Raw genomic sequence first — 121,896 nt, forward strand, 5'->3', positions numbered from 1 at the left:
TGATATATTTGGCCGAGATTACTGATAAACTTGGGGACGTTGTGAATGATTTTGTAATTTGGAAGAAATTCAGCAAATATATGCTGGTGAATTGGGCTTAAGTCTTTAAAGCCCGCTCCCACAATGCAGGTAACCTCACGATCAATGCTTCCTAGGATTCTTTCAGCCAGACTGTTGGAATATTTATCTTCCTAACAGCCCAGTGAATATGGTAAAATCTATTTCACCAGTGGGGGCATCTTTCTAGAACCACTGAATGGACCGGTGCAGCCACGGCTCGCTGCCCTCCACAGGGACCTTCTGTTTGTGCTGGGGTCTGTGGGAGACAGCAGCCTGGATGGGGCTTCTCCCCAGGAGGCACAGATTCATGCTTCTCAGGGCAGCAGCCTTACGGTCCAAGTGTGCTACAATATAAAAAAAATCGGGGCTTTTGCTGAAAGCCTTCCTTTGTCTGCTTGCTAGCCTAGTTTGCCATCCAAAAGATTCCACAGAGTTGATGTTTCCGTTCCTTTAATTCAGTGTTTGGGATGACACAGCCCCAGCCCAGCTGTCTCCCAAGTGAAGGGGTGTGTGTGTAAATGTTACCCAGTGTTTTCTCGGCCTCTTTTCTTTCTTTGGGTCGGAAGCAAGGCTGTCACGCTGTATGTTGTTATTTAAGGGGTATGCTGAGATGTTTCCTTTCTGCGATGGAAAAGATCTTTTCAAGGGAGTCTCTTTATTCCTCTGACATTTCCACTCTTGAAAAGCTGACCCAGTTCCCGCAGAATGACAAAAGAAGCACACAGAGAAAACAGATTCCCCTGGGGGACTGATAAACCCAGGTGAACTCTGGCCAACTGAGTTTCCCTTAGAGCACCAGGCAAACTGCCAGAAAGCTGAGGAAGAGTCGCATCTCAAAGATACGTGGACAAATTAGGATCTGTTCAGCTTTGAGCTGCCTTTCAGAATTTGTCTGTTTTTATAAGAGTCCACAAGAAAGTTCATTCAATCCCACACTTAGTCTGTGTGCAATGATGTCTGGACATCTGGTCTACCATTTGTCTTCCTTTGGTTCTAGAGGGTCCTACCTGGGGTCTAAGGATTCACCTTTAAGCCAGGGTTTCTGAGTCAACATGAATAAACCAAAGAAGTTTCCAAGACTCCAGAGACTTGAGTCAGCTCACATTCACTACAGGTATTGACCTCTCCAGAAACCAGCACTACTATTGGGTTGTAGAATCTGGGAAAAGGAAGAAGATAAATGGATATAGTACTAGGTCCTGTATACCTCACACAGCTTTAAACATTACAGTTGTTTGTCTAATCATTGCTCAGAAAATTCTGAGTAGAAGTTGACCCCTTTGTGTAACTTACTTGCAACTCTTCCCAGATCCTCTGTATTTACCAACATTTCAGCCTTTTTTTCCCCTGATAACTAGAGAGAGGCTCAAAGTTTAATTTCCCTCTACTCGGTTTCCTCTTATTAGGGTGAGTCTGAATTATAAAACCATGACTGCTTTTGTGACTGGCCTATAATTTGGCATTTTATGTACAAAGTAAAGAGGAATTCTTTAGGATACATGTTCTTTTCATCAGATTCTGTGAGCAAAGAACATCAATCGATGTATCCACTTGGCTTGTCTCATTCCATATGTTTTCTTAGATCATATTCCCTATCCTTTACATTTTCAACTGAATTTCATTGACTCCTTTCAACTATCTTTTTTCCATTTAGTCATTCAACCAACAATTTCTGTAAGTAATTGTAGGTATTGTCCCAGAGAATGGAACAAAGAGACTCCTTGCCCTCTAAGAGATGATGGTAGGTGGGAGAAATCAAAATAAGAGCATCACAGTATCATCAGTAACAGAACCAAGAATTGATGCTAGAAGAGAGACAGATACAGAGTGCCTTGGGAGCAGAAGAAATAAGAATCCCTTATTCTGCCAGGGAAGATTGCCAGTCAAGATTTCTGGGAGAGATAGCAATAACCTCAGATATGCAGATAACATTACCCTTATGGCAGAAAGGGAAGAGGAACTGAAGAGCCTCTTGATGAAAGTGAAAGAGGAGGGTGAAAAAGTTGGCTTAAAACTCAACATTCAGAAAATAAAAATCATTACATCTGGTCCCATCACTTCATGGCAAATAGATGGGGAAACAATGGAAACAATGACAGACTTTATTTTCTTGGGTTCCAAAACAACTGCAGATGGTAACTGCAGCCATGAAATTAAAAGACACTTGCTCCTTGGAAGAAAAGCTGTGACCAACCTAGACAGAATATTAAAAAACAAAGACATTACTTTGCCAACAAAGGTCCATCTAGTCAAAGCTATGGTTTTTCCAGTAGTCATGTATGGATGTAAGAGTTGGACTATAAAGAAAGCTGAGCACCGAAAAATTGATGCTTTTGTTTGAGAAGACTCCTGAGAGTCCCTTGGACTGCAAGGAGATCCAACAAGTCCATCCAAAGGAAATCAGTCCTGAATATTCTTTGGAAGGACTTACGTTGAAGCTGAAACTCCAATGCTTTGGCCACCTGATGAGAAGAACTGACTCCGTGGAAAAGACCCTGATGCTGGGCAAGATTGAAGGCAGGAGGAGAAGGGGATGACAGAGGATGAGATGGTTGGATGGCATCACAGACTTGATGGACATGAGTTTGAGCAAGCTCTGGGAGTAGGTGATAGACAGGAGGCCTGGCGTGCTGCAATCTATGGGGTTGCAAAGAATCAGACATGACTGAACAGCTGAACTGAACTGAACCAGGGAAAAACTGGAAATGTTTCACAAATGAGTTGTAGGTGATAACAGTACAGCAGTGAGCAAACAGTGGGTTAACTTGTCCTGTCTACTTATTAATAGTCCCTAGCTGAAGGTGAAAATGAAATCAGGATTTTCCTCTGTGTGAACTTAAATCAATTTTTGAAAACTTTACAGAATTAATGTTTAGCAAAAGGTAATAATGAGTCAGTGGCATTGAAACTATCAAATATTCTCAATGAGGGAATCTTGTCAATAATGATGGAAAACTGTTTCACACACACACACTTACATGTGCACAAGCATGAATTTAGTTACACATACAAGTAGCTCAGACAGTAAAGAATCTGCCCACAATGCAGGAGACCTGGGTTCGAGCACCGTGTTGGGAAGATGCCCTGGAGAAGGGAATGGCTACCTACTACAGTATTCCTGCCTGGAGAATTCTATGGAAAGACAACCCTGGTGGCCTTGGACTACAGACCATGGGGCCGCAAAGAGTTAGACACAATTGAGGGACCAATGCTTTCACTTTCACATATCCATTCTACCCTAGTGGCAGATTTGTGAGTGGGAGATGCAGGTGAGGTGTGATGGCTATATAGTCATGGCACCTCATCAAATCACTCCTGAGAAGGCCATAGACCCTCTGACCTGTCTGTGTGCACACCCCAGTCCCTTGTCCCAAGTGTTAGGAAGGGCCATCTTCATGGCCATGCCAGCTCCACAGGGACCAAAATCATCACACCACCTCTGTCTCTGTGCCAATGTATTTATCACTCAGTCAGTTTTCTGAGTGTCTAAGTGTGTTCAACCCTAAAGAAGAGAAAAAGTATTTGTTGTCACTGTTTAGTTGCAAGTGTCCCACTCTTTGCACCCCCGTGGACTGCAGCCAGCCAGGTTTCCCTGTCCTTCATTATCTCCCTGAGTTTATTCAAACTCTTGTCCATTGAGTCGGTGATGCCATCCAACCATCTCATCCTCTGTCACCCCCTTCTCCCCCTGCCCTCAATCTTTCCCAGCATCAGGGTCTTTTCCAATGAGCTGGCTCTTTGCATCAGGTGGCCAAAGTGTTGCAGCTTCAGCTTCAGCATCAGTCCTTTTAATGAGTATTCAGAGTTGACTTCCTTTAAAATTGACTGGTTTGATCTCCTTGCTGTCCAAAAATATATATTGTATTTAATGCCTTCTATGTGCTAAGATCGGGAGAAGGCAATGGCACCCCACTCCAGTACTGTTGCCCAGAAAATCCCATGGATGGAGCCTGGTGGGCTGCAGTCCATGGGGTCGCTAAGAGTCAGACACGACTGAGTGACTTCACTTTCATACATTGGAGAAGGAAATGGCAACCCACTCCAGTGTTCTTGCCTGGAGAATCCCATGGACAGAGAAGCCTGGTAGGCTGCAGTCCATGGGATTGCACAGAGTCGGACATGACTGAAGCGACTTGGCAGCAGCAGCATGTGCCAAGATCATGTTTCTACCTTCATGTATTGTCACCTCACTTAAACCTCATAATAATCCTGCGAGACAGACATTGCCATTTCTAAATTTCGTTCCAGTAAGCCAAGTCTCAGAGGAGTTAAAATGGCTGGCTAACATCACAGAGCTTTCAAGTGATCTTCCTTTGTCATAAAAGGTATATGGATCAGAAGCTAAACTATGTGTGTTGGAGTTCTTCTTACATCTGTGTCCTAGCTCTGAGACAGATATATAATACTGGATCATCTTGGAAAAATTTCTTCCTCTTCCTTAGCCTCAGTTTATCTGTAACAGAAAGATAATACTAATTGCAGAGGTTTATAAGGATTAAATGAGACAGTGTTTATAATGTGATTAACCCTTTGTCCGGTACACAGCAGGCACCTAATATATAACAGCTGTCCTAAAAATGGTTAAATTGGGAGTTCAGGTCTGTTTTCATTACATCCCTTCCATAGGAAACTTTGGTGAATTTCCTTTTTCCATTTTTTCCAGCTCCACCCTTAATGTCAAAGAGATGTCACCGGTTCAAGGCCAGAGCCTAATGGACCATGAACAAGCAGCTTTCAGGTATGAGCCACCAGCTGGGATGCTTGTTACTCATCGTCCAATCCTCTCTCTCCTTCTGCAGCTTAGTCCCTAGTGGCCCCTAAGGATAAAAAGAGCAGTTATTCTGGGGCACACATGGCATGTGAGGATGTTTTCTTTTTACTGAGTGGCACAGGCAGTAATCCAATTCCAAATAATACATAAAGCTAAATGATGGAGTTAGCCGAGTATACCTGAAAAGGCCAACATTCAGCTCATGATTATTAAATGCCTACCTAGGCTAGACGCTAGTCATACAAATAATTCACAGCCCTGTCTATCTACCACAGGCTCAGGGTCAAGCCAGGAAGACCAATGAGAGAACAAGGTCCATTTAGGGCAAAGGGCACTACCAGCCTTGCAGAGAGGGTTGCAAGCTAAGGCTGCAAGTGTCCCACCTCAGCATCCAGGTTGGCACATAGACAGCATGTGAGTGGTACGGATGGCACCTGCTCAAGCCTGTCATCCAAGCCATGCTGTGATTGAGCTCCATTCATATGAAAGGGTGAATATTTCCCCAAATTTCCTTGACCATTTGTCTTGATCTGTTCATACAATTTCTTCCCATGTAAGGACTTAAATTTTAAATACAAAATAAATGCTACTGGTCATTTCACACCAAGTTCCCAAATATGAACTCCTTAACTGGATTATGAGACTTTCTCTATTTTTTCTGGTGGAGGATCAAAGGTGAGAACCTGATAAAGAGGCACGAGGGGGAATCTGCCACAAGGCCAGAATCTGCTAACATTGCCAAAAACATGAATCCACTTCACCTGGCTTTGGGAGTAGCTGAAGGAAGAAGATGCATTCCAGGACAGAAAGGCACATCTGAGGTTTACAATGGGAGTTAGAAAAACTTGCATCAACATTATTTAGATTTCTTAAAATATCTCCTTATAAAGCTTTGGTCATATCTAAAGAAGTTTAGTTAAGTGTGTGAATGTGTGTGTTTTTCTTTTGAGAATTGTGAAATACCAAGATGCTTGATACAGAGAAGGCGATGGCAACCCACTCCAGTACTCTTACCTGAAAAATGCCATGGATGTACGAGCCTGGAAGGCTGCAGTCCATGGGGTCGCTGAAGGTCAGACACAACTGAGCGACTTCACTTTCACTTTTCACTTTCATGCATTGGAGAAGGAAATGGCAACCCACTCCAGTGTTCTTGCCTGGAGAATCGCAGGGACAGGGGAGCCTGGTGGGCTGCCGTCTATGGGGTCACACAGAGTCGGACACAACTGAAGTGACTGAGCGGCAGCATAGCAGCAGCAAGATGCTTGATAATAGAATGCATCAAGACCCTTGGGTAGTGGTACTTGGCTGCTATGTTTTAGACTTTGCAAATACAATGACTGTTTTGGAGATAGTTTCTTAGCACCTAGTTCTGTGCCTGGCTTTGTGCTGGATACTGCAGGGCTGTGGAAAATGAAACATGTCTTCTGGGCGGCTTCTGTTCAGAGGCTGACACAGAGATCTCACCTACAACTGAAAAAACTTTGAGCAGGTATATAAATCAAATGATGAAAAAGAATAACACTCCGAACCAGCATGGGGTAAATGCTGCATATAAATCTTTGCATTACTGCAAACCTCGAAGGTACTGCAACTACCCTCAGGTGCTTTGGAAGCATTCCAAAATGCATAGTTTAGTTAAATGCGCCTATCCAGATGTTGAGATAAAATTAAGATCTTTCTTGGACTCCATACTAGAGAACTTCATCACATCTCTACATGACTAAGTCACTTCCTAAAGTGTTTAGTGTGATGTGAAGTGCCTGGAGGAGAATTTCAGAGAAGCTGGAAATGGCTAAAAAGTTAGAAAAGAAGTATTATAAGAAAAAAAACCCACAAAACTAGATAAGACCATTCTACTTATAGAAGAGAGCTAAGTGAAAATAAAATCTCTTCCCAGGTGGAGTTAAACTAAAACCTCCACAAGCCCCTTAGAAGCCAGAGGAAAGTGGGTGAAGGAATAAGTAACTTAAAGTGAGCTAGTGGGAAGGGCCGAGCATGAATCCAATTTTGTGCTTAATCTCCTGGCAAATTGGAATGGATCCTCAAATCCGTAGTACTTTTCTCCAGAAATCTGGGGAATTTGATTAATATTTGCTACACTTTGCCACGGTACAATGCTAGCAGGCAGATAAGATATTGGGTATCTTATTGGGTTCAAGTTCTCTGGGATGCAAGTAACAAATCTGACTAACAAAAACTGAAAGGGACCTTACTTGAAGGGCTGGGGTAACTTACTGAATGCAAAAGAAAGCTGAAGTTAACAAACGATGTGAAACACTTTGGGGAAGGACAAAGCCCATAGCCTTCTCTCCCTTTGATATCAAGATGACTCAAGTCTTCTGTTGTAAGGCATGTCTCTCTGGCCCCAGGGAGAGAAAAGTCTGTTGGGTCTACCAGCAGTCCTGACTGATTGTGAGGCCAGGAGAAGGAACAGGGACAGAATATAGATATGGCACATGGGTGTCCACTCCTATATTTTAGGAGTAGTTGCCAGAGGAGAGGGGACCCCTGTAAGCCATTCCAAGAGAGGGCTACAGTTCCCCAAAAGGAGCTGTTTGTTACAACAGTGCACAGTGAGTTGTTTCTAAACTCCATGGGTTGAGGGTAGGGAGACAAGGAGAAAGAGAAAAGAAGGGTATTCATCAGAGGAAGAAGCATTTACATTTACTCTGACAGACAATATTGTGATGAAGAATGTTGTTAAATATGGAATGTATGCATACGTGCTTGCTAAGTCGCTTCAGTCATGTCCAACTCTTTGAGACTCCATGGATTGTAGCCCGCCAGGCTCCTCTGTCCATGGGATTCTCCAAGCAAGAATACTGGAATGGATTAACATTTCTTCCTGCAGGGAGTCTTCCCAACCCAGGGATCGAATCCATGGTTCTTTTTTTTTTTTTTTTTTTTTTAATTTATTTCTTTGACTGTGTTAGGTCTTAGTTGCAGCATGTGGGATCTACTTCCCTGACCAGGGATCGAACGCCTGGCCCCCTGCTTTGGGAGCATGGAGCCTTAGCCACTGGACCACCAGGGAAATCCCGAACCCGTGGTTCTTAAGTCTCCTGCATTGGAAGGCAGGTTCTTTATGACTAGCCTGGGAAGCCTTATGAAATGTCTCCTCGCTAAAAAAATGAACTGTAAAAATAGAAAAGGATCATGCTTGGAAATAGGATATATTCTCCTTTGCTAACAATGGCTAAGTTGTAATTCTGTTAAAAAGACAGGATGACCTCCTGAGGCTCCTCTCACTAAGATTTTGTGATTTTGTGGTAAAATGTTCCCCTACTGCAGATCAGCATTTATTAAAATTTGTCCATTAGATGTTAATCATTACATGTTCTATTAATTACAGAATTCCAATTTCATCAGGTTTGAGAACTACTAAAGTTCATGCTTGCTGCTGTTTTGTTATAGAATTTCTCCCAGTATTAACATATACCATGATTCTTTAAAAGGTGAATAATATAATAAATGTGTAGATAGGAAAGACCCCTAGTGGGGTTTGGGGAGTTGTTAGGCAGTCAATCCACCATACTGCTTTAAAACCCTAATCTAGTCTGGAGGTTATAGTTGTCTTTGCGAAGACTTGAGCATAGCTCACATGGGAAGGATGTAGGGAAATTTGAGATAGGTAGGTGAAGGGAGAAAGGACTGGAGGAAAAAACATTTCATGTGCTGGAGATAGCCTGTTGGAAGGTCCCAGTGCAGGATAGAACTTTATGCATTAAAGTTACTGAAAGAAGCCCAGTGTAGCCAGTGTATCAAGGGAGTAGACAGGGGTCAAAACGGACATTGGGAACAGATTAAGTAATTTGAATTGCTCCCTAAAATTAGTGGGAAACTGTTAGTGTATTCTAACCATAAGTGTGACCCAGGTCCTCAGAGTCTTATTCTATTGGTCTTTCCACTCTTTCTCATAGGTTTTGTAATCTTATGGTATCAATAATCTCATTGCTAGACTCTCTTCAGAGAAAGTGAGTTATTCTAAAATTTAGTTCAACCAACTATCTTAAAGAGCTGCATGCTGAGGGAAATCTAGGGACTGATTTCCACATCTGACAGTTTAACATCTCAGCTGTGATACTCAATGGTAAAAAGTTGAAAGCCTTTCCTCTAAAATTAGAAACAAGGAGTAAGATGTTAGCTGAGTGTTTGTCATAAATGGCTTTTATTATGTTGAGATATGTTCCCTCTTTACCAACTTTGATGAAAGTTTTTATAATCAACAGGTTGAATTTTGTCAAATGCTTTTTCTGTATCTATTGAGATAATAATGTGATTTTTATCCTTCCTTTTGTTAATGTGGTATATCACATTAATTGATTCATGAATATTGAACCATCCTTGCTTCCCTGGAATAAGTCCCACTTGGTCATGCTTTATGATCCTTTTTATATATTGTTGAATTCGGTTACAAATATTTTGTTGAGAATTTTTGCATCCATATTCATCAGATATATTGACCTGTAATTTTCTCTTTTTGTAGTTTCTTTTCCTGGTTTTTGAATCATGGTAATGTTAAAAATGTTACAAATATTAGAAAGCTAAAAAAATAAAACTATACTTCCTAAGCTCTTGCAACAAGATCTGGACACAATCTGTGTTCTGCCAAGTAGAGGCATCCACAACAGACTTGGCAGAAGAAATGAGCCATGAAAAGCAGTGCTGGCAGGGGGCTAGGGAAGGGCAGATGAAGGGCACTGGGCTTCTTAGCTCTTCTGGCAAGCACAACTGCAGAGACACTGGGTCCTTTTGTGGTTAAAGTTCCGGTCAGGGTTTGAGTTTCGCTGGATCATGGAAAAAGCAAGAAAGTTCCAGAAAAACATCTATTTCTGCTTTATTGACTATGCCAAAGCCTTTGACTGTGTGGATCACAATCAACTGTGGAAAATTCTGAAAGAGATGGGAATACCAGACCACCTGATCTGCCTCTTGAGAAACCTATATGCAGGTCAGGCAGCAACAGTTAGAACTGGACATGGAACAACAGACTGGTTCCAAATAGGAAAAGGAGTACGTCAAGGCTGTATATTGTCATCCTGCTTATTTAACTTATATGCAGAGTACATCATGAAAAACGCTGGGCTGGAAGAAACACAAGCTGGAATCAAGATTGCCGGGAGAAATATCAATAACCTCAGATATGCAGATGACACCACCCTTATGGCAGAAAGTGAAGAGGAACTAAAAATCCTCTTGATGAAAGTGAAAGAGGAGAGTGAAAAGTTGGCTTAAAGCTCAACATTCAGAAAACAAAGATCATGGCATCCGGTCCCATCACTTCATGGGAAATAGATGGGGAAACAGTGGAAACAGTGTCAGACTTTACTTTTTGGGCTCCAAAATCACTGCAGATGGCGACTGCAACCATGAAATTAAAAGATGCTTACTCCTTGGAAGGAAAGTTATGACCAACCTAGATAGCATATTGAAAAGCAGAGACATTACTTTGCCAGCAAAGGTCCGTCTAGTCAAGGCTATGGTTTTTCCAGTTGTCATGTATGGATGTGAGAGTTGGACTGTGAAGAAAGCTGAGTGCCAAAGAATTGATGCTTTTGAAGTGTGGTGTTGGAGAAGACTCCTGAGAGTCCCCTGGACTGCAAGGAGATCCAACCAGTCCATTCTGAAGGAGATCAGCCCTGGGTGTTCTTTGGAGGGAATGATGTTTGAAGCTGAAGCTCCAGTACTTTGGCCACCTTATGTGAAGAGCTGACTCATTGGAAAAGACTCTGATGCTGGGAGGGATTGGGGACAGGAGGAAAACGGGACGACAGAGGATGAGATGGCTGGATGGCATCACCGACTCGATGGACATGAGTTGGAGTGAACTCTGGGAGTTGGTGATGGACAGGGCGGCCTGGTATGCTTTGATTCTTGGGGTCGCAAAGAGTCGGACATGACAGAGCGACTGAACTGAACTGAACATCATAGGAACCTTGTGATGAGTAACAAAAGGAGGCAGCAGTGAGATTTCTACTAGAGCCATCTAGAGGAGTTTGGGTAGTTCTGGCTGCTCTAATTCCTGATGGTTCTATCCTAGCTTGTTTACTTGTCCCTTCTGAAGTTTCTGAAACTTCTAACTATCGTCTAAAAATTCTTTTCTTCTTAAGCTAGGTAGAGGATATCCTGTTTTTGCAATTAACTATTACAGGTCTCCTGTTCTATACCCTTATTGTTCACTATACTTTTCCTTCATAGTATATATCACAACTGCAACTAAATAATTGTTTAGTTTTAGTGCGTATCTGTCATCTCCACTGGATGACAAACTCCCTGAGGGCCAGAATTGGGTTGTGTTTTCAGCGCCTAACATCATACCTGGCACATAATAGGTACTCAGTAAGTATCGATGAACACATGGCACTTTGCCCCAGCTCTACCTCTTCTTAGTAATTTTACCTTGAGCAGCTCAGTTCTCCCACCTGAGCTTCAGGAGTCTGTGAAGATAGTGCTCTGATTCACTGGGATTCATTCAAATGGAAGAAGATATTTGGAAATACTTTATGAAGATTTCATTCAAATGTCAAAGGTTGTTAATCTGAGCTAACAAGAAACAAAGAGTAAAGAAGACAAACATAGTCTAATCATTTTTCTGAGCCCAACTATAATAGATCTTTTATTTTCTTAATACTGCAAGTCAATGCAAGCCCACATATATGGGACTACTGTTCAAATTCCAGAGTCATCCTAAGCACTCCCGGATGTCCAGAACTCGTAATACAAACATTAGAGAGTGATATTAATTTATAGCATGGACATGGCACTGCTCTTAATGACAACCCAAGGTCAAATACACATATACTGGAAGACAGAGAGATTCTTCTCTTGGAAGATTTCAAAAAGGGTTTGTGGACATAAATGTTTATACAAAACAGAATAAGGATTCAAAATATATAAGCAGAATTATATTACTACTTTGGAAGTTACAACTTTTCATAACTCAAATGATACCTTATCTTGAAGTAAGTGCAACAAAAACTCTCCCATTCCTTTGCCTGTTGTGTGCACCAAGTTGAATTATGTAGGGCAACATGCAAGTAGTTGTCAAGCCATGTTTCTGGGGGTTAGAGCTGGACTTACTGATTTTTCACTCATATTTTTTCCCACAAAAATAATTTCAGGCTCTGCTTTGACCCAAATCCCCTGTTGACCTGCTTTGAGGGCTAGGTGAGAGAACTGAGGACTGAGGATTCATGAAGGCAAAGCATCTCCGTTTATAAGAGGGAAAGAGAAAAAAGAGTAGCAAAGGAAAATTGAACAGGCTTTAAGGTAATTAGCAATTTTCAAATGCAGCAATGGGCAAAGGAAACAAAATGTAGAACATGTATTAAAAGTCAAGCGAATGGTTTAGAAAATACAGCTGTAGGATCACACAGATTTTGACCATCCAAACCAAATTCAATTATCATGTCTGTGCTGCTTTTCTATTTCCGCCACTGAAAGGCTATTATTAGGTGCTTTCTCTCTTTTCTACATCTCCAAGTATTGCCTTCGTAAAACATTCCAAAAAGTAAACATTAGCTTTAGGCCATTTGATTACTGGTTTCCCAGAACGCTATGTTCTGTCCTGTTTCTCTCCATATTCCTTTAATATTAAAAATAGGAAGTGACTGAAGGCAGTTGAATGGCTCTGCCTTAGAGGCTGTTCCCCTAGCCAGCCTCTCAAGCATTGTTGGGTCCTTACCCTCTAAAATCCATTTTGTCCTTATTACATAGACAGTCCTCTGCCAAGCAGAAAAAAAATAAAATAGAAACTGAACATTTCTTTCCTCTCTACCAATTACTATTTTTTCAAAGTGCCTTTTGCTTTGTTTAACAAGCCTCCTTAGCTGTGGTTCATTTTAAGTAAGGCTCATTTTCTTTTTCGTGCTGGATTAGCATCTGAATGGGGAGGAGAGCTGGCTCTGGCAGTGTCTTTGAACAGGTGATATAAACAGAGCCTGGGATAAGGAGAAAGCACGGACACGGCCCCCCGCGGGTGGCACCCAGGAAGTGATCTGGGCTGATAGAGGTGTTAGCTGTGTTTACCGCAGATGCACTCTTATTCACACACTACTTCCTTCCAGCTCTGAGCTGACCCAGGGGAAATGGTGTGTGACATGCCTTGTGTAGGAACCATTCCTGGGAGTCTCACAGGGCAGAGAAACAGCTAGGAAGACAGACTGTGTATTTCTTTGACGATGCAGATGGATATGAGATGAACATAGGAACCTGTGCTCCACATTGCAATTCTTCCTACACTCCTCTAAAGCAACACGGAGCAAAGTTTGTCCCAGTCAGTTTATTTTTCCTTGTCACACACCTCTAAAGCAAAATGCAAAAAAAAAAAACCCACAAAAAACGATCATGCAGTTAAGCCAAGGAAGAACTTAATCCTGAAACCAAAATCATTTCAACATAGATTTAAATAACATTTTAGGGGACTACTCTGGTGGCCCAGTGGCTAAGACTCTGAGTTCCCAATGTAGGGGCCCAGGTTCTATTCCTGGTCAGGGAACTAGATCCCATGTGTCCCAACTAAGAGTTCATATGCTACATGAACCAACCAAGATTGAAGATCCTGCATGCTGCAGCTAAGATCCGGCAGAGCCAAATACCTGCATTGGCAGGTGGGTTCTTTACCACTAGCACCACCTGGGAAGCCCAATAAATAAATTAAAAAAAATATTAAAAAAAAAATAACATTTCAGAAAACCTTAAATCATACATCACTTTGCATTCTTTTTGGGGCTTCAGTAACATTAAAAAATACATTTGTACACAGATTTAATTGTTGCCTTTTTCTTCCAAAATTTAACACTAGTTCACATTTTCATGAACTATGTATCAACATAACCCTTGAACTTATTTGTAATACTGATATAGAACACATTCTTTCATTTACTTAATCACTCGTCAAATATTTATGAGTGCTCCTAGATACTGGAGACCTATCTATAACCACAAAGGAGATTCTGAAAGATAACTCACGAGGGTTGCTTTTCAGTAGGTTCTAAAGCCAATCTCTTTATATTTTATTTTGCAAAGTCAGATTTCCACATCATTAAATGCAGACAGTTTTTTCCCTAAAGAAAAAGTAAGCATAGAATACAAAATCTCATCTCACTTGTCTGGGCCTTCACTTCTATGCAAAATGAAGTAGGGGTAAATTTAATATCTAAGCTCCCTCCCTTTTTTTCCCCTGGAATTGTATGGTCTGGGTTTAAGGATATAGCAGGAAGATAACATGCATAGTGTCATCAAACATCTTATAAATGCCCTTAGGAGTCATAATGCTTTTTCTAATTCATCAGCGACAATTAAGCAAGAACCTAGATTTTTATTTCTTAGAGCCCTGCTAAGTATTTAGTTTAAAATAGGCATCTTCGGAAATGGAGACCAGGAATTTAGGAACTAGAGACAGAGGGGCTGACATAAGGAATACAATTTACTTCTGTTTCTTTCACTATGATGAGGAAAGACCAAGAAAGACTTGAGAAGACTAGAATAATCCCACTACAGGATCCAAAGAGAAGAGTGAAACACATTTCCTCCTTAATAAGTGTGCTTTTATGTTCATTCCGGCCACCTATTAATCCAAATTTTAAAAAAATGTTCTTGACATTCCCGTCTGAGCCCACGGCTGTTCTGATATCCCACTGAGATCTATAAGTAATCAAGAAATCAATAATTCCAAATAGTGTTTATAGGACCACTTCCGTCCATAACCTGTAAGCTGTTCTTTGATGAAGACAGATGGATAGTCTGTAGGACCCTGTCTTTGAAAACTGTCTTTGAGAACTTTTGACAACCAGTGGGGATGCACGTCTGTCTCTATTTAATTGAGTTCATTATAGTTAATATTTTTGTGACTTTCAATCATTGCTCAAGTGTTACATGTTTTAATCAAAAGTGAAACACTTTATGGCACAAATACTGTTAAAAATCCCAAGTTTGACTATATTATTTTTGGAAAAAAATCTTCTGGAGCAAGATACTTTTTAAAAAAGTAGGGAGGGGCACAGTTCTTATGATTTTTGTTTGCTGAAATCGATGTAAATGGAATAATAAACAGGCCCAAGTTACCTTAAGAATGAAGCATTGCCCCTTGTTACTTTCACAGATCTCTTTCTTTAGTAAGCCATTTTCTGGTCTGGCTTAGAGGATTTTATTTTATTGGCTACTAGTTTAAAAGACATAGTAAATATAGTACATTTGACATTTTATTGACCAAAATTATGTAGTAAATGGCGCTTCTGAGTTTACTAGCAAAATGATAGTTGTTACTGACACGGATGATAGAGAACAGTAGGCCATAAGTCAAAAAGTCAGATGGAAACCAAAGTGGTCCTTGGGGGCAGGGAACATTAGAAAGTGTCACTCATCGAAGAGAAGAAAATCCTCTTTATTGTAGGACTTCAGGGTGTGATTCTGGGGGTATTTCTAATACTGGAATTAAGAAGCCCCTTTTGATGTGATTAGGAAGTGAAAATTTAGTCAGTGTACACTTGAAATGATAACCTATTTGAGACACTGGTGATAAGGAATTGCCATGGCAAACAGATCTGAGAGGCATGGCCCTAAACAGAATCTAGGAACGTAGAGTTGAGGGTGTAAGAAATTTTCAACTGCTTGTTTTCAGTGCAAAGATAAAGCTCGTTGGAATGCTGAAAGTACTGTGATGTGGGCCAAGTAGGTAATTGGATGCAGGTAATTCAGCAATTTACCACCATGCCATGGAAATGACCTGGAGATCTCTCAACTCCCTGTGTTCCATAAACCAGCCAGAGAATCTTCTTTTTTTTTTTACTTAAAATTTATTTATTTATATTTTTGGCTGTGCTGGGTCTTCGTGGCTGCGCTAGCTTTTCTCTAGCTGCAGAGATCAGGGGCTACTCTCTAGTTGCGATGCTCGGACTTCTCACTGTGGAGGCTTCTCTTAAGGAATCAGGCTCAATAGTTGTGGTACACAGGTTTAGTTGTTCTGCCACATGTGTATCCTCCCAGACCAAGGACCAAACCTCTGTCTCCTGCATTGGCAGGCAGATTCTTTACCACTGAGCCACCAGGGACAGCAACAGAATCTTAATTTGGCTTCTTGATAAAGAACGGGAATACATTGATTGAGCCAAGCAAATCAGTCATTCAATTTGGTGGTAAATTATGACTCGTTTTAAATTAGTAAATTGACATTCAGGTACAGATTCATGTCGTGCTGAATGCTGGAGGGACTTAGAGTCCTGATTCCCATCATGCAGTGAGGTCCAGCATAAACCAATGTTGATTCTAACAGAATTCCCATGTTACCACCAAAGTGTTGCAAGGCTCTGCGCGCATTTTCCAAGAAACATTAAATCATGTTAAATGGAAATTATGTTATATTTGTAATTCCCTGAAAATCATGATTTAGATAATAATAATACTAATACCTAATAGTTATTAAGTCAGTTATCACTCGTTATTGATTCATGTCATGGACTCATTTAAGATTTTTATGTATGTTATTTTTTTAAAATCCTCATCACATGCCTTATACCCATTTTACAGATAAGACAATGGAGGCACAGAGAGGTTTAATAAATTGCCCAGGATCACACAGCTAGCAAAAGGCACGGTCAAGATTTGAGCCTTGGCTCTTAAGATCTTCAGTCCATCCTCTTAATCACTAGACAAAAGCTCTTTATTAAATAAATATTTCATTGAGTAGCCTGTGCCATTCTCCAATCAAGCCAGAAAAAAGTTTTACTAAGTGAAGGAAGACTTCTCCATTTGCAGTAGCATTCCCTAGCATTTTGTCACCCTGTTTTGACTTTTGTATTCAGGAATATATCTTTTCTTCATGCCTCCAATGTGTCTGAGGTCACAGTTTTGATATGTGATACATTCTTTGCCAGATCAACCCCTTGACTTCCAACCGCAAGTTTACTATGAGTAATTAAATACCCTGCAATGCAAAGATTATGGTTGGGTCAGAGAAAGGCAGAAAAGGGCAGGACCCGGCTGCCATTCTTATTTGTTTTTCAGTGTGGATACACTGCCAGCCACTTTCAGCTTATATCATTTTTTTCCTTTGCCAATTATTGACCCTGGGAGTGTTAAACAAAAACTTCTCTCCCTTGCTATTCTTGAAGCAAACACACAGTTAAAACACAGGTGTGTTTGTCTCACTGGAGTCTTTGCCGTGAAAATTCTTTAAGATATCACCCAGGGAGAATAAGGTAACCTCACTATGTCACTGAACAAGAGAGATGGGGCACTCTAAAGAGACACACTGATCTCAGAGCGTGACCTTGACAATGCATTCTGCATGGCTTGCCAGGGGCACCTGCACAGCAGAGTGCATAAAACAGGTGCTCCAACCACAGGCATTGCCTAAGGGGGTAGACATATCCCGTGGAACGGACTGAGGTCATCAGGCCCAGCCAAGACAACAGAGAACCCAGTTTGATTCTATTAAGACCCTGATTCTGGGAAAGATTGAAGGCAGGAGGAGAAGGGGATGACAGAGGATGAGGTGGTTGGATGGCATCACCAATTCAATGGGCATGAGTTTGAGCAGACTCTGGGACATAGTGAAGGACAGGGAAGCCTGGAGTGCTGCAGTACATGGATTTGGTCACAAAAAGTTGGACACTGAGTGACTGAACAACAGTAACAAAAGTAACTCGAGGATTTAGGCAGTAGTCCTGGATATTCTTTGGAAGGAATGATGCTAAAGCTGAAACTCCAGTACTTTGGCCACCTCATGTGAAGAGTTGACTCATTGGAAGACTCTGATGCTGGGAGGGATTGGGGGCAGGAGGAGAAGGGGACGACAGAGGATGAGATGGCTGGATGGCATCACCGACTCAATGGATGTGAGTTTGAGTGAACTCCAGGAGTTGGTGATGGACAGGGAGGCCTGGCATGCTGCAATTCATGGGGTCACAAAGAGTCTGACACGACTGAATGACTGAACTGAACTGAACGAAACACCAGGTTGGTGAGACAGGAATAGTAGCAGGAGACCTTGTAGCCTGAAGGGGTTGTTCATCTTCCACAGTGAACTCTTCATTCAATCTCTTATTTATTCATAAAAACATGTTATTATTGAAGGCCAACTATGTTCCAAGTGCTGAAAAACACAGGAGCTGTCTCTTGCCCTCAGCAAAAGTGTAGCCTAGCTCAGGAACCTGGCTTGACCAGAAATCAACTTCCAAGCAGCAGGCCCACCAGAGAAGTGGGAAGAGAGTGACAGCAAAATGGACAAGGTGGACAGTGTGGGGTGGAAAGAGGGCAGAGGATGTCCAGCCTAGGACCTGTGTCTGTAGGAATGTCTGCAAAGACTAGAAGACCACTGGCAAGGCTCAGAGTCTGTGAGGTCAAAGACAGTTAGGTATAAAATAGCTAGTCTGCCACCTAACAGCAGAGGCTGGTCTTAGAATGTCAGGCTGTGTACTATCAGCCCAGACTCAGTTCCTGCTGTGGGGCAGTCAAGGCTCCATGGACCTTGAGCGCAGATTAAAGATGGACCCACACTTGCAAGTAAACTGCCTCCTACTGATCCAGGTAAAATCCACCTCAGAAGCAAGTAGAGGACTTTGCCTAACCCCGGGTCCTTTTTGCATCTGTGGTGCAGCTCTAAGGATGAGGCCAGGTGCCAGGTGTGGCTTGGAGATCTGCAGAAAGCATGTGGCAATGGCAGTGAATTCTAGGACTGACAATACATACTCAGGCAAATGGTATTAAACTGAGCACTTGAATCATCCAGATACAAGAGACGGTGCAGGAGGATCTTATATCCCATTATAGGTGCTTCTTGGATTTCCATCCTCACCTTAGCTGAACTGTATGGAAAACTACTTGATACCTGTGAGGTGAAGGTCAGCTAGGTAAAGAGCTCAGGTGCAAATAAGAATCTCAGCCCAGGTATTGAGCAAGGAGGCCAACATAGATGCACGAACCCCGGATTTGGGTTCTTATGTCAGAATTCTTTTCCCCCCAAGGTTTGTCAATTACTCCTTCTTCCTGGCTTTAGCCCCTGTGAAGTGACAATCAGTAGTTATCTCACGGCTGTTCGGGTTAGCTATCCATCTACCTAAGTTGGAATGTTGTGTGCATGCTCCTTGTTCTTCCTCGTAAAGTACAAACTCGCTGCCCTCTGTTGCAGGCTCTTTATTTCCTCCCATTGTGCTCATCAGAAATGCTTAGCTGCTTTCCTGCTCAGATGCTGAATTAATAAATTACAAATGCCTGTTATCAGAGATTTGGAGGTTTTGACAAGTGATTTAGTTGATCACAAATGCAAGGTTGTGTTAGGGAGAACCTTTGTTTTCGGCCTATAGAATGTAGATGAGCCTTGAATCTGAAAAATAAACAGGCAGGTTTGATGAACTGAAATTCATGGCAGGGCTTCTTAATATTTCCTGAGGTTCTAATCAAAGGAGCATCTTAACTGGCCCCAGAGGGAAATGGAAGATGAAAGGCACTGACATTGATGCCCACTGCACCTTGCCTCATCACAACTCTTTTTTTTTCTCCTTCCTTTTGCCTGTTTCTAAAAATATCTGGGCAGGTAAGAATTAGTGGTAGGATGTTATTTAGGCAAAAACAAAAAACCCACTGCATAAGGCACCATATCTTTAAATTTTTTAACATCTATGAAATTAAAATCAAGGAAATTGACATAGATAGGATGAAAGAAGACACAGCACCTCTAGCTTATGCCAACTAAAAATAAGAATTATTAATGAAGCTCGGCTTTCTTCTGCTGTGCACATTAATTATTTATGATAATAATACTCCGCACTGCCATATTAAAGAATTTTCTTCACCCAGCTTCCCAGAAAACTCTATCTTCTTGGGGTGAAAAAAAAAAACGGAACCTTAACATGTTAAGCCCACAAAAGAATACATTCCTCTCGGTGTATTTATTATACAGGAAGATGAATATAGTCTTGGGTTATTAAACTGGAATGAAAAACACATCTTATTAGAACTTACATGGTGATTTTTATTCTCACTAGTTTCATATAAACTTAATGATGCAGACTGCATTTTTATGCTCATCTATTTTAAAATGGTGCCTGGAGCAAAAAAATCTTCCATTAATGCCAGTTTGGTATTTCAAATACAATTTGATGTAATTTACTTCAAATATATGTGAACAGAAAAGGATAATGCCAAGTGCATTTTCTAGATTCAGATGTGGGTTAGCTTATGGCAATGATTTGTAACCCTAAGTTTTCTGTAAAAAAAAAAAAAAAAAAGAAGAGTATTTCTTTGGGTTATAAAATGCAAAAAAAGAAAGAAAAAGAATATATTTCTACTAGGGTTAGAGGAGGGGGAAGAAAAATGCTGGGTTTTATGATAAAAGACTGGCTTTAACTTATTCTAGTTTTCAATATTTATTAACTATAAACCAATTATAATGCATTTCCCTCTGGTGATAAGCTTAACCATCAAAACCCATTGTTTTCTTATATTCACACATTATAGCATTATATTCATGAGCATGTCGACATCAAATCACATAGTTTAGAGGGGTTTGGTATACTCTAAGCTTGGCAGATAGCTATTAAATGCTTAGATTTCCCAATATTTACATTTTTCTCTCAATTATTTCTCGAATTATATTTTTTACAAATGAAAAAAAGAAGTTTAATTATTATTGCCCTGACAGTTAATTCTAGAAATAAGTCAAGACTGATTTTCTTGTTGAATCTCAAGAGTGGAGTTTGCATCACCTTCTCCTTTTTCTCTTGTGATCCACTTCTGTTCTCTGCTGCTCTGTGTTGATGCTGGGTCAGCCTCCATGTGAGGGATGGCTGGTGTGTCTGTTGGAAATGCCAAGGCGTCTTCACACACTGTGGTTGTTTGGTGAGATGACAAGTGTGTGTGCTTAGTCTCTCAGTCATGTCCGACTCTGTGAGACCCCACCAGGCTCCTCTGCCCATGGGGATTCTCCAGGCAAGAATACTGGAGTGGGTTGCCATGCCGTCCTCCAGGGGATCTCCCGACCCAAGGATCGAACCCAGCTTTCCCACATTGCCGGCAGATTCTTTACCATCTGTGCCACCAGGGAAGCCCAGCAAGATGACAGAGCTTTTGCTAATTTAAAGGACTGACTCTTCTGTGGTGATACTTCAGAAACAGTGAATCTCGCTGCCCCATCTTTATTCTACTTCCTATTTGAAATTGGTCTTTAAAGGGCCAACCAGTCATTACTTGTGAGCCCTAAAATATCCTTTTTACTGAAACACGGTATGCTGAAAGGAGTGGGTCCTGGTATTAGAATCTCTTAATTTTCAGCCCAATGGCACATTCCTGTGACACAGAAATGGTCTCTTTAAACTTGGGCTGCATTTTCACTTTCCTATTGCTTGGGGCAGGGCTGGGGCACAGTGAGCAGGGCAGGGCAAGAGGCCTGAGTGGGCAGGAGACGTGGACAGCTGCCCTCACTCTTCCCTTCCTGATTTTTCCCCAGTGGCTGGGAACGCTCGGGGAAGAGAAAACATACCCTGTTTCTCGCCAGGGTGTTGAAGAAATGACAGGAGGAGAGGGACCTGCTAGGGGTGAAACAACTGGGAAATTCTGGTGGCTTCTCTCTCAGAACCTTTGAAACACTGCCCCTGCAGGGGAGGGCGTTTCTCAGCCCCGCCGCCTAGAGAATACAGTCCATCGCCATCAATGACGAGGCTTCCCAGGGGGCGGTAGTGGTAAAGAACCCACCTGCCAATGCAGGAGATGTAAAATATGCGGGTTCAATCCCTGGGTTGGTTCAAGCCCTGGAGGAGGGCATGGCAACCCACTCCAGTATTATTGCCTGGAGAATCCCATGGACAGCAGAGCCTGGCGGGCTCCAGTCCATGGGGTCGCAAAGAGTCGGATACAACTGAAGTGACTTAGCACTTGCACGTCAGTGACAAGGCTCTGAGGGCAGGGCTATATTTGAGCAAGAAACTGGGAGGGAGATAGATATCAATCAGAAAAGTGTCTGTCCCTGGCTTCACCATGCCTGGATTTAACCCAGTAAGTGGCCTGGAATCTCTAGCATCAGCTTGCCTATCCCCAGGCTAGAGTTGGGGCTGGGAGAGGAGAGCAGATGAGAAGTTCCAGTGGAGAAAAAGAAGGGAGACGTGTTGGCCTTTATGTTTCATCAGTGTGTCTGTCAGTAACCAGTAACTAGGCCTGTTTTGCTGCCACTAATAAAGGCAGTTCTTAAACAAGCCTCTATTTAGGAAGACCCACACATTTCCAGGAGTCCTGCTTGTGTGTCTATGCCAGAGCTCAGCCCCCACCCCCATCCCCAAATAACGCAATGGTCAGTGCTTTCTTAAAGTTCTGCAAGAACCTGAAAAGTTATTTAATGGCTTTTAAAGCTACATGGTTTTCGCCTTCAAACTATAAGCTAGAAGTGATCAGCAACGACGTATCTGTGTCCAAAATCAGGGTCCTAGTGTGAGCCCAGTAAGAACCAGTAAGAGGTAAAAATCCCAGTAAGAAACTGACCTAGAAAGATTCAGAGAGATGCAAGAGTGTTCCCATAGTCCTCTCCACCTTCCCTTCTCCTCATTAGCCAAAAGATGAGGACGCTGAGCCTCAAGAGGTCAAAGAAATGTCTTTAAAAATCTAAGAAACTTTTCATGTTGCAGCTTAGGACACACACAACAGAAACAAGTGAACCTTAACACTACTTACCCTTCCTATAGACAGGAATATGCTGGTATTTTCTATTTCATTCTATTCCAATTTGAAGAACTAAGATGAAGAACTGAATGACTGCTCATCCCACTTCTGGGTTATATGGTGATGGTGGTGGTTTAGTCCCTAAGTTGTGTCTGAGTCTTTGCGATTTCTCTGTCCATGGAATTCTCCAGGCAAGAACACTGAAGTGGGTTGCCATTTCCTTCTCCACGGAATCTTCCCAACGCAGGGATCAAACCCAATTTCCTGTATTTCAGACTGATTCTTTACCAGCTGAACCACCAGCGTAGTCCACTGGGTTATACACCCAGTGTATAACAGTGTTTGAAAACTGTGGGATCAAAAAGACCAGCCCCAAGCCCTGTAATGCTTTAGGATTTTCCAGAATCCGATTTCTATGTTCAATTTCCTTGTATTTGGGAAGGAAAGTGTCTATGACTGACTGTCAAAGATACCTCTGAGAGAGCAGATTGTCTTTCTTTCACTACGTTTTTACAGGGAAGGAAAAAGCTAACATTGAAAGAGATAGAAATAAAAAGCCAGCTCATCATTTTGGATGAGGGATGGTCAGGAATTGGGTTAGGAAAAATGCAAACACAAGACTAATAACTTGTCGGGAGACTAGAGCCTGAGGAGAAAGGCATCTAAAGGACCTTTTAGAACAGAAACGTTCAGTGTGTTTTACACTGTTTCCCTTATTCCAATGTAAATTTTTCCATGTTCTTGAATGGTAGTAAAGTCTGACACATTCAAATAGCCATATGCTGGGTGGAAAATAAAGGACCCCATGTGCTAAATGGAGCTCAGACTCTCCCACACCCACCCTCTGCTGACTCTAGGGTGTGGAAGCAGAAGCCTACTAAGGGGTCAACATCAAGTCCTTCCAGAAACTGACCAATTTAAGGAGTTAGTGGTGCTCAGGAAGGGCAGAACAGGAGAGTGACACCCCGACTATGATGTGTTCTTGGTAAGAAGGCTGATTTTCATAAAGAGAACTCTGGTACACATCTATTTAAACAAGGGTTTACTTGTTTTATCTCTTCTCTTGTGGTTACCACATATCATAAATCAAAAACTCTTGTCAAAATCCAGCTGAAGCATCTATTATTTCAACAGAGGCCTCTTTTTGTATCACGTAAGTTATTTTTTATTTCTTTTATTCATTGAGATTTAATTGACTATAACATTGTGTAGGTTTAAGGTGTACAATGTGGTGATTTGATACATGGATATATTGTGAACTGATTGCACAATAGGCTAATTAACCCATCCATCACCTCACATAGTTATCATTTTGTGTGTGTGTGGTGAGAATACTCAAGACCTCGTCTCTTAGCAAGATTTACATATACACTACAATATTGTTAATAATGTCACCATACTGTACGTGATATCTCCGTAACTTATCCATCATATAGCTGGAAGTTGGTAGCTTTTGACCACATTTACCCATTTCTCTCATTCTCCACCACCCACCTCCTACCCCTGGCAACCACCAATCTAGTCTCTGTTTCTCTGTTTCTATGAGTTCAGTTGTTTTAGATTTTACATATAAGTGAGATCATACAGTATTTGTTATTCTCTGTCTGACTTATTTCACTTCACATAATACACTCAAGTTTTACCCTTGCTATTGCAAATGGAAAGGTTTCCTTCTTTCATAATAGTTGGATAATACTTAATTGTGTATTATAATACTCCATTGTATACACATACAGATACATCACATTTTCTTTATGCATTTATTTGTCAGTGGACACTTAAGCTGTTTCCACGTCTTGGCTACTGTAAATAATGCTTCAGTGAACATGATGGTGCAGATATTGCTTCAAGATACTAATTTCATTTTCCTTCAGAAGTAAGATGGCTGGTAGTTTTGTTTTTCATTTTTTCAGGAATCTTCATACTGTTTTCCTTAGTGGCTGAATCAATTTACATTCTCACCAGCAGGGTGCAAGGGTGTCTTTTTCTCCACATCTTCTCCAGCACTTTTTATCATTTGTCTTCTTTATAATAGCCATTCTACAAGGAATGAGATTTTGATTTGCATTTCCCTGATGATTAGTGATACTGAGCAACTTTTTCATGTGCCTCTTGCCCATTTGGATGTCTTCTTTGAAAAAATATCTGTTCAGATCCTTTACCCATTTTTTAATTGGATTACTTGTTATTTAGCTATTGAATTATATGACATCCTTATTTTGAATATTAACCCCTTCTCAGATATAAGCTTTTTCTCCCACACCATAGGTTGACTTTTCATTTTGTTGATCATCTCTTTTGCTATCCAAAATCTTTTCACTTTGATGTAGTCCCACTTGCTTATTTTTCCTTTGTTGCCTTTGCTTTTTCAACAAATATGTACTGAGCTTGTCTTAGCTATTGGGCAGCAGAGATAAACAAGGTCTAGTTTCTACACTTAACGATGATTGTATTCAACAAAAATGATATGTTTAAATATCCAAACTACTAAAAAGTAATAATTGCCATAAACAATGCACTGTGAAGTTTCAAAAAGTAGGTCATTTCTCAACTTTGAGACTGGGAAAGAGTTCATTAGGGACTGGAGAGATTATGATTGGAAGGTATTTGATAGTCAAAGAGTGAGGTAAGAGAGCAAAGGAATTAGAGCAAAAACATGGAATTAGTGTGATGAGATGTAAAATTGCTTCTTCAACTTTGTGACCCCAATGCCTGGCAAACAATAGGCACTCAGTAAATTATTTTTTAATGAAATAATGAATACAAATTTGGAACCTGACCTGAGGGCGTAATTCATAGCATGCTTAGGTGCTCAGACTTTACCCTGTACATTTTTGGTACAGCAGCAGGATTAGAGTCATGCTTTAAGACGATGAATTACGCATCCTTGAGAAAGAAAGAGAGAGAATTAGGAAGTTGAAGGCTAGTGTAATAGTTTATTAGATTTTTAGCAAGACAATAACAACATAAGGGTAAAAATGGATTAAAAAATACATTTTGAAGATAGAATTATCAGACATTGTAAATATTTAGATGTGAACAGCAAGCAAAAGAAAGAAGTCTTGGACTTTGAGTTTAGGTGGCTGTTTATGAAGGGAAAGTCCATTGAAGAATTAACTTAATAAGTTTAGATATTATATATGGAATATGGTTGTGCATATACATAACAACACAAAATGGTGAAGTCCTACAGCACTGTGATTCTCTATATATTCCTCTTTCTGTATTAACTCTGATTAACTATCTGTGGAAAAAAAATCTTTGAACTGTTCTCCCAAGAGAAAGCGACAGGTTTATATTGATTTATCCAGTTCAGTTCAGTCGCTCAGTCGTGTCCGGCTCTTTGCAATCCCATGAATCACAGAACGCCAGGCCTCCCTGTCCATCATCAACTCCCAGAGTATACTCAAACTCATGTCCATTGAGTCGGTGATACCATCCAACCATCTCATCCTCTGTCATCCCCTTCTCCTCCTGCCTTCAATCTTGCCCAGCATCAGGGTCTTTTCAAATGAGTCAGTTCTTCGCATCGAGTGGCCAGAGTATTGGAGTTTCAGCTTCAACATCAGTCCTTCCAGTGAATATTCAGGACTGGTCTCCTTTAGGATGGACTAGTTGGATCTCCTTGCAGTCCAAGGGACTCTCAAGAGTCTTCTCCAACACCACAGTTCAAAAGCATCAATTCTTTGGCACTCAGCTTTCTTTATAGTCCGAATCTCACATCCATACATGACTATTGGAAAAACCATAGTTTGACTAGATGGACCTTTTCTGGCAAAGTAATGTCTCTCTTTTTAATATGCTGTCTAGGTTGGTCATAACTTTTCTTCCAAGGAGCAAGAGTCTTTTAATTTCATGGCTGCAGTCACCTTTTGCAGTGATTTTGGAGTCCCCCAAAATAAAGTCTTTCACTATTTCCATTGTTTCCCCATCTATTTGCCATGAAGTGATGGGATCAGATGTCATGATCTTAGTTTTATGAATGTTGAGCTTTAAGCCAACTTTTTCACTCTCCTCTTTCACTTTCATCAAGAGGCTCTTTAGTTCTTCTTTGCTTTCTGCCATAAGGGTGGTGTCATCTGCATATCTGAGGTTCTTGATATTTCTCCCAGCAATCTTGATTCTAGCTTGTTTTTCCAGTAATTCCTATATACTTATCATTAAAATAGCTAGAATTAAGGGTGTAGTCTGAGCCTATCAACAAGCAGAGTTAATTAGCCACATAGAGAAAGAATTCTAAACTCTTAACTTCTTGGTCCCCAAATAGACAAGCTATAGTCTAGTGTTGAGTTTTCAAAAACAAATGAAAGAAAAGTGAAAAAGTTACTGAAATTTACTGAGTCAAATCTAAGTTGTTAAGTAATTATTTCACTTAGTTTGATAGTGGTTTTTTTTTCCTGATGATTTGGCTGCCCTAATCGGATTTCTCATCAGAATTATCTGGAAAGATTTTTAGCACTACAGATTCCCTGGCACCACTCTTGGGAATTCCAATTCAGCGGGCACATGGTAGAGTCCAGGAATCTGATGTTGTTCAGTCACTCAGTTGTGTCTGACTCTTTGCAGCCCCATGAACTGCAGCATGCCAGGTTCCTTCACTATCTCCGGGAGTGTGCTCAAACTCATGTCCATTGAGTCAGTGATGCCATCCAACCATATCATCCTCTGTCGCCTTCTTCTCCTCCTACCCTCAATTTTTACCAGCATCATGGTCTTTTCTAGTGAGTCAGCTCTTTGCATCAGGTAGGCAAAGTATTGGGAGCTTCAGCTTCAGCATCAGTCCTTCCAATTAATATTCAGGGTTGATTTCTTTTAGGATTGACTGGTTTGATCTCCTTGATGTCCAAGGGGAATCTGATAGAAGAGACAATTTCTTTGACAGTCCTTCATTCAACAGAGTATAACATGAGTTAACTTTTCATAACTACTCAACTTTGCAGTAATTCTTTATCAAATATACTTTTATTTACTTTTTGTTGTATTCATGGTCTTAATATGCTCTGAATGGAATATAGAGTAAAATTTAATACTATAAGCAAACTTGTTTAGATAACTGAATTTTGAATGTGGTCACAGATAATGTTAATTACCCTGTGAGCCCACTGAAACTACTGAAAACTGAAATCAAGTTTTCATTTTTGCTTTTCCTAAGGACTTTCTCAGCCAGGACTTGCATAATTAGTTATTTTTGTTGTTGTTACAGTTGTTGTTCAGTTCAGTCGCTCAGTCGTGTCCAACTCTTTGCGACCCCATGAATCACAGCACTCCAGGCCTCCCTGTCCATCACCAACTCCCGGAGTTCACTCAGACTCATGTCCATCGAGTCAGTGATGCCATCCAGCCATCTCATCCTCTGTCGTCCCCTTCTCCTCCTGCCCCCAATCCCTCCCAGCATCAGAGTCTTTTCCAATGAGTCAACTCTTCACATGAGGTAGCCAAAGTTTTGGAGTTTCAGCTTTAGCATCATTCCTTCCAAAGAAATCTCAGGGCTGATCTTCAGAATGGACTGGTTGGATCTCCTTGCAGTCAAAGGGACCCTCAAGAGTCTTCTCCAACACCACAGTTCAAAAGCATCAATTCTTCAGCGCTCAGCTTTCGTCACAGTCCAACTCTCACATCCATACATGACCACTGGAAAAACCATAGCCTTGACTAGATGGACCTTTGTTGGCAAAATAATGTCTCTGCTTTTCAATAACAGTTGTTGTTATTCTGATTCAAATAACAAATTGTACATTTACTGCAGTTAAATTGTACTGTGTTGGATTTAACTCACAGTAAATGTAGAGTTAGTAAATTGTAGTGGCTTAGTTGATTCTCCCTACTATCCATTGAATTTGTGAGCTCACCAGGCTTTTCATCATCTGCAGACATGATAAGAATACCTTCTTGTCCTCATGCAAGTTTCAAATTTTAAAATTTAAAAATTTTAAATTTTTAAGTGGATGAGAACAGGGTGAAAACAGCCTCCAATGGGCATGTCTCTAGAAATCTTTATCTAAGGCTGTATAAAGAGACATAGAGGCAAGGGTGGGATGATTTGAGAGAATAGCATTGAAACATGTTTATTATCATATGTGAAACAGATTGCCAGTCCAGGTTTGATGCATGAGACAGGCTACTCAGGGCTGGTGCACTGGGATGATCCTGAGGGATGGGATGGGGAAGGAGGTGGGAGGGGGGTTCAGGATGGGGAACACATGTACACCCATGGCTGATTCATGTCAGTGTATGGCAAAAACCACTACAATATTGTGAAGTAATTAGCCTCCAATTAAAATAAATTAATTAATTTAAAAAATAAAATATACAGTAGCTTACAAACAAACAAAAAAAACCTTTAGCCAGCACTCTTTGAAATCTAACATTCTACTAGATAATCTACCTTCGATCTAGTAGATAACTCCCACTTGGAGAACTCTTGCTCCATCTTGCTAGTAATTATGTTCACAAATAATTGTCTTAATAATCAAGTGTAGAATCTGATTAAGATTTCAGTCAGAAAAAGCATGCTCTTTCCAGGGTTGGTGCTAACTGTTGTTAGTTCAACCATGTTTTCATAGATAGTCCATCCAGCTTTTAGAGAGTTGACTTGAGTAAAGATGCAGATTGTGGCCATACAACAGTGCTTCTCCTTTGCATGAAACTATCACACCTATCCAGAGATCAGACCCCAAACCTTGACCTGGGCAATGCTACCCTCCATCATTTGAACTGGAATTCATCCATAGAAACAAAAGACTCAAGGGACCTGTGTGTCTTGATCCACTACCAATCTCAGTCAATGAAAAGGTGCTTAGAAAGTATTCCAGGTTTATTCAAGTTTACCTCTCAATAGACTCTCATCTTTCCACCCATTTTTGCTGATTATTGCTAAACATTTATATCACACAAATACACAATATTTGTAAACTTTTCATTATCCTCAATAAAAACTCAATAATGTATGGCAGGAAATTAAGATATGCAGAAGCTATTGATTTGCTAATGACAGAAACAGATATTTTTTCAAGCCTGTGATTTAGACCAAACATTTGGATTGCTGGCCAGATTTGGCCCACAGTAATTTTTGTAAGTTTCATAAACTAAGAATAGCTTTCAGGTAGTTGTTATATGGAGCTTTCCAGGTGGTGCAGTGATAAAGAACCCTCCTGCCAATGCAGGAGACCCAAGAGACCCAGGTTCTATCCCTGGGTTGGGAAGATCCCCTAGAGTAGGAAATGGCAACCCTCTCCAGTATTCTTGCCTAGAAAATTCCATAGGCAGAGGAGCCTGGAGGGCTCTTGGAGGCAGAGGAGCCCATAGTCCATGGGGTCACAAAGAGTCAGACATGACTGAGTGATTAACACACACACAGTTGTTTTATTTGAAAACTATAATAATTCAGATAATCCTGGTTTTCATTTGATTTTTTTTCTTAGCCTACAAAGCCTAAGTAGTTATTATTTAGTTAATAATTCTGAGGGTTTCTTTCTTATACAATAATTCTGATTTTTTCCCCCTTAAACTGTGAAGTCTAAATATTTACTATTTGGCCTTTTGCAGAAAAAATTCCCTGTTCCTGATTCAGAATAGCCAAACTTATCATGAAACTATCACCAATTTACTGAAATGTAGTGATAATTTTTATTTTACCTTTAAAAAAAATTATTGAGTTAGCACTTCTCATCTCCTTGCCACTAAGCAATATGTTGAAAGCAACCCAATATATTCAGGGCTTGTTTAGGAGGTAGAAAAAGACTCGAAACCACAGGGCATCAGGAACCCAAGGTCTCTGCCTCCTGGTTCTGTGAACCCTCCTAGTGGGCATTCATTTGATGTGAATTAGTCAACACAGCAGAAGAGAGAGATTTCACCACAAAACAGCATCCTTTCTCCATGGTTACCAAGAGAAAGTCTCCAAAGGGGCTAATCAGCCATATTAAAATGAAGATGACACAAATCATTGATGTAAATAAGCAAAATGAAAGAAGCAGGAGTCCTTTTTTTTAAAAAAAAAAAAAAGCTTTCTCTTTCCCGATGATAATTCAAAGGACCCTCCCAAGCTTCTTAACCCTAAAAAGTGTAACCTGAGGAAAAACATGGAAGCTATAAAATAGGAGATTATATGAATAAAGATAACAGATGTACTCCTAACCTCACATTTCCTGCACGTTTGCTACCATTCAGTGATATTTGAAGCCCATGTTGCTGTCAGATCCTTAAGTAAAGGTTAAGGGTGAAAAACGCACATGTTACCTTCCACGATACTGTTGTGGAGTTAGTGTTAAGACTAGTTGCTGTCAGATTCACTGATTTGGGACTCATCTTCCGACAAAGTATATATGCTGATGAAAAGCTGCTTTCGTTGCAGAGAGACTGCTAATTGTTTGATTATACAGGTCTTCACATTAATGAAGCACTATTCCATGGGTTTGCGGCATGGCGTGCAACCAAATTACCACCCCAGCCCTCTCGCTGTGAAATCTGATTATTCATTAGCCAGTCAGTGAGTGGTACCAACATCTTTTCTTTTTTCAAACCATCAAATGAGAATGACTGCTGTTCACCACTGCCCCCTCCCCCCAACTTTAAGAATATGAGGATTTAAATTTGCTGCATACTGGGAAGGGGCGCTGCAGAGAGAGATGGGGTTTCCATAAAAGTTGGTTCCACACGTTTAATGCAGTGTATGTTATGACAAACAAGGAGCTATATGGATTGCCACTTGCTGCAAAAAATGGAGCCTTGTTCCCATCATCCGGCTTCACATACTCTCAATCCTGGGTGTCCTTGAAAGAAGGTTTCAACCATCCAAATGTGGTTGCTTGAGTGATCTGGAATTTTACCACCTCAGCACTGCCTGATGAAAATCACTATAATACAAGTGTTCAAAGTAAAAAAAGGGGAAGGGGAGGTCTTTTGTACATGTGTTCGTACGTGTGTGTGTTCTATGCGCGTGTGTGTTCTATATGTGTTTGTTTTTTTGTTTGCTCATTATAAGTACTTTTATCCCCATAAAGAAAAGCAGAATAGTCTAAAGAAGACATAATTACTAGATTAATTTATTAAAGAAAGTGAAAGTGTTAGTCACTCAGTTGTGTCCGTTTGTGACCCCATGGACTGTAGCCTGCCAGGCTCCTCTGTCCATAGGATTCTCCAGGCAAGAATACTGGAGTGGGTTGCCATTCCTCCTCCAGAGGCTCTTCACAAGCCAGGGATTGGACCCGCACCTCCTAGAAGAATCTCCTGCATTGGCAGGTGGTTTCTTTACCACTAGCGTCACTGCGGCTGCCGCTAAGTCTCCTCAGTCGTGTCCGACTCTGTGTGACCCCATACACGGCGCCACTAGCCTAATCTATTAACATCCTTTAGATTTTTCTATAAGTGAGCAAAATGCTTTCCTCATTTAACTGCCAACAAAACCAATTTTTTTTATTATGCCCTTTATGTCTAAAGCCAAGACTGATAGAAATTTAGTGTGACAGGTTTAAAGAATCTACCTCATATATTTCAGCGCCAATATCAAAAGTCAGAGGAAGCATTCAGCCATGATCACTCTATTTTTAACTGGAGCTGGATTGGGTTTCCAAACAAATGGTAGGAATCCCTTCCTCAGTACCAAGGAAAGATACTGACACTTTGGCAAATGGGATTATCTTTAATGAGATTACACTCAGAGTGATTAAGATGTGAATTGACACTCCCCATGAGAGGCGACGAGGTTGCTAAAGAAGCAGAAACAGAAGTGAGTGAAGTATAAGAGGAAGAGCTGTTCCCAAGAAAAAAAATACTCTTTTTTCAAAGACCCAAAAAGAACTAGGAACCAACCTTGTTTTCTAAACCTGCCCACAAGAAAAGCTTGTGATCATCAATAAGAGGGTCTCAGAAGTGAATGAAAACTGCCATAAAACCTATTCTAGACCATTTTAAAAATGTTATTTATTTGTTTATTTTTGGTTGTGCTGGGTCTGCGTTGCTGCGCTCAGGCTTTCTGTAGTTGTGGTGAGTGGGCTTCTCATTGCAATGACTTCTCTTGTTGTGGAGCACAGGCTCTAGGCATGAAGGCTTCAGTATTTGCTGCACACGGGCTCAGGAGCTGCAGCTTGTAGGCTTAGTTGCTCCATGACATGTGGGATCTTCCCAGACCAGGCATTGAACTGGTGTCGCCGGCATTGCTAGATGGATTCTTATCCACTGAACCACCAGGGTAGCCCTAGACCATTTTTTATAATAGAACATTTTGAGTCTTCTCTTCCAGGTTGGTGAAGCATCTCTCCCGTAACTTTTGGCCTTGTTATTCCTCCAGTGTGAACACCGCCCTGAAGAAATCGTCTCCAGGTGTTTCTCTAGATTGAACCAGGTTCTTTCATTGTTAAAGGAAATGCAGAGATGCTGAAGCCAGTGTGCCCATTAATAGATGAAGAAACTGAGCTTTGGGGGGCTCAGGGACGTGCCTGGGTCCCACAGTCCATTGGAGGCACTGGCAGCTATAGGATTAGAGCACAGGTGCTGGGTGAAAGGCTGGAGAGGTAGTACACAGAGCAGGGGCAAATAGTGAAAAGCGTGCCAACCCGCAAAAGACAAGACAGAGATGGGGAAAGAAGGGCACAGGGAATATCATCTGCTGCGAAGTTCTGTTAAAATAAAAACAAAGCAGTATGTCCATCATGTAGCTCCAGCAGCTGCTTTGAGGCCACGGTAGAATACTGTTTCTCTGTGTCACCTTGAACATTCCACCTTCATGGGAGTCCATAGATCAGTCCTATGAGAGAGAGACTCAATACCCCCACAGGCATGAGATGAACTGGAGTTGCAGGGAGGGGGGTGGGTTCCAAGAATTACTTTAGTTTCTATTCTTATCTTGCTATACTCCCTTTAGAAACTCTTTTATCTACAGGTATAATGAAGTGAAGTGAAGCGTTAGTTGCTCAGTCCTGTCTGACTCTGTGATCCCGAGGACTGTAGCTTATTAGGCTCCTCTGTCCATGGGATTTTCCAGACAATATTGGACTGGGTTTTTCTCGTTTGTTGGTTAATTGCTAAGTCCTGTCTGACTCCTTGAGACGCCATGGACTGTAGTGCACCAGGCTTCCCTGTCTATCACTAACTCCTGGAGCTTACTCAAACTCATGTTCATTGAGTTGGTTATGCCATCTAACCATCTCATTCTCTGCCACCCCTTCTCCCCTTGTCCTTGGTTTTTCTAAGCATCAGGGTCTTTTCCAATGAGTAGGCTCTTTGCATCATATGGCCCAAGTATTGGAGTGGAGTGGGTAGCCATTCCCTCCTCCAGGGGATCTTCACAACCCAGGGATTGAACCTGAGTCTCCTGCATTGCAGGCAGAATTTTTTTTTACCATCTGAGCCACCAGGGAAGCCCCCAAAGGTATAATATAGGTGAAATAATACTACCTGTCTCACTAGGGTGCTGTGAAGTGTCACTAACTAATGTTTATAAAGCACCAAGAGACTTTCTAATGAAAAATTCCACATACAATAATTACGAGTATTAGCATTATTATTAACTTGCAACATTCATTACCAGCTTCATTATCATTCAAGCTGTAGGTTTTTTGTTTCGTGTGTGTGTGTGTGTGTGCGTGCGCTAAGAAAGACACTCCTGACATTTCTTGTATCTGCTCTTTTCTTCTTCTACAATTGGTCCTCACAAGGATTTTTAGCACAACCAGTACATAAGTTAAGAAACCATACATTAAGACACTTGTTACAATTTCACGTGGGTTTTTTCCTAATTAAATTATTTCAAAGAAATCCTCAAATCAACTACATTATAGGTAAGCATAACATAGTGGTTTTAGAACTTTTTTTTTTGGATCACAATTCCCTCTGATTATCTAATAAAAGCTATGTTACACTGCTTCCTGGAAAATGTCATACATATATCTTGCAATCAATTTCAAGGTGTTTATGGACTTTTAAATGAAGGAACTGTTTCTTTATCACCTGCTACAGGCTAGACACTGCCCTAGGCACTTAGGAAGCATCAATGAATAAAATACACAAAGATTCCTATACTACTTGATCTTACATGGATGAGAGAAAACAGATAATAAAAATAAATGTAATCAATAATGAAAGTTTATTATGTTAGAAGGAGGTAGGTTTTATGCAATAAAGAAAAAATAGAGCAGGCTAAGAGGAACAGAGAGAACTTGGTAGGGATTCTCTTTACAGCTTGAAATAGAGTAGTCCAGATAGGTATCATTGAAAAAGTGAGTTTTGAACAAAGATTTGAAGGAAGTGAATGAAGTAGGCAAGTGTATGACTGCTGGAAAAATATTCTGTGAAGAGGAAAAAGCCCAGTTTGAAAGCTCTAAATCAGGTCAATGTGCTAGAGCAAGTAAGCAAGGGGAAGGACAGCAGGAAATGATGCCATTATTGCCATGATGGTTGTAACCAGGATGGTAGCAATAGGGACAAAGTGGTTGAGTGGTCAGACTCTGGTTAGATTTGAAGAGTCAACAGGATTTTCTCTTAGTTTGAAGGCAGAGCATGAGAGAAGGAGTGATGAACAGATCAAAGCTGATTCTGAAGATTTTGGTCTGAACAACTGGAAAATGGAGCAAGTTTGGGGGTAATCTTACTCAAGGATCACTGTACCACCTTTACCCTCTAACGTTAAGAACACTGCATCAAGAGCATTTCCTTTCTAAGAGAAGGAATTTCTCTCTCTTTCTCTTTTTTTGTTCTTAATTGACGTACAGTTGAGTTTTCCCAGGTGGTGCTATTGTTAAAGAACCCACTTGCCAGTGCAAGAGACGGAAGAGACATGGATCTCCCCTGGGTCAGGGAGATCCCCTGGAGGAAGGCATGGCAACCCACTCCAGTATTCTTGCCTGGAGAATCCCATGACAGAGGAGCCTGGTGGGCTACAATCCTTTGACACAACTGAAGTGACTTAGCACTCACACATGAAGTATAGTTGATTTATAATATTTTATTAGTTTCAGGCATACAACAGAGTGAGTCAATATTTTTATAGATTATACTCCATTTAAAGTTATTACAAAATAATGGTTCTGTTTCCCTGTGCGGTACAGTATATCATTGTCACTTATCTATTTTATACTTAGTGGTTTGTATCTTAATCACCTACCCCTATTTTCCCCTTCCCCCTTCCCTCTCTCCACTGGTAACCACTAGTTTATTTTCTATATGTGTAAGTCTGTTTCTGTTTGGTTATATACACTTGCTTAGTTTTTAGATTCCACATATAAGTATTAACAGAGTATTTGTCTTTCTCTGTCTTATTTCACTAAGCATAATACTACTAGGTCCATCCATGTTGCTGTAAATGACTAAATTTTATTCACTTTTATGGATGAATAGTATTCAATCATATATGTATGTACCACATCTTCTTTATCCATTCATTTCTTCAGTTCAGTTCAGTTGCTCAGTCATGTCTGACTCTTTTCGACCCCATGGACTGCAGCACGCCAGGCTTCCCTATCCATCACCAACTCCCAGAGCTTGCTCAAACTCATGTCCATCAAGTCAGTGATGCCATCCGACCATCTCATCCTCTGTCATCCCCTTCTCCTCCTGCCTTCGATCTTTCCCAGCATTAGGGTCTTTTCCAATGAGTCAGGTGGCCAAAGTATTGCAGCTTCAGCATCAGTCCTTCCAGAGAATATTCAGGACTGATTTCCTTTAGGATTGACTGGTTTGATCTCCTTGCAGTCCAAGGGACTCTCAAGAGTTTTCTCCAACACAACAGTTCAAAAGCATCAATTCATCATTTCATCTCTTGACGGACACTAAAATTGCTTCCATATCTTGGCTATTGTAAATAATGTTGCTATGGTCATTGGGTTCCATGTATCTTTCTGAATTAGTGTTTTTGTTTCCTTCAGAAATATATCCAGGAGTGAAATTTCTAGATTATATGGTAGTTCTATGTTTAGTTTTATGAGGAATCTCCATTCTGCTTTCCATAGTCTGTACCAACTTATACTCCCTAGCTGAGTAAGGAGCTAGGTAAGCTTGGGTAAGATTCTCATCCCATTAACAGATTCTGTTGCAACTTCCTGCTAAATCTGGAGAAGGCAATGGCACCCTACTCCAGTACTCTTGCCTGGAAAATCCCATGGATGGAGGAGCCTTGTAGGAGGACCCCATGCAGTCCATGGGGTCGCTAAGAGTCAGACACGACTGAAGCAACTTAGCAGCAGCAGCAGCCTGCTAAATCCCACCCACAGGACTCAAAATGTCCATTGAGTTTGAAATTGACACAAAAGATCAGGCTAAGGAGCTGAAATGTCAGACCATGAAAATATCAACTAGTATAATGGGATCATTGAAAAGTGAGAAAGCTGAGGTCAGGGAGATGAACTTACTTATGCTGAACTTGCTCAAACCACACGGTTAGATGAAAGCACAGCTGGATCCCATGTTCCCAGAGAGATCTCTTCCCACCGTAGATGTGGACTCAAGCCCTTCTTACTGACAATCCAAACTTTTCCCAGAGAGATCTCTTCCCACCATAGATGTGGACTCAAGCCCTTCTTACTGGCAATCCAAATTTTTCCCAGAGAGATCTCTTCCCACCATAGATGTGGACTCAAGCCCTTCTTACTGGCAATCCAAACTTGTGTGAACAGGCAGGCCACTTGGCTTTCTGATTAAGCCACACTGCTGGTAACAATTACTTCAAAGGTTTAGGCAGTGAGATGAATATCTGCTAAGGAAAAGTGCTTTCTCCTTTTAATATTTGTTGACTTGCTAGGAGCAAGGGGTTATAAACCTGGTTCTGCTGTTGGCTGGCTGGGAAATCCTAGAGAGCCCGGGTAATCCTAGAGAGACTTGGTGCTTCAAGTTCCTCTTATACAAAAGAAAAGCATTATAATCCACTCACTCAAAGGCAGGTTTGCAGGTTTAAGACTCCATGAGTCAACCAACAATCTCACTTTGAAAGAGTAATGTCTTTGCTTATTTGAAGACTTACAGCAATTGAGTGCTTTTCTTCTCTCCACAAAAATAACATAACATTAGGAATGCAGATCTGTACATTTTGATAATGGAATATGAAATAGATAATAATTTTAAAATGATGCTTGTGAAGAGTTCATAGTAATGCTGCTAATGTTTTTGTTATGGTGCTGACTGAAGAAATCAGAACGAGAGTCTGTTTATGACGTTATCCCACTTATAGGTGTTTTCTAACTTGCACAACAGCGAAACATTGCTTGCCTCTGACAGGTGGAAGCATGGTGGATCACTGGTTTTTCGTTTTCTTCTTTGAGAGTTTCTCTATTTTTCATGAAAAAATAAAGCACTTTATTTTCAAGCAAAATAAATAAGCTTTGTTTTTTAAAAAGATTTATGACCCTGGCATTTTGCAAGCACCTGAAAATTTATGCAGTTAGCAAACCTAGGCCACTAGACTCTGCCAAGAATATAAATGAGCCCTGATAGGATAGAATGTATCTCATGCTTCTTTCAAATTCCGGCAGCTACTTAACAAATATTTTTGCCCTTGACTCTGGTGCTAGAAAAATCTTATCTTAAGAATATGAGGTTAGAGCTAAGAAGTGGGATCTTTTGCAAGAGTCAAGAACCATGTGATTCTCAGAAACCAGTTTGAATCCCTACGTAGTATAAGACGCATGTTAGGCAATAAATAGAATCAGATTAATTGACTGACTTAAGGCCCAAAAGCGTCTGGCTTCAGCTTCCCCCTTATGCCATTTGTCAAGCCTGCCTCGGCTCTGGGCCCTTGTCCAGGCCAAGTGATACTTAACCAGTCTGTGGGCTCCTAATTGGGGATGTAAGCTTGAAAAACACAAATCAGAATACCTAGACAATAGACAGCAAATACATTTGTAGTTCATGAACCACCTACTACTACTTCCATTTCCCTAGCAAGTATTGCTGATGAATAAAGGTTTGCACCCTTTATTCTTGGAAACAAACTTAGAGACTTAGAAACAACACTAGCAGTCACTTGAGCTTCTCTGGTGGTTCAGACAGTAGAGGATCTGCCTGCAATGCAGGAGACCTGGGTTTGACCCCTGGGTGGGGAAGATCCTCTAGAAAAGGAAATGGCAACCCACTCCAGTATTCTTGCCTAGGAAATCCCATGGACAGAGGAGCCTGGCAGGCTGCAGTCCAGGGGGTTGCAAAGAGTTGGACTCGACTTAGTGACAGACTCACTTTCCAACCAATGGGAGCTGAAGTGTAAGAAGAATCCAAATCACCATCTCTTCTTGGGTAAGGTCTTAAGAAATAAATGAAGAGTATTGGATGGATGGATGTGAATCTTGTAGTAAAATGTTTTGACAGCTCTAACTTGTAGGCCTGAAAATCTTGACTGAGGATGGAGGGAGATCCATTTCAAGATGGCTTATTCACATACTTGCCAACTTAGTGCTGGTTGTTTGAAGATAGATCTGCTTACGCATCCTTGCAACATGGCTGTTGGCTTTCCCTGAGCCTGTGATCCAGATGAGAACAAGGCAGAAGCCATAATGATTTTTATGGCCTGGCCTCAGAAATTCCACCCTATCCTTTCCACAGTATCCTATTGGTTGTATGGGTCAAGCCTATTCCTGATGGGAGAGTATTACTCAGAAGTATGAGTACAGGATGTAGAGAACATTGGGTGCCATCTTGGAGCTACCATACATATGTGAAAAAGCCCATCCTTGCTCTCACAGAGCCTATAGTGTAGTTAAAGGGACTTCATATATGCCAAAAAAAAAAAAAAGTTAATTAAGTAGAGAACAAAAAACAAAAACTATAACAGGCTAATAGGACTCACCAAAATATATATTCTCTGCTTCTTGTTGGATGTACTACTACAATCCATTTCCTATCCTTCTTGGATTTTGGTATGACTATGTAACTAATCCTTAGCAATAAAATGTAAGAGGAGGTAGTATACGTCACCTCTAGGCTTAGGCAGTAAAGAGCAGCTTTGTTATCTCCATGCTTTTCTCCTTTATTTGGTGGAACTAGGACATAGAACAGGGCTTCTCACGTGGCACTAATGGTAAAGAATCTGCCTGCCATTGCAGGAAGCCTAAGAGATGTGGGTTCAGTCCCTGGGTCCAGAAGATCCCCTGGAGGAGGGCATGGTAACCCACTCCAGTATTCTTGCTTGGAAAATCCCATGGACAGAGGAGCCTGGAGGGTTACAGTCCATAGAGTTGCAAAGAACCGGACATGACTGAAAAGACTTGGCATGCAAGCATGCATAGGACATAGAACAGTGGCTTAAGATAGGAGTCCAGATTCATTCTTTTGTATGTGAATATCCAATTTTCCTAACACAATCCATTGAAGAAAGTATTCTTTCCCCATTGGATAGTCTCACCTCCCTTGTCAAATACTGACTGACCATATATGAGTGAGTTTATTTCTGGATTCTCAGTTCTGCTGCATTCGTCTATGTGTCTGTTTTTATGCAAATACAATACTGCTTTGATTATTATCAGTTTGAGTTTGGGAAGTGTGATTCTTCAACTGTGTTCTTTCTCAAGGTTTCTTTGGCTATACTGGGTCTTTTGTGACCTCTAAAACATACAAATTTCAGAATTGTTTTTCCTATTTCTGTAAAACTTTCTGTTAGAATTTTGATACATATTGCTTTGAATCTATAGATGGCTTCAGGTAGCATGAACACTTTAACTATAAAATTCTTCCAATTCATGAACATCGATATCTTTCCATTTATCTGCGTCTTCATCAGTTTCTTTAATCAATGTCTTATAGATAAATTATGCAGGCCTTTAATTTCCTTGGACAAATTTATTCCTGGTTATTTTATTCTTTATGCTATTGTGAATGAGACTGTTTTCTTTATTTCTCTTTTGGATAGCTCATTGTTAGGATATAGAAATACAACTCCATTTCTTTAGGGTCAGTTATTGGAACTATATTAGTTTCCTTTGGTAGTGTCATGTTTATCTGTCTCTCTTTTTAACATAAAATTCACAGTCACATGCTTGGGGTTATATACTAAATTGAATGCAATCTTAGAATCTTTCTTGACTGTAAAGTTTCCAAGGAAAGGCTTGTGCCCTTCTCTGTTCATCATCTATATTAGATCAAATGTCACCTTTCAGATGCCTTTATAGACTATTTGGTCTAAACGAGTGCTCTCCTCACTGCTACTAGTTACTTAAAAAAAATATTATTCTGTTGAATTTTCTTTATAACACTCCTTACTGGATGATTATTTATATTTGCTTATTTACTTGTTTATCATCTGCCTTTTCCCAATGGAGCAGCAGCTTCTTGAGATCAGGAGTCTTGTGTTTCTTGTCCCCAGTATCTCAAACAGTGTCTGGTTTGACACACAGCTGGTACTCAGCAAATGTTTATCAGGTAAATCAATGAATCTTCACATTTCCCACTATGTCTAATGACTGGTCTTTGAGGGATCAATAACTATTTACTAAATGAATGAAATGTCTAACTCCCACAATACATGTTGATATGGCTAAAGTACAGTTTTATTTGTAAAATTCTGATTGATAAAAATCTTTTTTTCAGGACAACATTGATATTACAAATCAAAATAACAAATAAGGAATGTTTCTTCCCTGTCAGGCAGCTGACTTAGCTTTCTAATTATGTTTTCTCCCTATTAACACTGGAAAAAGTCAGTGTTCTCTCAGCGCACATCATCTGGTTACATGATGGAGAAGAAGAGTGGAAACAGAGGGAATCGTCTCAGGTGCTGAGGGGATCTGGCTCATGCTTAATTAACAAAGCAGCCACTGAGATGCGCCTGGGTGGTTAGATAATATAAAGACTGGCATAGGATGAATCAAGAAAGAAGGAAGAGAGAGCTGGCCAGCAAAGCCAACTACCTAAATTTGAGTTCCATATGGAAGAATCATTAAGAAGGAGATGAGAATCTGAGAAACAAACAGCAATCCTTTTCCTGCACTAAAGAGGTGATGGAAATTTTGGCTTTTTTTCCTAGGCTATTTGGTAAAAATTATCAACGGCTGACATTTAAGAGAAATGAAATCTGATGAGGCAGAGTAAATGCAGTGTGAATGATTTGCTTTTCCCCATAACTGAGTGGATAAACACGATTATTTACCTAATAAAGATTTCTTTGATGTTCCCAAAACAATCCTATTAGTTTAATAAATGGTTGAAAAATTATGATTGATACAAGCTTGGTTAATAAATATACTGTGCAATCTCTGCCCATTTATCATTGATTTCCATATGTTTGTACAGACAGCTGAGTTCTTTCTTTTCCTCTGAATGCTGCATTTGCAGAAAAATCAGGATTGAATTTAAAACATGAAATAATCATTATAAACCTTCTAGGTAAATAGTACTAACTCATTACTCAAATGCTGAAGAATCGGGGGCAGCATCCAGTAATGAGAATTTTCCTGCTTTCTCTGTTTCGTGGAAGCGAAGACTGTCCCACAGTATACATACCATCAACCTCTGGTGGTTCAGATGGTAAAGAATCCACCTGCAGTGCACAAGACCTGGGTTCAATCCCTGGGTTGGGAAGATTCCCTGGAAAAGGGAACAGCTACTCACTCCAATATTCTTGCCTAGAGAATTCCATGGACAGAGGAGCCTGACAGGGGTCCATGGGCTTGCACACGACTGAGTGACTTTCACTTTTCATATCATCACCCCAAACACAGTGCCAGAGTTGAGGAAGACAGGAGAAAGAATCTTCACTTCATGATCATTTCTTGGCAAAAGTAATTACCAAGGCATCAGAGATGAGCTCCCTAAAGGGATACAGAATAAAAATATTCCCTAAAGAATAAAAATCTCTGATCTCAAATACAAAAAGCAGTTCTGAGTCATTTTATAAGTTGTGCTCTTGACTCAGTTGTGTCCTTCTAAAATTCATGTTAAAATCCTAACCCTCAATGTGACAGTATTAGGAGATGGGGGCCTTTGAGAGGTAGTTGTTTATGAGGTCATAAAGTGGGACCCTCATGATGGAATTAGTACCTTTATAAGAACAGACACTGAACAATTCTCTCTCCCTGCCAAGTGAGAATGCAAAGAGCAGGCGGCCATCTGTAAGTCAGTAAGAGAGCCCTCATCAGAAACTGAATCCTGCTGGCTTTGATCTTGGACTTCCCAGTCTCCCAGGCTCCCAGTGAGAAAATAAATTTCTGCTGATTAAACCACCTATTCTATGTTATACCGATCCAGGTTGCCACAGTGTATTCATATATCTCATAAGCTTGCTCTAGGTCAGATTTCTAAAATAAAGAATTGTGTTATTCTAGTAGAACCCTTTAATACCTTTACATGGCAGGAAGGTAGTGATCCAGTTTCAGCAGAAGTTTGCAAGCAGATGCTGAAGGAGTATCTGTGAGAAATGCTTTGAAAGAATGAATAGAGCAGATGGAAGATTGACTTGTCAATCAAGTGGATGCTAGTAAATATTGAGAACATGCAATAAAAATAATTAATTGAACTGTTAGTTCACTCATTCGTGTCCGATTCTTTGCGACCCTATGGACTGTAGTCAGCCAGGCTCCTCTGTCCATGGCATTCTCCAGGCAAGAAGACTGGAGTGGGTTGCCATTCCCTTCTCCAAATTAAATGAAATTAACTCATAAATTAGGTGAAAGCATCTGGACATTTAGTGGGAAGGTGAGGGAAGAGGGCATGAACTGTAATTGGGAAGCAATCTCCTCCACATGCTGAGAAGGTAGGGAAAATATTCTTACTGGAATGACAGATTAATATTTCAGGAGTTTTTGAATGATAGGTGGGACTGAGCTGTCACTGCTCCAACCACAGCCACCTAGGTCTTATCATGGCAATGTAAAAAGCAGAGACGTCACTTTGCTGACACAGGTACATATAGCCGAAGCTATGGTTTTTTGCAGTAGTCATGTGCGAATGTGAGAGTTGGACCATAAAGAAGACTGAGTGCTGATGAATTGATGCTTTTGAAGTGTAGTGTTGGAGAAGACTCTTGAGAGTCCCTTGGACTGCACGGAGATCAAATCAGTCAGTCCTAAAGGAAATCAACCCTGAATATTCATTGGAAGGACTGATGCTGAAGCTGAAGCTCCAGTACTTTGGCCACGTGATGCGAAGAGCCGACTCATGAAAAAACACCCTAATGCTGGGAAAGATTTAAGGCAGGAAGAGAAGGGAATGATGGAGGATAAGATGGTTAGATGGCATCACCAACTCAACAAACATGAGTTTAAGCAAGCTCTGGGAGATAGTGAAGGACAGGGAAGCCTGGTATGCTGCAATCTGTGGGATTGCAAAGATCAATCGGACACAACTGAGTGACTAAACAACAATGCTTATTTTGCTCTTTTTTTTCTATTGAGTTGTTTGTATATTTATTATTGATTTCTAGCCACTTTTACATATTCTAATACTAATCTTGACTGATAGAGAAGAAGCAGAAATTTTGTATGATCTGACCTAATAATAAGCTTTGACAACCATTAAGTATGATATTTGGTAAAAGTCATCCATCAGGAAAGAATATATCTTTCTATCTCTAGTCATCTAGAGTACATTTAAATGTGTGTTGAATTTTACCAATTGCTTTTACCACGCATTTACCAAGAGGTATTTTAGTCTTAGATTTTTTAATGGAATGAATAGTGAATTACATTTTTAAAAAATATTAAGCCATTCTTTAATGTCTCAGATAAATCAAATAGTTGAATACATTGATGGATTTTTTTTTTAGTACTTTGTTGGAAATTTCAGGATCTATGTCCTTAAGTAAGACTAGCCTATAATATTCTATTATTACATTGTCATTTAAGTGAGCTTAGTTTTCAAATGAGTTTTTGGATTTTCCTTTTTTTCTTATTCTGTAGAAGTGTTCACAGGATCTGAATCTTCAATCATGAGATGTGTTTTAGAACTTTCCTGTTAAATATTTTTGTGTAAAGTTTAGAGAAAGTATATATTTAACTCCCAGTTCAATTTCTTTATTGGTTATAAATCCTTCCAGAGTTTTCATCTTTTCTTAAGTCAGGTTTGGTATTCAGATTTTTCTAAGATATTGTCTACTTTGAATGTGTTTTTTTTTTTTTTTAGCCTAAAGTTATTAATTCAACATCCTTGTTTTTATTATCTCTACATCTATCCTTTTCATTTTTAATACTAGATATGTGTGTCATTTCTTCTTTTTCTTTTCAGAAATTAATTTTGTTTAGTTTCTTAGAAAACCAGTTTGGGGCCTTATTGATATTCCCTCTCATATCTTTGTTTATTATTTACTAATTTCTTCTGTTTATCATTTCTTTAAATTTACTTTGGGTTTTCTTAAGTTGAATGTGTAGCATGTCATTTCAGTCATTCCTTTTTTTAAGCCACCTTACTAAGCCATGCTGTGTAGGGCCACCTAAGACAGATGGGTCATGGTGGAGAGGTCTGACAAAATGTGGTCCACTGGAGAAGGGAATGGCAAACCACTTCAGTATTCTTGTCTTGAGAACCCCATGAACAGTAGGAAAAGGCAGAAAGATAGGACACTGAAAGATAAACTCCCCAGGTCAGTAAGTGCCCAATATGTTACTGGAGAACAGTGGAGAAATAACTCCAGAAAGAATGAAGAGACGGAGGCAAAGCAAAAACACCCAGTTGTGGATGTGACTGGTGATAAAAGCAAGGTCCAATGCTGTAAAGAGCAATATCGCATAGGCACCTGGAATGTTAGGTCCATGAATCAAGGCAAACTGGAAGTGGTCAAACAGGAAATGGCAAGAGTGAACGTTGACAGTCTAGGAATCAGCAAACTAAAATGGACTGGGATGGGTGAATTTAACTCAGATGACCATTATATCTACTACTGTGGGCAAGAATCCCTTAGAAGAAATGGAGCAGCCATTATGGTCAACAAAAGAGTCCGAAATGCAGTAACTGGATGCAATCTCAAAAAGGACAGAATGATCTCTTTTCGTTTCCAAGGCAAATCATTCAATATCATGGTAATCCAAGTCTATGCCCCGACCAGTAATGCTGAAGAAGCTGAAGTTGAACGGTCCTATGAAGACCTACAAGACCTGCTAGAACTAACACCCCAAAAAGATGTCCTTTTCATTATAGGGGACTGGAATCCAAAAGTAGAACATCAAGAAACACCTGGAGTAACAGGCAAATTTGGCCTTGGAGTACAGAATGAAGCAGGGCAAAGGCTAATAGAGTTTTGCCAAGAGAACACACTGGTCATAGCAAACACCCTCTTCCAACAAAAAGAGAAGACTCTACACATGGACATCACCAGATGGCCAACACCGAAATCAGATTGATTATATTCTTTGCAGCCAAAGATGGAGAAGCCCTATACAGTCAGCAAAAACAAGACCAGGAGCTGACTGTGGCTCAGATCATGAACTCCTTATTGCCAAATTCAGACTTAAATTGAAGAAAGTAGGGAAAAACCACTAGACCATTCAGGTATGACCTAGATCAAATCCCTTATGATTATACAGTGGAAGTGAGAAATAGATTTAAGGGACTAGATCTGATAGAGTGCCTGATGAAGTATGGACAGAGGTTTGTGACATTGTACAGGAGACAGGAATCGAGACCATCCCCAAGAAAAAGAAATGCAAAAAGGTAAAATGGCTATCTGAGGAGGCGTTACAAATAGCTGTGAAAAGAAGAGAAGTGAAAAGCAAAGGAGAAAAGGAGAGATAGGCCCATTTGAATGCAGAGTTCCAAAGAATAGCAAAAAGAGATAAGAAAGCCTTCCTCAGTGATCAATGCAAAGAAATAGAGGAAAACAATAGAATGGGAAAGACTAGAGATCTCTTCAAGAAAATTAGAGATACCAAGGGAACATTTCATGCAAAGATGGGCTCAATAAAGGACAGAAATCTTATGGACCTAACAGAAGCAGAAGATATTAAGAAGAGGTGGCAGTAATACTCAGAAGAACTGTACAAAAAAGATCTTCATGACCCAGATAATCACAATGGTGTGATCACTCACCTAGAGCCAGGTATCCTGGAATGGGAAGTCAAGTGGGCCTTAGGAAGCATCACTACAAACAAAGCTAGTGGAGGTGATGGAATTCCAGTTGAGCTATTTCAAATCCTGAAAGATGATGCTGTGAAAGTGCTGCACTCAATATGCCAGCAAATTTGGAAAACTCACCAGTGGCCACTGGACTGGAAAATGTCAGTTTTCATTCCAAACCCAAAGAAAGGCAATGCCAAAGAATGCTCAAACTACTGCACAATTGCACTCATCTCACACACTAGTAAAGTAATGCTCAAAATTTTCCAAGGCCGTCTTCAGCAATACATGAACCGTGAACTTCCTGATGTTCAAGCTGGTTTTAGAAAAGGCAGAGGAACCAGAGATCAAATTGCCAACATTCGCTGGATCATGGAAAAAGCAAGAGAGTTCCAGAAAAACACCTATTTCTGCTTTATTGAGTATGCCAAAGCCTTTGTGTGGATCACAATCAACTGTGGAAAATTCTTCAAGAGATGGGAATACCAGACCACCTGACCTGCCTCTTGAGAAACCTATATGCAGGTCAGGAAGCAACAGTTAGAACTGGACATGGAACAACAGACTGGTTCCAAATAGGAAAAGGAGTACGTCAAGGCTGTATATTATCACCCGGCTTATTTAACTTATATGCAGTGTACTTCATGAAAAACGCTGGGCTGGATGAAGAACAGGCTGGAATCAAGATTGCCAGGAGAAATATCAGTAACCTCAGATATGCAGATGACACCACCCTTATGGCAGAAAGTGAAGAAGACCTAAAGAGCCTCTTGATGAAAGTGAAAGAGGAGAGTGAAAAAGCTGGCGTAAAACTCAATGTTCAAAAAACTAAGAGCATGGCATCCGGTCCCATCACTTTATGGCAAATGGGGAAAAAATGGAAACAGTGACAGATTTTATTTTCTTGGGCTCCAAAATCACTGTAGACGGTGACTGCAGCCATAAAATTAAAAGACCCTCCCCCTTGGAAGAAAAGCTATGACAAACCTGGTTGCTGCTGCTGCTGCTGCTGCTAAGTCGCTTCAGTCGTGTCCGACTCTGTGAGACCCCATAGACGGTAGCCCACCAGGCTCCGCCATCCCCAGGATTCTCCAGGGAAAAACACTGGAGTGGGTTGTCATTTCCTTCTCCAATGCATAAAAGTGAAAAGTGAAAGTGAAGTCGCTCAATCGTGTTCGACTCTTCGCGACCCCATGGACAGCAGCCTACCAGGCTCCTCTGTCCATGGGATTTTCCAGGCAAGAGAACTGGAATGGGGTGCCATTGCCTTCTCCAATGACAAACCTAGAGAGCATATTAAAAAGTAGAGACATTACTTTGCCAGCAAAGCTCCATATACTCAAATGTACGGTTTTTGCAGTAGTCATATACAGATGGGAGAGTTGGATCATGAAGACTCAGCACCAAAAAATTGATGCTTTTGAACTGTGGTGTTGGATAAGACTCTTGAGAGTCCCTTGGATTGCAAGGAGATCAAACCAGTCAATCTTAAAGGAAATCAACCCTGAATATTCATTGGAAGAACTAATGCTAAAGCTCCAATACTTTGGCCACCTGATGCAAAGAACCAACTCATTGGAAAAGACCCTGATTCTGGGAAAGATTGAAAGCAGGAGAAGGGGACGATAGAGGATGAGGTGGTTGGATGGCATCACAGACTCAATGGACATGAGTTTGAGCAGACTCTGGGAAATGGTAAAGGACAGGGAAGCCTGGTGTGCTGTAGTCCATGGGGCTTGCAAAGAGTTGGACACAACTAAGTGACTGAACAACAAAACTGGTCATTCATACATCATTTTATCAATTGTCTTTTCCCAATTTTGGTCTTCTTATTATTGCATTGTAAAAGTTATTTGCATAGTCTAGATACAAAGCCATTTATTATATATATTGATTGATAATGTATTTATATTCTGTATCACTATATTTAAAATTATATATATGTTCATTTTCATGAAACTAAGTCACCACAAAGTGAGGCTAAAGTGAGTTCAGCTTCACCATGGAGACCCATCCAGTTCTATATGGTAAAGATAGATTTTTGTTTTAAAGTGTGAACTCAAGCCAGACTGCCTCTGCTCAAACCCTACCTCTGCCGCTTCCTGGCTTCAGGAACCTGAGTTGTTGCCCAACTCTTCTTTGCCTTAGTGTCCTCATCTGGGAAATGGGGGAAACAGTATAGTACCTACCTGCCAGAGCTGTCAAAGGATCAAGCATTTTCAGCAGTCCTTAGGACACACTACCTGTTACATATTGCACTCAGATTGTTTTCTGTTGTTACTTTGGCTTCCATACTCTCTTTCACACAACCAGCTGCGCGCGTGCGTGAGTGCTCATTTGCTTCAGTCATATCCAATTCTTTGAGACCCCATGGGCTGTAGCCTGACAGGTCCTTTGTCCATGAGATTCTCCAGGCAAGCATACTGGAGTGGATTGCCCTGCCCTCTTCCTGGGACATAACTAGCTACACCTAATCAAAGTAGAGTGTCCTGAACTGTGCAAATATTTTTGACACAAAGATTGATATAGCTGATATTAGCTCTGACCTCTGACCCAATAAATGAAGTAATATCAGCTACAGCTGAGTTAGTTGCTTGCTAAATGCATTGGAAACTCATAAAGAATGCAAAGAAGCAAAGAGAGTAACTAGTAAGTCACTAACTTTTTCATTTGTCCTAGGGAAAATTATTAGATTATGGAGTTGTTTAGCAATAATGAGGTAATAGCCTGGGGTTGTGGACACCTTAGTTGATTCATAATGAGAAAGGGCAATATGGTCAAAGTTAATGAGAATTCTCTAAGTTTAACTGGCCGTCCAAGACACTTAGCTGAGATATTCCTAATTACTTCATTGCAGAAGGTTTCTGGGGGACATTGGCACTTAAAGACAGCTGAGGCCCCATGCTGCAAGTTTCCAGGGTGGAATCTGCCACAGCAAAACAGCAGAGGACTGTTAGGAAGTCCCAGTCGTCTTTGCTTGAGTACCAAAAGGCAGTGCCCACTGGTTACCACTCTAGGTTCATAACCCTGGTACAGGGGTAGGTTCAGAGCTCTGGGAGGTTCTCCCGGAGCTTTCAAAGGTGGTCTAGGATAACCCACTCCAGTACTCTTGCCTGGAAAATCCCATGGACGGAGGGGCCTGGTGGGCTGCAGTCCATGGGGTCGCTAGGAGTTGGACACGACTGAGCAACTTCACTTTATTTTTTCACTTTCATGCATTGGAGAAGGAAATGGCAACCCACTCCAGTGTTCTTGCCTGGAGAATCCCAGGGACGGGGGAGCCTGGTGGGCTGCCGTCTGTGGGGTCTCACAGAGTTGGACACGACTGAAGCGACTTAGCAGCAGCAGCAGCAGCAGGATAAAGGAGAGCTTCCAGCTGACCCAAGTCTCTACAATAATCCCTGTTAGGTAAACGTGAGGGCTGAGGGGGAGAGGTGGGTCATTTCTGTACTCTATGCCTCCCAGCAAATCTAAGCTACTTTAGCTGTGAGGATCCATTCTCAAGGTCCCAAAAGTACTATTATGAAGAAATATAAAAAGAGGTGTCTCAAAGCTGTAAAGAAGTTGGTGCAGACACTTCAGCCCCCAAAGAACTTGCTGGCCTCAGGATGTGCTTATAGGGAACATCAAAAATGGTAGACCGAAGTTGCACATATGAGTGCCTATAGAGCCAAGTAGGTAATATAGAGTAAGGAGAGATTAGATCAGTGGGAAATTGGAAAACATGTCTATTTCAAGGGGCTGCAGTTGATCAACTCCAGAAGACTTGTACACACAGAGACCCAAAGCTAATCTACTTCTTCAAGAGAATCCAGCAGTCAAGTTGTACCTTGAAATCTTTCCATTTGTAAATGTTGGTAACTAATTAAAAAAAAAAAAAATACTAACCCCAAACTCATCACTACCGGTTGCCTTTGGCTTGTGGCTGCCAATTTCCACTTGTTTTAAAACATGGATCTGTAACCCTTTTGTAATCCATCACGGCACAACGGTCTGGGGCAAGGCCACAGTGCCTGTGACCACTGGGCAGTTACTACAGCAATAAGCTGAAGGAAACTGACAAACGTAGTTAATGTGATATATGTATTGTTAAGGTTGCAGACAGTCAATATAAAACACCCCTTTCTCTACTGAGTTTGGATACACTTGAAATGTAAGATACAGGAGACAGATAAAATGATGAAAAAAAATCAACTTTCTTAACGATAAATAATGTGATAGAGCTCTGTGGCTAGACATGCTCCTCATATCTCCAAGAGTTTGATTTACCCCGAATGAATGACACAAGCGGACAGCTATGGACTGCTCCAGTGAGGCAAAGCCCACCCTGCTGAGTTTACCCACAGAGCACACCCTCTCACAACAGGAAGATAAGGGAGAAAAGCTCATCTCTGTGGCTTAAATAAGCTCAGATCCTTCTCCCAAACTCACCTATCAGAAGAGGAGTGACTCACAGGATGAGGAAAAACAGATGTTCCCATTTTAAAGCAAAGAAAAGTGCTCCCCCAATATAGATCTGGGGGAAAACAGATATTTCAACTTGGAATGGATTGGGGAAAGCTTCAAAACACAAGTAGAATGTGAGCTGCCTCTAAAAGAATCAGTAGATTTTTCTTAAATTGTGTTCAGTTCAGTTCAGTTGCTCAGCCATGTCCGACTCTTGGCGACCCCATGAAGTGTAGCACACCAGGCCTCCCTGTCCATCACCAACTCCCGGAGTTTACTCAAACTCGTGTCCATTGAGTTGGTGATGCCGTCCAATCATCTCATCCTCTGTCGTCGCCTTCTCCTCCCACCTTCAATCTTTCCCAGCATCAGGGTCTTTTCAAATGAGTCAGTTCTTTGCATCAGGTGGCCAAAGGATTGGAGTTTCAGCTTCAACATCAGTCCTTCCAATGAATACTCAGGACTGATTTCCTTTAGGATGGACTGGATAAATTGTGTTAAAGTACACATAACATGAAATTTGCCGTTTTTAAGCTTACAGCTCAGAGGCATTGAGTACATTCACATTGTTGTGCTACCATCACCATCATCCATCTCCAGAACTGGTTTCATCTTGCAAAACTGAAACTCCATACCTGAAACTCATACTGTTGAACAATGACTCCCCTGTCTCCCCTCCCCCAGTCCCTGGCAACCACAATTCCATTTTCTGTCTCCATAAAGTAGAGTACTCTGGGTACCTCATGTAGGTGGAATTACACAGAATTTGTCCCTTTGTGACTGGTTCATTTCATTTAGCATAATGTCCTCAAGGTTCATCACTGTTGTCACATGTGTCAGAATCTCCCCTCTTCTTAAAGGTGAATAATATTCCTATGTGTGTATATCCCATGTTTTGTTTATCCACTTATCTATGGAAGGACACATGGGTTGCTTCCACCTTTTGGCTATTATAAATAGAGCTGCTTATGAATATGAATGTACAAGTTTCTCTTAAGTACCTGCTTTCAGTTCTTTAGGGTGTTATACTCAGAAGTAGAATTTCTAGATGATGTGATAATTTTATTTTCAATTTTTGAGGAACTGCCATAGTATTTTCCATAACAGCCGCACCATTTTAATCTCATCAACAGCACACAAGGGTTCCAGTTCTTCCACATCCTTACCAATACTTGTTACTTTCGGGGGTTTTGTGTGTGTGTTTGTTTATTTGTTTTTAATAGTAGCCATTTTAATGGATTTGAGGTAGAGGAATTGATAGTTTCTTAACATGAATGTATAAGGCATTTTTAAGAAGAAAAAGGAATATGTATAAAGATGCAGAAGTCAGGATCCGAAGGACTATGAAGGGAATAATTTAGCTGAGTCTTTATAGAAAACACTGGAAAGATTGTGAAGAGGTTTGGATGCCAAGCTAAGGCATTTCAAAATTGTTCTATAATCAATGACAGCTCCTGGTTATTTTTAAAGGGAAATGACAATATGAGAACAATATTAAAGAAAAATTGGAGAACACCATTTCAAAATCTGCACTAGCTCAGGAGGGGTGAGGCAGGGCAGTAGCAATGGAGATGTGGAAGAAGGGAAAGAAAAAAGTGAAAAGGAACTTTGTAGAAAGAATTGTCAGATCATATTCATTGGTTAACTATGAGAAATAAGAGAGAAAGAGGAGTGCAAAAAAATAATTACGTTATTTCTCCTCCCCTCTGCACACATTATTTCCTACTTGTTAATTATGATTTTTCCTAAATTCTCTTAGAAAAAAATCCCTCTTATTTCTATGTCCCTATAATTTTATTTATTATAATTAAATTTCTGTGTACATGTCTCCTACAGAAGAGCCTCTTGAAGCTTTTAGATTGCAAGTACCTTGTCTCCTGTCAAGGCAGCAGGCTAAGGGTGGCATAATACTGAGGGAGAAGCAGCAAAATTCTCAGTTAAATATGCAGCCACCATACCAGTCTTCCACTATCAAACCTCTGAATCTGCTCCAGGTAGGAGAATGAACCTTGTGTGATCAAGACATCGGTTTTGGTATGCATAATCACACTCTTTTTGGTACAAATCTCACTCTCACTCATGTAGCCTGATTATTCTTTATTATTAGAAAAATAAAGCCTTATAATTCATCTTATAAAATAGAGACTTTTTGGATGTTGTTTATTTTTTGATATAGAAAAAGTCAGGGAGTCAGCAAGGGCCAGCCATATGCTCCGACTCTGTGTGTGTGTGTGTGTGTGTGTGCGCGCGCGCGCACGCGCGCGCGCTCAGTCTCTGACTCTAGACTAGCAAATTGACTGATTGCTTTCTTCAGTCGTTAGGGGAAAAAGCTTCAAATTTAGAAGATTTAACTGAAGTGGGTAGTAATGAAAATGCTGTTTCCTGAGGATTTGGAAACATTCTAAACATTCTGTTATCAGCTCTCAGAGAGTCTACAGAGTGGACCAGAAGGTAAGTTGATACTTGCTGCCCTTCTCCCATAACCTTCAAGTTCCTTTCTTGAGATGTCTAAGTTTATAACTGTTAACATGTTTCACTAAACCTAAAAAGGATAATTCAGAACTGCTTTTTATTATTTACCCAATAACTACATCCCAAAGCCTATCTATTCTTTTTCCTTCCACCCTTCTTCTTCTTCTAAGTCACTTCAGTCGTGTCCGACTCTGTGCGACCCCATAGACGGCAGCCCACCAGGCTCCCCCGTCCCTGGGATTCTCCAGGCAAGAACACTGGAGTGGGTTGCCACTAGAACACAGGTTTCCTGAGGTAAACATGCCCATAATATTGAAAACGACTAGGAGCTTTAACGTGAGCACAGACACAAAGACTTTAGTAATTATGCCAGAAGTGGGAATTAGTTAAGAAAGGTGATTCTGTAGTGGGAACCACCAGCATTTGTTCTCAACCAGTCAAATTAGAGATGTAAGACTGTTAAAAAAAAAAAAAAAAAGCATCCAAGGCAAACAATAAAGCAAGCAGTACAACCAATTTCAAAAGACACGAATGGAATCACAGGTGAAAATTAAAACTTACATCATTTTAGTTGATCACATTCAGTGGTCTAAGATTGTTATAATGAGCTCGGTACTGCAGTCATCTGAAGTTAATGGTTCACGTGGATGGTTTTATGCTATAAAAACACACTGAGACTTTTCACAGAAATGCCCTGTTGAAGATATTAAAGTGTGTATCCTCTTTCCCTCATCCCTTGCTCCCTGCTGTGTGAGTCCAGGAGCTTCGATAAAATGCCCAAGCTGAAGTTTTCAGATCCATTTAATGAGGCATCCTGACTCAACTTGGCAAGGCTTTTTTTTCCCCTTGCTTCTATGCCACCTCAAACTGTTTTGATTCATTTGTGAGAAATTTACTTTTGCCAATTGAAAAACCCTTTTGTGGCTGCCAGTCACTAATCTCCCCTCTGACACATTCATTCAACCAGACTAAATCCAATATTGACATTTGTATCTGGGGAAAAGAGGTTAAGCACTGGGAGGAAAAGCAACTCCTGTGCCCTGCCAAACACTGTGCGGCATCTAAATGAGCTACGATGGGTTCAATTCACGGGGGAACCCCCGAGAACGGAGGGGGGCTTTGATCACATCCAGGGGCCGTCATTTGCTACCTAGGCAGCCAAATGGAAGTTGTTTGATGCTATCTATAGGTATCTGCAGCAGCCTAATTTAAATTCTGCCTCGCTCTACCAGAAATCATTTTCTAATACCATCATCTCAAGGGACTATCTTGAACGTTTTTACTAGACTTTGCTTTCTCTGACATTAAAAAAATCCACCACTGTAGTCCCTTGAACATTCTGCCCACTTCTAGAACATTCCCTCTCTTAGACTCTTGCCTTAAGGTAACAGGGAGGCAATAGTGGTTTTTCCTACCAAAGAAAGCTGTGTGGGGTGATCTGTCTGGTTAGGACCCTCTCATACGTCCTCACCCCCACCCAGCGCATATAACTCTGTCTTCACGGCAGAGTGACACACAGGGACAGCTGCTTATATAGGCATTACTAGAAAAGGATTTGTCTTTTAGTAAGAAATAAACAATACAGATTGGATTGAAATATACGAAAATAAACATATGCCATGTAAATCAAAAGTACAAGTGCAAATTTGACAGTGACTGAGAAGTCTAATGAAAACAGAGGTAAGAAAAATCAAAGTACAATTTGCAGGCAAGGGGATACCAGTCAGTGTTATTTAATCCAATTTCTCTAATATCTCCTCTCATCATTTACCCTGCCTCATCACTGAGGCATTACTTGCCTTTCTTCATGTTTCTTACCAAATTAAACAGAAAGAAAAATATTATACAGAGAGGGTACAATCCTTACAGCGTTGTAGTGTTTACTGAGTGTCAGTTTGTTTGTTTGTTTTTTCCTTCTAAAGAATGTGCTGTGCTCAGTTGCGTCTGACTCTTTGTGACCTATGGACTGTAGCCTGCCAGGCTCTTCTGTCCCTGGGATTCTCCAGGCAAGAATACTGGAGTGAGTTGCCATGCCCTCCTCCAGGGGATCTTCCTGACCCAGGAATCGAACCTGTATTTTCAGCGTCTCCCAGATTGCAGATAGGTTCTTTACCCACTGAGCCACTTAGGAAGCCCTTTCTTAAGAATCAGTTCAGTTCAGTTCAGTCGCTCAGTCGTGTCCGACTCTTTGCGACCCCATGAATCCCAGCACGCCAGGCCTCCCTGTCCATCACCAACTCCCGGAGTTCACTCAGACTCACGTCCATCGAGTCAGTGATGCCATCCAGCCATCTCATCCTCTGTCGTCCCCTTCTCCTCTTGCCCCCAATCCCTCCCAGCATCAGAGTCTTTTCCAATGAGTCAACTCTTTGCATGAGGTGGCCAAAGTACTGGAGTTTCAGCTTCAGCATCATTCCTTCCAAAGAAATCCCAGGGCTGATCTCCTTCAGAATGGACTGGTTGGATCTCCTTGCAGTCCAAGGGACTCTCAAGAGTCTTCTCCAACACCACAGTTCAAAAGCATCAATTCTTCAGCGCTCAGCTTTCTTCACAGTCCAACTCTTATATTCTCTGGTAAATAATATCAGAGAGCAGTAACACGGAACCACCGTAGACTCTGCGCCGTCTTAATATTGTATTGCTACATTCCTTTGCTTTAGGAATGTGCTATGTTTGTCTGAGTGGCTGATGGGGTGCAAGTTTGTCCACAGAATTCTAATACAATACCCTTTTATGTCTTTCTGCAGTTATTGACATATCTAAGTTCTTACTATTTTAAAAATGCCACACTTTAAACTGTGGGAACAGGTAACATACATCTTTTAAACCGTTTCTATATGACAATTTACATTTCATCTCCAATTACTTCTCAAAAGAAGGTCAGCAGTAGTGAATTCCCCTCTTTATTTCTAAACCAAGAGTATTTAATCTTTGTTCCCCAACAGTTTATGATGGTAGACTACCTTGCACCTCTCACACTGCAAGCTGGTTTCGTTACCTATTAACAGTCACATCAGCATCACTTTGCTCCTCGAATTCAAGCCAGACGTGCCAACTCCCTAGTTCCCAGCCTGCTAGATTCTCTTTCTTACCCACCTTTCAGTTGTGCTGATTGTCAAGCTCCATTAAGTAAGTTATTATTATGTAAATGTTATAGCGTGCCAGATCAGCTATTCATCACAATTGCCAACAACTCCATAGATCAGTCAGAAAAATGGTGACATATAGAAAATTAATCGTGTTTTCTGCAGAATAAAACTGAAACTTCAACATGTAGAAAGAAAATTCAGTCTATACTCTATTTCCCTGAGAGAGTACTATTGGTCTGGGAGTACAGATCAGAGGGAGAGATCATTAGAGACTCTTAAGAGTTGGAGGGACTAGTGAATATCTTCTAATATACAGTTTCCTACTGGGCCACCTAATGTAGTTTAGCAGACAAATTCACTGTCAAAGTATAATTGTCAGAAAGTTAAAACCATGGCCCTCATACACATGCAAAATGGATGGGTGTTAAAAATGTATCCAGCTAATTGAGTTTAACCATTAAAATGGTAAAACTGATCAAAATGAAAATAAGAAGAACAGATATATTACTAGGAAAAAAGTTTAAGTAAGTTTGCTGAAAGAGAGGGAAAAAACTGGCTAATGTTCTGTAGAGTTATAAATAGTTACTCACTTGCGCCAGGTTTTAGTTGCTTTTGTTGCTGCACGTGGAGTCTTTAGTTGCAGCATTTGAACTCCGAATTGGGGCAGGTGGGATCTAGTTCCCTGACCAGGGATCAGACCTCAGCCCCCTGCACTGGGAGTGCAGAGTCTTAGCCCCTGGACCACCAGGGAAGTCACCCATGGAGTTATAAAATCAAAACCTTTGGAATTATCCTTTCTACTGAGCAACAGTTAACTTGCATCTCTCCCTGAATAGCTTTACAAGCTATCATGTGCTGCCCAGTGTCTGAACCTTTCATTAACAATAACAGCAAAGTCAAACATAGATATACACCTTAGATAATTAAGTAATGTTGGGGTGAACCTGTTTTTTAAAGCCTCAGTTTTATCATTAAAAGAACATGTCTCCTAACTTTTTGCTTTATTTCCAAACATTAAATAACAAAAATAATAAATTTCTAGTTTATTCAGTTGAATAGTGTTCTGCCCCACCAAAGACTGTTGTTTAGTCACTCAGTCGTGTCCGACTCTTTAGCACCCCGTAGACTGTAACCCAGCAGGCTCCTCTGCCCATAGGATTTCCCAGGACAGAATACTAGAGTGGGTTGCCATTTCCTTCTCCAGGAGCTCTTCCCGGACCAGGGATTGAACCTGTGTCTCCTGCGTTGGCAGGCAGATTCTGTACCACTGAGCCACCAGAGAAACCCCCACAAAAGATGCACATGCCCTATTCCCAAGAACCTGTAAATATGTTCATCTTACTGGGCAAAAGGGGCCTGGCAGTGTGATTAAGTTAAGGACTTTGAGATGGAAGATAATTGTGGATTATCTGGGCAGCCCCGATGTAATCATGAAGATCTTTATAAAGGGAATGCAAGAGGGTGAAAGGCAGAAAAAGATGTGAACACAGAGGCCAGGGTTGGAGTACTGAGCTATGCAGATGGGAGCCAAGGAATGCAGGCAGTATCTAGCAGCTGGAAAAGGCAAGGTACTGGCTTCTCCCCTAGAACCTTCAGAAGCAAAGTAGCCCTACCAACCCACTTGGGACCTCTGACCTCCAGAACATCATATGTTTGGATTGTTTCACGCCTTTAGGCTTTGATACTTTGTTATAGCAGCCTGAGAAAACTAATGCAGGGCTCCAAAGGAGAGCTCGCATAGCATCTGACATATGAGGCTTGGTAGAAAAACGGCAAAATCTAGAAGTCCACCTCTTTTCTTTTGTAGTTTGCCCACCTACAAATTAATGGATCCACAATAGAGAAAAGGCTTAAAATTTTTAAAGCAATTAAGGTCAAGAAACTATTTTAATGAGTTAAAAAAACTATCTGGGGAACTTCCCTGGTGGTCCAGTGGCTAAGACTCTGCACTCCCCAATGGAGGGAGCCTGGGTTCGATCCCTAGTTGGTGAACTGGATCCCACTTGTCACAACTAAATATCCCACATGCCTTAATGACAACTGAAGATCCTGTGTCACAGCTAAAACCTGCTGCCATCAAATAGATAAATTCATTTAAAAAAAAAAAAAATCTGGCTAATCAAAACTAAACAAATCAACACACCGAAAATCCCACCTTGTTGTGTTTGCAAGTTTAAACAAGAAAACCAAAACATGTCTCATTATGCCCACCGATGTTATGACTGCATGATTAATGCAGTGACTCATAGACTCAGTAAATGTGGCTGAAGTCTTTACCTCTTTTAACTGGTTCCCTAAACTTTGTTATATTACTATACTCTATTTTCTATTAATATAGCCATAATTTAGAGTTTGTTGCTTGAAACCCTCTTTGATATGGATTTCTAATAGTGACTAAACCTAATTTTCAAGTCTTACCAAAGTTTCTCTTTGGTTTTGATTCCTATTAGAGGTACAGTTGCTTTACAATGTTGTGTTACTTCCTGCTGTAACAACGAAGTGAATCAGCTATATGTATACATCTACCCCCTTCCTCTTGAACGTCCTTTCCCCATCGCCCCATCCCGCCCCATCTAGGTCATCACAGAGCACTGGGTTGAGCTCGCTGTGCTACAGAGCAGCTTCCCACTAGCTATCTGTTTTACACATGGCAGTGCACATACCTCAGTCTCAGTATCCCAGTTCATAAATCCAGATTCCTCACTTCTCTGAACTACACATCTGATAAGCGAGTTTTGGGAATGAGTGGTCCGTACTTGTCACTGCCCTCTATAGTACCCTTCAGAGTGTTCCCATTGCTAACTACTCACATAAAGCTGTCCATGACAGGGCATGATGGGCCCCGTCTCGCCACTCCAACCTATCTCCTCAGCCTCACACTCCAGCCTGGAACCCACTGAACCTCTCTACCAGGAGAACACACGTTGCCCTCCACCCACAACCGACAGGAACCATCTCTTCGGACCCAAGCTTGACATGGCCCTCCTCCACAAGCTTGCCCTGTGCTTCCAAAGCGGAGACAGAGACCCTATTGCATGCTCCAAAGCACCTCCTTCTTCCCCATTACAGTTTATGTCTGCTTCTCGGCTGTAAGATTTGCTGAAAGTGGGGACAGGGTCTACCAGTTCGCCCTTCGTCGGGTTCTAAACACTTGCTTCAGTATCTGTGCTTCTCTCATCCAGACTACTAACTGTCAGCAGACCAGGAATGATGTCTGGACAACACTCTGAGTAGCACTGGCCAGAGGAGTAGTGGTGACTGGTGTACAGACAAGCAGGAGGATAGACAGGCTGGAGGCAGGGCTATTTTGAGAACACTTGCCAGGCCTGAACCTGAGTAGGAGAGCTACAGACATGGGAGAGATGGCACAGATGTGCACGAGAGCATAAGAGAAATCTGCTATTGCAAAGGCAGCCGTATGGGCACCCAGTGGCACTCGTGGTAAAGAACCTGCCTGCCAATGCAGGAGACGCAGGTTCAGTCCCTGGGTTGGGAAGATCCCCTGGAGGATGTGCCCACTGGCACATTTTTGCCAGGAGAATCCCCTGCACAGAGGAGCCTGGGGGGCTACAGTCGACAGGGTTGCACAGAGTCAGACACGACTGAGCACGCACGTAGGCAACAACATGTGCTTCCCTGGTGGTTCAGCAGTAAAGAATCTGCCTGCACTGCAGGAGGTACAGGTTCCACTCCTGTCAGGAAGATGCCCTGGAGAAGAGCACGGCAACCCACTCCAGTCTTCTTGCCTGGAAAATCCCATGGACAGAGAAGCCTGACAGGCTACAGTCCGTGGGTTTGCAAAAGAGTCAGACACGACTGAGCGACTAAAACAACAGCCTTTATGTAGAGCATGTAAATGTCTTCTTTCTAATGATTAGAAGTTTTTGCCTGGCTTTGGTGCTAGTGATAAAGAACTTGCCTGCCAATGCAGGAGACTTTTAAGAGATGTGGGTTCGATCCCTGGGTCAGGAAGATCCCCTGGAGGCGCGCATAACAACCCACTCCAGTATTCTTGCCTGGAGAATCCCCATAGACAGAGGAGCCTGGCGAGCTATTGCCCATGGGGTCCCAAGGAGCCAGTCACGACTGAGCACACAGGCACATGGGCAGCAGAATTAGGTACTTAAGAGGAATGTGACTGCCTCTTCAAGTTAAATCTTGATGATATTACTGTAGTAAAGAATGACCACTCCTCCGATAAATGCTGCATCATCAACATTCTTAATGGTACAGGGAATGAAAGTAATGGGAGAAAGCACAAAAGAAAAAGATTTGGAATAGACCGGATTCTGTGCCATTCAGAGAACTGTCAGGAATCAGATTTCCCTATCGGTGAGTCAAATAAAAAAGACTTTGATGAAAGGACTACTTAAAAAAATGTGGTCCCACCAAGAAGCCATTATTACTCCTTAGACTGAGGAAATAAGGGAAAGTGAAAGCTGTTCAGTCGTGTCCAACTCTTCGTGACCCCATGGACTATACAGTCCATGAAATTCTCCAGGCCAGAATACTGGAGTGGGTAGCCATTCCCTTCTCCAGGGTAATGGGATTGAACCCATGTCTCCTGCATTGCAGGTGGATTCTTTACCAGCTGAGCCACAAGGAAAGCCCAGGAATACTGGAGTGGGTAGCCTATCCCTTCTCCAGCAGATCTTCCTGACCCAGGAATCAAACCCGGGTCTCCTGCACTGCAGGAGGATTCTTTACCAGTTGAGCCACAAAGGAAGCCCTAGAGGAAATAAGGGAAGGAAACCTTAATAGGAAACTCAGTGAGAACTGGAGAAGATATAGTCCTGGAGGGTCACAGCTACTAACAGAGACACTGGCACAGCTGGAAGAAATGCCCCAGCCTCCCTTTCCTCGTGTCCTCTGGGCTCCAGATGGTGCCTTCCATTGGCTGAACCAATCAGCATCCAGTTGGCACTAAGCATGGAAGATCCAGTCCACAGGGGTCAGCCACACACGACACAGAGCCAGGCAGGAAAAAGAAAACAGATCTGAAGGGCCAAACAGAGAATGTGAAAGAGTGTTAGAATACTTGACAAATTTATTTCCCTGACATTTTCCTTTACAAGTATCTAAGCACTGAAGACATAAATGACAAAGACGAACGTCTAAATATGTATAAAAGAGCTGCTGCAAGAAGTACAAAACAAAAATTCTAAATAACAAAAACATGGTGTCAGTTTAACTGGAAGCCTTTTTGCTTTCCTCATAGTTTATAAAATACTGGTGAGTCATGTCAGTAGCATCATTGTTGTGTTCAGTGGCTAAGTTGTGTCTGACTCTTTGCAACGCCATGGACTACAGCATTCCAGGCTTCCCTTGTCCTACACATTGCTGCTTTAAAAAAAAGAGAGAGAGTTCAGTAAGTTAAGAGACTTTCCATGTCAAGTAAGTCCATATCTAGGTGGACTTTAGAGTTGAGTTGATCTGGTAGCCCGAGGATATTGTCAAGGACATGATCTCTTTTTTCCTGTTTGCTGCATTTTCCATTGTTTCATATTCACCCTGGATCTGCCTCCCTTCTTGTGGCTGAAATAAGGCAGCAAGCAACTCCTTGAATTATCTCGCTCAATATTGCAAGGCAAGAGCAAGAGCTGTTTTGCCAAGAAAAGGACAAATGGATGCTTGGGAGATAAGTACTGCCTCTGCGATACTACTTAAAAAACTGTTCCATTACTCTTAATTGCATTAGGAAGCATGTAACACCTGTGCAATGGTTAAGATTCTTAATAGCAAACAAACACACAAAATCCATTCTGGGTAATGGGAGAAGAAAAGGCTTTTATTAAAGGGTGTTAGATAACTCCCAGGATCTTCCGAAGGGTCAGAGATCTGACCAGAGAGCTGTGCAGCCACACAGGTTCTTCGCTATGGAAACACCTGGTAAATACCACTTGGCACTGTGGCATTCAGAGCTGGGTACCAGAAACTTTGCTAGCACTGACACCAAGAAACAGAACACCTTTGCCACCACGCTTGCCGAGAGGTTCATCTTCAGTGATGCCAGTGATGTCTTCATGTGCACTGACATGTGGAAGTCTGATGGGCAGAGCCCAGACCATGTGCCAGAACCCTAGCCCCCGAGAGAGTATGGTGATGGTGCGTCTAGTAGGATTCCACGTGGGGAGAGCCGAAGATAAGAAGAGCATCCAGAAGACTGTGTACCACCACAAGAGGTAGTGCCGCATGCAACCCTACTCCCTGCTTGTAGAGGTCCAGGAGAATGTGCACACGTGTGCCAAGTTGCGTCAGTCACGTCCAACTCTTTGCAATGCTATGGATGATGGCCACCAGGCTCCTCTGTCCATGGGATTCTCTACGCAAGAATACTGGAGTGGGTTGCCATGCCCTTCTCCAGGGGAGCTTCCCAACCCAGGGATCGAACCCACATCTCTTACATCTCCTACATTGGCAGGTGGGTTCTTTACCACTAGTGCCACCTGGGAGACCCCCAGGAGAATGTACTTTAAGGCAAATCAGTCCCAGCCCAGAGAAAGAAGGATGTGTTCATTAAATGCCTCACAAAATGCCTCACACAACAATTAATAAGGTGGAGTTATGAACAGAGTGCTGGGAAAGAAAGGCTTCCTAAAATTTTAACCTATATTGCCATAAAGCTCAAAATATATAGGACCAGCAGTGATCCCTGACATGACATAAACACTCTATTTTAACAAATTCCCGTGTATTTTCTCTGCATCATTTAGTTTCTCAATTCCTTCTGACAAGATCCTTATCTTTCATAATATACTGAGATATGAAAACCTACTAAGAACAGCAAGATACATTTAGGATTCATATCTCTTTTCTGACATGGCATGTTCACTATTAAGATTCCCGAAAGTGGACGACCACATGGACAGGCTACTGTGATTGCTCTTGTTGTGTAGTCACTAAGTCGTGTCCAACTCTTTTGTGACCCCCATGGACTGTAGCCCAGCAGGCTTCTCTGTCTGTGGGGTTTCCTAGGCAGAAATACTGGAGTGGGTTGTCATTTCTTTCTCCAGGGGATCTTCCTGACCCAGGGATTGAACCCGCGTCCCGTGTCTCCTGCATTGCTGGCAGATTCTTTACTACTGAGCCACCAGGGAAGCCCTTACTGGCATTTTTTTTGTGTGAGAATGACCTAATCACTTATAAAGGATTATAATTATGTTATCATATAATTGACACCAACCACGTGCACCTGTGTTAGCCATTCTACAAACACTATCTTGTTCAATCTTCCCAGTGAAAAGACGGTAAGTATTATTATCCCCACTTACCCGAGAGGAAACTGAGGCTCAGAAACATTATCTATCTTCCCCTTAGTCACACCATCTGCCTCCTAGCATCATCCACTTTCAAAATGCTGTCACGTGGAGACACAGGGATGGCCCGCCTCAGAGTTGAGAGGAGGATTCTTATATTTCCCGGAACTTTTCTGATGTGTGCCTTCAACATTTGTCTCTCGTCCTGAGATACCATGTCTGGTTTTAACCTGCATCTCCGATGACAGTCTCACCAACCCATCTGGCCTTGGTTTCTTCCAGCCTTCATTAACTCTAATTTCATTATCACCTGTTCTGGTGTGACCCTGAGTTCCCCGTGCACTTCTCTCCTTTCTCTTGGGAAATGAATTTCTGTCTCAGCATCAGCTCACTATCCAACCGTGTGAGCCCTGAGGCGAAGCACTCATTTGTATGTGAGTACTGTCCATCTCTCCCGTCATTGCCAGCCACCTCCGAAGGCTCTGACTTTTCGGTCATCTCTGGCTGCAGATGAGACCAAGGGGAGTTTCTTAGCCAGCATGATTGTGTGTGTGTGTGTGTGTGTGTGTGTGCGCACACATGAACAATATCTCTCAGATAATTTTTATTTCATTTATGACTTGTCTTTCTACATTTTATTTAAATCTACTTTCACCTTTTTAATTTCATTTCATGAATTCTCATCTAATATAGCTCATACACCCTTTGGGAGAAATAATAAATAATTTTCTAGTTTGGTAACAAATTAGGTGTCATTTGGCAGCATTATTTGATTTGTTCAGAAAGGTCAAATTTCTCAAAACAGTACGTAAGGGGGAGGCTATTTTAGAAATACCAATGAGAGTCCGCAGCAAAAAGCTCAGAAGTCATACCAAATACCAAAGACAAGAAAAGGAAAAAAAAAAAAAAAAAATCCCTGCTTCTCCTTTCTCCTCCTTCCCCACCTAATCCTCCCACCTCCCCCACCCCGCGAGCCCTCTGCAGCAGGAATGTTCTCTGATTAGAGGCCAGATAAAATAGCAGAGCAGTAACGTTTTATTTCTGTTCTGTTGCCAATGAGCTTGTGCTACGTCCCTCTTATCTCCTCTCTTCACATAAACATCTCAAGCCCAAATAGGGCAGTGGGATTAGAGTGTGTGAAGTCAGGGTAAACACACACATATATATGTATATATACAGATACTGTTCCTCTCATTTTCACTCTTTTACAAGTGCAAGGCAGTTCTTTTTATGCTCTAATACTTTTAAAAATAATCCTGAAAAAGATAAACTACTAACTAAACATTAGGTGACATTATTACACATTACATGGAGTCTCCCTTAAGCTTTTTAGGTTTTGTATTTTTTTTTCCCCAAGAAAATAAATGTTGTCATTATGGTCGTGGACTCTTTTAGCTTTAGCGGGCATTATGAAGGCCAACCATGAAAAGTAGGATAAATATCTATTGATTTCAAAAAAGAAACAGGACATTGTGCTCCTCTGATCAAGACAGAAAACGAAAGCAATTGCAATATGTCAAAAGAAAGAAGTCATAGCTATTTGGCAAAGGGAATGGCTAAGACAAAGTTGAATCTCTCCAAGAAGAGTTATGTTTGATTAAACTTTTTCCTCTGATTCATCCTAAGAAGCTATTTTTCCCCAAGGCCTGAAGTGGACTTCTGAAGGACACATGTCTGTTATTGATATTGAATTCAGCTTCAGTGCACTATTTTTAAAGCAGTCCCAGTCATAGCTGTATGCCAGTATGTGTATAGCCTTCAGATAAGCAATTGACCGTGAAATAATGGTACATGGCTTTTAATATATACCCTCTGGTTATGGGTGTGCATACTAAACATACAGTATTTTTAAATATATGCCTATACGTATAAACACACAAACCCTGTAAGTTAAAGCTCTCTATATCTAAATGGACTGGCAGCTGCTTGAAATTTCCCCCTCTACTCTCCCGAAGGTCTCAGGTGTAGGATTCATGAGCCAATGTCTCAGCTAGAACAGGTGTCTATCGCTGGGTAAATAGCAATTAGGCCCAAATTTCAGACTTTTTTTTTTCAAATCCCTTTCGGAGGAAAAGCCCAGGAATAAATAGTTGCTGTAACGGCCAGGGGTATTGTGTAGCATTATAGCCTCCAGCTGGTCTATTACATACTATAGACAGGCAAAGAATACGAGCACCTGACAGATGTGTTCTGTTAGCTTCATTAGGAAAGAAACAAAGAAACTCCTCAATTAATAGCAGCGGAGCCAAATGGGGGTGGGGGGGAGCTTGAGGGGAGAGGAATCATAGCCTGTTATTTAAACAGAGTCAGGGAGCCTTTCTCTAGTGGCTTAATATGATTCATTAATAAAAACAGCTTTTTGAATGCCCAGTTTAAGTCAAAAGAAATCACCAGCATTTTTTTTTTTCCCCCAGCAAAGGAAGGGCAAAATGACAAATTGCTGCTGTTAAATTCATTTCATGTGGGGATGGCCTTTCTCAAAGATCTCTTAAACTGCAAGGCTGGATGTTTGTCACATTAAGTGGCAGACCAGTTCTCAAAAATCGACTGTGGCCCACCAGGGTCTCAGATGGATGGCCAGAAGTGGCCATCCAATAATTTTATATATCCAGACCAGGAAGCATTTAGTATTGCTTAAATGAACGAGGATTTTTAAAGTAATGAAATGCGGCTCTTATCCTAATGAAAGGAAAATGTGTCCACAGACTCGCTTTTTCCCTCTTCTTGGAATGGTGTGAAATGCAGGGGAAAAAAGCCCTGTGACAGTGGGTATCACTCTTTGCGAGCAGAAATCGGGAGGTTTCTCCTTTTATATCTCCTTTCCTGAAGATGAACGGTGAACTTACCTATCACATCATATATCATTGTGAAAGGGTGAGCTGTACATTGTGTTAGTAATATATGAGTTCTGAATGAAAACGGTTCTTTTTCCATGGAAGTTAGAATCTGCTGTAACAACTCAGCTTTTATAATAATAATTCTCCAGCGATGACTTGGTGTGATATTTTTTAAGAGAACACAGTTTGCTACCAGGAGGTTACAATAGACAGTCTGACCCAGTTACCAGTCTTCAGGAGAGAAAAATGAATTCGCTACCTTTTCCTCTTCGTCCCCAGGTCACCGCCACTCAATTTACACAGCATGGAGTGAAAAAGGCTCAGAGGCAAGAACCTAGAGAATTCAGGGAAACAGGTTTCCCTGGTGGCTCAGGCAGTAAAAGAATTCAGGCATAATCAAGGTCAAATCACCACTAGTATATTAACCGTTACAGTTTTCCTATATGCTAAGAATTGGTGGATAGCAGGATTATAACCATCAAGGCACAACTGGGGGAGAATAACCATTGGAGCCCTGGAGTAACCTAGGCCAGCAAGGATGGGCTCCAAAATCCAAACTGAACGCTCATCTGTCTAATTGGGGTGTTGTCCCGCCAAAGAAATAGAAATCAAAACATAAATGGTCATGGCCAAAGATGATGGGCCAGGGTCTTTGTGATGGAAATGTAATTGTAAATCTTTATGGCCAACTCAGGCTGTGATGTCTTGATGCTCTTCAATTTTTAAAATATACTCTTGGCTTCTATTTGTATTTTCCCCCTCAAATAAAAGCTGCAGAACAAGAAGGGCTAATATCTGCTCCCAAATGGACAGGAATAAAAAGGAAAAACAGCAAGCTTTCCTGAAAGCAAAGGCATTTTTCACCCCCTAGTCTCTTTGTACACTGCTGATATTTCACATTTGACACAGAGTTGAAAGCATGAAGGAAAAAGTTCAGAATGTGAAACTGTTCTGTTTAGACTTTATGTCTTGTGGATCTTAATCTTTAGAGACTAGTAATAGTTGTAGTTTCTTTTCAGAGGCAATTTATAGAAACCTTTGTTACCAAAGGTTGGCAGAGCTTCATTAAATGCACTGTTCCATTCTAAAATCAGATTTCAAAAGGATGCAGGAAATCCACAACCCCTCATGACCACCACCAAAGGATGAGGTCAAAAGTCAACATCATGAAGACAATCAGTTTAGGACAAGCTGACAAATTATCATCCCACCTGTGTGTTTGAATCATAAAATACAGTGTACATCAGCTCATTTAGAAAAATGTGCTTTGGATTTTTATTATTTTCCTTTCTCACTTCAATACCGAGCGCCATTTTCCTCTTTCAGTGTTTTAAACAACTCAGAAGCACTGATGTCCATTTGGTCCCTTGTACTGTAAGCACCTGGCAGCCAGGTATGATGTCTGTGTAATTTCCTTTGCTCATTTGCATGCCAAATCCATGACTGCATTTGATTATCATTTGGTAAAACTGAAAAGTATAGGGTTTCTGGTTTTATTTCTCTTTCACTAGAACTAATGTTTGAAAAGAAAACTTGAAAATAGAGAAACTTTCAAACAGAAAAATGTCTTGCTTATTGAAATGTGTACATGTAGCCAACTATGTTTGCTGGGTTTACGGAATTTGCTACAAAATCTGTTGAGATATCTTAATTGGGACCATAATCTGAGAAAGACTTTTCATTCTGTGTTCCTGTGAGCTGAGGAAGAATCCCATTCTTGGAGATGCTTTCCCATGGGGAAATTACTCATCTCCCTTTAGCTGTTCGCAGATTCCTGGGGCCAGATTCAGTTCGATATGCCACAGGCAGGCTCAGACAAATGCAAACGGGAAATGTGTTTTCGAGTAGCTAAGTCTGGGTAGATTCTGCCACTTTCTATACTGTCTCTTGTCTCGAACAGCTCCTCATCTGTCAAGCCTGCAGGTTTTAACCTTCCGTTTTGTTGTCAGCAGCTCATCCTATTCTCTCCAACCCTTGAAACCACACAATGGAATTTTATTTGCATTTGGATTTAGAAAAAAAAAACTTACAAATCTGTTCTACCATGTTTGAAGTTCCTCTTTGTGATCTTTTCTCCCATTCTCTGCCCTTTAGTTCCTTTAACTGGCATCAAAAAAAAAAAAAAAAAAAAGGAGAGAGAAGGGAGAAAGAATGGACTTTTTGGTACAGCATAGAAACCCTTGGGTCAGCACAATTTTTAAAAGAAAATCAAATAATAACCCCAAGACCTTCTCTTAGAGGGTTAACCTTAAGAGAAAAGAGACATTCATGAGAAAAGAATAAATGCAACTTTAAAAACTTAAAGCAAATTCCATACGTATAAAACAAGGTAAGAGATAAGGTAGAGAATTATCAGCAGCAAGTGTGACCAAGTGTTCAACTTCTCTATAGAGAAAGTACACTTAAATGGATGGGAAAATCTGGGGGTCCCAATAGTCAAATGGCACAGGGTGTGAACAGACAATTCGGAAGAGCAAAGCATTCAAACACAATAATAAAGAAATGCTAATTAATAGGGCAAAATACCTTTCTTCACTTTGGCAAAAATTTTTGAATACTACTATTCAATAAAGTTAAGGGGAAATTGAGATTCTCACATTCCTGATGGTATATAAATTGATCCAATTTATAAGAAATTAGTTTGTCAATGTTCCAAAACTCCTAAAAATGATCATATTTACTTATCCTGAAATTCCCTTGTGGAAAATATCTGGAAATTATTTAAGTTTTTAAAAATATAAATATATTTATCTCAATGTGAATTTCTATAACAAAACATTGAAAATATCATGTTTGTGATACACGTGTACATAAATGAAATACACAACCAGTAAAAATTACATATGCCAAAAGTTTTTTTCCTAATATAAGGAATGCTAATGGCACTATATTCTGAGAAAGAAAAATAGAATATAGTATTGTAAATATTTTACTCTCATTTGGCTCATTTTAGGAAAAATGCTCTCCCACTTTAATCATATGTATATATAATATCTAATGTAAAAATACCTTTAAAAGACTATCATAAATGCAGTAAATTGTTAACAGACAAATATTGAGTGGTAAGATTATGACAATAATCTTTTTTTAATATTTTGCATTTTAATTCTTTATAAGAATATGTGTTACTTTCACAATTGAGGGAAAATATGGGTTTAAAGGACTTAGAAAGCTGGAATTTTTTACTTTTCCTACTTTAGATCTTCTATGATAAATGAAATTTTCTAAATATTAATCCTTAGAAGGGAAATTATTGTAACCCATATGTGTCAAGCACTATGCTAAGCAGTTGGACATATTTAATCTTTATGGTAACCCTGAAAATAGATATTCATCCCTTTTTTATGTATGAAGAACCCCTGACACTCAAAAAATTTAAGTATCTTGCCCAACATTATAAGTACTAGAGCTAGTCTTTGAATGCTGTATTATTTCCACATTATTACCAATGCTAGACACACCTGAAGTGACCTCCCTTGCGGGTTAAGTCATTTATTAAGAAGAAAAATAATTACAAATTTAATTATTTAAGGAATGAGATTAAAATGTGCTTTTAATTTGAGCTTTTGCATTGCCTTGGTTTGTTTTGTTTAGAGATTTAATGAGCAGCAAAAGACTTCAAGAAGTGTCTTTTCTAAAATCAGGCAGTGTTGTTTTAGCTTTTCAAACGAGAGCAAAACAGCTAGCAGTCTATAGGCACCCTTGTTTTCTTTCTACATGCCTCATCTGGCAATACCACCTCTGGATGGAAAATACATCCTTCACTAGTAAAACAGTAAGGCCATACAGAATCTTTCCCACAGACCTTTTCTGTGATACTCTGTGATTGGTCTAAAAAAAAAGATTGGGTAGGAGACTGCCTTCAAGTCTGTTAAGTGACTAGATTCCTCTTTCTTAAGCTTCTTTCACATCTGTGCATCAGAAACAATTCATGGATGTAGGTTCACTTGGGAAGTCTGAGATAGCTTTGCTCCTGTGTTCTTGTTCCTTTGGTTCCTTTGTTACTTAATTTATGCCTATGAGAGTGCGTTCTCGTTCACTTCAGTTGAGTCCAACTCTGAGACCCTCATGGACTCTAGCCCACCAGGCTCCTCTGTCCATGAATTTTTCCCAGCAAGAAAACTGGAGTAGGTTGCCATGCCCTCCTCCAGGGGATTTTCCTGACCCAGGGATCAAAGTCGCGTCTCCTACGTTACAGGTGAGAAACCAGGGAAGCTTCAGTTTATACCTACTGCTACTGCTGCTGCTAAGTCGCTTCAGTCGTGTCCAACTCCGTGCAACCCCATAGACGGCAGCCCACCAGGTTCCCCCATCCCTGGGGTTCTCCAGGCAAGAACACTGGAGTGGGTTGCCATTTCCTTCTCCAATGCATGAAAGTGAAAAGTGAAAGTGAAGTTGCTCAGTCGTGTCCGACTCTTAGTGACCCCATGGACTGCAGCCTACCAGGCTCCTCCGTCCATGGGATTTTCCAGGCAAGAGTACTGGAGTGGGGTGCCATTGTCTTCTCCGAGTTTATACCTAACTGACTGCTAAATGCCATTTTAAGTACTTTCCTCACTCTGAGGGCAAAGCTCACAGGTGACTAAAATCACTTAAAATGTAAGCCAAGATGCTTCAGGTTTGTTTCTAGGTATGTCACATGCTTGAGCCAGAAGCCAGAATCTCATTCATACCCCCCACCCCCAAAAAAGATTGTACTCTCTCTTCTCTTGACGTTCTCAAAAATTAGAGGAACACAGATTATTCCTCTTGACTCACGTATCTTCCCGTGACACTAGGAACAAAGAGATTATAGCCGAACTTCTGTATCCTTGTTATATTTATGGAATTTATGGATAACTTCTTACAATCAAGGAATGAATGCAACCGGAAAAGTCTGTTTTAATCTGCATGCATATATTTTGTTTTATTTTTTAAATTTTCCTCTTTCATCTTTGCTTCACACACTACCACAAATTATGCAGGTTCTGTTTCTCCAGTGCATTCAGCCAGCGTGCTGCTGTGTCCCAGCTCTCCATGTGGGTTCCGGCATCAAAGCCTTAGGCCAATTTTATTTCATTTGTATTTGCTGTCAGAACAATGTCTTTATTCTAAAATGCCCTTCTCAAATCACCTCTCAGGTGGTTTGATAGAAGCAGCATGCAGCAGAAAAATAATATCTTTTTAAAAATCCATGCTATTTCTTTTATGTTTTACCCTGTGAATACTGAATGCACCGTGCACTTAGTTAAACAGCATCCTGAATTCCATTTTTAAGATGAAAAGTACCTTTCATTTTAAATATCCCAGAGACAACTGATCTGCTTTCCTTCTATGTGAGGGATTTGGGGAGGTGGGGAGGGGAGGTGGTATTCAAATTGCTGCTTGGCAATAAACATTTTTACAATATCATTTGTTTTAGGCTGCCAGATGACACCTAGATTGATTAAAAAATTCTCACAAAATAAAGATTGAAGTACAAGCAGGGTGCTGACAAGGCTGTAGGATTCCATCGCGTCAAATTAGCATGAAAAGGAAAATGAGGGCGAGGGTGGACTCAACACCGTACCATCTTGCCTAAGCACACTGCAATTGTGGGGTGCTTGTGGGACAATGCCTCTCCTTCAGCACGCGCATCGTAGGATGTGGAAGGGAGGGAGAGGAAGAGATTTAAGGAGAAATTGCTGTGAGCTGGCAGGTAGTGGGCAGGGGATCAATCCAGTTTGTCACATTAAGGATTGTAAAGAATCCATCTCAGAATGACATTGATGATTCAGGGTGTTAAGTGAAGTTCAGAATAAGACAAACCGCGGCAGTAAGCCGAGAAGTAAACAGGGAATTCAGGCCCAGAGCATGTTGAGAGAGGGGAGACCAGGCACAGCACCGTGGCCAGTTCTGAAAGGCTGTGTTTTCAGAGGAGTTAAGGTTCTTCCCTTCCCCTCACTGTTTCTTTCTGACCATTTCTTCAGCCACCCTCAATTACATTTAAACCGTCAGTAGCTGGCCTTCGCAGATGTCAGTCAACTGGATGCTAAGGAGAGTAAACTGTTGTGCGTACTTGTGTCTGTGTAGGGCTACGGGCAGGAAAGCACACAATGCACAGCCCAAGTGTATTCCTGAAAAAGTCTCGGTTGTGAGCCCAGCGAATGCAAATGCCCCACATCTGCCATCCCTTCCCGCTTCTTCAGAAACAATTGCTCATTAACCCCCATCAGCCCCACAGAGGGGTGTATACTCAGACATTCACCAACTACTTTGACCTTCTCTGTCTATCCATCTAGGTGACAATTCCTCTTTCTCCTTCATTGCACTTATCCTAATTAGCAGCTATATATTTATTTGTGTGCGTGTTCAGTTTCTGTCTTACGTCCTAGGGTGCAAGCCCCACGAGGCATCTCATTACCACTATATCCCAACCGCCATGCATAGGGCCTGGCACACAGTAGGCCTTTGGTAGCTATACGTGAAATAATGAATGAATGGTTGGATAGATGGGCACATGAATTAAAAAAAATAGATTTCTAGGAAATGGAATATAGCACAAAGTTTAGTCACTCAGTCATGTTTGACTCTTTGCGACCCCCATGGACTGTAGCCTACCAGGCTCCTCCGTCCAAGGGATTTTCCAGGCAAGAGTACTGGAGTGGGTTATAGAGTTGCTATCTTATAGACCAAGTTAGGTCACAAAAGAAAAGCATTTTGTCATGTTGCTTCAGTTCTGAAGTTTTCTCATATTTTAACATCTCTCAGATGGAACGGATGTTTATGGATCCTTAAAAATTTAATCTGAAGAGTTTCCTTTCTTAATAATGCATAATATAATGGTGCATTTTACAATCACTGCTATCTTAAAAGAGTTATAATCACAAACCATAGCCAAATAAAACAAATAAGAACACCCGTATGGAAGCTGTCCCTCATAAGTTTTCCAGGGTTCCTGTAGACCCAGGTCTATCAAACTTTACATCAGAATCACTTTGTCAAAGACACACATTTCTGGGATTGACCTAGAGATTCTGATTCAGTAAGTCTAAGGCAAGGGCCAGAAATCTGAAATTTTAAAGTCTCCCAATATTTGGGGTCCAAGTAATCCTCTGCCCCATTTGATAAAACGTTTTAAAATGCTTCTCCATTCCTAGAAAGGCAACTGGAAAGTTTTCTATAATTCTTTACAAATCACGGAAGATCTAGTCTTCAGAAAAGGACTAACTAGTATTGACCTTATTATTTATGTCTTCCTACCCAAAGTCATTCCCTCCTGTTCCTATGGAAAGACACATTTAGTAATTAGTGAACACATCAACTAACTATGGGACAACTAGAAAAAGCAACTGTATTCCAGGTTGGACATTGTCCTACAACCAATTCATATTAGAAAGTATAGTTGCTTCCCTGGTGGTCAGATGGTAAAGAACCCACATGCCAATGCAGGAGACCTGAGTTTGATCCCTGGGTCAGGAAGATCCCCTAGAGAAGGAAATGGCAACCTGCTCCAGTATTCTTGCCTGGAGAATCCCATGGACAGAGGAGCCTGGCAGGTCATAGTCCATGGGGTCACAAAGAATCAGCCTCTACTGAGCAACTCACACGCATAGTATCTGAACCACAGTAACATATCCAGGAAGTCATATTTAAGTGCATTTGCAGGAGATTATTTAGCAGTTCTCAGCTGAACAGGGCTGAGAAGGAATGTTCTCTAAACAGGAGGACACGCACATGCAAAATAGGTGAATGTGGATGCCACATCAAATCTTCTTTGGAAGCAGAATCAATCAATAATTCCAAATTAAAATACTGATGCCACTTTCTTTTTTCAAAAGCTTTTGATTTATTAAAGCAGGTATGCAACGAATCTCTTGTCCTTTCCTTGTAACAACTCATAAAAATGAGAATACTATGTGTGATAGGAGCCTCTGGGGCCCCCAGTGGCCCTCATCATGCCTGTGTGATCTGTGCCCCTTGTGTGATAGGAGCCTCTGGGGCCCCCAGTGGCCCTCATCATGCCTGTGTGATCTGTGCCCCTTCTGTGATAGGAGCCTCTGGGCCCCCAGTGGCCCTCATCATGCCTGTGTGATCTGTGCCCCTTGAGTGTGGGCTGGACCTGGTGGCTTGCTTCTAATGAAGAGAGGACGGCAAAAGTGATGGGATGTTACTTCCAAGATCAGGTCACAGAAAGACCTGCTTGCATCCTGCTCCTGCTCACTTGCTCTCTCGCTCCCTTGCTCTGATGAAGCCAGCTGCCACACTGTGAGCAGCTCTAAAGAGAGGTCCACATGCAACTGAGAGAGGCCCCTGGTGAACAGACTGCAAGGAACTAAATCCTAAAAACAATCACATGAGCGAGCTCAGAAAAAGACCTCACCCCACAGCTCCCAAGTCAAACATTCAAATGAGACCAGAGCTCTGTTTGATGGACTGACAACAAGCTTATAAGAGATGCTGAGGCCAGAGGCATCCAGCTAAGCTGGGCTCAGATTCTGGATCCAAGGAACCTATGGGATAATAGATGTTGTTTAAGATGTGCAGTTTGGGGTAACTTGTTACACAGCAATAATAAATAATACAGTACTCTTTTTTGTATTTTTGCCTAGAAACACATAAAATCCTTAAGAGATAAATAGAGCAGGTGTTTTTAAGCCCATTTTACAGATGGGAAACTGAGTTTAAGGACTTTGTTACCCGAAAAGGTCATTTAGCCCAAGTAGTTACTCCTGAGACTCAAACCTAGACTCCAAGCTCATTCCTTTCAATTACATTTTCAAGAGTATTAGATTAAGAATCTGAGAATGGAATTCTGATCCTAGCTATCTGGCCACTGAGTAGCTCGATTAACACATCTGGATATTAGATTCTTTGTGAATATAATGAGGTTATCGGGAGTTGGGAGTTGCTAAAGTCTCTCTTAGCTCAAAATTTCTCCATTTTATAAAAGGAAGACAAACTAGGTAACTGAAGTTGTTTCCATAATTAGGGGCAAAAAAAGAAAAACCTTTCTGTCTCTCAGTTCTGAGCTCTGTCCTGTGTTAAGCATGCTATGTTGTTCTGATTTCCAGCACTGCCAACCCCAGGAGGTGTGTGGACCTTCATCATCCTACCTTTGAACTTCCCCTTCAGGGACAGTCTCCTGACACGACCTTCATACATCTGACGATGCCCAGCTGTGGGGCCTATAAATACCAGGTGACATTTATTTATTTATTTATTTTTCCAGGTGACATTTAAAAGGCTGATTTTTATTAGTAGGTTCTACTCACCAAAGCATTGAGTTGCCCATGCTCAGAAAAGCATAATCTCATTTTTGTAACTTCCCTCTTTTAGTTAATACCTAATAATTTGGGGAGTCAGAGGCATCACCAAGAGAAAATGAATATGTAATATATTGCTCGAGTATTCTTTGAAAGGACTTCCCATTACATGATGAGTTAACAGTGCGTTATTGGAAATGTGACTACCTTTGTTGTAAATGATTTTTTTTTTTTAATCTACACGCAAGAGGAGTGGGAGAGTAAACGTACTGTGCCATTATGAACCTGTCAGTCACGTACGGATGAGACATCAGCTCCATCTAGAACAAAATTTCCTGCCACTCAGAAATCATGTTTCCCTTTAATCTGTTATTCTGATCTGCACTAACTAGATTTTTGATGGACAGATGAACTTAGGAAATTTTTAATATAGTCATTTTCTAAAAAGCTAAAACTTGAAACCAGATTTACTCTCTGGTAAGAATTAACCTTCATTATCCCATGTCCATTTCCATAGTCTGTTCTACTCTTACCCATCTTACCATGACTAAGTAGCTAGTGAGACTCTGCAGAGACATTCAGAGTATAGACAATCTGCTTAAGATTGTGGCCAAATAATTGCTGGTGGCAAAATTAAGAGTGAGAAAGTACACTCTGGCACTACAGCAAATAAATACTAAATTTATCTACTCACAGATGCAGACAACAATGCATTTTAAATCCTTGTTTTCCCTCAGGCAGGATAAAGATGGATAAATAAATAAAAATCAGCAATACTGTGTCCAGGGCACAGAATTTTTTAAAAACTGTTTTTCATGGGATGGCATCCTAAATTAAAAGAAACAGCAAAGATTTAAAACACAAATGGCAGACCAAAATGAACTGATGAGCAAACAGAAAAAAAGAAGTAAAATAAAAGACATTTTTAAAAATTATAGAAAACATTATAATTCACCTAAACTAGGAACAGAGCCATCATCTTAAATAGTAATAACCCTAGAAGTTTCCTTACCATTTACACTTTCTTTTGTAGACCCCTTCCCCCACCCCCACCCCTATTGAACTGCAAGTTCAGTTCAGTTCAGTCACTCAGTTGTGTCCAACCCTTTGCAACCCCATGAATCACAGCACACCAGGCCTCCCTGTCCATCACCAACTCCCGGAGTCTACCCAAACCCATGTCCTTCGAGTCGGTCATGCCATCCAGCCATCTCATCCTCTGTCGTCCCCTTCTCCTCCTGCCCCCAATCCTTCCCAGCATTAGGGTCTTTTCCAATGAGTCAACTCTTCACATGAGGTGGCCAAAGTATTGGAGTTTCAGCTTCAACATCAGTCCTTCCAATGAACACCCAGGACTGATCTTCTTTAGGATGGACTGGTTGGATCTCCTTGCAGTCCAAGGGACTCTCAAGAGTCTTCTCCAACACCACAGTTCAAAAGCATCAATTCTTCAGCGCTCAGCTTTCTTCACAGTCCAACTCTCCCATCCATACATGATTACTGGAAAAACCACAGCCTTGACTAGAAGGAACTTTTTTGGCAAAGTAATGTCTCTGCTTTCAATATGCTATCTAGGTTGGTCGTAACTTTCCTTCCAAGGAGTAAGCGTCTTTTAATTTCATGGCTGCAGGCCCCATCTACAGTGATTTTGGAGCCCAAAAAAATAGGGGCTAGTACAATTTGATGAATGCTATCTTCAATACTTAGAATTCAAAAGTAACCTCTTTGGCAAAGGTTATATATAATTTGAGGCTTTCCAGGTGGCTCAGTGGTAAAGAACCCACCTACCAATGCAGAAGACTCAGGCTTGATCTCTGAGTTGAGAAGATTCCCTGGAGGAGGAAATGGCAACCCACTCCAGTATTCTTGCCTGGAGAATCCCATGGACAGAGGAACCTGGTGGGCTACAGTCCAAGGGGTCAAAAAGAGTCAGACATGACTGAGCACACGTATACTATTTGTTCTCCCAAATCAGTAGGGGTCACCCACAAGTAAAGAACACCTTTTTAAACAAAGCAACTACTTAACATCTCATAACATTTGCATATTTCAGGAAGTTTTAGCAATCTGTCTCAGAATGGAGCATACTTACAATTTAAAATGCCTTTGTTACTTACCTGAAATTGAAATTTAACTGGACAACCTGCATTTTTACTTTCTAAATCTGACAACCCTGTCCCGAAGTCCTGAGAGGAAGCAGAACAGGTAGCCAGGTAATTGATGCAGAGCTGAGATCAGAACTCAAATCTCTAGACACTTAACCATGAGCACCTTCCAAAGAGGAACCTAGGAGGACAATTTCAGCTAAGCCAATATGAGATGCAATTCATTAACCCAAAAAAGTAATGAGTCAGGAGGAGAAGGGGAAATATACCTTCCCAACTGGCCAAGGGAAAAAAATGCAAGGCAGCTGCAACTGCTTGAAAATTATTTTAAAACAACAAATGTCTCATTTTCTGAAAATGTCTCTCCAAAACTCAGTTCCTGAAACCCAGATTTGATTCTTTTTACAAAAACTTTGACCATCACCTCTGTGAATTCCTAGGAGAGGTCAGATAACTTAGAAGTCATCAGAATCCAAAGGTAAGATCTAGAAATATGAGCTGACAGAAGATAAATATTCAGCACCATGGACAATGGTTGTTATTGCCATAGAGGAGGCATTCTCCTTTTCACTGTTCTTGATATTGTGACTTTTCAAAAATTAGCTTTTCCCTCTGTGAACCAGCTTCATGTTCTCTCTAATTTCCAATCAGTATGATGGGTTGGCTCACCACTGTGGCATATAATGTTTTCAAAGAGATGTTGACACCAATACCCAAGGTACCTTCTATCACAACTATAGGCCCTTCTTTTGGTCTGTCTTTGCCCCTCTCCAACCCTTTTCTCATTTTTAAAATTCTCTTTCACTTTATTTATTTTTAATAAATAAGCCTTTTGCTTACTTATTTTTTCCCCATCCTTTTTCCCTTTTTTAAAAATTCCTTATTCTATCCCTTGTCATGTACCTTGTGCAGTCCTAATGAGGACCCTCATACTAAAACAATATTTTCCTTAAGTAATCGAGATGGCATAGAAGAAATAAAGGCAAGACCATAGAAACACACGGTGGATTAGTTGTTGCCAGGGGCTGAGAGTGAAGGGTGGAGTTAGCTACAAAGGGAGGAAGGTGATGAAACTCTACTATATCTTGATTCTGCTGGTGGTTACACAGTGGTACACATTCATCAAAAGTCATAGGGCTGTATATTATAATTATACTGCATGTAAATTACTCATCAGTAACCCATATGATTAAAAAAAATGACATCAGAGGAAAGAGTGATATATGTTTGATAACTTCAGGGCAGATCATGGTCAGTCCTGCCCACTTGCATTAAGGCATCAGCTGAATTGAATTCATTATGTTTGCTCTGGAAACTTCATTTAGAGAGGGACACTCGCAAACTAAAAACAATAGTCACCAACAGCTGTTGGTGTTGGTGACTATGCATAAAGGGTTAGACCTTTCTGTGTGTCTCCAGAAGGCAGAATTCATACCAGTGAGTGGAACTGAGAAGAATATGGAATTGAATTATCCAAGAATAGAATGGGTTGCCTTTCTAAGATAAGGGGGAAGTTATTCAAGTAGTAGCTGTATAACATTCCATCAGAGATTTTACCAAAGAGATTTGGAGTTATATGGGAGGTTAGACTAGATGTCAGCTAACATTCCTACAATGCTCAACTCTGTGAAATTTACCTGAAGTCCCATTTATTTGTGCTGCTTAGTATCCCTTAACAATGGGTTGCTTACACAAAGCAGTTGAAGGCACACTTTCTGGTAAGCAATCATGGCTTTTCCCCTTAGAGGACAAAAAATATATATTTATTATTCCAAATTAATTCTTCATTACATCAGTAATTGTGGCCTTTAAATAAGAGGAACAATATTTGCATTAACTTTATTAAAAGTACAGAACAAGTTTTTTTGTGAAATGATCTATTAAGGACTTAACTTGAAATTAAGGACTTGATTTGAAATCTTAACAATGACATTCCGCTAGCCACTAGGTTTTTTTCCCTTTTTACTTCTGTGGAAAATGGAGTCATTAACCTTCTATTCTCTAGAATTCCAAAATAAAAATTTTGAATGTTTAACATTTCCCAATGGATCTGAGATCCTTTGATGCAATCTTTAAACTGTCATAAAATTGTCAGTGGTAGGGACATTAAACTGTTGCCCTTCTAAGATTAGTATCAAAAACAGGATAGTCTTTTCCTTAAGTTACCTACTCATTTTAAGTAAATAAGTGGTAATTGCTTTAATATTAAAAGTACTTGAATGACAAACAACATACACAAGTCTCGGAACAGTCATGTGTTTAGATTTGCACAGTACTACATTCTAGAAAAATCACTGCAAGAAATTTTAAGGGCTCTGAAGAAATCAAGCTTCTCTAAAGAAACCACATATGTCATTTAACCTTTGTTCTGGATATTTTCCTGTAAACTAAGTATATGAATATTGGCTAAAGTAACTTGTTATTTTTAGCAGTATATATGTTACATAAAAAACCAAGTCTGGGTTTCTTCCCTAATTGTTCTATATTGTATATATCTCGTTCATTATGAAATCTAGCCAAAATTTTATTACAAAACATTTTTGCTCTGTCTTTATAAGTTTTAAAGTCCTATGAAGGATTCAAACCAAAATAGAAACTTTCTGGAAGGAGATGAGAAAGATGCAACTTGTGTTAAAAATTCCAGACACCATGCAGGGGAAAATCTAACTGTTACTTATAACTGAGTTAAGTAAAATACAAAAATAAATGTAAAAACAAGAAAAAGAAACAAAATCAATTAAGGCTCTTAAAATTATAAGCTGCATGGCAGCAAATTTCAGGTTTGTTAGTTCTTTTTCCTGGAGTGGAATTTCATATATGGAATGTAGGAATCATTGAATATTATTTGAGAGGTGTAGGCTTCCTCTCCCTTGTTATATAAACATATAATATAAAACTCTATTAAGCAATGGCATGAGCAATATAAGAAGCAAAAGACAAGCTCAGTATTCACTCCAAAGCCATGGTTTTTGAACATGAGTGTACATCCAGATTACCTAGAGAGTTTGTCAAAGCACAGATAGTTAAACATCACCCCTAGAGTTTCTGATTCAATGAGACTGGTGGGGTTAGAATTTCCCAGATGATGTTGATGCTGCTAGTTGGAGTCATATTGAAGAACCACTGCCCTACAGAGAAGATAAGGGTTACCCCAGTAGCGGGAAGGGCACTGGTGTGAGAATCATGAAATGCCAATGCCAAAGGCAAGAATAAGGGTGGGATATTGGGAGAAAAGATGCCAATCTGAATCCCAACTTTTAAAGCATTGTTTTTTTTTTCATTTATAAAATGGGGATAATGATAACTCCAATGTCATTAAATTATATCAATAATTTAAATTACTTGGCACATGCCAGGATTTTCTCACGAATCACTAGCTAGAATTATTAACTGTGATTAGGAATGACACATATAAGTTACAGTTTCAATAGAAATAGAATATTATATTAAACAATGTTTAAGAACTTATTACTCTAACACTCTGATTCGATATATTTTCCATTTTCCTTATTTAACACAATTTAATATTAATAAAATTTAAGATATTTTATGCTCCACTAAGTGATTTGGAGACACAAAATTAAGGGTAACACAAGCTCCCTGCTCGTGCCCTTGAGAGGCTTCCAATCAGGTTGAAGAGAAAGACCACATATACATGAAACAGTTAAATAATAATTATGATAATATATGATGAAGTAACATAGTTAGTGGTTCAGACAGTTCATAAAAAAAATGTAGGTTCTCCAAACTTAAAAAGGAACTTGGGCCTTAAGCTTCATACTGAAGGATATGCATGATGACAATAATGAATAATAATTGCTTAGTGCTTTTTATAGCTGTAATAATATAATAACAATATACTAATGTAATATTAATCATTTTGCACAGCTTTCAGGAAAATTTATATAGATTATTTCAGATATTATCCCATCTCATAAATGAGAAAAAAAAACAAGGCTCAGAGATGTTAAGTCATTTGACCACAGTTACACAGATAGTATGGTGGGAAGTAAGAATCATTCTCTGGAGAAGGAAATGGCAACCCACTCCAGTATTCTTGCCTGGAGAATCCCAGGGATGGAGGAGCCTGTTGGGTGCCGTCTATGGGGTCGCACAGAGTTGGACATGACTGATGTGACTTAGCAGCAGCAGCAGCAAGAATCATTCTCAGCTCTTCAGTCATCATATACTCTCCATTATACCAGGGAATAGATGGCAATTTAATGAAGGGCATGGAAAAAAAAAATGAGCATATGATATTCAAGGAATGGGTTGATATATCTTGACCAGGAGATTTAATTTAGTAATCAGTAGCCCCCAAGTTAAGTTAGAGCTAGAGTTGGGTAAGGCGGATGGTAATTACGGGAACCCTTAAAATTCATTTTGAGGGTTTACATTTTGGTTTGAGGTCAGTGAGTTAGTACAAACTGGATTTAAGGAGAAGCAAGTTAATCTTGTTCATTCATCCACTCTACTCAACAATAATTTATTGGGCATTAAGTGCCAGGTTTTGTGCCAGGTCCTGGGACTACAAAGATGAATAAGACATGGTCCTGTCTTCAAAGAGGGTGGGAGAGAAATGTACATTAAAGATTACAGTGCCATGTGACAGATGTAATACTAAAAGGAGAAATCAGTCGAATGCAAACCTACATTTGCCTTTCAAAACTTTCATTTATAGTGTGTTCTCCATTTAAGTAGATTTAGCATTAAATCACGGAGAAGGCAATGGCAACCCATTCCAGTACTCTTGCCTGGAGAATCCCATGGACGAAGGAGCCTGGTAGGCTACAGTCCATGGGGTTGCTAAGAGTCAGACACGACTGAGCGACTTCACTTTCACTTTTCACTTTCATGCACTGGAGAAGGAAACAGCAACCCACTCCAGTATTCTTGCCTGGAGAATCCCAGGGACAGAGGAGCCTATCGGGTGCTGTCTATGGGGTCACACAGAGTCGGACACAACTGACGCGACTTAGCAGCATTAAATCAGTTGCCAATGAGTGTCTCTAACTCATGTGAAAAAACTCCCAGTTACATTTTGGTATAACTCCTAGGACAGCAGATAAATTTCTACTTGAGGAGGAATGAAATTCCTCCAACAGGGCAAGGGAAGGAGCAAGAAGGACTCATATAATGTGGGATACTTAAGCTGGTTCTTAGAAAATGAGCAGAAATACATCTAACAGACTAAGAGAAAATGCATCCCAGGCATTGCAAAGGCATGGGGCCCTGAAATAGCCCATCCTATTAGGAGATTTGCAAGAAAGTTGCTTTTGCTGGTGCCTGGACTCTGGTGATTGCAATAAAAATAGATAGTAAATAAGTATGCTTCTTAGAGAACTTATATGCAATTATCTATAGCAAATGCCTAACAATCTCCCTGGCACATCCTAGACCCTCAATATATGTTAGTTCTTTCCCTCTGTCTTCACTTCACACCCATTTCTGTTTTAAAGATACACATAGGTTTGAATCAAAACACTTACCTTTTTATTCACTGGTGTCTTAACTCAAAAATGGTAGATGTGATTGTGACCAGATGCTTAAAAATGTCTACCACTATCTAAACCTTAGAATTCTCTCCCTGAAGGGTGATCCTTGGAAGCCCCAAAATGCAGATTCCTAAATCACACCCACAGAATCAGAATCTTTGGTGATAAGTCAATCCAAGGCATCCTAAAGAATGCACACTCCACAGAGAAGTCTAATGTGCAGCCAGGTTTGGGAATCACAACCAGAGCTCCAGGAATTCATCAAAGATCCTTCAGTTGTGGAACACTACAGTCACATTGGCTCTGTTGTTTAGTCATTCAGTCCTGTCTGACTCTTTGCGACCCCATGGACTGTAGCCCACCAGGCTCCTCTGTCCATGGGATTTTCCAGGCAAGAATACTGGAGTGGGTTGCCTTTTCCTTCTCCAGGGGATCTCCCTGACCCAGGGGTCAAACCCTGGTCTCCATGTCTCCTGCACTGCAGGTGGATTCTTTACCAGTGAACTACTTGGGAAGCTCATAAAACCCAATATTTACTTATAAAAATTAGTTGCATTCATGGAGAAAATATTCAAATATATATATACACAGACACATACATATATGTACACATATATCATGAGAAACGCTGGGCTGGAAGAAGCACAAGCTGGAATCAAGATTGCCGGGAGAAATATCAATAACCTCAGATATGCAGATGACACCACCCTTATGGCAGAAAGTGAAGAGGAACTAAAAAGCCTCTTGATGAAAGTGAAACAGGAGAGTGAAAAAGTTGGCTTAAAGCTCAACATTCAGAAGACAAAGATCATGGCATCTGGTCCCATCACTTCATGGGAAATAGATGGGGACACAGTGGAAACAGTGTCAGACTTTATTTTTTTGGGCTCCAAAATCACTGCAGATGGTGACTGCAGCCATGAAATTAAAAGACGCTTACTCCTTGGAAGGAAAGTTATGACCAACCTGCTACTGCTAAGTCACTTCAGTTGTGTCCGACTCTGTGTGACCCCATAGACGGCAGCCCACCAGGCTTCCCCATCCTTGGGGTTCTCCAGGCAAGAACACTGGAGTGGGTTGCCATTTCCTTCTCCAATGCGTGAAAGTGAAAAGTGAAAGGGAAGTCGCTCAGTCGTGTCCGACTCTAGAGACCCCATGGACTGCAGCCTACCAGGCTCCTCCGTCCATGGGATTTTCAGGCAAGAGTACTGGAGTGGGGTGCTATTGCCTTCTCTGACGACCAACCTAGGTAGCATATTGAAAAGAAGAGACATTACTTTGCCAACAAAGGTCCGTCTAGTCAAGGCTATGGTTTTTCCAGTGGTCATGTATGGATGTGAGAGTTGGACTGTGAAGAAAGCTGAGCGCCGAAGAATTGATGCTTTTGAACTATGGTGTTGGAGAAGACTCTTGAGAGTCCCTTGGACTGCAAGGAGATCCAACCAGTCTATTCTGAAGGAGATCAGCCCTGGGATTTCTTTGGAAGGAATGATGCTGAAGCTGAAACTCCAGTACTTTGGCCACCTCATGCAAAGAGTTGACTCATTGGAAAAGACTCTGATGCTGGGAGGGATTTGGGGGCAGGAGGAGAAGGGGACGACAGAGGATGAGATGGCTGGATGGCATCACTGACTTGATGGACGTGAGTCTGAGTGAACTCTGGGAGTTGGTGATGGACATGGAGGCCTGGTGTGCTGCGATTCATGGGGTCGCAAACAGTCGGACATGACTGAGCGACTGAACTGAACTGATACACATATATATATTTGTAGTCCACTTTAAATTTTGAGAGAAAATTTGCATTTCATGAAATGTGAAAATCTGACATTTTATGTCCAAGTTTTGATGACTTTTGACAAATACAAATTCCACATCACCCACACTCCATTAAGATATGTAACAGTTCTATCACCCTAGAAAGTTCCTTCATGCTGCTTCTTAGTTGATCCCTACTCTCTGCTACCCAGAGACAACTCTCTTCTGATTTTGATCATTAATGATTAGTTTTGCCTGTTTTAGAACTTAGCATGAACGCTTGGCTTCTTTCACACAACATGATTTCTGTAAGAGTTATCAATGTTCTTTAGTATATCTATAGCTCATTCCTTTTTATTGTTGAGTAGCATTTCATTACACAAATATATCATAATTTATTTATCCATTCTCTTCTTGATGGACATGTGGACATTTCCAGCTTTATTAGAAAAACTACTATGGACAGTCTTGTAAAAATGTTTTTATGAACATACTTTTTTTTGTTTATCTTGAGTAAATACTTTTGAGTCATAAGGTAGATATAGGTCTAATTTCATAAGAAACTACCCAGCTTCTTACAAGTGAGTTTTGAGTTGTTCTGTGGCCCTTACAACTTTTCCCTTGACCAAAGATTGCATTACTGTTACTACCTCCCAGGCAGGAAGCTAAACAAGAATTGGGACCTTCCCACTCAGAGCCGTGAGACTACCGTTTGCTGATCATGGCATTTACACATGAGATTTTTTAAGCTCCTTCCTGACAGCTGCAGCAACCTGTGATTCATGAGTTAGGTTTCAGTTCAGTTGCTCAGTCGTGTCCGACTCTTTGCGACCCCACAGACTGCAGCACCCCGGGCTTCCCTGTCCGTCACCAACTCCCAGAGCTTACTCAAAGTCATGCCCATCGGGTGAGGTTTACTTGATCACAAGAAGAAAACTTAGTCCCCCCAGAAAAATCCTAAAACCCTAATGCTGTAAATTCAGCCTTTGCACTGTCAATGGACAAATGACTTACTGTAACAGAGGGCAGTGCCCTTATGAAGTGAAACATTTGGAACTCAAAGAATTGAACTGGAACAAGTGATATGTATTAGCTGCCGGAGAAAGTAACTTTTTAAAAAGATAACAAAAGATCCGGCCTAATTTCACTATTTTATCAGCTTCAGTTTCCACTCCCTAAGCACAGTTTGTTTATTTTTAGATTTGTTCCAGAAATGTATTTTATTATATGATATGTTAGGGTGGGGGAGAGAGGAGCAAGAAGAAAACAGCTGTGGTAATGACAAAGACTTCCTTCCAAGACATGCCAGGTCAGTAACAGAATTCCAGCACTTTATCATAATTCCCCCTTCCCGGAGAGTGGACGTTACCTGAGCTTCATTTCCCCAAAGTGCACTCCTCAGCGCTTCAATACTGTGCTGAAAGTATACCTATTTTACACTATTCATTTGAGCATACTCAAATGAGCCAAAAAAGAAAAAAAAAAGGTCTAGCCCGTCTGTCGGAGTTGGAAGAGAAGAAGGAATATAGGAAGAATTTGTGCATACATGTCAAAGAGAAAATAAAAGGAGACTGTTCTGGAAATATTAAATGATCTTATAATCACGAGATGTTAATAATGTATATGAAGCAGAGCCTGCATCCTCCATGGTGCCGGGGGTAGGGGGTGATTAGAGGGGTGGTTAGGGGAAGTGCGAGAGGGAGAGTGGATGAGCTGAAGTAGAACAGAAACGAAAAAATGAACATCCAAGGAAAATCTATAGTAGCACCATACATGGTAATGGCCTGACTTTATAGGTCAATGTTTTACGGCAGCTTTTTTGCAATTCAGTTTCCTGCCCTCTTCCCTAGGTGATGAGTCTCAGCTTCTCCCAGTTAAGACAAAAAGGAAAAAATGATTTACAGCTACCTTCTGGATAGCAATACAGAAAGCCCACTCAGCTGGTGACCTTGCTCAAGGTATGAATTGCAGAGCAAAAAGGGCAGTTCTCAGAGCTTAAATAGCTATGAGCAGCTTCCTTCCTGGAAGCAGAGAGATAGATAGTCAGGTAAGAAGAATATATATAATAAAATAATATGTATATATATGAAGTAACATATACAGTATATATAACTAATGTATACATTGCCAGTTACATGGTACATCTCACATAATACATCAAATATCAAGATGAGGGCACACAGCGCTAAGGGAAGTGCAGTTCCCATCTCAGCTCTGCTATGAGCTTTGGGGTTTTAATTCAGTACAAGGTAAAACAACAGTAAAATGAAGTGCTCTTTCCATCCTTTCAAAGCACGGTTTTCAGGAACAGAGAGAGGCGTTGCCAGGTGGGAGGAGAGAATTGACCGGGAGAAGCATTACAGCCAATCTAGACATGATTGTCCCTGGTGTGCCACGTTCGATTCAGGGAAGGAAAAGAAAGCTGACCCTGGATTAGTTCTGTCCTTGGATTGTCCTTCCACCAACTGCCCACCCAGCGCTCAGGGCAGCCTCTCCTGGATCTAACCTGGCTTGTCGGAAACCAGCAGCCCCCCTCCCCTCCACTGCACCCCAGATAAGTTCTGACTGCTCTACTTTCTACCCGTTCTGGAGAACAGCATCAAGTTCTCAGTAGTCCTTGTAACTCCTGCTCTAGATGTCCATCCTCCCGCTGCAGGGGCCAAACCAACCTGCTATCTGTTGCCACCGTGAGAACTGAGTGAGGGCTTTGAACATAACTGGGGAGCCAAGCGGTAGGGGGTGGACAGAGCTGTCTTCCCTTCTGTCTCCATCCGTCACTGCCTCTACCAGGCCCCACCACACTGCCACCAAAGAGTGGGGGAAAAATCAGGGTGTGTTTCACTGCCTATTGTTTCATGTTTTAGTGAACAGTCTGCAATGACCAAAAGAAGAAAAATAAAAAAGGCCCCTCATCAGAACCACGGGGCTCTCTGGGGTTCAACAGCATCATTCCCAATACCCAGATCACTCCCCTACACTTCGTGGTTTTTTTGATCCAGTCCGGCCTCCTTGCCCAGCCTGGGCAGCAGAGCAGGGGCAGCAGGCCGAGGGGCGAGATGATGAATTCAGAAACACAGGATCAGCGGGGAGATTAGGCTGTCAGCCTCGGAAGCACTTTCCTGCTGAAGAGGAGATAAGCGGGAAAAGGTGAATGAGAACACTAGTCACGACAGATGGTTTGGGAGATTTGGAAAAGAAAGAGGGGAAAAGGGAAAGGTGTGGGGTGCGGGAGACAGACAGGGTTTAGGAGAAGGGCTGGTGGGGAGAGAAAATGGTCAGCAAGTGGTCTCTGGATGGAGCCTCTGACCTTGAGACCACCTTCCTAGCCATTAGGATGGCTACTATAAAAAATGTTTTAAGAAAGGAGAAAAATCAGGAAAAAGGGTTGGTAGAGATGAGGACAAATTGGAACCCTGACGCACTATTGATGAGGATGTAAAATGGTGCGTCCACTATGGAAAACAGTATGGTGGTTTTTCAGAACTCAAGAATAAAAGTATCATATGATCCAGCAATTCCACTTCTGAGCATCCACCCCAAAGAATGAAACTAGGGATTCAAGGAAATATTTGTATACCCATGTTCATAGCAGCCTTGTTCACAATAGCCAAAAAGTAGAAGAAACCCAAGTCTGCTGACAGAAGAATGGATAAATAAAATGGGGTATATACACAAACCATGGAAACACTACTTAGCATGAAAAATGGAGGAAATACCGTCATGTGCTACAGTAAGGATAAACCTTGAGGGCATTATGCTAAGTGAAGTAAGCCAATCACAAAAATACTGTATGATTTTACAGATATGTGATACTTCAGGGTAGTCAAATTCATGGAGACAGAAAGTAGAGGGATGGTTTCTGGGGGCTGGAGAAAAAGGGAAAGGAGAGTTATTGTTTAACAGGTTCAGAGTTTCAGTGTTGCAAGGTAAAATGAGTTCTGGAGATGAACGCTAGTTATGGCTGCGCAACAATGAGTGTACTTAACCCACTTGAAAATGAAAGGGGCAGCCCAGGGTACTCAGTCTACAGTCTCCTGTAAGCTGCCTGCTGGGCCAGCTAGTGTTACTTGCTCAGTCGTGTCTGACTCTTTGCGACCCCAGTGGATTGTAGCCCACAAAGCTCCTCTGTCCATGGGATTCTCCAGGCAAGAATACTAGAGTGAGTTTCCATTTCCTTCTCAGGGGATCTTCCCGACCTAGGGATCGAACCCGGGTCTCCCACATCGTGGGCAGATTCTTTACCATCTGAGCCAGCAGGGAAGCCCAGAACTCCTTCCAAAGCCTAGTGTGTCAATATGCTTCTATGAAGACCACTATATCACAGCTTAATTTTTTATCATTGCAACAACGCTATCAGTTTAAAAGTATGCAGAGCAGGGTTTTTCTCCTTTCAGTGTTTTCCTCTGTTTGAATTGTTTCTTCCAGTTAGTAAAAAAAATGTTGACACTGCCCCCCCATGATTAAAATGGTAAATTTTATATGATGTGTATTTCACCACAATTTAATTTTTTTTAAGTGGGTGCAGGGAAAGTAGGGAAATATCTGAATACCTTGAGATCAGGGCTGTGTTTGCTATTTGTACTATGAGGCTATTTTTCATGGTTACAGTCTCTAACCAGAGAAACCATATAAGAAATTCATTCACTAGCCCCCACATTCTCATCACATCCTTCCTCAAACTTGATGTCTCAGAAGGCTGAATTTGAATCTGTTTTTCAGATTTCATTGCTGACACAATTGCCCGTATGTGGACAGAATTTCAAGCCTTCTCATTTTAGCTTTATTCTAGCTTTCTCTTTCTGCTTTGGCAAGCCTGTTCAATCAAGTACACAGGACCATGCAGACAGGTACCGCTTTAACCTAAGAGTCTCCTTGTGCCTGTCTTCCCTTGAGTGGTACAAATATGCTCTCTTCTCAGAAATATTGATCAGGCATTTCTGCTCACTCAGCCTGAGCTGAAGACTTAAGTGCGAGGATTCCAGCTCTGCTGGTATTATGCATTCTATTAACATTATGTTAATTAACTGAAAAGCCACACATTGATTTTCCTTGAGAGGTTCCAAGGATCAAATATCAATGAATGGACCCAGCTAAGCCTAATTCGCTAATGGATTTTTAACCTACATGGAGAGAAAAGCTTCAAGGGAAAAGTAATTTTTCCATCTGCCAGAAGAAATGAAGAACTTACCTTTTCCAACTGATTTAGAGATTTTCCACATTCTAAGAAATCCAAAAATAATTTCTACACATAAGCCTTATGTTTTCTTTAATTGTTGTAGAAAAGGTCAGACGGAAAGAATCTCAAAGCAAGACCCCAAGTTCAATTAATTATGGAATATCCAGGAGTTGTGGATTACAATAAACATATTCGTTGAACCTGGGCATTAGTGTGTTATTCTGACAAGGCTCTTAACAGTACTACATATCAAAAAATGTTTAATGCTTGTATTTAGGAGGGTAAAAGGAAAATTCTGACAATCCAGTATAGCACCCAGCTCATCACTGGGACCCCAAAGTAGATGAAACATGTTTTCTCCTAAGAGGGAACAGTTTAATAAATCAGGGGTTGAGGATCCCTTCAGTAAATGGCAGTAGGTAGAACTGAGTGATGTGACTTTGTCAAGGTCTCCCTAAAAATCTCTTTTTACTCAATGCTGACTACATTATTATCATCATCCCTTAGACTGATTTCCAAGCAGGTTTCCTTAAATCATAGTGAAATGGGAGGTACAAAGAGTAAAACTACTAGTAACAAAATGATAGTTTCTGTGAACACCCACAGGACAACACATCTCTAGTCCCACAGTGCCACAGACCCAAACGTTTTCCCTGGTTCAAGAGGATATTGGATGGGGTGGGGGGAGAGTAAAGGAAGAAAATAGAGCTTATGTATCTTACATCAAAAACTGGGCAGCATATGTAATAGAAGAAGCAAAGACTTTACAATTATGTAAATACATTTGTAGAAAAACTCCATTACTTTCATCCTAAGGGACAAAAAAAAAGAGAGAGAGAGGATATTGGGAATTCCCAGAAGCTCCTGGGGGCTTCCCAGGTGGGACTAGTGGTAAAGAACCTGCCTGCTAATGCAGGAGACACAGGTTGGATTCCTGGGTCGGGAAGATCCTTGGAGAAGGCAATGGCAACCCGCTCCAGTATTCTTGCCTGGAGAGTCCCCTGGACAGAGGAGCCTGGCGGGCTACAGTCCATGGGGTCACACAGTCGGACACAGCTAAAGTGACTGAGCGCACAGAAGCTCCTGCTGCTTCTCAGCGCCTCCTGTGGCTCCAGCAGAGTGGGCTTGCTGTACGTGTGTCACTCCAACCCCAACTGAGGGCATGTCCTGTCTCTTCTCATGTCAGAGACTACTGTGAATTACCAAAGTGTGTTTCCTCTTTCCCCGGGTATAGGTATACTACACTTCCCAGCCTCCTTTCAGGTGCATGGCCCTGGGACTGAGTTCCAGCAGGTAGACTATGAGAAGAAGTGAAGTACCATGTCCTGGCCTGGCCAATAAAACCTCCCTCGTGACCTCTTGCTCTCTCGCTTTCTCTCCCTCTGTCTGGCAGCTAGTTATTGGTGTCCACAGAACGTGCTGAAGATGCCAGAGCCTCTGTTGGCCTGGGTCACTGAATGACTGCCCCAAGCAAGGTCTTCCCTACCTCTTGCCTCCACGCTCCTCTCCAGATTCACTACCACTGCCTACCAACTGCTCTTTATGTCAACAAAACATGAAGCCATGAAATTCAGAATTTTTTCTATTTCAGCCAGGGGTATATTTCATGAAAAGGTAATGAAGGCTTAAGTCTGGGCACTCCTCACGTTCATGGCCCCCTTCAAAGAACCAAGAAAGGTCCCTGGCAATGATTTCATGTGGTCATTTTTGTTTTTTTCCTAAAATTTGCAGAAGTCAAATGTTTTAGTTACAAGTGGAAAAGCCCACGTTCTTTTTCCTCTTTAATTTCCTCTCCATTATGTGTCACTTTGTCTCTAATGGCATTGGAGTGTCCAGGGGGCATTTTTGGAATCTGGCTAAAGGAAGTTTATTTTGGATTTCATGGGATCATTTATCTGGTTCAAAGTCACTTCCAGGTATATCGAAGTTATTGCTGGCTGAACCAGGATAGAAATGGTTTTCCAGGAATTCTCCTAGTGCCCTCTGTGCCAACCTACCTGGTGTCCAAACATAAAAGAGCAGGACCAGAGGCTCTAACGCAGCATGTACAGGTTCTGTGACTCCTGACATCAGAGCCATGGGTAATAGAGCACAAAGTTTGAAATGTGCCCTGTCAGAAGCTTCTCTGTGGGAATTCCCTCTAATCCTTAGGCATGTAAATGTGTAAGCAGATAATTTGGTTCTCAACAACACCTAGTCAAAACAGAGATTGTCTTTGGTGAGTGTATGCAGTTATAAATATGCCATACATTTCCTCCCCCTTTTATTATAGAAATCACTCAAAATCTTTCAGAATTCTTGTTTGTTGAGCACAAGCTGGTAGGAATATTACAAAGAGTGCATCATTTGCATTGTCTTCATTCTTTTATTCACCCTAACAATCAATAATTGAGAATTAATTCTGATTAACCATTCTAGAAAAAAAAGACCAAATTATGTTTTCATTCTCTCTGCAGAAAGTGATATTACAAAATCATTGGCAGATGAAGAAGTGATCAAAAAGTATGCCACCCAAGAGAGTAAGGATAAGAAGTCTTAAAGAGATGTGTCAGGCAACTAGTAAAAATATATTGTTACATTTCTGGGCTTGGTACTATTTATCAGCTTTTTAAAAATTATTATTCTTTGAAGTACAGTTGATTTACAGTGTTGTGTTTCTGCTGTACAACAAAGTGAATCATTTATACATATACACACGTCCACCTGTTTTAGATTCTTTTCCCATATAGGTCACCACAGAGTACTGAGTAGAGTTCCCTGTGCTATACAATAGGTCCTTATTAGTCATTTATTTTATATATTTGTTGTTTTAGTCACTAAGTCATGTCTGACTCTTTGCAACTACATGGACTGTAGCCCACCAGGCTCCTCTATCCATGGGATTTCCCAGGCAAGAATACTGGAGTGGGTTGCCATTTCCTTCTCCAGGGTATCTTCCCGACCCAGGGATCGAACCCACGTCTCTTGCATCTCCTGCATTGGCAGGCGAATTCTTTACCACCAAGCCACCTGGGAAGCCCCATTTCATATATACTGGTACATGTATTAACATGTCCATCCCAATCTCCCAGTTTATCCCCCCTTTCCCCTTTGGTAACCATAAGTTTGTTTTTGACATCTGTAACTCTATTTCTGTTTTGGAAATAAGCTTTTTAAAAGTTTAAGTTATTGGGATTCACCTAATTATTCTAAAAAATAGTCCCTTTTGTGCCAAGTTTTATATTTGTAACTGTGTATTCTTTTCTTAAAGAGCCCCCAACATTTTATAACCCTCAGGCCCCACTAAGTCCAGCCCTGACACAGCATCTAGCACTATTCTAGCAATGCACCCCCTTCAGTGCCACCCGGGCCACTGTGTCTCGAGGGGGACGTGCTGACGACCTCAGTAGCCAAGGGCATCTCCAGGGAGGAACCTGTGTCCCTTGGGCCACTCTCACACCAGTTCCCTGTCTCAGATGATAGGAGGCAGGTTCTCTGAGGCTGCACAGAAAGCCAGCGCAGAGGCTTCTTTTAATCTGTGCTCACAGCGATCAGTGCCTCCCTTCTAACCATCATTCCTGGATGCAGCACGAGCACCTGTGTTCTAGCTCCCCATCAGACATGGTGCCAGGTGATGCTCTTGGGAGCCAATTGTCAGATTTAATAAAAACCAGTCAGTATGGCTCCCCTGAGCTGTCAGACAAGCTCAAACCTGGGCAATGTGCCAATTAACCTTCCAGACTTGCCCAAACATGTCTGGTCACAGCCAAGATACCCAGCTCGGATACTTGGCTTCCAGTCTTTCTAGCCAAGATGCATTTCTAAGTAATAAAATCTCATTCAGTCTTGAGAGTTTATGAGTGGGGGTCTTCCCTATGCTACAGACAAGGGAAATAGATTTAGAAATCTTCACCAACTTCCCCATGATCTCAGAATCTACAAGTCATAGACTAAGTGCCGAAACTCAAACCTTCTGCCTTCTGAATCTATGCTCTGCGCCCCTTCAATCCATTGAGATTAAAAGCACTGGTTACAGAAGGATTGGACAAGATGAAGATGCTGAAACATGAGCATGGTTGCTGAGAGTTTTCAGGGGTTTCAGGGCTGTTGTTTTGTCTTTATAAGCAGACAGAGAGAAAAAAAAGAGTTGGCACCTTGCACCAATAGTAACTATGAAATGGACTATTTCTTCCTTGATCCACTTAATTCTTGATGAGGAGAGAGTTAAATAGATGACCCCATAATGCTTTTCTGTTTGAAATAATCATCAGTACTACATAACCAGGACAACAAGTTGTGTCTTCTTTTCTCTTACCGTTGATATTCATGGTACACAAAAGCACCACAATGTGTTCAAAGTGGTTATAGTATCAATTTTCTTACACTACAGAAGAAAGAGTGATCCCTAAAGCCATTGTAGAGAGTTGGTAAGAAGAGAAATGGGAAAAAAAGATGAGGATCTGACCTTAAAGAGACTGAACAGCTCTCACACGCTAGAGGTGTAATTCATAGCAGAGGAGATGACTGTGTCAGAAATATTTCTTGATAGGTCTTTGGTTGAGGAAAGTGAGCCCCACCCCCACCTGCTGCTCCCAGGGGCCAACTAAAAGAAAAGATGAAACTGGAAAAGAGCTGCATTTCTTGATAAGAAAATAACAGAATTAGGAGCTGTTCATTGATGACTTGAGAGAAATGGGTGAGGTAGATGTGGGAACCAGGAAGGAGGAAGGAGGTGAAATAGAAGGAAGATCTTGAGGAAAAGAAAGGGGTTTGAGTGGCATCCATAAGCTGAAGTCAAAATGGGAGATGCTGGCCCAGTAAAAAATGCCCTGAATTAAGAAAAGACCATGGAACCGTAAGTCAGGGAGGTCTACCATGCATTTTAAAGGTTTTTACTTGCAGTGCCCTCTAATGTTATCATCCACACCATCCCTTCCCTTTTCCCTAAAACCTTGGGTCAGAATCTGCTCCACCATCCTTGCTGGGACACTTTGGAGAGAAGGGACTGAGGTTGAGTCCTGCATTAGCAAGCTGATCCAAGAAGACAGAGGTGTCAGAGCCAAGACCAATGACCAGTTGCAGCCCTGGGAGCCCTAGAGAGTGAAGCCCCTCAGAAAAGGCAGGCACATCAAAGAATCCTTCTGCAACCTGTGAGATACTCAAACTATCTTATCTGCATAGTAAAAAATGACCACAGAATTTTTCAGAAATGAGAGACATCAGGAATGCATAAGCATAATATAAAATAGCTCACTAATAAAGCTGATATTAGTCTTGGAGTCTTAGCATGAAGTGAAAGACATTATGCAGGAACAGAAGCCCTGAGATCTAAGACTAAAAGCAAGGAACAGGGCTAGCGGCAAGGCTGGGATTAACTCAGTGATCTGCTTCTCTGATCATGGCCTTTCCCAGAGCATCATCTGTTATGGGCTGAAATGTGTCCTCCCAAATTTTATATATTGAAGTCCTAACCCCCAGTACTGCAGAATGGAACTGCATTTGAAGATAGGGTCTTTAAAACAGGTAATTAAAGTAAAATGACGTTATTAGAGTGGACCCTAATCCAATGACTCATGCTCATGCTAAGTTGCTTCGTCTTGTCTGACTCTTGGCGACCCCATGGACTATGTAACCTGCCAGGCCTACTCTGTCCATGGAATTTTCCAGGCAAGAATACTGGAGTGGGTTACCATGCCCTCCTCCAGGGGATCTTCCCGACCCAGGGATTGAATCCACATCTCCTGCGTCTCCTGCATTGCAGGCAGATTCTTGCCCCACTGAGCCACTGGGGAAGCCCTAATCCAGTGACCAGTGTTCTTAGAAGAAGAAGCAATCAGGACACAGAAACACACAGAGGGAGGACTCTGTGAGGACACAGGGTGAAAGCCATCAATAAGTCAGAGAGGCTTCAGGAGGAAACCCACACCTCAATCTTAGACTTCCAGCCTCCAGCACTGTGAAATAAATTCTATTTAAACCAGCCAGTCTGTTTCGCAGAGCAACCCTAACAAACTAGTACAGCGCCCCCCTCTCCTCTGGTCACTGTTAACTGAGGTCAGACGAGTCCCATCCCTACATCCCAAGGTGGTCCAAAAAAAAAAACCCTCCAAAGCATGAACAAAACTTCTGAGATAATTTTCACTTTGTGGTTTGAATAATTTGATCCAAACTAAATTTACTCTATATATACAAGGTAATTTTGCACATAAATGTGTGGTTTCAACAAATGAAACCCTATTGTGGACCAAGACCAGCAAAAGCAATCCGTGCTCTCTTTTACTCTGATCTCCAGGAAAGCAAAGTATTTGTATTATGTAGGGATAAAAAATATTTCTAATTGCTTTGTATTAATCATACAAAAATATTTTGCATTTCATTCAGTATTTGATTCTATATTTCTAGGGATTTTTACATAGCACCCGATGGTGTGAAACCTGGCAGTTTGGAGCCATTGTGGAATAGTTGGCCGTACATTCTTTGGTCATGTTGCTTTTAAGGTATTTGTAAGTTTACAGTCAGTATAACTGATTTCTACACTTTAGAGTTTACCTAGTGAATTATTATGATCTTCGGTCTTTGTCAGTATCAAAAAAATACTATGAAAACAAGAGGATACCCTCAAAACTCTATACATACACAACTCTATACATACACAACTCTATACATACACAACTCTGGCAGTGTTGGTTTAGTCACCAAGTCATGTGCAACTCTTGCAACCTCATGGACTGTAGCCCATGAGGCTCCTCTGTCCATGGGATTTCCAAGGCAAGAATACTGGAGTGGGTTGCCATTTCCTCCTCCAGAGGATTTTCCTGACCCAGGGATCGAACCCAGATCTCATGCATTGCAGGCAGATTCTTTACAGTTGAGCCACTGGGGAAGCCCCATGTACAACTCCAATTGTATCCAAAAGGCAACATAATACATGCCTTGGAAAATGTATCAGTTGTCACTTCTGTCTGAGAAACTTTGGTTCCACTTATACTAGTGTATACAGCTGACCCTTGAACCACAGCAGGTCTACATATATGTGGATTTATTTTTTCACTAAATACATACCATAGGACTACATGATCTGGGCTTGGTTTAATCCATACACGTGGAACCTTGGATAGGGAGGAACCGCAGATCCAGAGGGCTGACTATAAAGTTATACCCAGATTTTCAAATGTATGGGGTGGAGGTCATCGGTGCATCTAACCTCCAGGTTGCTCAATGGTAAACTACACTCAAGTTTTACACCCCCAAATTATAGGCATGCCAAACAAGTTATCTTTCCTCTCTCTTCTGATTGCTCTTTCAGAATGAATACACATGGTAGACCCATGTTTTAGAGTTTCCTATTTGATTTCTTGAGTACTCCAAGTGAAGACTTCAACTTTTTCAGACTCATTTTCTCCTCCCCTACACTGACTCTGGCAGTGTTGAACAAAATGGCAATCAAATCCAAAGAAATGCAGAACTAAATGCTGATACAGAAAAAGCAAAACGTAATATATCTTTATCTCACAAACAAAATTATTTTCTAGACCAGTGCTTCTTAACATTAATGCTCATAGGCAGGTGTTGTAAATTGCTGTTGGAGGACGCTAAAGTGCTTACCAAACTGAGAACTTAGTTTGAGACCAAAAAATGAGGGAGGCAGTTCCATGCAATCGATGGATCCATTTATTGTAGAGCAACTCACTCACAGGGTAAGACTGGGAGGGCAAGGATTCAGAAGCATCCACAGCTGCACCCCGCACCAAATATCCATAGGGACAATTTTATAGTTAACTTAGGGTATAAGGTATGTGCTTGGAAACAGTATGTGCATTCCTAAGTCAAGATTTATGAATGGGTAACTAGTCTCGTGGGTGCTGCGAATACCTCAGCAAAGGTCTTCATCATTGTTTGGGGACTAACAGAGCATTGAGGCCACCTGGCCCTGCTGTTGCCACTGCTAAGACAGTTCAGTCGTGTCTGACTCTGTGCGACCCCATAGACGGCAGCCCACCAGGCTCCCCCGTCCCTGGGATTCTCCAGGCAAGAACGCTGGAGTGGGTTGCCATTTCCTTCTCCAATGCATGAAAGTGAAAAGTGAAAGTGAAGTCACTCAGTCATGTCTGACTCTTCGTGACCCCATGGACTGCAGCCCACCAGGCTCCTCCGTCCATGGGATTTTCCAGGCAAGAGTACTGGAGTGGGGTGCCGTTGCTTTCTCCCCACCTGGCCCTAACAATCATTAAATATTATCTATTAACTACAAAGCCCTTCAGGACAGAGAAGTGACTTGCTACACAGTATAGTCCTGGGTCAGGTGAGTGGAATGACAGAAGGGACTGCGCTGGCCCAAGATGGCAGTGGTTATGCTAACAGCCATACAGTTGCAGACCCGAGGGGCTCTGGAATGGGTCCTGAGATTCTGCATTCTGTATGAAAAGCTCTAAGGTAATGCTGATGCTGCTGATTTATGAAACAATTTAAGTAGCAAGATTCTAGATCTTTATTTCTAGATCTATGAAAATGTAACTACACAAATCATTAGAAAAATGTAGGAGAATATTTTTTTAATTGGAAGGTCAGAGTCTTTTTCCATAGTAGGTTTAAAGAAAAAGGCAATTAGATTTAATGCATAAAAATTTAAACTCCTATACAATGAATACTTCTGTATGATGAAGCGAAGGACAGTAAAGAAACTGATAGCATATTTCCAACGTATATAACAAAACTTCCTATTCAGAATAAATGAAGGACTCCTTGAAATCATAAGAAAAGACTGAAATCACAGAAGAGTTACAATTTAGCAATAAACATGTGAAGTTGCATCAACCTTCTAGTAAGGAAGGAAATGCAGATTGAAACCACATGAGATATTTTCTATTCACCCACTTGTCAAATTTAAAACAATGCTTTTTGGCATTTTATAAGCTGTCATTGTTAATTTTAAGGCAATACAGCTCCAAAAATAGGTATTTTTTTTTATCATAGATTCCAACTTAAAGATGAGGAAACAGATGCTTAGAAACATGAAACAATTTGCCCAAAATTACTTACTGTAGTAACTGTTTAGAACAGTGGCCTCCTGGCTGGCAGTTTAGCTTTGGAGATAAGAGATGTTAGAGTTAAAAATTTCAAAGGCATGCTGCAATCCTTAACAGAAAGACTTACCATTCTGTCCCATTTATCACTGTTGCAAATGGCATCAGTGCTTTATTTTCTATAATAGATGATGAAAACATAGAATTCAATTTTGTTTTGATCATATCTTTCTATGTATATTCATGGTATGATATATGTACATATATATACAACTGAGATCATATCATGAAATAACTGTATAAAACATTACATAAAAATATGTATTAACATTATGTAAAAATACTTTCAGGGAATTCTGCGGTGGTCTGGTGATTAGGATTCTGAATTTTCACTGCCAAGGGCCTCGGTTCAATTGCTGGTTGGGGAACTAACATCCCACAAGCATTGTGGCCAAAAAAAGTTTTTTTTAACTACTAAGAAAATACAATTTTAATGATTCCTTAATGGATCATCATATAGTGGAATATGTCGTGATTTATTCAACATGTCCCCAGAATTGAATGGTCATTTCCCCCTCTTCCTTGCTTATGCTAGTCTAAAAACCATCTTGACAAACAAGTAAATCTGTTAACAATTCGGCTATTATTTCCTTGGGAGAGTTACTGAAAAGTAGAATGTGAATCAAAAGATTGAAATTGTTTTAAATCTTTTAATACATGTCAGCAAATTCCTATCCAGAAAGATTATGCCAGTTAAGGCACACACTATTATTGTTATCAATATTGTGTTTTTAAATGAATAATGTGATCACTAAAAAAAAAATAATCACTGTTTAAATGTTTAGTTTGTTAACCATGAGTGAAGTTAAACATTTTTTCAGGTTTATTAATAGATCTATGTCCTGTCTATGAAAAATTTCCATCCACTTCCTCGGCCCTTATGGGGGTTAGGTCTCAGTGTCTTTTTTTGCCTGTATCAATTCAGTTCAGTTGCTCAGTCATATCTGACTCTTTGCGACCCCCTGGACTGTAGCATACCAGGCCTCCCTGTCCATCACCAACTCCTGAAGCTTGCTCAAACTCATGTCCATCGAGTCAGTGATGCCATCCAACCATCTCATCCTCTGTCATCTCCTTCTCCTCCTGCCTTCAATCTTTCCCAGCATCAGAATCTTTTCAAATGAGTCAGTTCTTCGCATCAGGTGGCCAAAGTATTGGAGTTTCAGCTTCAGCATCAGTCCTTCCAATGAATATTCAGGACTGATTTCCTTTAGGATTGACTGGTTGAATCTCCTTGTAGTCCAAGGGACTCTCAAGAGCCTTCTCCAACACCACAGTTCAAAAGCATCAATTCTTCATCACTTAGCTTTCTTTGTAGTCCAACTCTCACGTCCGTACATGACTACTAGAAAAACAATAGCTTTGACTAGATGGACCTTTGTTGGCAAAGTAATGTCTCTGCTTTTTAATATGCTGTCTAGGTTGGTCATAGCTTTTCTTCCAAGGAGAAAGTGTCTTTTAATTTCATGGCTGCAGTCACCATTTGCAGTGATTTTTGAACCCCCCAAAATAATCTGTCACTGTTTCCATTGTTTCCCCATCTATTTGCCATGAAGTGATGGGACCGGATGCCATGATCTTAGTTTTCTGAATGTTGAGTTTTAAGCCGACTTTTTCACTCTCCTCTTTCACTTTCATCAAGAGGCTCATTAGTCCTTCAATTTCTGCCATAAGTGTGGTGTCATCTACGTATCTGAGGTTATAGATATTTCTCCCAGCAGTCTTGATTCTAGCTTGTGCTTCATCCAGCGCAGCATTTTGCATGATATACTCTGCATGTAAGTTAAATAAGCAGGATGACAATATACAGGCTTGACGTACTTCTTTCCCTGTTTGAAACCAGTCTGTCGTTCCATGTTCGTTTCTAAGTGTTACTTCTTGACCTGCATACAGATTTCTCAGGAGGCAGGTCAGGTGGTCTGGTATTCCCATCTCTTTCAGAATTTTCTACAGTTTGTTGTGACCCCACAGTCAAAGGCTTTGGTATAGTCAATAAAGCAGAAGTAGATGTTTTTCTGGAACTCTTGCTTTTTTGATGATCCAGTGGATATTGGCAATTTGATCTCTGATTCCTCTGCCTTTTCTAAATCCAGCTTGAACATCTGGAAGTTCACTGCTGAAGCCTGGGTTGGAGAATTTTGAGCATTACTTTCCTAGCGTGTGAGATGAGGGAAATTGTGTGCTAGTTTGAACATTCTTTGGAATTGCCTTTCATTGAGATTGGAATGAAAACTGACCTTTTCCAGTCCTGTGGCCACTGCTGAGTTTTCCAAATTTACTGGCATATTGAGTGCAGCACTTTCACAGCATCATATTCTGGGATTTGAAATAGCTCAACTGGAATTCCATCACCTCCACTAGCTTTGTTCATAGTGAAGCTTCCTAAGGCCCACTTGACTTCACTTTCCAGGATGTCTGGCTCTAGGTGAGTGATCACACCATCGTGTTTATCTGGGCCATTAAAATCTTCTTTGTATTGTTCTTCTGTGTATTCCTGCCACCTTTTCTTAATATCTTCTGTTTCTATTAGGTCCATACCATTTCTGTCCTTTATTGTGTCCATCTTTGGATGAAATGTTCCCTTGCTGCTGCTGCTGCTGCTGCTAAGTCGCTTCAGTCGTGTCCGACTCTGTGCGACCCCATACACGGCGGCCCACCAGGCTCCTCCGTCCATGGGATTTTCCAGGCAAGAGTGCTGGAGTGGGGTGCCATTGCTTTGGATGAAATGTTCCCTTAGTACCACTAATTTTCTTGAAGAGATCTCTACTCTTTCCCATTCTATTGTTTTCCTCTATTTCTTTGCACTGATCACTGAGGAAGGTTTTCTTATCTCTCCGTGCTATTCTTTGTAACTCTGCATTCAAATGGATATATCTTTCCTTTTCTCCTTTGCCTTTCCCTTCTCTTCTTTTCTCAGCTATTTGTAAGGCCTCCTCAGACAACCATTTTGCCTTTTTGCATTTCTTTATCTTGGGGATAGTCTTGATCACTGCCTCCTGTACAATATCATGAACCTCCGTCCTTAGTTCTTCAGGCACTCTGTCTATCAGATCTAATCCCTTGAATCTATTTGTCACTTATATTTAGAATATTCATTTTTGTCCATCATATTTATGGCAAGTATTTCCCCCACATTTTGCCTGTTTTTTCTTTCTCACTGAGGAGCTTTTCTGCAAGGCCAGTAATTCTATACTTTTTGACTTGTAACAAATTCTTCTCCAGTCCCAGCGCTACCATGGCAGGTCCAGGCTCTCACGATCTTAATGTTAAATAGCAAGAGTCTTATAATGACCTCCTGTTCCACACTTTTCCTCCCAAACCCATCCTGCTGGAGAGCCCCAGGTTTCTTATCCTAAAGCCTGTTGTGAACCACTATACATGTGAAAGGAGACAACTTCCTTGCACACAGTGTAAATGAGTTCATGCTGATGAACCTGCATTTGCCTAGAAAGAGAATCAATACCTTCCCTAGCCTTATCCAGATTAGAAAAAGATAATTACTTAATTTCTTCTAGATACCTCTATTAAGGACTCACATCCAGGCTATTGTCCTCCCAGGTTTATTTTAAGCAGATTTTTTTTTTAATCTGTCTTTATTTCCAAATCCACTTATTGTCTGGTTCAAAGAAGTTACCAGTTCCTATCAAGTCAAATTTGGTCCTGACTTAAAACCTTTTGGGCTTCCCCAGTGGCTCAGCAGTCAAGACTCTGCCTGCAGTGCAGGAGACGCTGCAGGTGGGGGTTTGATCCCTGGGTCAGGAAGATCAACCCAATGGCAACCCAATCCAGCATTCTTGCCTGGAGAATCCCATGGACAGAGCAGCCTGGCAAGCTACAGTCCTTGGGGTCGCAGAGTCGAATGTGACCGAGCACATAAAACCTTTTGTTTCGTGATCACTTTCCCTCAGACAGCATGAGAGCCTTGCTCTGCTCTGAGCTACTCTTTTCTCAAATCAGTGTTTTAGTTCAACTCCTGAATAGCTAGACAGAGGCACCCATGTGTCTGTGCTTCCCCCTCATCCCTCCTCGCTACTCTTGAGAACAGACCATAGTTATCTGTTTCGCCAAACACCAGAGACACACTGTCTCCTTCAGAGGGTCACCTCTAGGTCATTCTCATGAAAGGAGGGGCTTAAGTTGAAGAGAATGTGACAGCCCGAGGGCTGGTCGTGAAATGAGATGTGAGTCCCTGGGGTCAACTCACCAGGGTGCCTGCAAGTGTCTAGAGAAGCAAGAAAAAAGTCTCTTCAAGGACAGAGGTGGAGTCAGCTGCCCGGGTCCCTCAGACTGAGGGCCCCCTCCTCTGCTGCCTGTGAACTTTGCTTCTCCGGAGACAGTGTCTGAAGGGGTCGTAACCCATTCTCTCACCACGAAAGACACAGACTTTTTCCAGCTCCGAGAAGAATGTGGGGCAGGGGTGTGAATCTCCTTTGAGTTCATTGCCCTGTGTCTTCTCTCTCTCCAGCCCCTCACAACTTGGTGAGGGCAGGGGGTATCTGACTAATGGATCTGAGTCCTGTAACCTTCTGAAAATGCTAATGCATAAGAGAAGGGCCCCAGGAAGCATAAAAAAACTGACGTGACTAGGGATGTGTCTGAACCTGTGCAGAGGGACGCGGCATTTTTATCAGGCAATTTTCCAAGCATGCTGGGTCTCCTTGAAGATGCCACAGGCTCAGGAGCTCCTGGATGTCACGAATCTTGCATGTAATGGCAAGATTATTTTCAGTTTAAGTCTCTTTTGCTTCACTGTCTTCTGCTACAGGTTGTCCAAACAGGCACAAATCTGCTTTTTCTTTGGAGGTTGTTTCTGGAGGAAGGAGTAGGAATGGGGCAAGAAAGGCAATAACTAACTTCTTTAGCGCGTCCTTGCTTTACATATTTTGCTCGTTTTCTACCTTAGCTCTTTCCTTGATTTAACCATTTCCTACTATCTCACGATAACTCACAGAATGAGAATTGAGAAGAACCTTGGAAACCTTAAGACCTTACCCCTTCATTTCGCAGATAAGAAAACTGAAGTCCAATGAGGAGAAACGAGTTGCCTAAGGTCACACCTGTACAGGGTGGAGATCCCCGCAGACAGAATGCTCTTACCCCACCCAGGTTACCTAGTGACCAGCACACCTCCCCACACTCTCCGCTGTTCTCCTTTCCCTCAGCCCTTGGAGGTCCAGATGGCCCAGGCATGTCCTCACAGGCACCTGCGATGTGATGCAGTCCTTCTCTGGCTGTTCCACAAATACGATCAAAAACAAACTCCAATCTTTGAGATTGTTCAGAAATTCTCCCACCCTGCCCCCTCAGGTTCCTAGCTTGTATTGGGTCCCAAGAATTACACGTGGTCCTTGGGAAGGGCAGTGCTTCTGTACATGGGTCTTATTTCCCCAGTTAGACCACAAGAAATGGAAGCACTCTTCCTTCCCTCCTCTTCAAGCAGAATTCAGTTTGATGGCTGAATTGAAATCTGCAATGAAAAGAATCCAAACAAATGAACTCAGACCACTGCACAAAGGAGGGCGTGCAGGAGGGAGACAATGAGAAGGGGGGCGGATCTCTGTCGGGACCAAGACTACAGGAACAGGAGGGTTTGGCTCCAGCTTTGCTGCCGTGAGCAGAGATTCTCCTTACAGTGCTGCTGTCCTCACAAAGATGGTTTTTGCTTCACCTGATAGACATTTTTGTCAGCCCTCCACCTCCGTCCTGGGGCTGAATCCGACAAAGCACATGAAAGGCATACCAGCATACCAGGCCTCGAGGATTCCCTACCCTGGAAACAAATCCAAGGCTGTTGCATCCTGTGGCCAAAGCACAGCCGGAAAAAAATGCTGCCTGATCACCCCATCTCATTCTGTTCAGGCCGCTGGACAGAGCACTTGCCAGCTCCAAACTCACTTTTTGTGCAAAGACTCAATACACCTATTGAGATCATGTCCAGGAATGGCCTTTCCTTCTGCTGCCTCCAGGCAGGAAGCCCAGCAGACTCTGTTTTGTGAGCTGAGCCCCAGAGAGGGAGAACCAGGACACAGGGAGACCGCCCCACCCCATCCGCATTCATCTCTCTTGCTTTGCGTCCTTGTCCTCCTCCACAGCAGTGTCCCATTTACAGAGATCCACCTGGGCACAGCACTCTGCTGAGTCCTGAGAGAAACAGGATAAAGAGAATGGGCGCTTTGAGTCATGGTAGGATTTCCAAGTAGCAACGTCCAGAAATCTTGTGTAAACGAAAGTATCTAATCACCAGGTACCACCAGCAGGCATCTTTCTGAAGGGGGTCTTCTGCCTTCAGCCTGCACAGAAACTGTTTTTACCACCTAATCACTCCAGTGTGTATAGTTGAGAACTGCCAGGAGTCTACTTGGTATTTATTTAGTTGTTGGAATTTTGGTGAATTCCCTCTTTGTATTGATTTATATTCCTTCTCACCTCCTCCTTCTCTCTAGCATCACTGCCTCCCAGTTTTCAGCGTTAAAGACACGTCTTTATTCATAGCCATATGAACACATACAAATGTTTATAAGTATACGTAAGAATTTTCCTTTTTGTATTTTTTCTTTTACAAAAATGAATTCATACTAGGTTAGTCTCCTTGTTATTTGATTTCTCACTTAGCAAAGCAGGGGGGATAAATATCCCCCCTGGTGAATGGATATAGTTCTCATTCTCTTCAATAGACACATTGTATTCTATGGTTATGTGTTCATCAACTCATTCAATCATTTCTCTACTAATGATAACTGAGGTTACTTGCACTATAAAAGGGCTTCCAGTCGCTCAGCCGCAAGAATCCGCCTGCAAAGCAGGAGACAAAGGACACATGGGTTCAACCCCTGGATCTAGAAGATCCCCTGGAGGAGGGCATGGCAACCCACTCCTGAATTCTTGCCTGGAGAATTGCATGGACAGAGGAGCCTGGCAGGTTACAGTCCTTGGGGTCACAAAGAGCCAGACATGATTAAGCGGCTGAGCACGCATGTACGCACTACAAAAAATACCACTATGAACAGTGTTGCTGAAAAATCCCTGTTTCCATGTCCTTAAAAGTTGAATTTTGTTTCTATAGAATAGCTTCCTAAGAATGGCATTCCTAGGCCAATTACATGTATTTTAAAGTAAATATATAAAGTATTATAAAGTGATTATAGTAGGTATATTTAAAATGATGTATTTTAAAATACATGTAATTCTAATAGAAATAAATGTTGTTAGATTGTTTTCCGAAAAGGCTATGGTGTTTCCCAGTCCCACCAGCAATAAATGGAATGCCCCTTTCCCCATTTTCTAACCAGCACTGAGTTTTAGCACTATTTCTTAACTTTTGGCAAATAGTTGAGTGAAAAAAATTTTAATTACACTGGCACATCAATTTGCATTTTCCTGATTACTAAGAAGATGAATCATCTTTTCACAAATTTATTGGCCATTTGGACTTTTTCCCTATAAATTGTCCACTCATGCATGCCCTTTGTCCATTTTTCTATTGAGATATTAATTTTTTTTTTTTACAAGTGAGTGGAAACAGTGTCAGACTTTATTTTTGGGGGCTCCAAAATCACTGCAGATGGTGACTGCAGCCATGAAATTAAAAGACGCTTACTCCTTGGAAGGAAAGTTATGACCAACCTAGATAGCATATTGAAAAGCAGAGACATTACTTTGCCAACAAAGGTCCGTCTAGTCAAGACTGTGGTTTTTCCAGTGGTCATGTATGGATGTGAGAGTTGGACTGTGAAGAAAACTGAGCGCCGAAGAATTGATGCTTTTGAACTGTGGTGTTGGAGAAGACTCTTGAGAGTCCCTTGGACTGCAAGGAGATCCAACCAATCCATTCTGAAGGAGATCAGCCCTGGGATTTCTTTGGAAGGAATGATGCTAAAGCTGAAACTCCAGTACTTTGGCCACCTCATGCAAAGAGTTGACTCATTGGAAAAGACTCTGACGCTGGGAGGGATTGGGGGCAGGAGGAGAAGGGGACGACAGAGGATGAGATGGCTGGATGGCATCACTGACTTGATGGACGTGAGTCTGAGTGAACTCTGGGAGGTGGTGATGGATAAGGAGGCCTGGCGTGCTACGATTCATGGGGTCGCAAAGAGTCGGACACAACTGAGTGACTGAACTGAACTGAACTGATGAGCACTTATATATTTTGGATGTTAACACTATGTTATGTTTTTCACAGCATGTAATCTATCATTTGCCTTTCTTTTGTCTTATAAGTAAAGGCAATCTAATATATGCTTATCTTTTTTTCAAACCACTTAGTTCCAGGTACTATTCTAAATACACAAAAACCCAGGAGATGGGTAATCTTTAATTTTCACAACAGCTCAGTGAGGCAGATAGAATTGCAGTACAGAGAGACAAAGTGACTTGTCCCAGCCATACATCTGTTAAGTAATAGAACAGAGACTTGAACTTAGGCAGTAGGATTCCAGAATCTTCACTTCTCTGTCATCCTGCCTCTTCCACGGTTTTTACTTGGAATCAACCATTGTCTTCATTTCCATCTGACCCATTTCTGGATACCCTGCTTTTCCACTTATCCCCAGGGGCTGCTACTGGCATTGGGATGGACGAGCCTGGTGGGCTGCCATCTATGGGGTCGCACAGAGTCAGACACGACTGACACGACTTAGCAGCAGCAGCAGCAGCTACTGGCGTTGTTGTGTGTACACTTCTTCCTGTGTGTGTCTTATGTGTGTCATGAGTTGCTTTTTGCTATTTGCTGAGAACCTACCATGTGCCTTGGATCAGTCAGTGCTTGATCATCTCATTTATTATCTCAACATGTATCATCTCATTTATTATCACAACATCCGTATCAGGTAGGCACTTTCCATCTTTCAGCTAAGAAACCCGAGGCACAGATACAGTGTCAGGGCACACAGGTAATAAGTGGCAGGGGAAAAAACATTCAAACCTAAGTCAGCCTGATTCCAAAAACTGCTCTGAGCCAGGCCTCTACATCCTCCCAACTTGCAAAGCTAGAGAATGCTCTGATTACCATCTAAAAGAAACTTGGCAAATGCAGACACAAGCCTCTCTTGTCGACCAGCTTCCTCGCCCAAGGGAGCAGCATTACACCCTCATGTGCCACCCAAGCAAGAGGCCTGGGGTGACTCCAGGACTGCTCACCGCCTCCTGTCTCCAAGTGCACGGCTCATGTGCCATGAAACCCCTCCACTGTTTCTTCCTCTCCTCTCACAGAGCTCAAGTTTTGATTCCAGAGGCTGGTGCATCTGCCCCACATGGTCAAAAGCTACCTCTCCGTGCAGTTACCTAAGAAATGTTTTTGATCATGATGGTGCTGTATGACTAAGTAATATTTATTTATTTCCCTGGTGGCCGCTTAGGAACAAAAGTACTCTACTATGATTTCCCAGGAAACATTTTATTTCACAAGTAGCAAAACTGGAGGATAAAGTCTCACCTGGATGTGACATTAATCCATAATCTGGATTTCTCTAGTACTTAGCTAGTTAAGATAATTTTGTAAAAATTACTGAGTCTTTCAAGAAGTTACCCTTCTCACATAGCAAGTATTGCAGAGTTAATTCTATAAATGTGTGCAATCAGGATGCATTCATTTTTTAAAAAATCTCATAAGCACAAGTAGAATAGTTTTCACATCTCTTTATCACTAGATGTCCTTTTTTCTTTCTACTTATCTAGAGTCTTACACAAAAATTCATAAACAAATATTTGAAAATTCCCAATGGAAGCACATTAAATGGTTTTACACTGAGAACTTGAACAAACTAGAATTTACACCCATATTTTCACATCCAAAAGTTCAGCTGTTCTGAACAAATTCCAACAATTGTAAGAACTTTGGCATGAAAAGAGTCAAAACTGAAACCTTGGAATTACAGCATCTGCATTCGATACGGATTCCCTTAGACTTGAAAAAAAAAAAAAAAATCCCACTCTATGCATAACAGCCCCATGGCTTTTTATCTGATGCTAATCAGAAGGGACATCCCTGGCAAGTCCATGAGTATGACCCTTACACCTCAAGGACAGGCCCAGTGACTTCCGGGCCTTCTCTAGGCAATTGGCACAAACATTCAAAAGAATGTTCTTTTCTGGACCTTTTTTTTTAATGTATAATTCTATTTATTTATTTACTTTTGGCTGTGCTGGGTCTTCCTTGCTGCATGGGCTTTTCTGTAGTTGGGGAGAGCATAAGCTACTCTCTATTGTAGTGCCCTGGCTTCTTATTGCGGTGGCTTCTCTTGTTGCCGAGCTCAGGCTCTAGGGCTCAAGGGCTTCGGTAGTCGCGGTACGTGGGCTCAGTAGTTGCAGTTCCCAGAGCCTAACCCACAGGTTCAGTAGATGTGGTGCACATGCCTAGCTGTGGGATCTTTCTGGATCAGGGATGGAACCTGTGTCTCCTGCACCAACAGGCAGGTTCTTTTACCACTGAGCCACCAATGAAGCTCTAGACCTATTATCATTTTTTTTTTTAATGGTTTGTTATTTTTTAAATTTATTTATTTTAATTGGAGGCTAATTACTTTACAATATTGTGGTTTTTGCCATACATTGACATGAATCAGCCAGGGGTGTACATGTGTCCCCCATCCTGAACCCTCCTCCCACCTCCCTCCCCATCCTTTTTTGGATAAGAAAGCTGTGGTACATACACACAATGGAATATTACTCAGCTATTAAATAGACCTATTATTTTTTGATTTGTATTAAGGCTAAATATGCATGCTGCTGCTGCTGCTGCTAAGTCGCTTCAGTCGTGTCTGACTCTGTGCGACACCATAGACGGCGGCCCACCAGGCTCCCCCGTCCCTGGGATTATCCAGGCAAGAACACTGGAGTGAGTTGCCATTTCCTTCGATGCATGAAAGTGAAAAGTGAAAGTGAAGTCGTTCAGTCGTGTCTGACCCTCAGCGACCCCATGGACTGCAGCCCACCAGGCTTCTCCGTCCATGGGATTTTCCAGGCAAGAGTACTGGAGTGGGGTGCCATTGCCTTCTCCAAAACATACATGCTAGTGAACCTTAAAAGTAACATAAAACCAACTTAAATGATAATAATAAGCAATAACCAAACCAATAAAATTGCTAGTTTATTCTCACTCACAGGCCTTTAGAAAATGAAATTGTTGTTTGCATTTCAGGTTTGAATTTCAAGTGTTCTATTTCATACCAGAAGTTGAAATGAACGAATGACTGCTTTCGTGATGGAATCCACTCTGCATTCTCCCTTCTGATCCTGAAATCCCCTCTATAGCTCTTTGAAGAGGTGGTCTCTTCTTCAGGTGGGCTTGAATTCTTCTAGTGACAGAGAATTTATTACCTCATTATTTGCCACAGTTTAGTGAGTTACTGTTTACCTTCTTGTACTCCTGTTGTTGTTTAGTCACTAAGTCATGTCCAGCTCTTTGAGACCCCACGGACTGTAGCCCGCCAAGTTCCTCTGTCCTTGGGATTTCCCAGGCAAGAATACTGGAGTGGGTTGCCATTTCTTTCTCCAGGGGACCTTCCCGACCTAGGGATTGAACATGCGTCACCTGCCATCTCCTGCATTGCAGGCATGTTCTTTATCCACTGAGCCATCAGGGAAGCCCAAGAGCCTGCATAACTGATACCAAAAGAGAATAGCAGCATTTATACCTAATGATGAAAAAATTTAATGGGTTTGTTTAAAGTTATTTCATGGAAAAACTTAATGGGCTTGTTTTAAGTTATTTCATGGAAATGTCTTGGAAAAACAGAGTATGAGGCCATTAGTCCACAAAGATGAACAGAAAGTTCACAAAGGTCCCTGAAGGTCCACAAGGACCCATGAAAGCTTTATTTGTCTCAGGATGTGGCTCCGCTGGTGTGTTTTGCTCTGTGATGGATATAGATGCAGCCTCTAATGTCTTCTCTGTGGCTCAGGCTTTCTCTTCCTGTGTCTCTTACTTTTCCTGAGACACTCTTTCTCTACTGCATTTTCTTCCTTTTCTTTCCTCAGTCTTGAACTTTTTAGGAAAACTAAAATTTAATATTAAAATTTTAATTGATTGTGCTTAGTGACTAAAATTTACATAGTCTGATCTTAATGTATGAGTGATTTTCTTCTTTAACAAGTTAAATTTTTAAAGGGTGAAAAATAAAGTCATAGGTTTGTTTTTGTTTGTAATTGCACAAAGAAACTCTGTAAATATACCTTAAAAATTAATCTAGAAATTCAACTACAGTGGGCAGGATGGAAAACTAAGCAGATGTGGGGAGAGAAATGGGCACAAGAGTTTCCACGAAAAAATTTATTTTTTGGCTGTGCTGGGTCTTTGTTGCTGGGCTGGCTTTTCTCTATTGCGGAGTGTGGGAGCTCCTCTCTAGTACCCATGGTGGCTTCTCTTGTTGTGGAGCACAGGCTTTAGGCACCCAGGCTTAGCTGCTCCCTAGCATGTGGAATCTTCCCAGACCAGGGATCAAACTCATGTCCCCTATATTGGCAGGCAGATTCTTATCCACTGTACCACCAGGGAAGTTTGGCTAAATTCTTAAAAATATTTAATTATCAAACTATATAAATGTATTCCAAAAAATGAAATAGAAATGTCAAACTAAGTAACCACACTTTTTCCTCTTGTCATTATAAACACCCTAAATAAATAATTCCCTACTTCTTGCATACAGTCTGATTTTACATAGCATGTCTTTTTTAGAATCAGAATTGAAACAGAAGAGAAATCTATTATTTCCCTGATATCAAAATTTGCCAGTCTTATTTTTGCTAGAATATTTGCCTAGGTAAAATATATTACAGCTAGATAAAAATTTCCTCAATGAAAGCAATATTTTCAAGGTTGCCTAGAAAATAATGTCAGTGCCTATTAAACTATAGTTAAATCAAGTGCAATGATTTCATTTTATGAGATGATTTAATTTTATGTGTCAATTTGTCTAGACCACAGTGCTCAGACATTTGGTCATTGTTCTGGATGTTTCTATAAGAGTTTTTTTTTTTCTTTTCTGTCCCAAGTCTTAGCTGTGGCTCTTGGGATCTTTGTCACAGCATGTGGGATCTAGTTCCCTGACCAGGGATTGAACCTAGGCCCCCTGCACTGGGAGTGTGGATTCTTAACCAGTGGGCCACCAGGAAAGTCCCTACAAGGGTGTTTTTGAATGAGATTTACATTTAAACCAGTGGACTTTGAGTAAATCAGGTTGCCCTCCATAATGTGGATGGGTATCCTGAACAGAACAAAGACTAGCCTCCCCCAAGCTAAAAGAGTTCTGCCAGCCAACTGCCTTTGGATATGAAACGCAAGTCTTTCCTGAGTCTCCAGCCTGCCAGTCTCTTGCATCAGATTTTGCACTCGCTATGCCTCACAATCCCATGAGCCAATTCCAAACCCCACCCCCCACACTCTCGCCTGTTGACACTTTAGGCAACTAAACACATTTATTCAACATCTGTGATTCGTGTGCCAGGTGCTGGGCTAGGGCGGGGGCAGAAAGACGACTAAGAGAACCCCTGCCATCAGGGAGCCCATGAGTCAGGTGAGGGAACAGGTAAGTAATTGATAGGATGTTGCAGGTGCTACCCCTGTAGTAACAGGGACTCCAGGAAGGAGCGGTTGGTTGGGGGGCTCGGGTTAAAGGAATGCCTAGAGAAAAGGACACTGAATTGATCTCCTTTTGCTCCTTTTTGGTGCAAGGCATGAACAGTAATGATCTGCAAGGTCCAGAACCCCAGCCTGCTGACCTGGATTCAACTGCCTGCTTCGTGCCTATGGCCTAACAGCCACTCAGGAGCACCATAGGATAAGCAGGGACCCACCTGCTGGGCTTTGAGTTTATCAGATAGGAGAATTCCTATAAATACCAAGTAGAAGTAGAATGAATAAATCACACTCCTTGTCTGTTTTTCTGTTTTCTGCAAAGTTAGTGAAAATTTTTTTGCCAACTATCATGTCCTTTATATTTCTGGAAATCCAGCTCATAGTATATCAGTGCAATATGTATAAAGTTCATTTATCAGATATATACATTTAGAAATAGTCACTAAAATAATTCATTAATTTTTAAACAGAGACAAATGGCATGCTTATTCATTATTCATTTACTTATTTACTTTATTAAAATTTTAAAATGAAAAAAACTACCATTTTTTCTTTGCCATAATGCTCTTATAAATCTAGATGCCATAAAGGATGTAAAATATACACAGGGTGTGTATTTTCATAGATTATTAGTTGAGACATCTTGTATCTTTATCAGAAATTCATGAGAATGTACAGAGATCTTTACCACTCATGAGACAATTCTGGCCTAAATCTGTCTTCAGTACCCAAAACCAAAATATTTCCCCAAATCAAGATTCAGTTTGTGAAGGGAGATCTGGAATTCAAAGCAGAGTAAGAAAATGGAAATATGTAAAATGAGTTGAGGCTAAAAATCATTAAAATGGAGGGATTTTCACAACAACAATAACAAAAAGATGTGGTAAACAGAAAGCATAAGCTGTTTGATAGCAGGCTTTGATGCTGAATTTATAGGATGTAAACTGCCCGGCACATAAAGTTAATGAGAATAAAATATTCCCTAAGCCAACCTCCGAGAGTCATAGGTGAAACAGGACTGGGAGAAAGCATAGCACCACCAAACAAGCCTTCCAGGAAGTATGGAATAAGTCAGAGATGAAATGAAATACCTGTTTTCCAGCTGTCTGGTTCCTGGCTCCAGCAAGAGAAACACCTCTTTTTACCTCAAAAGGCCCAGCCAGCTGCGGGATGAGCAATGCCCAGCCTCTTTCAAGCCAGAGCATCCTTCGGGCCACCTTGACCCTCTCCTTCCAGTTAGCACTGGAAATGCACCGGGCATTTGCTTTGCTGATATACACTGCTTGGTGAGGCGTCCAGACCCTGAGATGCAACCAGGCAGGCGATGGATAAGCTGTTGCTGGCTGCAAGTAGGCACATCTTTTTATTACAGTGAGTTGTAAGAAGTGTGCCGTTGGGGGGTGTGTGTGTGTATTTAATGGTTTAACTATACTAAAACCAAGTATTTCCCACAAATCTCCAGAATGAAATCACACTCATTAAAATAGTAAAAACAAGAGATAAGAACATTCTATAACCCTTCAGTCAGTCCAAAAAGGATATTAACACTGAAAATATATATACACCAGAGAAGGCGATGGCACCCTACTCCAGTACTCTTGCCTGGAAAACCCCATGGATGGAGGAGCCTGGTAGGCTGCAGTCCATGGGGTCGTGAAGAGTCGAAGACGACTGAGCGACTTCACTTTCACTTTTCACTTTCATGCATGGGAGAAGGAAATGGTAACCCACTCCAGTGTTCCTGCCTGGAGAATCCCAGGGACGGGGGAGCCTGGTGGGCTGCCGTCTATGGGGTCGCACAGAGTCAGACACGACTGAAGCGACTTAGCAGCAGCAGCAGCATATATATATACACCATGTTCAGATTTACAACTTTTTAACAAAGTAGATACTTTGATAAATTTTCATTTTACAGAGCTTATGGTTGGTTTGACTTTAAAACAGTGACATCCAATTTTAGAAGCATGTGTGAAACAGCTTCTTTAGACCAGATATGTGCTCACTGGTATCCTCTCTGCACTGCATGCTCCCTGAAGCTGGGGGCTAACCTTGCAGATCCAATCCCTGGTGGAATGCTTGAAGAACCAGTCACTCCACTAGGAGGTCAGTAATCATTTATCTCACTTCATACTCATAAGACTTTAAGTAGGTGGTTTTTAATCTCCCTTTTATAGATAAACAAGTTCAAAACAGTTAAATGTAATTAGTCACACAGCCAGTCAGTAACTAGTGACACGGACTCCCCTGGCACTACCGAGGGTAAGAATGCACCTGCTAATGCAGGGGAAACGGGTTCAATCCCTGGTTCAGGAAGATCTCACCTGCCTCGGGGCAACTGAGCCCGTGAGCCATAACTACTGAGCCCATGTGCTGCAACTACTGAAACCCATGTACCTAGAGCCTGTGCTCTGCAACAAGAGAACCCACTGCAGTGAGAAGCCCATCAGATCAGATCAGATCAGATCAACCTATAAAGAGTAGCCCCTGCTCACCACAACTAGAGAAAGCCCATTCACAACAGCCATTAAAAAAGAGCAGCCAAAACAGTAATTAATGACACATGTGACAATGTTTCTTCAAAATGCCAAACCCCAAGTGAGATTCAAATCCTCACATGAATTGTCCTCACCATCATGCAATACTTGCCTTGGTGGGAATTAATATCAGATCTTCACCTCGGGTGTGCTTAGTCGCTCAGCCGCATCTGATTCTCCATTAGCCCCATCGACTTTCGCCCACCAGGCTCCTCTGTCCATGGAATTTCCCAGGCAGGAATAGTGGAGCAGGTTGCCATGTCCTCCTCCAGGGGATCTTCCCGACCCAGAGATTGAACCCAAGTCTCTTGCAGCTTCTACATTGGCCGGTGGATTCTTTAAAACTAGCACCACCTGGGAAGCCCTTCGCCTCGAGTGATGGGCACCATTATAGGAGCTATTGCATGTTCTGTGAATATTCTTAGAAGGAGAGATGCTGATGGCTCCACCAGCGTTCTTGCTGCTCTGAAACCAGTGTGGTTTCAGGGTATTTACCTTCCTGAGCCTCTGACGCCTTGTTAGTATTATGATCAAATCCAGATTGAGCAAAATCCCTGCTGGAGATAGTTCTGATTGCTTTCACACTTCTAAGATTATTTGGGAAGAAATTCAGAAGCAGTAAGGAAAAGGGTGGTTTTGAACTGTGGCGTTGGAAAAGACTCTTGAGAGTCCCTTGGACAGCAAGGAGATCCAACCAGTCAATCCTAAAGGAAATCGGTCCTGAATATTCATTGGAAGGACTGATGCTGATGCTGAAACTCCAATACTTTGGCCACCTGATGTGGAGAACTGATTTCTTGGAAAAGACCCTGATGCTGGGAAAGATTGAAGGCAGGAGGAGAAGGGGAAGACAGAGGTTGAGATGGTTGGATGACATCACTGACTCGATGGACATGAGTGTGAGCAAGACCTGGGAGTTGGTGGTGGACAGGGAAGCCTGGCATGCTGCAGTCCACGGGGTTGCAAAGAGTCAGACACGACTAAGCAACTGAACTGAACTGAAGGAAAAGGACCTAGAAAAAAAAATACAAACGGGAAAGGGCCAGCCCACACATGGCAGCCAAATACCTAAAGACTATCGTCTGCCAGAAGATTTACATGAATCAACAGAGCTTTCCTGACATTGATTAGAGAGGTGAAAACTGGACCTTGGAGGAAAGATTAAGTGGATTATTGTATCTAGGGAAGAAATGGTGAGGAAATGGCATAATAATAGTCTTCAGTTACCCAAGAAGATAAGTCTTCATTTCCACCAACCACAGGAAAGATAGAAAATAAAAAAAGTGAAATAAATCTATGCTGAAGCAGGAGGCATTGAGACTGCCAATAATAAAACCTAATTTCATCCATACCCTGGTGATTCTCAACCTGTTTGGGCTTGTCATTCCTTGTTTTTGTTTGTTTTTGCAACAGAGTTTTGAAAATCACCCAAGGGGAGAAAAGACTGGGTGACATATGTACACACACATTAAAATTAATAGGAATTGAAATTAATTTTGTTGCTAGTGACCAAGCCAGGGTTTTACCGCCACAATCTGGCCGACGGGGCAGGCAGGCTTGGTGGGGGAAGGACATTTGAGATAAGGATGTCCTACCACGTTCTGTGCGTAAGCTGAAACATTCAGACTGGGGCTTTGGGGACAGAAATTTCCAGATTTCCCTTTGCTTAAGAGTGAATGGAGGCAGCAAGGTGTTCACGAAAGAGCACTGTCGAGAGTCGGACAGACCCAGCTTCAGATCCCTGCTCTTTCTCTTTGCTATAAGACCTTGAGCAAATTATTATAAGACCTTGAGCAAACCCTGCCTCAGTCTTTTCAACTATAAAATGGAAAGATAGCACCGGCCTTGTTGAGATGTGAGAATTGCATGAGGCCGAGCACAGAAATGGCACCCCACTCCAGTACACTTGCCAGGAAAATCCCATGGACGGAGGAGCCTGGTAGGCTGCAGTCCATGGGGTCGCTAAGAGTCGAACATGACTGAGCGACTTCACTTTCACTTTTCACTTTCAGGCATTGGAGAAGGAAATGGCAACCCACTCCAGTATTCTTGCTTGGAGAATCCCAGGGACGGTGGAGCCTTGGTGGGCTGCCGTCTATGGGGTTGCACAGAGTCGGACACGACTAAAGCGATTTAGCAGCAGCAGCAGAAGCAGAGCACAGAAAAAGCTACGTATGCAAAGGACACTAAATTATTAGCTACCTTCCTGCTCCTCCCCAACCTCTACTAAATTACCCCTGGGGTGACCATGCTCTGGGGACTGCCTGAGCAGAAGGCAGGATGCTCATGACCCCAGGATCTTCATTTGTCTCTTGAAAATAGGAGTGAAATACCTGGGCTCTGCTTTGCCAACCAAGAAGATGAAAAAAAAAAAAAAAATCAGTCTTTCTTACAAAAGGCAATGGCTTAACGCAAAGTACATGTGGTTGGAGGGCTGGTAATGAAAAATGCTTCTCTGATTGAGGTTGGGGACCCACTAGTACCAGAGGCTACTCACTACCCAACCCGAAGGAGGAGGAAGACAACCCAAATCTTAAGCTTCCCACCTAGGGTACTGGAGATGTTTTGGCAGAAAATGAATCTGGAATTTGACTTCAACCTATCTCTGGGAGTGCTTGTGATTTCAGCCAATTTCAGCCTCACAGCCAACTCTGCACACGTATGGATGTGCATTTTCACATGTGCATTAAGACGGGGACTTAGTCATGGACGAAGGCACTTTGATTGCACAGCTTCCATGGGTAAATCTTAGCAATGATTGAGTTGCATAAGCATCTCTCTCACCAGATCCCTACAAATGATGCTATTTCATCTACTGCTACCTACCATGGCTATACCCCAAATCAGTTTGCTGATCCCTGACACCAGCATCCCTGACCTCTTGTGAGGATAAGTAATTTGATTACTCACCAGATATTTGTCAAGTACAGATATACCAATTCCTTCAACAGGCAAGGGCTTCATATACTTTCTGATCATGAGCGTGTGTGCGTGTTCAGTCATGTCTGACTCTCTGACACCCCATGGACTGTAGCCTCCCAGGCTTCTCAGTCCATGGGATCGACCAGGCAAGAATACTGGAGCAGGTTGCCATTTCCTCCTCCAGGGGATCTTCCTGACCCAGGAATTGAACCCACGTCGCTTGTGTCTCCTGCATCGGTGGGCAGGTTCTTTACCATTGAGCCACTTGGGAAGCATTCTGATCATGAGGCCTCCTTTAAGTGTCAACAGTTTGTAAGGATCACCTCCAGGACAGCAGTTATACTTTTGTTCTCTACTGAGTAAGACTAAAAAGGACAAAATGTAATCAATTTACATAATCACAAAAGCACCTACCTCATGGACCCAGCCTTTAAGGACACTGTGCTGGGCCCACGGGGAATGGTGATGCTGGGCCCACGGGGAATGGTGATGCTGCCTCCCTCACTGTGCAATGCAGGTAACACGAGCCTTCGTGGCTAATGGACACAGCGAGCGTTTTTTAAAATTAAATATGATAAATTACCAGTCGAGTCACAGTGATGTTAACGTGACACGAACTCAGCATCTCAACTTGATTTCAATTTGGCTCTTATTATCCGTGTTCCTAGGCAGCCTGATTGACTTTAGATATTTATTTTTAATTTGGGTCTATAGAGCCCTGTGGGATGAACATATTTCCCAAAAGGCAACAAACTATGTTAATTCCAAGGGACTTCACACTCAATAGCAAAGTGTTCTCTAAAATATGAGATGATAAAGGACACTGAAAACTTGCGTTCCTTTTTCCTGTCTCTTGTAAAAGCTCACCGTGAGATGTGCTTCAGGCTCTTTTCTGGACTCACAAAGCCCTGGGTGGTCTGGTCTCTGTGGGTCGTTACCCTGCGTTTCCCTGTTTATTTACTCTGTTGTGCCCTCATCACTCTGGCCACACCAGTTTTCTCATCCCCTCATGTATACAGAGTGTCCCTCCTACCTCAGGGCCTTTCCATATGCTCTTCACTTTACCTGGAATGCCCGTCCTTCTCCCATTTCACCCTGTTAAATCCCCTAAGAACTCAACTCAAAAGCTGGTCTCCAGGAAGATTTCTCTGATATCCCTGATGTGAAAGTGTACGTGTGTGTGTGTGTGTGTGCTTCTGTAGGGTTTGTGGATGGAAAGAGTAGGGAAAGAATAGTTTCTCCTAACACCTGTATCTCTCATTTTCTTTGCACTTTTCACAATGTCTACATTTGTTTCATAGCTGTTCTATTTTTACGTCTCTGCCACTAAACTCTAAGACCAACAAAGATGGAAATCATGTCTGTATTTGTTCACTAGTTTCTCTAATATTAGGAATGCTGCCCAGAGCATAGGAGAACCTCAGTAACATGAGACACTTCATTTGTTGAAAGAATGAGTGACTATATTAAGTATAATTATTCTCTGTATTTTAAAAATCATAATTGATAAAGGGAAAGGGAGAAAGTCACACTGAGATATCCTGGTTTAACTAAAGGCAAATAGATTAAAAAGCAGGAAAATGACTTGGGCATTTTCCAGCTATGTGATCTTGAGCAAACTATTTAATCTCTCTGAGCCTCAGTTTCTTCAACCGTAAAATTGTAATAATGTCAACCTCAAAATATTGCTATAAAGACTAAATAAGTTACCTATGAAATAAAAACTGATTGGTTCCCATTCCTTTTATTATCTTCTTATATTTGGCTTTGCAAAGACCAAGTGTTAAACTCAGCACCATGATATGCTCAAGGGGACCCGTTCAACTGGTCAGTGTTTAGAGACCCCCTATTGTATTCTGCTTCTCTTCACAGCTGAGGGGGCAGATTTTCAATAGAGCAGGACACAGAACAGAGTTTCCAAGGCCAAACCAGCCTTAGGAGTCAGAGGCCCATGGTGGACTACTGCCTCCAGTTAAAGACACTTTGAAGCCAGAGCCCTTTGTATAGATAACTCTTGTGGATTTCAAGAGCATGTCTCATTTACCCCTGGTTTCCCTCTTTCCAAGTTAGTGTGGCCTTTTGGGAAAAGCTTCAAAACAGCTTTGAAAACAAATTCAAAATAGCATCCAGCGATATCATTTATTTTAAGTACACAAACAGGCAAAACCAATCCAGGCTGTCGGAAATGAGGGCAGCTGTAACCTTTGGGGATGGGGGGTGGTGACTAAAAGGGGGTGTGAAGGGTGTTGGAAGGTTCTGGTATTGATCTGATACTGACTACCCAGGTGTGTTTACCTTGTGAAAACACATTGAACTTCACTCATGTGATGGACGCACTCTTCTGTCTATACGTTATGTTTTATTCAGGCTCTGTGGAAACTGCTGAGACTTGGCATCGCCCTGTTCCTCTCCTATGATGGCTATGGTTCAAATGCCGGGGTCTGGAGGTCAGTTTGCACTTTTTCTCCCTCCCTCGTCTCCTTTCTCCTTCTTTTCTGACTGCACGCCTGCAGAAGTGCACGCACACACACACACATACACACAGTTCTTACGGTCACTCACTGTCATGACCCATAGGCAGCCTGCTTCCACAACTGATTGAGCTTGTTTCCAGCTCTCATTTGCTGAAACTCATACTATGGAAGATTTTCCTGTCCTTTGCAAAAGGAATTTATTGCGAAAACTTAAGTGACTCCGTATCTCAGACCCTTAGCAACTCCTGTCACCCTCCTGCAACTGCTGCTGCTAAGTTGCTTCAGTCGTGTCCGACTCTGTGTGACCCCATAGACGGCAGCCCACCAGGCTCCCCCGTCCCTGGGATTCTCCAGGCAAGAACACTGGAGTGGGTTGCCATTTCCTTCTCCAATGCATGAAAGTGAAAAGTGAAAGGCAAGTCGTTCAGTCGTGTCCGACTCTTCACGACCCCATGGACTGCAGCCCACCAGGCTCCTCCGTCTATGGGATTTTCCAGGCAAGAGTACTGGAGTGGGGTGCCGTTGCCTTCTCTGCCTGTCACCCTACCTCACTCAAACACATACACACACACTCCATTCACACAGCACACAACTGAACAGTTCCAAGTGTCAAGTCACTCCACTATGGACCGAATGTCTTTGTCCCCCCCTAAACTCATGTGTTGAAGCCCTAACCCCTGACATGATGCTCTTCAGAGGTAGGGCTCTCAGGAGGTAATTATATTTAGATGGGATCAGTGTCCTTATAAGAGGTAAAGAGACCAGAGCTCTTTCCCTGTGACTCAAGGACAGGACAAGAAGGCAGCCGTCCACACGCCAGGCAGAGGGTCCTCACCAGAGCCCAAAGGTTGACACCCTGATCTCAGGTGTCCAGCCTCCAGAACTGTGAGAAATAAATTTCTATTCCTCTAGAATCACTCTTGGTACCAAAAGATGCACCGCCCCCCCCGCCCCCCCCCCCCCCCCCCGCACTTCAATGACATTCCACTTTTCTTAGAATAAAATTCAAATCCCTGGCCGTATCCCACGCTGAGACCTGGC

The 121,896-nt window shown here is 41.4% G+C and overlaps 1 long non-coding RNA gene across 1 annotated transcript; it reads left to right on the plus strand.

Annotated features, from left to right (window-relative positions):
* The first annotated feature begins 53,145 nt into the window (after positions 1-53,145).
* Positions 53,146-113,443, plus strand: LOC129645497 (uncharacterized). The gene is made up of 4 exons (XR_008711381.1): positions 53,146-53,332; positions 75,568-75,694; positions 110,490-110,630; positions 113,022-113,443. It is a non-coding gene; the product is annotated as an uncharacterized LOC129645497 (long non-coding RNA).
* Positions 113,444-121,896: the final 8,453 nt, after the last annotated feature.

The sequence above is a fragment of the Bubalus kerabau genome, chromosome 3 (genome assembly GCF_029407905.1).
Source record: "Bubalus kerabau isolate K-KA32 ecotype Philippines breed swamp buffalo chromosome 3, PCC_UOA_SB_1v2, whole genome shotgun sequence".
NCBI lineage: Eukaryota > Metazoa > Chordata > Mammalia > Artiodactyla > Bovidae > Bubalus > Bubalus kerabau.